Source organism: Ornithodoros turicata, chromosome 6 (genome assembly GCF_037126465.1).
Source record: "Ornithodoros turicata isolate Travis chromosome 6, ASM3712646v1, whole genome shotgun sequence".
Classification (NCBI taxonomy): domain Eukaryota; kingdom Metazoa; phylum Arthropoda; class Arachnida; order Ixodida; family Argasidae; genus Ornithodoros; species Ornithodoros turicata.
The window spans coordinates 64460116-64582011 of NC_088206.1; the positions used below are offsets into that span (position 1 = coordinate 64460116).

General features: G+C 45.7%; 1 protein-coding gene and 2 long non-coding RNA genes across 3 annotated transcripts; 1 reads left to right on the forward strand and 2 right to left on the reverse strand.

Moving 5' to 3' along the window:
- Positions 1–21031: 21031 nt before the first annotated feature.
- On the reverse strand, positions 21032–68073 carry LOC135397044 (homeobox protein SIX1-like). Its single transcript, XM_064628374.1, has 6 exons — positions 67896–68073; positions 65616–65929; positions 49200–49425; positions 48700–48842; positions 48186–48407; positions 21032–23415 (listed from the first exon to the last, which is right to left on the reverse strand). The coding sequence occupies exons 2-6, from the start codon at positions 65921–65923 to the stop codon at positions 23079–23081; spliced, it is 1236 nt and encodes a 411-aa protein (XP_064484444.1). The 5' UTR covers positions 65924–65929; positions 67896–68073; the 3' UTR covers positions 21032–23078.
- A 551-nt stretch (positions 68074–68624) lies between these two features.
- Positions 68625–120047, forward strand: LOC135398160 (uncharacterized). The gene is made up of 3 exons (XR_010424011.1): positions 68625–68676; positions 70270–70323; positions 119810–120047. It is a non-coding gene; the product is annotated as an uncharacterized LOC135398160 (long non-coding RNA).
- Positions 85534–92278, reverse strand: LOC135398159 (uncharacterized). The gene is made up of 2 exons (XR_010424010.1): positions 92040–92278; positions 85534–86935 (listed from the first exon to the last, which is right to left on the reverse strand). It is a non-coding gene; the product is annotated as an uncharacterized LOC135398159 (long non-coding RNA).
- Positions 120048–121896: the final 1849 nt, after the last annotated feature.

A 121896-nucleotide genomic window follows, 5' to 3' on the forward strand; every position in this document is an offset into this window, starting at 1 on the left:
CGGAATACGACGTTTCACCGGGCGTTTTCTGGACTTTGCCAATGGTAGGGGCGTCGGAAGGTGGGAGCAGGGGAGGAGCGGTCGCCCCCCCCCCCCCCCCCCTGAACTTTCGAATATTATAGTGTCGTCCGAGACAGGTCCGCTTTCAGGTCTGTTACAGGCACTATCCTCCCGAATTATCCTACGTGGATACGTGATACTGTACGTGCGGACCATGTTTGCGGAGTTGCCACTCCTAGGAATGGCATGGAATTCCTGGTGGTAGTTTTGGTTTCAACCTCCCTAGTACGGTTACCCTCCTGGGCGGTTACCGGTCCCTTTTCCTTTATTGATGGAATTAAAGGAATGGAATGGGGTTGCCAGGTCATTCCAGGAGTGGGAATTGAACGAACCTTTTCATTTCGAGGAATTGAAAGGAATGTGAACCCATTCCGCAAACCTGCTGCGGATCTGCTGCGCGAAGAGCAGCAAAATGCTATTCAGTAGCCTTGCTTAGACGGTACAGGAAAACGCAGATTTGCGCTCCAGCAAAGGATGTCGCCTTGTTTTTGATCAATGCAGGGAAGGCTCGCCTTTCGGCTAGAAAGGGAAGAGAGCTTATGCTGTGGCGAGGTGTCGCTAATACGTTTTGCGACTCGCGTGGCATATCTGCTGTCTTTGCCTGAGTCATGGCCAGGACACTCGACAGAGCCTTTTAGTGCTGCAATAATGGCACCTTTTGCAGACGAAACCATTGCGCTTGTGACCCAAAAAGAAGAAGAAGAAGAAAAAAAGAACCGGAACACGCCGCCGCTGGCATACTTCTATAGATTTGTCTTACCGCACTTCATAAAGCCATGAACAAATATTTCGCAGTTTGTGCAGCTCGGACGCCAATTTCTTTTTCGCCTCAAGGTATAATCAAGAACGCGACAACCTCTACCGTCATCGGATTGCATGGACGAGTCATTTCTATAATATGCGCATCAACGACTCCCATTTTTGTATTTGCCGCACTTCTCAACATAGAACCATGCACCGTATATTACACTCCTCTAGGTTAGCGTAGGGGGTTAGGGTTCCCTCGGGATTGGGGTTAGGGGGTTAGGGTTCCTCCCTAGGGTTAGGGTTAGGGGGTACTTCCAACGCCCCTGGGTGTAGGTGATGTGGTGAAGCACCACATCACCAGTGCTACTCCAGTGCGATTAACTCATTAACTCATCTGGGATCTTAAGAAATCACGTGATTTGATGTTGCGCGGTTTGTCGACGGACGTCATGCCAGTCTGTTGTCCATTCTGTCCAGCGCTCTCCCCTGCGCAGGCCCGTGTGAAAACGATACCTGTCCGTATGTGATGCGAGTCCTCTGTCACTACACACCAGAGATTGATGGGGAAGTTGCCCTCCAAACGGAACAAACGATGCATAATGTAAAAATCCCGAGACTAGGGAACACGAAGGGTCAGACACAAACAACAAAGACTTCGTGTCCCCTAGACTCGGGGTTTTTACATTATGCATCATCTTCACCAGCTCGCTTGCTTCTTAGCCATTTTTTCATTGGAACAAACGAGTTACGTTACTGAGCTAAATATCTAACTAAGTTATTCACAAGTTCTGTAAATGAACTTCAAGTTCCTTAGTTACTTGAGGAAATGAACGAGTTACTTACAAGTTGCTTGCTACTATGCCGTAAATGGGTCTTGATCTACGCATGCGTAATCAGTTCGCAGACCTTGGCGCCATCACAGTTGGGAGGGGGGGGGGGATAGCGACACGCTCAGAACGTTTTTGGTATCAGGGACAATTCGAATGTATCTCGATTCCCAAGGGTGCACAAAGGATTACGGTTACCAGACAGAGCTTCAGCGGTGAAAGTTCCCGAATGCTTTGCGTAGAACATGTTAACTCATAACGAGTCTCACAACGAGAACAAGTTGAAGAGTAAAACACACACGCACACTCACATACAAATCCGTGAAGTTCGTATACGAGACAGCAACGCGTGGTAAAAGCATGCTCAGAAATGAAAGCTCTGTTGCAACCTGCTTGACTCTGAAACACATCGTCGAAAATTCGATCGAAAACTTTGTAGCATACATTGCGCAACAACGAGAAAGGGGAGCAGACGCCGCGCACGTGCACATAGCGTGCTCACTACTCTCCCTTTTCTTTTTTCTTCTGGTTGACCAACTTGCTGGCTGTGGTCTGGTCACCCACAGTCTCGCGGCACGCGCTTCTCTCTCTATTTTTTCCCTCCATTTGCCATTTCCCCCTCTTGCGATTTCGTACTCACGTGACATCATGTTGGTATTAGAGCCCTGCACGGGACGACTTTTCCGGGCCCGACCCGGCCCGGGCGCATCGAAAAATGGCCCGGCCCGACCCGGGCCCGGACCTTCATATTTTTAATGCGGCCCGGCCCGGCCCGGTGACCCAGTGACTAGAGCCCGGCCCGGCGTCTAAGCAAATAGAGCCCGGCCCGGCCCGGTGACCCGGCGAGTAGAAATCCGGCCTAGTATTTCCAGCCGCGACGTACGCGTTTCTGGCGATTATCAAACAAATTTATAAGTAAATTTATAAGGAGAGAAGACAAACATACAAGTGATGGCAGTTTAACCACGTAACCGCACGAGACCAAATTAAATCGAGAACGCACGCGGGCATGGGCGTTATCGTTACACTGTCAAGATTTTGCGGATGTAGAGCATGCTGTCGACAAACTGCTTCTCCCAGTCCCTACCCCTCTCACCAAGCTTTGCCAAAGTGATTGTGAAATATGTGAGGAGTGAGGAGCAATGTAAAGTGGCTTGGAGAATGTTCTAGAGGGTCGAATCATATGCATAATGCAGTATCCTTTGCTTGTCTTTGCAAAATATGCACAGGAATGACGCAAGCGCATGATGATATGAACTAATGCATCTCCATTGTGTGGAATTAGCTGCGTGGCCCGGCCGGGCCTGACTCTCGGGAACATATTTGTCGGCCCGGCCCGTGGTGCTGGCGTATTTTGTCGGCCCGGGCTCGGCCCGGCCCGGAGCACACAGCCAATAACAAGCCCGGCCCGCGGGCCGGGTCGGGGGCCCGTGCCCGTGCAGGGCTCTAGTTGGTATACAGGGTTTTTCTTTTTTAACATTTACAGAATTTTTGTAAAAAAAAAGCTACGAGAGCAGCCTAGATGTCGTTTTTGCAGGTTGAGTTCTACGGAAAAGAGTATGCAACTACAAGATGACCGATGACATGAAATTCATTGATTAATTATTTAGTTCAGGAATTTCGGGCAAAAACGAGATAGCAGAACGGGAGGCAATAATCGTCAAAATCCATTCTATCTTTTAAAAATCAAGAAAAGAGTGCGTGCCGTCAAATATCCGTAGTTTAATTTCGGTATGCAAATGAGCCGACGCGCCTGAGGAGCGCATCAACATAGACGGCGCCCTCCGGGAGTTCTTGGGAGGAAATACCACGTGACACGATCGGCCCAATCGCGGACACCGAACGGCGGTGCCCGCCATCTGAGCGGCACCTACTCCAATCATCTCCTCCGCTCCAAATCACGTGACGTCTGACGTGAAATGTACTTCCCGCATTCCCCGTCGCCGCGGTTTCGGTTTTGGGCTCATTTGCATATCAAAATTCGAGGATGGACATTTTAAACGCACGGGCGTGTTTCAGGATTTGTTAAACGTGAAATGACTTGCAACTAGGATAGTCTCTCAATCTGCTATCGCGCTTTTGCCAGAGATACCCTAATTAAAAAGTTAATTAATGAATTTTAGATAATTAGTCATCTTGTAGCTGCATACTTTCTTCGAGAGGATGTCCGCCTGTCCGTATAACTGAATTACAAAAACGACATCCATGGTGATCTTATAGCTTTTTAATAAAAATTCTGTGAAGGCTAAAAAAGAAAAAAAGAAAACGCCCACCCACCCTGTGATGTGATGTGATAGAAGTTGAAGAAAAAAAAAAGGGGGATTTAAAACACACCCTGTATATCTTTGTATCTCAAACAGTGCCCTTTACACCTGAAGTAAAGTAGCCTCCTACATGAAAGCTTGTGTGAAATAAAGAAGAAGGCCTCTCTGCTGGCTTTATCATCAGACAAATGAAAAGAAAGAAACAAGCCCGCGTTCTTCGTGGACGAGAAGCGAAAAGAAAGTAACTCTGCTCAAGTTACTTTGGCAAAATTACCTGAAACAGTAACTAGTTATTCCAGAAGTTACTAGAACAGGAACGTACCGAGTTAAGTGATAAGCTACCAAAAAGTAAGCATCTTAGTTACAGCAACGAGTTACCCGGAACACTGCGTCACACGTGGAGGGTGAAATGACACCAATGAAAGGGTGCGACACCAGTCTCATATAGAAACGCGTTCGTAAACGGGACATTCAGTACAAGTGAAATTTTAGGCACAGCAATGAGCATCATGTAAACTCAATTCAGATAACGTTATTGAAATCAAAGGAGGGAGTCTACGACTCTGGGAGAGGTCACGTGCTTAGGAGAACCATTGGGATTGGTCGAAGCTTTTGCTCCTCTGACGTCAGAGCTCGACGCCGGCGTGTCAGGGCTCGCCAATTTCGACTCGAACAAAATCATCATTTTTTCTTTTCTGAATACTATATACAGAAAATTTATTTGCATGTTACGCAGATGTGAACGGATCGGATGCAGTTCAATGGGTGTACAATGTAATGGACCACATCTGCCGACCTGTCATAACCCTTTTAATGGTTACTTCTCTAATTTGCGCGTGCGAATGTGTTCTTTCTCTTTTTTTCTTAGTTGCGCACCTATGCACAAGTTCGTGTGAACAGGACTGAGGGAGCCGCTGTTTTCCTAGTCAGTATATCTAGGTACAAGAACCTAGCACAGGAAAATGACTTTTTTACTGCGTAGTGGTTGCAAGGTTCGAGTTCCGTCTATTTCGTGAATGGCAGCGCCTTCCTTCGTCTGAAAGTGCGCAAAACACGTTGAGTCCTTTCTTCTTCGCGACTTCATCTTTACTTTGCTGGAAAGCAAAATAAAGGAAGAAGCGGAACGAAGAAGTTTAGGAAAGAAAAGGAGGATAAATCGGGCATGCAGCGGTGTCGGGTTTCGTGCCCAAGGAAGAAGCTGTTTCTGCTGCCTTTTCAGAGCAGACGACTATGATGTGAAGGTAGTGTGGTGACGGCGGGGGAAGGTTCGGGAAGGGAGTTATTACGGTTTCACGTTACAGCCGTTGGAGCGCGCTGCTACTGCCAGTAGCGTCGCGACTTTGCTTTTGCTGCTTCCTCTGTTATAGCGCAGCGCTAGGAAGAAGCGGGGGCTTGAGATGATGAGGGTTGGGGGGCAGCTTAATCACTGCAAAGTGGCGGGCACGGATTGCCCGTATAGCGGTTTCGGATTTCGTGCTGGGTGTTTTCGGCGAGCGCCCCGCTGCCGTTTCGTCGTCAACTCGTCGCGCTCTCTGTTTGTCGTCTGCTTTTGGGAAGAAAATTGGGGAAGGAAGATTGTGCGTGTCGCGGGCTTTTGTAGAACGGAGAGCGAATGATTGCTTTGAGATGTTGCTGTCGGAAAGTTTTCGGCTTTGGAAGTTCGATTCTTTTTGTGTAAATCAGGTGTGTTCCTTTCATCTTGTCCAAGTTTAATCATGATGCCCAAAGATAGATGGCCGGTCTCATATGGCAGCCAGAGAGGACGGCAATATTTTACTAACAGCATTATGGCTCACTGGCGGCGCGACATCACCTTGAGACTCTTTGTTGCCCGTTGTGGATCCGTTGGCTTTCCCTATCGTTCCCGCACGGGTTGTCATGTTCACTCGCAGCCACCTTTGACCTTTGCGGTTATGCGGAATATGCCATCACTCTAAGAAAAAAAGGAGTAAAACGGGGAGTAATTGCAGCTTGTACTCCCCTGGTCTGCAATTACTCCCCATTTTAGTCCCCTAACCCAACATTTAGTCCCGACATTTACTCCCCAGGACTGCAAATTGTCACTAAACTTCGCGAATGGTCTCCGGAATGCGACAGTCTACGTAAATATGTGCCCTTGGTCAATTTGAAGGACATAAGGCTGTATAACTCCGACAACGTAGCAATTTTCCAGCCACACAGAGTAAGTAACAGTTAGCGCATCTTTCTTCGCAAATTGTGCCCTAGTATGGCGCAAGATTTTATATCATTCGATATATCACGGTTGACGGTTTGCTTCAAAGTATTTTCATGCATGCGCACCAATTATGTACCTGGGACTCTTACAACAGCGCGTGAAATGTCTCTTCACTCTGTGACATTCATTTACTCCCGTGCATTTACTCCCGAAAGGGACTATTTTTTGTGGCAATGCAATTACTCCCCAAAATGAGTAAAAGTACTCCTTTTTTTCTTAGAGTGCATGCGCAGGCGAAACCTGTCGAGACAAGGCGTTTTGGCTTCATCCGAACAGGCTGGTAGCAGAATGGGAAATTTTGTGCGTGGGAATGTAGCATTTTGTGTTTTGAGGGCCAATTTTTCTTAGTTTGTTCATGTTTAAAATCGCTCACCAAAACACGAACGCCTATTGTCCGCCTATGAGCTTTACCACAACAAGGTTGCGTACAGGCTTGCATGCTGCTCATGCTACAGCATGATAAAACACAAAATAAAATGTCAAGGGTTTTGTGCTGCAGGTATGAAGTCGGTCGTGTACAGAGCGGGATGCCAATAAAATACTGAACAGCTTCACGAAAACGTGAATAATCAGACCTATAGGCGAGATGAACGTTTTGCCGTCATTTCTTTATTCTCACGCGCAGGCACAAGACATGCTATAATAGTTTCGGTTTCGCGTCGCCTCGACACCAGTGTCGACGCTGAAGCTGAACTCTTCCATGTATCACATCGCTTTTACAAGCAGAAGTGTACGTACAATGTAACAATTTTGTTCTTTGGTATACATCACAGGGCTAACTATCAATCCAAAAACTCTTTCACGCTTTGTCCTGCGGATATGCGATGGGTCCTGTCGCAGACGACAGAATTGCGGTTCAACGCAGACGACACTCATTCATACAGATACAGACGACAGATTCCGCTCTTCGTGTGCTGCGACTCATCACAAGTGAGTTGAACAATCTTTTTATGTTGTTTAAGAGATTTCGAAGCATTGTTGCGTTACTCTTGCTCGACTAAAGGACCAATTACATAATACGTTCAAGAGTAGTTGACTCTAGTATTTTGCACGTAACGTGCTTTTAGTACTAATAGTTAGGGTTAGGCCTCCATGTATGGAATATTAACTACGGAGGCCTAGTCTAGGGTAAGGGATAAGAAACTACGTAGTTCTTGAGGACTATAAAGCGTACGCAGAGATAATGGGCGATGAAGCAAAGTTATCGACTTATTGGAACCAAATTCCAATTTTAGCACTGCCTTGGCACCTTCCTTTAGCACCTGCTTTTGCGGCGATAAGAACAAAATGGCTTAGAAATGCCGTACTTGCGCCCTGTAGATCGATGCCTCAAAACATTGACCTCACATTTGTGTTTTGTCGATCTCTTTGTCTGCTTGCATAGTTTTTCACACACTACGCACGTTTAGGAAGGTCTCGACAAAGACCGCCTCCTTAAAAAAAGGAAAAACATATCAATTTTTCCTCTGGGAAGTTTCGAGAACCTCGCGAGCCAGATACCGAAATGCAATTTTCACCAATAACTGAGGAGTATAAGGATATCCCCGCCTCGAAGTGTAGAACAGGCTACTGAATTTCTGAATGCTGATTTTGTTTTCATTTGGTGATGTTTGATATCGGGTACTCAACACACGCGGGACTTGCAAGCGATGTGTTTGGCAATTGTACGGCTGCATAACTGTTGTCATTCCCCCGATTTATAATGACCAAATGAAGTACGAAGGACTACTTCTGTTGCCGACGTAATGGAGCTCAGTGATGACGGCACAACGTGTCAAGTAAATAAAATACTGAACGAGTTCACGAAGGTGTAGAGGTTCGCTCGAACTGATGGGATGAACGTTACGCTGCCCTATCTTCATTTCTGTGGAAACGGACAAAAAGATTGTCTGCCCTGCGATATAGTTTCGGTTTCACGCAGTCTCGACACCGGTATCAATGCCGAACTTTATTTTATTTAAATTTAAATAAGATCACTTCTCCAAGCAGATGTTGGTACAGAATATGAGATTCATACCCTTGGGTACACATAAAAGTGGGCTTTGTTATTCGTCTAAAGCTGCTTCACGTTTAACCCCTCAGAAACACAGCGTACCCTGTCGCAGACGACAGGCCGGATGAACAACGCAGACGACACTCACGTTCTGTCGCAGAAGACACGCTGCGCTTCACTGTGGCCCATGACAGGTGATTTTCACATGTTTTTATTGCCATTTAAATTGTTTATTTCAAGTATTTTTGAATTACCCTCGCGTGACTGACATGCTAGTGACAAAATAGTTTGGATATTGGTTAGTCTCCAGCTTCAGGGGTGCAGGACGGCTGTGGTACTTAGAGTTAGGGTTAAGGACATGGAATTGAAAACACTTAATATGTACGTCCTGTTGACAGATGAACTTAAAATTCGGGAATTGTTTTGGTCGAAGTTGGTGACAATGTTAAATAAAGGGACCATGAAGTGATCCCCGTCAAATCTGAGCTCTCGGTGGAAAATGGCTCTCAAGGAGCGCCCGGGTGTTTTTGTCTCTGCATACAGGTTGAAGGAACACTTACTCATGAAGTCTACCTAGGCATCTCCCCACTTTCTGTTGCCCCTCAATCCTCAGTGCGACAACATCTAGGTCTGCTTCGACGGGTACACCGTCGCTGCAGGCGCTATACGCTGTGATAACAAGAAACTGAAACGTGTCGTACGTTTCGTGTCGTGAAGTACGTCTATTTTAGGTATTTGTACTTCTTCGTATTGATTTATTGCTCTGGCTATCTGGCATGCTTAAGCAGTTTACTGCGTTTCCTGTTGCATTGGTTGGTTATCACGTGTGCTGCACGGGCGTTCAGAACTGTTAATTCGTGGGTTGCGTCCAGGTTTTGGTAAGTGTGCGGTATATGTTTCATCAACTTTCGATTATATACTTACTCATGGTTAGATTCACTGGCTGGCTCGAATTTTCATGCATGCGAAATTTCATGCATTATTTGTCACTGTGCTTCCTGTGTGCATTGTGTGGTTATCATGTGTGCTAATCGAGCGATCAGACTTTTTAATTTGCAGGTGGCGTTCAGGTATTGGTAAGGGCGTGGTATATGTTTCATCAACTTTCAATTATATACTTACTCATGGTTAGATTCACTGGCTGGCTCGAATTTTCATGCATGCGAAATTTCATGCATTATTTGTCACTGTGCTTCCTGTGTGCACTGTGTGGTTATCATGTGTGCTAATCGAGCGATCAGACTTTTTAATTTGCAGGTGGCGTTCAGGTATTGGTAAGGGCGTGGTACTTCTTTAATCCACTTTTAATTATCTGTTTACTGATGGTTAAATTGCTCTGGCTGGCTGGCATTTTCATGCATGTGCATTTGTTGCTGTGCTTCCTGTGTACATTGGTTGATTATCAGTGTGTTCATCAGACGCTCAGACTTTATAATTCGCAGGTGGCTTTCAGGTGTTGGTAAGTGCGTGGTACTTGTTTAATCCACTTTCAATTATCTATTTACTGATTGTTAGATTGCTCTGGCTGGCTGGCACTTTTTATGCATGTGTATTTGTTGCTGTGCTTCCTGTGTGCACTGGTTGATTATCAGTGTGTTCATCAGGCGCTCAGACTTTATAATTCGCAGGTGGCTTTCAGGTGTTGGTAAGTGCGTGGTACTTGTTTTCAACTATCTATTTACTGATGGTTAGATTGCTCTGGCTGGCTGGCACTTTTTATGCATGTGTATTTGTTGCTGTGCTTCCTGTGTGCACTGGTTGATTATCAGTGTGTTCATCAGGCGCTCAGACTTTATAATTCGCAGGTGGCTTTCAGGTGTTGGTAAGTGCGTGGTACTTGTTTTCAATTATCTATTTACTGATGGTTAGATTGCTCTGGCTGGCTGGCGCTTTTTATGAATGTGTATTTGTGACTGTGCTTCCTGTGTGCATTGGTTAGTTATCGTGTGTGCTAATCAGGCGCTATAAGATCTGTTAATTCGCACTTTGTTTCAGGTGTTGGTAAGTGTGCAATACGTGTTTCATCCACTCTCAATTATCTCTTTCCTGATGGTTATATTGTTCTGGGTGGCTGGCATTTTTATGCATGTGTATTAGTTGCTGTGCTTTTTGTATGCATTGGTTGGTTATCATATGTGCTGATCAGGCGCTCAGGTTTCTTGATTCGCGGGTTGCTCTCTGTAGTCTTCATCCACTTTCGATCACTTGCTGCTTACTGATGGTTAGATTGCTCTGACTGGATGGAATTTTTTACGCACGCGTATTTGTTACGTGCTTCATGTGTGCTTTGGTTGGTAAACATGTGTGCTAGTCGGGCGCTCAGATTTTTAATTCGCAGGTTACTTGAAGGTGTTGGTAAGTGCGGGGTACTTGTTTAATCCACTTTCAATTATCTACTTACTGATGGTTAGATTGCTCTGGCTGGCTGGCATTTTTATACATGTGCATTTGTTGCAGTGCGCCATGTGTGTGTGTGTATTGGTTAGTTATACTGTGTGCTAATCGCGCGGTCAGAGTTTTTAATTCGCAGGTTACTCTCAGGTGTTGGTAAGTGCGCATTACCTGCTTCATCCGCTTTCAGTTATCTATTTACTGATGGTTATATTGTTGTGGCTGGCTGGCATTTGTTATAAATGTGTATTTTTTACGATGCTCTTTGTATGGATTGGTTGATTATCATGTGTGCTAATCATGCGCTCAGATCCGTTAATTCGTAGGTTGCTTTCCTCTGTTGGTAAGTGTGCGGCACTTGCTTCATCCACTTTCAGTTATCCGTTTACTGATGGTTAGGTCGGTCTGGCTTGCTAGTATTTTTTACGCATGTGTATTTATTACTGTGCTTCTTGTGCGCGTTTGTTAGTTATCATATGTGCTATTCGGGGGGTTAGATCTCTTAATGCGCAGGTTGCTTTCAGGCGTTAGTAAGCGCACGGTACTTGCTTCGTCCGCTTTCAAGTCGTCTATTTATCGATGGTGAGATCACTCTGGCTGGCTGGCATTTTGTTATGCAAGTGTATTTGTTACTTTGCGTCCCGTGTGCATTGATCGGTTCTCATTTGTGCTAATTGTGCCTTTCAGGTGTGGGTAAGTGTGCGGTACATGTTTGATCCACCTTCGATTATCTACTTACTGATGGTTAGATTGCTCTGACTTGCAGACATTTTTTAATATGTGTGTATTTGTTGCTGTGCTTCCTGTGTGCATTCATTGGTTATCATGTGTGCTAATCGGGCGCTCAGACTTTTTAATTCACAGGTCGCTTGCAGGTGTTGGTAAGTACGTGTTACTTGTTTGTTCCAGTTTCAGTTACCTATACGCTTACTTATGGTTAGACTGCTCTTGCTGGCAGACATTTTTGTACATGTGTATTTGTTGCTGTGGCTCCTGGGTGCATTGGTTGGTTATCATGTTGCTGATCGCGTGCTCGGATATGTTAATTGGCAGGTTACCTTCAGGAGTTTGTAAGCGGGCGGCACTTGCATCATCCACTTTCAATTATCCGTTTACGGATGGCTATATTCTTCTGGCTCACTAGCATTTTTTATGCACGTGCATTTGCTACTGCGCTTTTTTTGTATGCATTAGCAGGTTATCATGTGGGCTAATCAGGCGCTCAGATCTGTTAATTCACAAGTTACTTTCCTGTGTTGGTAAGTGTTCGGCACTTGCTTCATACAATGATCTGTTTACTGACGAATAGATTGCTCCGGATGGCTAGCATTTTTCTGCATGTGTAATTGTGACTGTGCTTCCTGTGTGCAACGGTTGGCTATAGTGTGGTCTTCTCGAACTAATTGACGGGTTACGCACTTTACGTTCTCTCTCTTTTTTTTTCTTTTTTTGTCGTGGTCCACATATGTGTTGTACGCACCTGCGATAATCGCGCGCTCGATGCGCCCGCGCGTTTCCTTGCATGGAAACCACAGTTACACGACAGCGTGGAATTTCAGCTATGAACACACGAGTGATATTATGCGAACCATTGCTGAAGTTCGCGCCGTGGTAAAGATACGAAAACGATCTGCTCACGTGTATTTCTATTTCCTCATGCCTCCCAATGAGCAGGACATCGACTAACCCATACGGGGATGCCACCTCAAGACAGCAGTGTCCGATGGCCGACGGTTGGCAAAAAGTCGGATGACAGCTGGGCAACGACTCCTTCGTCCAGCCAACGTTGGTGCAGTGTTGCATAGTGACAGGCAGAGCGAGGTTTGGCAAGCCGTCGGACAGATCCGTACCAAGAAACAAGTTTGTTGGCCGATGATGTACCAACCGAGGGCAGGTAGGCGAGCTTAAATATTGCCAAACATAGCCAATCCTTTGTTTGTTGCTTTGGACTATGTCCCACCGTTAAGATTTCACCGTTGAAAATCCCAGATTTCCATAGATTAAAGCTTTAATATGAAGAATGGCGGAATGATAGTGTCGAATAATAGATATTACTGACAAACCTCGCAGTATTGCGTGATTTTGACGTCGGTAGAAGCCACTGTCGTGAATAAAAAAACGGGTTTTTGGCGACTGTTAGGCTTAGCATGACTGCGACATCAGAGTTTGGGATTTTGACTGCGTGTGATTTTAAACGGTGGATTCTTAACGGTGGCATTTCGGGATACCACCATCTAACCACGTTCCCTCCTTGCTGATCCAAACGCTACACAGTTATGAGGAGAACGTTTATTGCTTTCGCTGTAGCAGAGGTCAGCGTTGTGTTCGAGCATAAAAGTAGCGAGATGTTGGAGAAAAACACGCCGTAAATGCAAGAGAAAGCAGATTGGAAAAAAATATCTGTGCAGACTAAGCTTTTCAAAAGACCTATAGTGGCTCTGGTGGCACTTCTGTAATCGACGCTGGAAATACGCACACTGGCTGTCTGACGACGACGAATTTTAAAATCAATTGCCCGTGACAGCATCAACTGCTCTAAGTTTTTGCTTCTGAGCTTTCAAAGTATAGACCAAAGCAAAGAAAACTAATTACGCTTACAAAAACAACTGCTGTCTCACGCCGAAGCGAAAAGAGGCAGGCAACGGGAATAGGGAAGATGGGAAAGGGAAAAAGGAAAGATGGGGGCGTGGCACTACGCGGCATCGTTTCGCAGGACGCGATCCAGATGGCGCTAACGAGCTTCTACGTGTCGCACCAGGAGCAGGCGTACGGCACTGTTTGACGACCATCCATCTTGTTTCGGGACTGTCACGAGCCCGGCACGGGTTCGAGGCTTCCGACGACGTTTCGGCTTTTGGCGCCTGCCGACACAGATCGTTGGCAAAACGACTTTGAACGCCCGTCTGTCGCTCGACCGTACCGCAAAGTGGAAGACGGAAGAGAAAAAAATGTTTCATTTTCCGAGAAACAAGTCCGCTTTCTGGAAGGATAGCTTCTCGAAACATGTTTGCGTGGTGGTCGAAGCACTTTTGGGAGACCAATTGTGACGACACCGGAAACGGCGAAGTTTTCGTTGACTGCACGTGTAGGTGGCAAAAATGGTATACATGGTTGAAAAAAAGAAAGAAAGAAAGAAAAAAGAGTATAATAATAATAATATATATATTATTATTATTATTATATATATATAATAACGGGCGTGTTTTCTATTTCTATATGCAAGTATAACACCTTGTGAAGAGTGTCAACTGTCCCTTGGAGGGGGAAAATATATTTATTAGAGGAAGAAAAGAAACGAAAAAAAAAAGCGTAAATGTCATTGGAGGATTTTTACTAATCACCTTCCTTATGGCCTGCATTCCTGGTAATTCACGCGCAAAAGATCATTTACTGATACTCTCTCTGCCCGTGGCAATGATTACGTTCCAACAGAACGTTTTATTTACACGAGCTTTGCGAACCTTATTTCTCAAACCTTGGACAGTAAATTATGGATAAATAAGGCAAGACGGCTTGCTTAGGTAGCCTTTCCTATTTTTTTTTTTTAATTGCTGCGATGACTATCCTAACAGGAGTTTTAAAACGGAGAAAAAGTTAAACCGTCGACCGTCGACGATGCAGTCAAAAAGTGAAGACAAGAAAAAAAAAATACTACATTGGAAAAGTCCAATCATTCATTATAAACTGCTCTCTTCGTAGTTCCAAGCATTAGTATAAATTTTTTTCGCCTCATCTCGAGCTTAGTCTTGCTACATTCATTCATTTCCTCTTTCATTGTTCTTCGTTTCGAACTTTTTCTTATTTTCAATTTGCCTGCAGCTCTATTTTCTATGAAGCCTATAAAACACGATCACAGCGAAGACGAAAAACATATAAAATCAGGCTTTTTCTTGTCTTCCCTTCGGAGGAACTTCGTTCTTTTTCTCAACGAAGAAGGAAAAAAAATTCTCTCCTCTCCCTACAATTTCCAGCGCAGTGCCCCCTGGGAGCGAATGTAGGACGACGAAAGGCGGGCTACGAAGAAGATCGGGTTTCAAACGAGCTTCAGTTTTGAGGAATTAACTTCGCCTGGGGCCCGTAATCTCTTCCCCTCTCTTCCCTAAATCGCTCGCTTTCCCACTTTCGCTTTGACTTCCCCTTATGTCTCCTGTCCGTCCTTTTATCCCCGCATTGTCTTTTTTTTTCTTATTCGATTTTATAAAATATTTTTTTCTGTCGTAGGAAGGTCCGGTGATTCCGCTATGATTTCACGCCATATGGTTTGGAGGGCGAAACATACGACGAGGTCCACCGGGACTTCATGAACCGCAACATCAGGGGGGAAATATTGGCGCGATTGTGATCACGGTCACGAATGATGATGATAAAGTGACAAGAAGATGATGCCTTTCGGCCCTTCATTTTTGGCGTAATGAGAGGACCGTACAGCGGGAAAGAGTTTTGATTGGCCATGACTTTTGCTATGGTGTCGCGTTTCTTTTGTCATGTACAGTGATTTGATATGCGGTAACAAAAACGAAGAAGATATTGACATCATTTGTTTATTCCGTTCTTTTTTAGAAGTCCGGGAAATATAGGGTGAGATGTCTGGAGGGTTTCCAGAAGGTATCTGGAGGTATTCCAGGTAGTGATGCAAAAATATCGAAATTTTCGATGTCGATGAATCAACATCGTAAAAAAAAGAGATCGATTTAATCGATTAAAATATCGAAATCTTCGATATCAATACATATCAACATCCTAAAGAAATGATCGATTTAATCGATTAAAATATCGATATTTATATCGATACATTATCGATATAGATATATCGATATATTAAAAAGAAATATGGATATTTTTGAAGAAATATCGATATATCGATGTTTGAAACGCCGTCACGCCATTACTTGACCAATTGAAAAAATTGCCCATGTTTAATCTTTCATATTTAATATTTTACCTTATTATTAAATATTTCTGCCGGTGCACGCGATGAAGACGGCGGCGAACAACGTGCATTACGAGGACCAATGAGGATACGTCCTCAATTATCTCCACAGAAATATTGAGGAATGATTAGTGCCAGGATTTAGGTGAATGCAAACAATGTCGCTCTCTTCGGATCCGCACCGCCTTGCCTGCCTCCTTCTTCTCTGTTCTTCGAGGAGTGCGTGTTTGCGGAGACGGAGCCACGCGAGCAACAGAAAATCCTCGGTTTCGAATGCCGTGTTTCGTTTGCGCGGTCTGTGAACTCGTTCTGCGCTTTCGAATGCGTCGTTCGGCAGGAAATGCAGCCCCGGACGGTGCACGAACTTTTAGAAACTGACAAAGTTTTCCCCGAACGTGCACCGTATCTCTACAGGAAATATCGGCATCGTGTTGCAGAACCAAATCAAGAGGGAGAGAGGGGAAAAAGCGTTCAAGTTCGGTTAATAAACTGTTGACACGCTCCCTTTTTCATATCCTGTCCCCGCGCTGAAGCCGTCGAATTACTGACATTTCCATCAGCATGCATATCGATATCTATATCGATGTAATATCGATATTCATATCGATGTGAATATCGATATTTTAAAATTATCGATAGTATCGCGGGCATATATCAATAATATCGATAAGAATATCGATATCGTTCCATCCCTAATTCCAGGTCGGTGTGAAATCATGAGAGCACGTATCGAACTCACGCGTGAACGTTGATGCCTGATTGTAATCGATACGTTTTATTGTGACTTAAGGGTCTGAGAAAGAAACTTAATTACAAGTAGTAACTTGCTGACTAATTGATCAGCAAGTGCAATTAATAACTTTTTTCCCGGAGAGCAATTTTCATGTTGAATGCCAGTTGGCGAAAGATAGTGAACGAAGATGCGACTAATTTCTGAAATTAGGGAGATAAACAGGAAATTCCGGAAAGTAACTGCAGTTAAATGCTATATTGTTAGTTACTTCAGAAGTTAGCGTTTGTCTCTTTATATTTCAGAAACTGTAGCCGCGCATCTTCGTTCACTATACCTGTTGCCGACTCGTATTGGACTGGTGTTCAACGTGAGAGTTGCTGAGAGCTTTTTCTTTTTTATGATTCCGCTCAATAGGACCTTGCTCATGAGGCAAATATATACGTTAAAATATTCATTATATTTACTGTTTTTTTTTACATTTTCTGCTAATCGTAACGAAATTAGATTAATAACCACGGATAGCGACGATGGTGCATGAAAATTAGAAGAGATAATACGCAAGTACGCAAATATCTGTAGCACCGCCCCTCTTCACCTCTTTTTCCTTTTATGAACCTTTGTTTGGCGGCAGATGGGGCTCGCTATATTCCATGGCTCCGAAGATACAACACAAACAACATGTAGAAACTGAAACACTGCAGCAACCGCAACCAGAGACGCGCTTCAGCATTTCCGAAATGTTGGTGATTCCAAGGAAGCGGACAAGAGCATCGCTATCAATGTGATGCCGTGCTGAACATGAACAAGATAGAAAGCTTCGACACGGTTTTTTTTTTGTTGTGCGACGCAAATGAGGTGAATTGAAAATTGAAAATGAGGAAATTAACTATCGCTGTCTCGTATCGAGTGTGTGCGAACAGGTGTGTGTTCCGTATACTCTTGATAAAGAGAGAGAAAGAGAAAAGAGAGAAAATGGCTTGGGGACCGTGGGAATATTCAGATACTTTGAACACGGAAGCGAAAAATAATTGGGTGTATCCCGAAATACCACCGAAAATCCCAAACGGCGCGCGTGCCCAGCTCTGGGGCAGTGGCGGATCCAGGGGAGGGGGGGGGGGAGGCGGTTGGGGGATCGCCCCTCAAAACCACAGTTTATACATTGGATTTCCTTCTCTCCCCTCCCCAGTACGCACTTCGACAAAGAAACCGCCCCCCCCCCCAAACCGAAGGTCCAAACCGGACCCAGGTCCGGGAACTTCACACCCACGTGGTCAACTGTCAAAAGACAAACCTAAACTAATAAAACCTCTGGAAAACTAAGCTAACCTGACTAAATTCTAACCATGTCTTCTGCTCTGATGTGGCCGGCATACTGAGCCTAACGGTCGCCAAAAACCTGACTTATATTCACGACTATGACTTCGACCGACAAAATCACGCAGTACTGCGAGGTTTGTCAGTAATATGTATTATTCAACACCATCGTTGCGCCATTCTTCATATTAAAGCTTTAATTTAGAAACCTGGGGTTTTGTACATCTGCGGTATTAAACGGTGGATTCTTAACGGTGGGATATCGTGTCATCCCCTCTCTGAGGTTATATCTGTTCGGTCATACGATTTTTTCGCTTCGGCTTTCAAATTGCTGTAGCGCACAGCCCTAGAAACGATTCTGATGGAAATCACGGGAATAAGCGCTCTACTTTCCAGCTCTCGTAGCAGCAAATAGAAGTTTTCCCCTCAGTTGCGACAAACTCTTATTCCAGTCACTCTCTTCCGAGACTCTACGAAAAAAAAAAAAAAAAAGCAGAAGAAAACGAAAGCAAAGCAAAAGAAAAGAAAAAAAAGAGACACGAGGTGCCATATGTCGGTGTATTTTTCGCGCCCGCCACTTGACAGCCAGTGGCGGCACTTTCGCACAATACGACCCTTTTTAAATGAATGGCCCTTTCGGGGGCACACACTAAAACGTAAAAAAGGTAAAAGAAAAAAAAAAACGTCACATCCCCACTTCCCCTCCCACCTCCCTTACGCGTTCCGTACTACGCCAAGTACTTGCGGTTGTTCTTTATAATCTATTGTTAGTATATAGCTACAACCTCTCTTGTGTGTCACTCAAAGCAGCGGAACCCTTCTCACGAGGACTCCATCGTTCACAAGCCCGGTATACACTTCAAACGTGCAAAAAAGAAAGAGAGAGAGAAAAAAAAGGGAAGCACACAAAAGAGGAAGGTGTTATTATGCGTCATTATCTTCATTATTTTTCGGGCGACGTCTTTTTGTTCTTTGCCGGATGACCATAATGGAGATGTTTGACTATAGGCCGCTATGGGTCGCTGGAGAGCCATATGTTTCGTGATTGCGTCGGTGCTGTGTGGCTGGGAGCGAGGGCTTCGCAAATAGGGAGCAAATTAATAGTCCGGAGGATTAGAGTTGCTTTATCCGCTTAAATCGAGCAGCGTTCGAGTGTCTCTTGGGAGTCCTGAAGATTGACTTGTGGGTACCGTAGCACGTTTAGGGTTCCACTTTACGCTGGGGGGGATTCGCTATTCAGGGCGGGGTGTGTGTGTGTGGGGGGATTGTCCTGGTGAAGTTGGGTTTGTCGAGTTTATTCCAAATATAGAGGAAGTGGCGTAAGGGATTACAAGGATAGAAAGTGCCCTGTCTGCTGCAAATGAACTCAACTGAGATCAACTGAAGCCACAATGCACTATATCGACGTTAGTGTCTGGGAGATATATACGACGTTACATATTTTTGCGGGAGCTAGCGCCACCTGGTGGATGTGCCACAGCTACAGGTGTGCGAGGGTGCGGTTATAACCGCGCCATACTTGTACGTGTTCAAGTTGCTCTATCTTGAATACCTTGTATAGTAACTTGGTGTTTACAGATACTTTTAAATGGTAGTATTTAGTATCTTAACTTAAACACTTTTTTATTTGAGAGCTTTTGAGCGCTTGAGAGCTTGAGCGCTTGAGAGCGCTTGAGAGCTTGAGTGCTTGAGAGCGCTTGAGAGCTTATTTGAGCGCTATAGTTGAGAGCGCTAGTGTAACTAGTAAGTTAGTGTAAGTCTAGCTAGTGTAAGTTACTCCTTAGATACTCCATTTCATAATTTATTTCTATTAATTTTTGAGACAGGAAGGTCGAGAAAAAGATTAACTTCGTCTGGTCTCATTGTGCGCTATGCCATTTACGGTACATGTGCCACTTACATCTAAGATATTTCGGGGTACTCGTGTCATTCTGCACCGCAGAAAAAAAAAGAAAGAAAGAAGAGCTTTGAGATTGAGTTTTTGAATATCTATATTAAAAAAAAACAATGTGTTGTCTTGAAGGGAGAGGCTGGTGCATGTTCAGGGTCTGTCGAAGCCGGGGAAGAGGAACGCTGTTTCGTGAACGTGAAGTAATAGCGAGTAAGGACGGCTATAAATGTTAATACTTGAAATGAACAACTTAATGAAAACAGCAGGTGTAGTTAATAACGTGGCTTAACGTGGCTAAAGTTTATGTTCGCGTTGTTCGTAAAGTTTACAAATTGTAATCGATGGTATCTTGAAAGCAACGGCTTAATTTTGTGAGTGTTTACTACTACTCAAATACTTATCAAGGTACTCTAGCGGACCCAGAGGGGAGGTTTAGAGGAGGTTTCCGGGGTTCAATCCTCCCGAAATCGTACCTTTGGTACAGCATTTGGGAGACGGGAATGAGGGTGAAAGCCTCCTCCTCCCCATAGAACCCCTCCTGAATTAATGTAACTGCTACTCAGTTACTCTTTTACCTGGTACACGGTAGCTTTTAGCTTAAATACCACGTTTGAGTATCTTGCACAAGCCTATGAACCTCGTATATCGGGATGTTCGACACCTTGCATTGCGGATGGAAATCGAACTTTTTCAAATCCGCACGGTCAAAAGGCGGATGCGGGCCTGCGCGGTATCCGCGTCACAAACAAGCTTTAGTGTATCTGCCGAGGTTCCCTAGATCCAAACGAGTGTACTTCGAGAGTATGTCGAGTGTGTACGTATGCAAGTGAGAGCATGTCGAAATCTGTCATCCGTTGCGCTATCGCGAGGTCAACTGCACAAATTCTGCCAAAGAGCATGTCGTTCAAAATTGTACAGAACACCCGAAGTTCTGCAATGCAGTAGTTTATCCAGAACCGCAAGTTTGTGGGGGTCTTGCAAAAAAATTGGGGATGCAGTTACATTGTAACAGTGGTGCACAGAAAAAAAAAAAAAAAAAAAATTGGGGCGTTGCCAAACATTGGGGGAGGGGGGGGGGGGGCTCTGGATAAATCACTGATGCAATGTAGATGTGTGTATGTGTGCGATACGTAATATAACTAGGGAGTGACTTTTTCGGGTTAAATGCCTTTCTCAGATTCGGGGGGTAAAAATCGGGTACTATTTTTAAATCTGTCATTTGGGGATAAATCGGGCGATAATTGTGCCTTCGGGTGTTATCGGGTGTTTCTGTTTCTCCTCTTGTATATTAAGTCCTTCCTAATCTCTCTTTTTTTTTGTTCTTTTGCGGGATCGTGACCTCCCAGCGGTAATCCCCGAAGGCATAGACAGTGTTGACACACATGGGTGTATTGCTGGGAACGTAAGTGACCCACTCTCACATGTGTTACACGTGGCGACCGTTGTTCGTCTTCAGTGGAAACGTCACTTGAGGATCTCATAGTGACTGGAATTCGGGGAGAAATCGGGTTTAACCCGAATTTGTTCAGAGGTCAGTTCGGGGGGGGGGGGGGGGAATAACCGGGCGGAATCGAGTTTTACCCGAAAAAGCCGCTCCCTAAATATAACAGGTGCGTGTAAATAAGAAACACAACAGTCGGCCAGAGAGAGCAGGAAAGAACTCAGCTTTATTCGAAATGGAAGACGCCGCCTTCTTCGTCCATAAAGTATATACTATATATGCGTATATCTCTATATATTTATATGTATATTTTGTACAGTCACAAACTAGGAAGGATCATCGCAGCGATGAAACGGTTCGCGTTGAAGGAATGAAGGGCTTATCTCCTGGTATCAACAGTTTCTGGAATGAATTTATAGGTACGTGTTCGTGGAATGCATGCTTTTTTTTTGTGTGTGGATATATCTAATGAAGTCAATTCTCGCGCGGACGATCTTGATGAATAGAAACTTAGTTATGGACAAAAGTAATTACTTGGTACTTGGTATTTAGATATTTTTGTGTCTTTGTGGGATAACTAGACATATCGCAGTCACAATAACTGAAATTTAAACGCTTCTTTATGGTAGATCAATATCTATAGTATCACTTGACTATGCTAGGGGAAAGCAAACATGATCTCGAAGCGATAAAGAAAAAAGAAAAGAAAGAAAAAGGCACGTGGAAAAAAATAACAATAAAATAAAAAAGGATCTCGTTGTGTCGTTTGCAAAACTGTTGCGGAATGCTTCGATAGATAAGCGTTACGATCCAAGCCTTACGATCCAAGCGTCACGGTGTACAGCTTGTACCGTTTTTTGGTATCACAATATTTAAAACTCCGAAACCTTGCGAAGTGAGAGACAAAGAAGGAAGCTAGCTTTTCTGAAAAATTAGGCGCCTCTATAGAAGCGGCTACTTTATGTTAACGTGACGCAAGATCTGGAAAAGCGCCTTATCGCTTCGCAGCAGCTCTGTATGATTTCGACGTCCGCGTGACGAAAGAGAGATAAAGTGGCTTTGCTAGTCCACACCAAGAAAACAGAACTTCTCCGCATATCACACTCAGGAAAACCCCTATGCGGAATGATATCATGTTTTTTGCACTCTGATTGGTTGCAACGTGGTACACGAGCGCGAGAAGCTGTAGAGCATGTTATATATTTTGGTTTAAAAAAAGCGTGTGCATTTTGATCTGATGCTTCTGCTGAAAGCGCGACGGTGACAGTGCTTTTCCTAATTGACCTTAACCCTTAGGTTCAGGTCGCATGCAAATTGTCCTAAAAGGGCGTCCCCGTTTTAACTTGTGATTAGAAGATGTGACGATATCATGCTGAACCGTTTATGAGGCGAAGTTCTATTTTCAGTGTGTCAGGCAGCAAAAGCTAATCTAGTAAGCACGTCTCGTTTGCTATGCGGTCAGTTCGTCGTCAACGTGTTCCATATTGTTCAAGCTGTTCCAAGTGTCAAGGAGTGAACTTTACAATCAACTGTCACAATGTTGCACAGCCCGCTAGCGCTTAATGTCACAGTTCGTGCACACATTTCCCGTTGTATGCCGACCAGCGTGTGTTGTCCGTCTCGTACACGCAATATGACAGCACCAGTATTGTCCACGTTTAACACACGCGATGCAGAACAGCACTGACGCACTCCTTGCGAAGCCAGCATAATAGTTATCCGCTGAACATGGATGCTGAAGAATCGATGATGCCCATAACGATGAGTCGAAGGATACCATAGAATACTTCTGCTTAAAAAACAAAACAAAAAACTGTAGACATGTTTAATCTTCATTGGCGCGATCAGTTGGTACGATGGGCGGTTTGTTTCGGCAGAAGCACGGGCGTTGTACCATTCAATTGCAGCCCTCAAATGAGGATACAATTTCGTTGAAATGTTCATGTACCAACAGCACGAGAGGTCATTCTCATGGGAGACAGAGCCATGCGAAGCACACAAAAGTAGGAATCCGGGAGCACAAACTCACAACACCGTTCAAAAAGGATTACAGTCCTTTTAGTAAAACCCTCCTCCCTTGCTATCGAACGCCTCACAAGAGGACATGTCCAGAGCCAAGATGTCGTGGTACAGATAGAAAAGCTCGTCAAACCTTCTGCCCATTCAACACAGGCTTGGTTGCCTTCTAGCTGTAGTAGTATACAGACCGGTTTTGATTATTTGATCTATAACGAGCACGATTCTGAGACAGCTAGGAGGAATGCGTGCCTTGCAGATGATGATGCGGATCAAACGCTGCAGCGCATGAGGTGTACAGCAGACTTCCAGAGGGGTACAGTCCCGGTTCAGTTTTAACGGACATGGACGGGAAGTCGTCCAGGGGCGACCTCTGTTGTTGTAAATAGGCTAGGGCAGTCAGGTCGTCCTGGAGGTGATGTCCTGGCAGGGCAGGAGACAGTCGCTGTACAGGTAGTGGAGTCTGGTGTGGGGTGGCTACACCAGTGCACGAGAGGAGTTGGTGTCCGGACGTAGACGGCGGACTTGGCCGTGGGGTGCAGGGCACGGATTCGCTGCTGCTGCTGTTGTTCCTGCGTGGAAACAAGGGAGAGCTCAAACAAACTATAGCGCTGGGAATAGACCTATCCCTGTTTGTAAACAAATGACGTCATAGTGTTCGACAGCGCCACCAATAGACCACTACCCGAGAAACGTCATCATGACATTGGTAGACAGACTGAAACCGAAACAAATCGGAAGGGGAGGGCTGGGTTCCACGAATGGGCACTTGTCCGCTGCCTCCTATTGAAAGAAAAGTCGGACCGAAGGCTTTCGGGCGCGACCTTGTTTGCCTCTAGCTTCGAGCGCAGTTCAACTCTACCAAATTGGTGGCGCTCTCGAACACTATGACGTCATTTGTTTACAAACAGGGAGAGGTCTATTTGGTAGAGTTGAACTACGCTCGAAGCTAGAGGCAAACAACGTCGCGCCCGAAAGCCACGGTCTTGAGCGGATTACGATGGTCCCTGAAAGGGAAGCGACGTTAGGACCTACCTTTTTCTTTCAATAGGAGGAGGAGGAGGAGGAGAGTCGTTGGGAGGGACCCGAGAGGTCTGCCTGCCTGATTAGGCGGCATGTTTCTCGGGAAGGGAAAGGTGGTGGAGAGGAGGAGAGGAAAGGGTGAAGTGGAAGACCGAGCGGAATCCGCTCGGGGGGAGGATAGCTGCGTCCATGGGCCGACTTCAGGGGAACTGTGCCGGCATACGCCTATTACACATCTGAGGGAAACCCATGAAAAACCCCAGACGGCACAGCCGGCCCGCGGATTCGAACCGCGGACCTCCCAGTCTCCAAGCACTGGAGCTGGTTCCAATAGGAGGCAGCGAACAATAGCGCCCATTCGTGGAACCCAGCCCTCCCCTTCCGATTCGTTTCGGTTTCAGTCTGTCTTACCAACGTCATGATGACGTTCCTCGGGTAGAGGTCTATGGAGTGCTGGTTTCATCTTAATGAAACTTGAAGTTTTTGACGCGGAATTTTGATGCCTTTTAGAACGATTATGTAAATTCATGTAATATTTGGCCTTACGGTTTGGTGCGCAGGGTTAAGTTAATTAAATTTATGCAATAAAAGTTGTTTAGTAACATAAAATTAGTTGATTAAAAATACAAAAACAAAAGCAGTGAAGACAATCGTAGAGAATTATTATGGGTCAAAGCATTCGTGCACGTACCACAATAAATCTACAAACAACAACAACAACTTTATTTATGCGATGGTCAATGGAGAGTTTCATCGCCATCGGTGATGCTCTACCGCATTGCTAGTGGTGACGTGGTGAATGAAATAATGAGCCCCGTCACAATAAGGCAGTGTTCACTGACCCTAAATTTGCACTGCAAGCTATTGAAAAATTCTGGCATAATAAATCTACGATCGTTGTCGGTGTTTTTGTTTTCGTGTTCTTCGACTACTGTATTGACTGCCCTTCTACGTCTTTGTGCTTTAGTTGGTTAAATTAAAAGTCACTAACATAAATTCCACGCCCCAAACCCCGCGGACATCCTCAACGGAGACAGTGTCACTACATTTTTTGTAGAGTCGACCCCGGTGTTGCCGAGTATTCATTCCAACGATTAATCGCCACAGCGACAAGACAGCTATCCGGGGAATCTGTCCAGGAACAGAAACGAGGACACTCGAGAAAATATTTTTGCACACGAATACTTCGCGCGAATAAATAAATAAATCCGGAACATCAAGCACATTTACAATATATTTTTTTTTGTCAACGTATAAGTTTCGAAACATCAGGAGGTAATGGACCTACAATGCAATGAAATGCGATCGCATTCATGGCGCAGCACTCAAAAATATGATCTGCGACGCAAATCAATAAAGACGCGCAGCAAAATTAATCGAGATCATTACGAAGAGTGCAGTGTGCGAATCTGCGAGAAGGAATCTCCTTTACGTTCGGTCGGTTTGGACCTGGCTGGTTTGGTCTAATACGTCACCGGTAATCTCGTGCGGAAATGACATCAGTGTCCTAACTTCCGTGTCCAGCGCCTCACAGGTTCCGATAGGCAAGGGGCCCTGTGATCGCCGCGTGTTTAAAATGGGTTTCCCAGTCGCTTCTGAAGCAGTATATGGATGGCTGTTGCGCTGTTGCGAAGGCCTGATTATTCCCTTCAGGACTACAATGCCAGGTATTGGCACAGCGACGGTAACGCTGCATACTTCTCCTACATATGTACTTATGGAAGAATATGAAACCCGCAACATCAAAAACGAATTTTTGACATTAACACATTTTTTTTTTAATTTTCAGCCGCAGTTGAAAATCGCTGCTTACACACATGACGCACGCTTGAAGTTTGCTTGTTGCAGCCGTTATACTCAATGTTACATTACGTGCGTGCTTATATGTACCGTCGGTAAATTAGTTTATGCACAAACACACAGAAAAACAGTCTATTAGTCAGGCTCTGACAGTCGCGCTTTATCGCTTTCTAAAGATGTTTTTTTTACAGCCAGGTACGCATCCACATCCAGCACTCATAGCGTGAGTCGTCTGCTATAGCGTCGGTGGTGCTGATGAAAGGGCTCGCCGTTGTCGGCCTCACAGAGGTGGGCAACGTCACGACTCACGCCCTGGGGGAATGTGCGTCCTGGGCCGACTTCTAAGGGAACTGTGCCGACATGTGTCTGAAAGTGTCTGAGGAAAACCCAGGAAAAGCCCCAGACAGCACAGCCGGCACCGGTATTCGACGTGACATGGCCAGCACGCTAACCACTGAGCCACGGGAGCTGGTGTCTACTGGCGTATAGACACGGCAGTCGATTCTTTTCCCATGATTCTTAGAAAGTACCGGCCACCGTTCACTTGGGGGGGGGGGGGATATATTTATAAGACGAAAAGGAAAAAAAAAAAAAACAGGGGAAAGGTCAGCCAAACGGGACGTCGGCTTGCTATTCCAGAAATAAATAAATAAATAAAGAAAATTAAGAAATAAATAAAAAGAAAAGGAATTAGGCAATAAAGGATAAACTAACAAATGATGAAAGAAGGATGAGGTAGATTAAAGACAAAGATGACAAAAAAAAGATGACTAACAAACGGTGAAAGAATGATGATAATGAGATGGATCACAGAAGATGACTTTAAAAGGAAAGCAACACAACAACAACAAAAAGTCGCTCACTATCTAGGGGCGTTCAGGTGCGGATAAAACACAGACGGTATCCGCACAATGCATGACTTCGCAGACTCGTGACACCAGTTTAATTTCGGGCGAATACGACTCAAGATAAAAGTGAGCTGATAAACAAGTTGCACTGATTACCGATTACCGCCTACTACTGGTTGGCTGGATTTATTTCGTGCCTGCGGCGCCGAACGGAGGCAACTCTGCAAGCAATTTGAATTTTGTGTTCCTTTTTAGCCAACCAAGACGATCCCGGCTGGTGGTCACGTGACACCCGTGACGTGACGTGCGTCACCAGAAGTTGAGTTCTACTAGCGGTGGTGTGTGACCCGTTGAACCCAATTAGACGGTACGTACATTTTTCGGCTGGTAATCGCCACAGTTCCTTTTAGGTGACTGTGACACTGATATAGTTAATTCTACGACTTCAGAGCGGCTAATGAGATACTGATCCATGAACACGTTTTTGCCGTTCGCTCTGACCAGGTCCTGTCCTTTCCCATCATAGCCAACATTGGCACTGCCGTAAAGCAAGAACAGTATCAGTTGCGGAAAATATTTTCTGCTCGTATACTGTTACCCCGCTTGATCGGCCTTTGTGCGCTCACTTTACAGTCTTGGAAATTCCCCCATGTAACTTGGGACCAACTATGGCTACCTATAGCCTTCATATTTTCGCATCAAGCGTCGTACAGCTATTCTTATGGCGAATTCGGGAGGTCATTTCGTGGCAACTTTTTTTTTTGCCAGATCCCGAGCAGTCATGTTCGCTTGGTCAAAGCGAAGCAATCTCGCATGTTCGCGTGACGCTTTCCGAGCGCCCGGAATTTGCCAGCTAGCACTTATTTCGCCCGGGCTCGAAACGACCGAGCAGCGGGTTGCCCAACTATATCCGGTGTCGTCACATCCGCACGGGAACGGTGGGGAGCGCCCCCATTGGCAGCACGACGAAGTTCACGTGGGTTAGCAGACGACGGAACCCGAAGACGAGCGACCGCGGTGCCCCTAGCGTGATCCAAGCGAGCAATTTCCGACCGCCATGCCGTGTTGCCATGAAATGACCACCCAAATTCGCCATTATAGTAATCATATTTTCCTTCACAACAATGACGCAGCCATCGATTCATTACATGTCTGATCGAAATGTTATCGCAGTTTTCGGTCATGGGAATAGCATCTTGAACTATGGACTGTGGGTACCGCCTTTCTTTTTTTCCTTACGTTCACGTGCTTTGGGTATCTCTGGTTGGTTGGTTGGTTAAAGACGACCGTACAGACTGCCCACGGTTAGGTTACAACAATATCAGCTGGCCTTGCACAACTCCAAATCGGCCACGCACCGTGTTCGTACCGTGGCGCCACGTAACATGATCACACCTCTTACGTCTTGCACCTTGTGGTTCATTGCCGCCAGGGGAAGCAAGCAAGAGGCGCATACCAAATACCAAACCAGCTTCTCATCTTTCGGCGTATTGTTCGTAAAGACTGGGCTGACGCCACGGCTTCTACGTCGTGCACAGGCACATATACAGGCTGGCTGGAATTGCGAGGTACAGGGTACAGATGGTGACGTCACGAAATAGCGGAGAAGCAAAAAAGCGAGCGACCAAAGGAAAAGGAAAGCAGGAAAATGACGTCTGAATCGTCTTTTGTTCTCTGGGGGAAAGCACAATAGGTGAAATGGAATACGCTGTTTGTTCTTGGTTGCGCCTGGAGAGAATGCAGTGGCAGAATGTAAGAAAAAAAAAGTCCATGCTATTTGGCTGCGCTTTAGTGTATGTGTGGTAGGCAGGCAGACCGCTCCAATCCCCACGTCCCCCCACCCCCCTTAGTGTATGTGTTCATAACTGAAACGTCGCCATGCCAAAACTGGACAGCTGTTTCGTGATGTACACCCATCAGGGTGACAGCTTCACCACTAAAAGGAGTCTCTCACTCTGACGGACTGACACCTCACTTAACGTTACCTTCAGACGCCACCCAGCTTTCCCTACCTGGACACTGCTTCTGATGGTCCAGTAAGGTCGAAACAGCAGTCCAGTGCTGGTAATGCAACGTTTGTGTCATAAACTCACGGTAGGACGTAGGCTTTTCTAAAGGAAGGCCGCACATTGGGCATGTTCTCCTGGACCTTTTTTCTACGCAGAATTAATTTCTCATATGCCATTCCATAGAGATGAGCCCGTTGCAGTTTCTTACGGGTCTCCCTTCTAAGAGGGCACAAGACGCGTTATTTGCCTGCCAAAGAAAAAAGGAACGCAAAAGATGCAGCGACCATGGCTAGCTTCCTAGCAGCGCTGAAACTGTCATTTTGGCCACCCATCAAGTCTCACTATCCCATGTGCGCTATCCAGAGTAGGTGGACGGCGGTTCAGAGTAAGCGATGGCCCGGTCATGAATTCCCCTCCACCTACACGCATCACCAGAGGGCAGTGATATGCGCGCGCCGTCCTAACACGCAAAGTCAAATGAGAGTACTGCGCAAAGCCTTCGATCAGGTTCTGCGGTAACGGCACAGGTGTACGAATTACCGCAATCAATTACTTTGCTTTGGTCATTTTGTACCTCTCCTACTCCTGGGTCTCTTCGAAGTAACTGAGCCGTTTTATGAGACTGAAGTGGGTGTCCTTATTAGCTGTACGTGCTTGACGCGGAGGCAGATGCACCAAGCAATAAGTGTGCATATCTCCTATTGCAATCCGAGAAAGCCACTTGATAGAGTTCCTTTGTTCAGTGACATTGGATATCCTTTATAAAAGACAACAGGCGCCATGTATTTTCTATGAGAGAAACAATCCAATTTTTCTCAGCAAATAATGGACCGATTTCAACGGGACCGTAGTTTTGACAATATTCACAAAAATGAGTGTATTTCTTGCTGTTTTTCTAAAGACGTTACGCAAAGTGCGAAAATCTAGCCACCCACCTTGCGAAGCGCATAATTCAAATACTATCATATCCAGGCAAAATATGATCGCTAAGAATTCTTCGGGGATCTTTCTGGAACATTATAACACCTACAATACGTATATCCATAACCTCGTTCATGCACAGAATTTGAAAATCGTGAATCGGCGATGCGGCTTCACTATGATCCCCTCTTAACATGGTTAACATGCGGTTCATAATGCGATAATAGATACAATATCAGTGTTACACTGCACGTGTAGGAATATAATGAAGTCCATAGCATAAGGGAAGTATGGACAGTGGCAGCAGTTATATAACGGGCATACTGCCTGTCGGTTTACAGCGCCACCATGACATTGCTGATAATATGGTAATACGCGTGAGAGACGTCGAAGAACGGTCATCAACCGATATCGGGGCAGCGAACAGGATCTTAATGTTTGTTCAGTATTAGCCGCGAAAAAGAAATTTTGCCCGACACTGACAAGCAACAGAGCTGAATCAGCTCTGCGTCGATGAATATTATTCTGCTGCCAAGCGTCTGTCTTCAACATGATGTATTGCGCGGAGAAATACGATATACCAACATTTCACTTTTGCCGGCTCGCTCAACAAAGTGTCAACTTCCCTATGTGCCCGAATAAATAATTGGGTCGCGACTCCCTGGGCCCTGCACCTACGCGCACAAAAAAATCTGGAAAAGCGGGCGTTTAGCGCAATATTCCCAGAGCCCCAATCCTAGTTATAAATAAACGACACGCTGAAAATTGATCGTGGTTAGCGCTTCGAAAGTTAGCGCGCCGCTTACAAGATGGATTTCCTTCTCGACTGAGCGATAATCCTTGACTTGAATCTCAGCGCTTCTTATCTGCGCGTCGTCTTTTTTGTTTGTATCTTCCCTATTAATTTATCGCTCGCCTCTTTATCAGGCGTCGCGTGAAATACGAGACGACTTTTCCGCCATCTCCGAGCTGCGATTATATTTTGAACGCCGGCTGTTTGACACGATATGTCACGCGCGTTGCAGTCGGGCATTTTATTCTTTATTATTAGCGGCGGTTTGGACGAGATTTATGCTCGTGCTGCGATAAAGGACATGTACGTGTGGGAAGGGAGAGATTGCGGCTTGAAATCTGCAGCTATAAGGCGCCTGCGTAAAATGCAGTTAAAAAAAGTGGCATCGAAGTGCGAAGCTTTCTCTTCGCGGACAGCAAGGTGCCGTTACCTTGAGATCGATACAAAAGGAACCGTAGTTGTTCGTTGCGCGGTTCGTGGTTACGTGGTTGCTGCTTGTGTTCTGCGCATGCGCAGAATCACCAACTCTATTCCTTACGTACGCGAACGTCTTAGCTTACGGTATACTGAAACTCCCTAATATTTAGCGTACAGTTTCATAAGAAAAAAGAGTACACATAATTGTGAGCTGCCAAGGTTTGCACAAGCTGTGTTAAGTCCTTTACATGAACCAGAAAGCAGACATGAAGCATGTGCATACTAGGTTTATTCGTTAGCAGAAAGGGGACTAACCGATGCAAATCATCAGTGGAGGGCACTTGAACACGATGAACGTCTGCACTTTAGCGGAGAAAGTGACAAGATATCTATCTATCTGCCTGGCGATTTTATTAGGTTTCGAACGAATATGTATATTACAGAGGATGTAGTCTTTTTTTTTCACCTGCAGCTGTAGAACGGCTTCTTAAAGGGACCATGAAACGATATTTGGCAAGCCCACGATCATTTTTAATTAGTTCCCCTGTACTAAAGCATTCACTCTGTGAAATATGAAGTTGAAAATCGTACAAATATCGAAAATATTCGATATTTACCACAGGCGTGAACAGCAGCTGCTACGGCCCGCCTCCGAGGCGAACTGGCCGTGACATCATACACAGAACATGTTGCCGATTCGCGGACGGGCTTTTGTGAGCAAAGTGCGAAATTTTCAAACAAGCTTGTATACTTCGACATGAAATATGTTTTAATCTGACTTAGAGACATGATTGTAACTAACCGTTTCCACAGAATCCTACGAGAAATGTAATATAGCCGTTGACTGTCAGCATGGTTACCGGAGCACGTTTTCCTCTTTTAACTTCATCTTCGTCAGAACATACCTTCGTCGGTAACATTTTATGAGCTGCTGCGTACCAAACGATCCATAGACGCTGTGTGTGTCGCACAACCTCTTCCTCCATTGCTGATAATTTGCCTTTCGCCATATTTCAAGTGATTTCGACGGGAGATATACAACGTCGTTGTTGTCCAAACCGAAACCATGCACCCACGTGGTCCGGCGGGGTGTGTCCTCCTCGTCGTTCACAGTTGGCTGAGAGGATTGGATGGCCATGACGTAAGCCCACTTCGAAGGCATATATTCAGCGGTCACGCCCTGCTATTTTTGTCTGATAACTGCGCCCCCGTTGTACTGAATACGGCCAAAAGTCGATGTGTGTACGATAGTGATGGATCATGAGAACGGTTTCCTGCAGACTACTCAGATTTCTCGAAAATCATTTCATGGTCCTTCGACTTCGGGGAACACATTCCTGTTCAACACGTGCCGCTTCTTGTGGTCAAAACTCGCGAAGTGAAAGAAACGGAGGAAGCGTGAAAAACGAACGGCAGAATTTACGACCAGCACTCGGAAGCAGTGCTATCATCTGAGAACAATGCGCGCTGGGAGCACTATTTTCCCTCGATGGCCTCTTAGGAGCCGTCGAACAGGGGTATGGTGAAGTATATAGGGAAAAAGGAGGGTGTCGGATATGGTGGTTCACACCACATATCCACACATACATTGTCCTACCCTTTGAGGAAAGGGAAGTTGAACTGTTTTTAAAAGAAGGCTAGGTTTTGCGTGTGCGTTTGCGTCCGTCAGGCTTCTAGTGCCTATTTCAGGACGCAAGGCGGTGATGCGTCCCATAGCAATAAAACAGCAGGTGTCCGCTCATGACTCTTCTCAGAAGTTGTCTTTCCGCGCTGCTTTCTGTCTGAGCTGCGTGCTTCCGTTTCGCGGGGCAGTTCCGCGGCTGCCTTGGGGGGGGGGGGGGGGGCTAAATGGGCGCGGTGTTTGTTGAAGTGATGTGGATCTAACTGGAGCGTGGTTAGAATGAAAATGCAACAGAATCGTTGACATTGCGTTAATTGGTAACTTAACACACACTGAGTGTCAGGAGCACTACAGCGTGGAACGTAACAGCAGATTAATTATTGATGATGAATGGGGAAATTCACCACATGAGGGGCGGCCCACTACCCCAAGGTGCAATGGAGGGAGTGAGATGTGTGTCCTGGTGATGAAACGATGAACGACGCTGAAGTGTGTGGTCGGCAGCCAGTCGGTGGTTCAATATTAGGGGCTGCGAGAACACCAACAAAACGCTATTCAAAAACACAACAGACAAGAAGACGCAGCGCACGTGTACGCAGGCACATCATAGGGTAGAGAGGGGACCGGTGTTAAGGAGAAAAATCAGGAAGTACTCCAGAGCACGACGATGTTCGACCATGGTAGACGAAGAGTCGAGGATGGTTGACAATGTAAATGGTGCGGCAGGGATCTTCTGCGGGCGACACTGAAGGTGCTGCTCTTTGGGAGTTATGAAGATGACAATCGAGTAGCACGTGCTTTATATCCGCCAAAACAGCACAGCGCGAGCAAAGCTGAAAGGGGGGGGGGGGTGAACGCTACCCCGAGACGGAGCCTATACATATGCATCAGCGATGCAAAATAGCGAGGCACACGGGAGGGTATGGTGAAGCAGAGGTCAGGACCCACTTCTCGCATCAGGGTGCTTGATGGAACGTCACGAGACCATTGCGCATGTGCGAGACTGCTCACCACATCATTGAGGAAGGTTCGCCTGTCCCTGTGGGGAACATGAGAATAGATTTCTTTCTTTCAAGAGTCGAAATTATGCTTGAAACACGGGAAAGAACAAGGTTCAGAATAGACGGTTGTTGCGTCTAATTATTTTCTCACATCTACAATATCCCACGTCCTAATATTTATGTACACATTGTTGGCGTTGCGTCAGGGTAACCAGTATTGAGTAACTGTGGCATGTGACAAAAGCGCATAAAAGAAGAAAAAAATAAAGCTCCCGCTTGATCACGAGGTTTAGGATCACAGCGAAGCAAATCATAATGACAGCGAATTATCGGTTCAGTGGAGATCAGTGAATGGAAAAAAGGGGAAGCAAGCCCGCGTGGATCACCTGGGAAATATGACTTGCCAGGAGCGGCGCGTACCTGGCCAGGTCCTATACGCGTGGGGTGGAAAAACAATGCTGCGACGGGGGACACAAACGATGAAAATGTTGGGTGGAGTTGAACGGCGGGGTCGTCAGGCATCCCGCGCTAAAAAATGAATAAAAATAGATAAAAGTAAAATAAAATAAATATTATAATGAGAAGTGCCTGGCAGCGCGTGCCCCACAAGATGCTGGGAAGCGATCTGCTCCATTATTTTGAATCGGAGGAAATCGACAAAAATCGGCAGAAGCGGCCGTATGGTATCTATGCCGAGGATGATAACAATGACGATGAGGGAGCAGCGCGTGGCGCAAGAACGGACCGGGGGGGGGGGGGGGCACTGCGAAGGTCTACGGCACAAAGTTTTGAAGTGGGCACTTTGTTCTCTATAAACAAAATAATAATAATAAAAAAAATAAGAAATCGTGCCTTTGTGCCTCCGCATGATGGTGCGCACGAGCTTTCGTGGTATATTGCCGGAACATGCTTTGTGTGCGTTGATGGGTGTTTTGGAGGGTCTACACGCTTCGCTGGGGTTTCGAATAATTAGGAATTCTTCGTTGTACTTTGGAAGAGTGCGTCATTTCTCTGTGGCTCTCGTAGTTGCCCCTGTCAGTCCGAAATGTAGCTGTCACAGCGAAAGCGATAGTAACGCCACTACTATAATAGTCATTTAATAATGCACCAGAAGAAACTCTCCGTTTTATGTTTTTAGACATCGACTATATTTTGATCCCGCACAATGGAAATTGAAGGAAAGCGAAGTCATTTTATCAGGCAGTAAGAAATTAAGAGAAATGAAGATTTTAAAACTCAGTCCCACGACCAATACTACGTGTGATCAGTCACATCGTGCATATACTTCTATATACTTTTCTTTTTCAAAAATTCCCCCGTGCTATTCATTCAAATGTTCGGGCATTGCAGTCGATAAACTGACTGCATTGTTGTTGATACGCTACGTCTGTTAGTGTCATGTTGGTAGAGGTCGGTGTAGAGGACCAGTTAAATTGTTTAATCTTTGAAATTGCATTCTCATCTTTACTAATTGAAATATATATCTAAATATACTGATATATAAAGTAACTAAATATATCAAATGTCTCCAAATTTATTGATAACGTATTAGTGAATAACATGACAACTTAATTGTTAATAAATTTAATAATGTAATTAATCATATACATAATTAAGTAGAATAGTATCATTATACCTTTATCAATTCAATTTTGCTCTAAATTCTCAACATATCATAGAGTGCAAGCCGTAAACAGTAGTGATCAGCGTCACAAAACATTGGTTATTATGACATATGAATTCGAACGTCCTAAATTGCCGAGAAAGAGCAGACAAGTCGCGAGCAAAATACAAGACAGGATAACGTTTGACGAATATAAATTACATATTGGAAGCCCAAAGAATATGCCCAACTCTACCTGGGTCGCGCAACAGTTTGTTTTGAAATTCGAACGAAAAAACAAAAAACAAAAAACGGGGTTCGCTCCGTGTTGCGAACCGTCATGGTCCCCGAATGTGCATCCGGTGGCACCAACGGGGGAGCGGTTTAGTGAAGCGTCACCTGATGAATTTTGACGCGCTATTGTGGACCCCTGTCCGGTGTTCGCCATTGGTTTCCCAGATGATCGCTTTAATGGACCAGTTATCGTAATGAATTTCAGGAGAGGGTCATTGTACAGAGGTTGAAATGAAGGGCAGGTGAAATTTTACGCGCGTGGGTGCATTCACTGCTTCCCCGTGGCACACAAATCGCTGGAAAGATAGTTGCAGTTTCCCGCACACAATTCAGAGGATGATGTATAGTTGCTGCGCGGGAGTGACAGAACCTGTGTGGAACTGGAGGTTTAATGGCAGAACATGTTGTTCATGGGATGATGTAATTGCGGCAGAACCTGCTGTGAAACAGAGGAAACAAGTTTCCTGCACACAGTTCAGGGGAAGTTGCTGTATGTGAGTGCTAAATAGTTCTCGTAAACAAGAGTTTTCGGTAACGTATGCGTCAGGGAATTACTTTCTGCGTAGGACAGAAAGCCTGTGGTTAGTATTTCCATTTTGACGCAGGCATAGAATTTCACAGCACGTCATCGTCATCTGTCGGCACATCTATCTTGTATCATTACACGAGTACATACTGCATTGTACCTGTCGGTACCAGTGTTTCATTCAAAAAGCTTGTCGATGCACAGGCAGCATGAAGCACAGAAAGCACCATCGAGAAATGTCCAGTGCTGAAAGGTATACTAGAGCTTTTGCGGAGCAGCAGCAGCAGCAGCACACAGAAGGCTGGTGCTCGCACATGTTGACAGATTGCGGGCCTGATAACTCCTTTGATGAAGCCCATCAAGTTTACCGAGCCGGAAGACATGTCCGTCGTTTCTGCGTTTAGTTCCCTGTCCACTCTTTATTATGAAGACATACACCGAACAATGGTGCTCCGCAAAAACCCTTTGAGTTTCGGGTTCCCGTCTGGCAACCTTGTGCTTCCCCTAATTGGGTACGGTTGGGGTCGACGGCATGTCAGGCTGGTGTATCGTATAGGTTAGAGAGAGAGAGACAGACGGAGGGAATCCTCTGAAATGTGGATCGGGTTAATTTGGGAACAAGAGGAACTATAGGGAGGGGGTGAGTGCAGATGTTACAGATTTTTGTTACGGGGTATGTCATGTAGAGGAAAGGCATAGATTTTAGTACAAGCTTTCATGCAGTGGACTGCATTTCATCAGCGACCTGATGAAATGCAGCTTGTGCAATTGTTTGAACGTTTTTATCTTTTTATCACTTATGTTGACCGCGCTTGTCCCAGCTTCCACATTCTCCGATAGCCACTAACACGTCTAAGAAGGGCTGCATGGCAAATTTCGGGACCCCATGTTATTTGAATTCGTCTTTTTCTTGGTGACGTTGGAGTAGCTTTTACACACGCCAAATACTCCACCGAATGCAAATACTCCGCGCTAATTTCGAGGCTCTGAGGATGAATATGGAAAAGAAAGCGTAAAAACTAGCTACGTAACTAGATCTGTTTCACTGTTACAGAATCATTCCAAAATCGGAGTTCTATAATTACAAATTAACGCTAACCTGCCCAGTAAGCACTGGAAGTAATAATACGACTTTCTTGAAACTATTACATAATTTAGGAACGCGAGTGCGATGTCATCCAGTTTGGAACTAAGCAATGGTATGAAACACTCTTTGCAGAACAAACGATATGGTTAAGAATTGTTGAAATTCCTGTTTGCTTCAGTTTTTGATAAGTATATTAGAATAATACCGTGTTCTTTATCACTTGGAAACCTCATTAATATTAATTAATAATTAATTAAAAATTAATTAAAAATTTCAGCCTTGACTGAGCATTTCATTTATGACTCCTGCAGTGCACCGTGCATATAGGAAGCGAAGTCTTCGTAAGGCTCCCTGACTTTCTGCCACTCCTTCCAACCGAAAGGAAACTAAAATTAAATTGAATTGAACAGAAGTAAGTTATCGTAGAGCTGTTTTGCGAAGCTAATAGGTACGAGACATCACCGTACTTCTGGATTCACGTGCAAGAATTGTTCGTTTTATCGTACCATGGCGCAGGCGGTTCGACTGAATTGCATATGAGAATGCCTGGATGAGGAAGACTTGTGCCGACGTCAGGCCGACGATGTGCTGACGTAACCTGTAGCGACACTTTGCGCGCATTTACTTCTTACCGGATTAGGCAACACAACCTCAGTTACGGCCTACACCAAATACACTGTCAGCAAACCAAAGCCATTTAATTATATTACTGGTACGTAATACCAGTAGCCCCCACACCATTTTTGATTGCGCTCATGTAAGACTCCAGAGGATTGAGAACATATAGAGTGACTCAACGCCATAGGGATAAGATGTCGAAAGTGCGAAAAGCGCTTAACCGTGAGAGGATGCTATTAATCAATAAATGCGAACAAAACCACAACTGACGTCATCTTCGACGACAGAAGCTCAAATGTCCTTCAGCGCGTGCTGATGAAATTCCTACCGTTACGTCAGGCGCGATACGATGATCATCGAGGCATTTGGGTGTCGGCAGTGAATGGGACGATTTTCTCTGTAGAGTTTTGGGCGCATCACTCGAATCGAAATGAAAAAAAAGAGAGAGAAAAAAAAAGCTATCTAGGGAACGGGAGCCTACAGTAATGCCTACGCGGAAGGAATGTTCCTTCTGCTTTATGTCGGCGATAAGAAGGCGGTAGCGCTAGTGGCTGTTGATTTTTTTCCCTCCTGCATCTATTTGTTTCGCTGAATGGAGGTTTGAAGTGGAGGGTTCGACGGTTTATAAATAGAGCGCGTGTTGTGTTGGTATGTTGAGAGCGTGTCTTTCGAGTGGAGTGATATATGCTCGATATCGAGAGTACTTCTGTACCGTGGGGCGACCTCATATAATAAAGGTGGTTCAGCGCGACGGAGCTGCGAGCGTGTGGTGAGGTTGCGTAAGAGGAAATTATTTTTTTCGTGTGCCCTGGAGAGTCTTGATTTTCTTGCTTTTATTCAGTGCTCGCACGGCGAAACACTTTTGGGTATGAGCAGTGTACAGACATATATATATATATATATATATATATATATATATATACTCATTGAACGATGCGACAGCACCAGAGGACACGTGTTTCGCCGTGTTTGCGGCTCGTCGGCCCTGGGTAGCTGCGCATCGTTCGGGATTGGCAAACCAGGGCTCACTCAGCGAGCGATATACACCTGGGAGGGTGACTGAGCACTCCTCAATGCCACAGTGCAAGCCAGTGAATTATAAAGAGGGGGGAAAAGCCATTAAAAAAATAAGTAAATTATTCTAGACGTGTTTGATATTCAAACTTACAGATTAAAATGGCTTCTATAGCTGCACGTAGAGAAACAGATACTCATTGAACGATGCGACAGCACCAGAAGACACGTGTTTCGCCGTGTTTGCGGCTCGTCGGCCCTGGGTAGCTGCGCATCGTTCGGGATTGGCAAACCAGGGCTCACTCAGCGAGCGATATACACCTGGGAGGGTGACTGAGCACTCCTCAATGCCACAGTGCAAGCCAGTGAATTATAAAGAGGGGGGAAAAGCCATTAAAAAAATAAGTAAATTATTCTAGACGTGTTTGATATTCAAACTTACAGATTAAAATGGCTTCTATAGCTGCACGTAGAGAAACAGATACTCATTGAACGATGCGACAGCACCAGAGGACACGTGTTTCGCCGTGTTTGCGGCTCGTCGGCCCTGGGTAGCTGCGCATCGTTCGGGATTGGCAAACCAGGGCTCACTCAGCGAGCGATATACACCTGGGAGGGTGACTGAGCACTCCTCAATGCCACAGTGCAAGCCAGTGAATTATAAAGAGGGGGGAAAAGCCATTAAAAAAATAAGTAAATTATTCTAGACGTGTTTGATATTCAAACTTACAGATTAAAATGGCTTCTATAGCTGCACGTAGAGAAACAGATACTCATTGAACGATGCGACAGCACCAGAAGACACGTGTTTCGCCGTGTTTGCGGCTCGTCGGCCCTGGGTAGCTGCGCATCGTTCGGGATTGGCAAACCAGGGCTCACTCAGCGAGCGATATACACCTGGGAGGGTGACTGAGCACTCCTCAATGCCACAGTGCAAGCCAGTGAATTATAAAGAGGGGGGAAAAGCCATTAAAAAAATAAGTAAATTATTCTAGACGTGTTTGATATTCAAACTTACAGATTAAAATGGCTTCTATAGCTGCACGTAGAGAAACAGATACTCATTGAACGATGCGACAGCACCAGAGGACACGTGTTTCGCCGTGTTTGCGGCTCGTCGGCCCTGGGTAGCTGCGCATCGTTCGGGATTGGCAAACCAGGGCTCACTCAGCGAGCGATATACACCTGGGAGGGTGACTGAGCACTCCTCAATGCCACAGTGCAAGCCAGTGAATTATAAAGAGGGGGGAAAAGCCATTAAAAAAATAAGTAAATTATTCTAGACGTGTTTGATATTCAAACTTACAGATTAAAATGGCTTCTATAGCTGCACGTAGAGAAACAGATACTCATTGAACGATGCGACAGCACCAGAGGACACGTGTTTCGCCGTGTTTGCGGCTCGTCGGCCCTGGGTAGCTGCGCATCGTTCGGGATTGGCAAACCAGGGCTCACTCAGCGAGCGATATACACCTGGGAGGGTGACTGAGCACTCCTCAATGCCACAGTGCAAGCCAGTGAATTATAAAGAGGGGGGAAAAGCCATTAAAAAAATAAGTAAATTATTCTAGACGTGTTTGATATTCAAACTTACAGATTAAAATGGCTTCTATAGCTGCACGTAGAGAAACAGATACTCATTGAACGATGCGACAGCACCAGAGGACACGTGTTTCGCCGTGTTTGCGGCTCGTCGGCCCTGGGTAGCTGCGCATCGTTCGGGATTGGCAAACCAGGGCTCACTCAGCGAGCGATATACACCTGGGAGGGTGACTGAGCACTCCTCAATGCCACAGTGCAAGCCAGTGAATTATAAAGAGGGGGGAAAAGCCATTAAAAAAATAAGTAAATTATTCTAGACGTGTTTGATATTCAAACTTACAGATTAAAATGGCTTCTATAGCTGCACGTAGAGAAACAGATACTCATTGAACGATGCGACAGCACCAGAGGACACGTGTTTCGCCGTTTTTGCGGCTCGTCGGCCCTGGGTAGCTGCGCATCGTTCGGGATTGGCCCTGGTTTGCCAATCCCGAACGATGCGCAGCTACCCAGGGCCGACGAGCCGCAAACACGGCGAAACACGTGTCCTCTGGTGCTGTCGCATCGTTCAATGAGTATCTGTTTCTCTACGTGCAGCTATAGAAGCCATTTTAATCTGTAAGTTTGAATATCAAACACGTCTAGAATAATTTACTTATTTTTTTAATGGCTTTTCCCCCCTCTTTATAATTCACTGGCTTGCACTGTGGCATTGAGGAGTGCTCAGTCACCCTCCCAGGTGTATATCGCTCGCTGAGTGAGCCCTGGTTTGCCAATCCCGAACGATGCGCAGCTACCCAGGGCCGACGAGCCGCAAACACGGCGAAACACGTGTCCTCTGGTGCTGTCGCATCGTTCAATGAGTATCTGTTTCTCTACGTGCAGCTATAGAAGCCATTTTAATCTGTAAGTTTGAATATCAAACACGTCTAGAATAATTTACTTATTTTTTTAATGGCTTTTCCCCCTCTTTATATATATATATATATATATAGAGAGAGAGAGAGAGGACAGCACGAAGCAGTAGAAGACAAGGGGGTTAGTGTGCGTCCGGGGCAGACTTCAATGGGAACTAAGCAGACGTCTAATTGGAAAGTCTGCCGATTCCTGTTGTTCATACTGGTGTCATTCTAGTATCCTACGTATTGCAAATTAATACAAAAAGGGAACGCAGCTGCTGAAGCACTTTTTTAGAGGCGTGTAGAATTTAGCAAAAAAAAAAAAAAAAGTAACGCAAGTTTCTTCGACATGTGTCTGCAGTTCTACATGCAGCTAAGAGGATCAAGGGATGTACGACATTGGAAAATCCTAATTGTGTGTGTGTGTGGGGGGGGGGGCGTGCGGGGGGGGGGCAAGGCGAGTAATTTCATGTAATGTCAATTTTCTTAAATCGTAATTTTGTTTCGTGCACCATATTTCACATGAATATCAAATCCGTCTCAGCGAGCAGACGCAACTTAAACGTCATATCGACAACGAACTGTTCGACAGTTATAATTAGCTGTCAGCGCGAGTCAGAAGGGTAGAATTGGGAAGTCGCGAGAGACACTTTCGCATTTAATTTGACTATCAGTGCGCAGAAAGGATTGGAACGCTTCGAGAAGTTTCGCAGAATGTGCCCCCTTTAGTGATAACCTCTTCCTCCAGACGTCTAATGTATACTGTTGTGAAAGACACGCTCTGTAAGCGGTGTAAAGTTACGTACGCTGAAATGAGATAGTATATAGCATAAGAGTGTTAATATGACGTTCTTGGCCCTAACGTGCGTTAAGCGCTAGCGCATTGCGAAATGCTTCGCTCCGCGACACGAGCACTGTTTCAGTACACGCGTGTACACGTTACCCAAAAGTCATTACGGCGTAGTCTGACGCGCTATTTTGTGCCGCCACGAGAGCTGTACGCAAGCGGCACATCGTACGCACGCAAAGTAAAAAAAAAAAAAAAAAAATGTGCGCGCGCACGCTCTAAGCGAAAGTTGCGCTGCGAAATCGCACGCACGCGTAGTGCCTATAGAACGCTATCTTCTTGAGCAGGCAATTCTGTTGCGTGCATTTGCTTACGTAGCATTCAAACTAATTTTTTAGGGATTCTCATCATAAATGATACAATAGAACCATCTGGGATTCAAGGAACGCCTATCGGTATAGGACTCGTTTATTCGGCATTTAGTTATTGCACCGTTTCCTGGGACATTTATGGGCGTGTATACTTTTTGAAAATATCTCGACCTTTGATTGTTTGGAAATTTAGTTCAGTAATCTTTTTTTTTTTGTTTTTCGTTTTAAAGATAAATCTCAGAATCCAAATCCAGCACTTTCGTATACCGTAGGAATATACGACTTGGCATTCGTGCGCTTTGCGGCTTTGAACAATGTTTTCTTCGCTGGTCAAGCTAGGGGAAACTGGAATATATAGAGTCACAGTCGCTAGCTATCGCAATGTTAAACATGAAACATTCTTCTTTAGTGCAAGAAGTCGAAGAATATACTGGTTGACACTATAGACATTGTAAGAACACACAGACACAAGGAAGAGCGTCCAGCGTTGAACGTTCCTCCCATTATCCCTGTCCTGGAGCGTGTCTGTCCCTTGTCTCTCTGCGTTCTCACTATGTTAATTCCTCCTTTATTTCCGACCACTTGCGTAGTTGGACCAATAAATGCTCTTCCTGTTCTGCTCTTCCTGTTCAGTGTTGCCTTAAAGAACAAAGAGAAAAAAAAGAAAGAAAAAGGCAGGAACTTGTTACTCCTCTGGTACAAACCTGCACGACAGGCGTGGTATGGGGGTGTAGTTTTCCCGCTGCTTACAGTCGAGATACCCTTTTATTGAACCGGTGCCGAGGAGCATTTTCATAAAATGTTTCTGCTCGATATGGCCACGTGATTCGTCTGTATTTTTTTTTCTATCTCTTCCGAAGGCTTTGGGCTGAGACTTGAACTGTTTATATGCGGGGCGACCCTCAGAGTAATGGGGGCGACCGAAGCCTTATCTGGAGTCCGACATTCGCGGAAGGGGCGCAGGAGCAAAGCGATAACGCGGGGCTGGCAAAACTTCGCCGTGGGCTACAGAAGAAGTTTCACTAGCAGTCTATAGAGGCAAGTTGGAAAACAACCGAAGGCACCGCACACTACTTGAGAAAAAGGACAGAAGTCAACTGCTAGTAACTACATATAACAAAATTTTATCACCCAGCTTCCGTTTTTAATCGGCTGTATATGCCTGCTGTCTTAAGGTATGTACAGCAAGAACAAGAACGACATCTACATGATGGCGAAGATATGGCGAAAGATAATAGTTAATAGAGATGGTTTACAACTGTGCATTTGCACAAGACATTGAATTGCAGAAGACATGCAACTGCACGGTCCTAGTCCTACAGTTGGATAGATGGCTGCGTACGTCGTGTCTGTTTCAAGCATGTGCCACAGAGATAAAAGAAATAAAAAGAACACGATTGCGCATTGGAAGGACAAATATCGCAAGTAAAGCACAAATACGTTCATTGAAGAAGTCCATAATTCCAGCTAAGATTGAAGACAAAATTTGACGGAAGGACCACAGACCATGGGTGACGGTGGAGAAGCTGAGGGACACTGCATGCTGTGGTCTATGGGACAACGAACAGTTTGGTGCGAGTGAACACACACGCACCCACCCACGGTGACAACAAATGGGGGAAAAAAAGTACATAAAAAACATTCCAATAACGCAAAAAAAAAAAAAAAAGAAGTCAGTAGACAAACCGTCGTAAACAATTGACTGCACTGAGATCCGAGAGATCGAAACTTGTGCGACGGAAAAGGATCTTGGATCCAATTTATCGCATCCGTGGGTATACGACAGACCGGATAAAACTTCCTATTTTATGATCATGATGAAACTTGGCCGAATGTATTTCCGCGCAAGACGGACTTCCAAACAAGCCTGTGCGGCGGAATATGCAAGAGGGCAAGCGAAGGACAATGGAAGGACGGAAGGAGAGATTCGATCCGTTTGTCGGCGGCATAGAGACGAGAGAGAGAGAGCATCCCATTGCGTCAGGTGAAACCCAACCCGTGCTCTGTTGAAAGAGGATACCTGGCTCTGCATGCCTCAGCCAGCCAATCAGCGAGGGGGGATGTGGAACGCCGTCTGACGCTGCTGCTGCTTCGTGCGATTGTTTTTGAGAGTACCGTTTCCTGCTTCCTTTTATTTTTTGTTCTCCGTGGGCTTGTCCTTTGTCGCCATGTGCGTAGCAGTACTTTTCGTGGCGCTCAAAACCCCGAGACTTGGGTTTGACGAGAACGGAACAGAGACGAAATCGGTAGTATTTTTGTTTTTAACGATTTTTTAATTTGTAACAAATTTTGAAACAAAATTTTAACAATTGGATGCACGGTGACGTGGCTTCGCACTTCGCGTCGAGTTATCTTTTTATATTTCGATAGCAGAATGAAATTTATTTGTTTAAATAAATAGAGGTGTGCGCGTAAGCGGTTATGTGCGCGGATGCGCACGGATGTCCGCGCGACATCCTTGTTTGCGAATAGAAATATAACGCTTTGAAATCTGGATAAGATACGGATGAAACCGCACGGATCCGAGTTTTGTCCGCAAATAAGCATTAGTGTCTCTTTGGGGACCCCAATCGTGAACACAGTGAACCCAACTGATATCAAAGTGTGCCATCGCTTGCATTGCTGTGCCTTTACGTCTGTTGTTCCTTTAACTATTGAACAGTTGTGGATGGCATAACGCTCTTGAGACAGGTTGTAAGGTAAAAAGTTGGAGCGTTTGTAACATATCATATGTTCGTCATGGAGATTTCTTCTTATAAAAGCAACAACCGCGGATGCGCTCAATATCCGTGCGGATGCGATGGCGGATTTGACACGCGCGGATGTCGTGCGTATACTGTGAATCTCAACCGCGCGCTCGCCTCGAAAAGTAAACATCTGCATCTCCGCAAACTTTACTTTTACCATGGCTAAAAAGACAAAACAAGGAAATGATAAGGGAGCCATACAGGGTGTTTAAAAAAACGTGTCATTCGGACTTTATAAAAAAACGGGGCGACGCAAAAATACGGGGTAAACGACACTTGTGTGGCAACTGAATTTGCCGTCTTGCAAAAATATTTTCATTTGATTTTAATTAAAAGAAATTGAATTTCTTTAATTGAACTTCAAAATTTCCAAAGTGAACCTCACGTTTTTTTTAAAGAATTAGAGAGCCCGTAGCGAACTTAGTCAGAACCACCAAGAAATCCGTTCGATATTGCAAAGGGAACTGCCCAAAAAAAGTCCCGAAGTTGAGGCTTCAGAGTTTCGGGTATTCAACAGCGCACCAAATCAGTCGCAAAGATGCGCGGAGGGCAGGACATGTTCCTGCCCCCATGAAGCTAGAACAGTTTATCGCCGGACCGGCGTGGAGCACAAGACGCGCCGATAACAAGGCGGGTGACATTCCACCATACGTTGATAAGCGGCAAACAAAAACGATTCCGCCTCTTTTTTCCCGCCCTGTTTTTTTTTTTTCGACCTTCTATCTTTCATGGGGGCAGGAGCAAGTCCTCCTCTCCACGAATCTTTGCGTCTGATTTCGTGCGCTTTCGGGACTTTTTCTGGGCAGTTCCATTTGCAATATCGAGCGGATTTCTTGGTGGATCTGACTAAGTTCGCTACGGGCTCTCTAATTCTGTAAAAAAAAAAAAAAAAGATAGGTTTACTTGGGAAATTTTGGAGTTCAATTAAAGAAATTCAATTTATTTTAATTAAAATCAAATGAAAACATTTTTGCAAGATGGCAAATTCAGTTTCCACACAAATGCCGTTTACCCCGTATTTTTCCGTCGCCCCGTTTTTTTATAAAGTCCGAATGACACGTTTTTTGAAACACCCTGTATATGATTTGTTCCTAAACTAGCTTTTATTAGTATACTCCGATTGGCGAAACACGGCTAAAGGAAACTGACAACGCATTATGTTTTCGGTCGCTTTGGTTTTTCAAACGCGCTCCACCAGCATGAAACAAGTGCGCTCATGTTTCTTGTTTTTACCGGCATCTGCCTTGCACAGAAAAATCGGATTTTTCGGTACTAACATTCAGACGAAAAAATAAATACCCGAATTCAGGTGGATAGTTCAAGCCACAGTGTGCGGTGGCTTTTTTTTTCGTACCCTGCGTTTACTATTGTAAACCGAGTGAAATAAATAAATAAACATTTACACTAGAAACTGGTATGGCAAGGATCCGTATAGGTAGGACACATCTTGGCAGTTGGAAATTGGTACATGACAAACGGTGTATACAGCACATGAATTGATTGCAACTGCGACCATACCAAAAATGACCCATAACTGCCCTACGATGGTGAGTTTCATCATACCAAAAACGTTCCTTTCATATTCACGTGTTTTCTTCAAATGTCAAGGGGACTAACATGTTAAAGACAAGAGAGAAAAAACCCGTACATCCTGTTGTTTCCCTCTTGTTCTCCCTCCACCTCCTCTTTATTAAACTTATATACCCCCCCCCCCTCTTGTTCTGCACACACGTCTGACTTCGTTTGGTTCTAGCAATGGAAGATCGCGATGTACACACGACTGGCAAACCACCGAGACAGTTCAACGTACGAGGCACGTAAATAAAACTTTACCTCACGAAAGGCGTGCGATGTCGGGAATCCGAGACGACCTCTTGAGGTTAACTAAAGGAAAACGTTGGTCGACTTCGGTCGACTGACACCCAAGTCGAAATGAAACATTGGGAGGACCACTTCGTGTCTGCGTGATCCGTCAGACACAACAAGACACAGTGCAGAGTCACGCGGGTTGTCTCTCGTATTTCGGAACATGTGATCTCGTGGCTCCTACAGGGTGCTCTCATGAAGACTTGGGTAGTAACCACGTGGTGGCAATGTTTCGTCACAAGGTTATGCGATCCTTCGGTGTGTCTGTTTATGTACAACGTGAAGACGTGAAGGAAGAAGATACATCAGTGCTCGTATACTGTATTCCAAACGAAGAGCAGTTCCTCAGGACGTCTGCGCCTTTTGACAGCGAGGTTTCTCGTTTGCGGCGATTATATATAGTTTTCCGAAATGTGGCGAAAAACAAGCAAACAATTTGTTGAAAACCCGCCCTTTCAGTAACCGCTTTCCATAGTATATTTCTATGGACATACTAAGGTATCACATGACATATCGCGTTGTCTTTCACGATCGTTTCCTTCCTAACAATTACCTTGTCCCGAAAGCAACCACTGGAAATATCTATTGTTACTGGAAGGTTTCTTCCACATGCGGGGTCGCATGTGACCGGAAACAACGTCATAGAACTGTGGACGTGCTGTCACGTATCTTGTAAAGCCTGACGGGCTTCACCCACTCCAAAATGGACTGTTGTCTTTAGATCAGAATATGCATGGGTTTGGTGTCCTTCGCGACCATTCCTGAAGCTTAACGTCTAAGCCTACCACAAGGGTTTTTTTGCTCGTTTTTACCTTAATAATAATTAGGAGTAGATTTACACGTAAGGTGAGTCAGCCTATTTGTGTGGCGGCATGCTGCACGTGCCGCAGGGTAGGACTGCAGATAATTTGGAGCCCCTGGGGTTCTTTTGACGTGCGCCGGAAGTCTCCGACACACGGTGCTGGAAGCAGTGTTTATCTCCCCCACATTGCTACCGTTCTCGGCCGGGATCGAACCCGCGATCTTGAGATCCGCAAACTATAACGCGTTACCGCTCAGCTCGCACTGGCCTATACTTTTTGGCGTCCACAGTATCACGTCCGCACCGCCTGATCTTCCACGGGGTCGCTGGGTAAGGATCGCTGACACTTCTCGCGGCGGTTACTCGTTTGTGCCGAGCGCATGAAAAAGCCGTACGGTTATCGGTACATACTGAAAACGCACAAACCCTATATAGGCTATCAATTATCATCTGACACGCTGATAATGCAGAGCACGGAAAATAGAGGCAACAAGACAACGACTTTGATCTCGAACACTTACCGCCGTATTCTCACGCAGCCCTCAGGGATCCCTGTGCTTCGAGGGACACTTTCAGTGGCTTTGGCTAGGCAGCGCTTCCTGAACGCGCAGAGCGAGCGCGTGCCCAATGCAATGCAAAGCTACTGATAAGGTCCTCAAAGCGCAGGGATCCTTCGGGGATGAGTGAAAATACGGCGGTTTGAGTGAACTGGGGCACCTCTCATGGTGTGACAAAGAAACGGCGAAGACTCACACTCTTCGATGTGGTGCATGGTCCCTCTGTCGTCTGTTCTTGAACCAGTTGCTCACTTGGGTGAGTGTGAGGCCAGTCTTCTCAGCCAGGGCTCTCTTTTGGTCAGGGTTTGGGTAGCGTTCCTTCTTGTAGCACTCTTTCAGCGCAATCCGAGACTTTTCCTTGAAGCAGTACACGGTGTCTTCACCGTCCCAGATCGTTTTGGGTAGAGGAAACTTGCGCCTGGAAAACATTGCGGAAATCATGAAGAGACTTAAACCGTCGGAGCTGTGAAAGCGCTCCGCGTTCACCGGAAACTGATTTCTTCAGAGAAATATCTAATCAATTTCGGGGTGTTGTTGCGCCAAAACAAAAACACAGAATCAATCAACCAATCAATTTCGGTGTGATTGTTTTACGAGTCCGAAAACTTATAAAAAACAAAACAAAACGTGTGGTTATCTATCCTCGCGAAGAAGGATAGAATAACAGTGACATAAAAGAAACTACTAAGAGCTGCATATTGAAAACGTACCGGAGCCGGTACTTGTCGACTGCTCCGAGCATCCTTCCCCGCACCTTTTCTGCTTCCCGGTAATGTGCCCAGTACCACATTTTCTGCAGCTCGTTGTGGTACTGCGGGTGGAAGTTGTGGCTCTCTAGTATGGCGTACAACTCCTGTAACGAAAGGACATGGGCAGATCATGAACCCCGGCCTTTTCATGTGCCCAGCAAGTAAATTGTTGAGACCGTGCACGAGACCGTGCGCACTTGTTCCTTTGCAGGCTTCGTAACCAAGGAATCCGGCAATTTGCGAGACGTTTTATTTCCAGGTAACCTTTGAGATGTAGCGTACAGTTTTTCGTCAAGGGGTTACGAAACTATCTTTGGAGGCCGCAGTTTTTTTTTGGAACCAAGTATGTTACGCAGAGAAACGAAAAACATATAGCCCATGTTCTTAGATAACTACTTAGCTATGGGGCAACCGGAACAGTGTTTCAAAACACCGCTTGTGTAAAGTACGTGGTACAGTACCTTGTAATTTCCCCTGTGGAAGGCGACAGCCGCTTGAGCTCGTAGCACGTCTTCGTTGTTTCTAAGTAAATCTCCCGGCGGTAAGGACCAGAGGAACCTCGCAAGCCTGTCCAGATTCTTGGACTGTTCCAGGGTTTTACAGATGCAGGACACATGTTCTTGGGTGAATACCACATTCTTTGCTGATAGCATTTCGGATGTTTTAGAGTTGCTTCCAATCGAACCACTGTGGGAGAAACAGAGAAAAATAATTTTGCGGTTTGTCTCTGTAGTCACCCGGAGACAGATGTGTGTTGAGAACACATAATTGCGGAACTGTTTGCAGGCACAGTGCTCTGGATGCTGCTTTACTGCCATTGTAGACAAAATGACATAATTGCGTGGATACAATTACGTCACTGCATGCTACACGGCGCGTCGTTACGTGAGAAGCATCGACTAGTGTTCGCTCGAATTGACAAAGTGGAACTTGAAGGCCAATAACAAGACATATTAGAACAGGCGTTGCCAGCACACATGCAGTAGATGTTTGAGTTAAAGGAACACCTTTTCTTTTTTTGTAATGCAGTGGCCTCTTTTGCAGTGGCAGTTCTCACTAGTGGTCTTGTTTGCAACAAACGTTCTTAGTGAGGAGATGTCAACCTCTTTGCGCAAGACACTGAACGGCCCTTGGGGGTGACTTTTATGTATGAATTGTTCGACGTTTCGGAACCAAGGGCCAAAGGAAGGACGAAACGAAGAGAAACGAAAGTATATTTATGATGTGTATAGTAGAAATGTACATAGCGCCGACTTTGGAGGGAACATCGCTTCTTGAAAAGATTCACGCGGTTGCAGGGAGTGTCCAGTCGTACATGTCCTGCGCTGCTTCCGGTACAGTAGGTTCGACAACGTTGTAAGAACGATCCTTGCTCCAGGAAAATCACGACACAAAGGACTGCAGAGACTCGGACCACACTATCCACACTTCGGGATGATATCATCCAGTGTATTACCGTTCCACACGGTGCAGCGAACAGAAAAGAAATAATCTGGAGTTGGAGTTGGACCGACTAAAAATAATACGGAAAGAAATAATCTGATTCGAATAGATCTAGTGGGTTGTCCATGCGTAGTGCTGTAGACCATACATAACAGGTAACGTACGGTCAAAGAAGGAACAGACAAGACAATGCCCTACACACACCCCTGCCGATAGGATTTGACTTAATGATAATAATAATAATCTGGAGATTGTCGCTCTTCAAGTATGGGACAAGTCTTGTCACAGCGTACGACAAAAAGTATGTCGGTCTGCGAGAAAGTTTTCTATTTAGTGGCAACAACAATATTATATCCTCACGATGAAGTGGGGGGGGGGGGGTTTCTATTCTAAGATATTTAGTGGCAAAGGTGCATTATACTTGGGATATCTATGAAAAGTACTTCGCGGAACTGAATTTCTCTACATCCATCAGCTCTTTCGGGAGCATAGCAACAATGCCTCTTTAGAAGCCATAAGTTTTCTTCCCTGCACGTGGTTGAAACAGAATGTAAATCATTTGAATGGGCTGTTCCAAATGTAGTCTCCTTGTGGCATTTAAACATTCACCGTGACAACATTTAGAACGGAAAAAGGTTCACTTGAAATGCTTTTGTGCGTTACTCAATGCCGAAGTAGGCATCTACCATGTAGTACCATCTAGTAAGTATCTACCATGCTGGCCAAGGGTGGACCTCTCTCTCAGAAACATCCTGGATTCGCTTCTGCATACGCAAGACAAAGGGCAATGTCGATAAAATTAGTACGTGTACGTACAGATGATGCGAAGGCTTCGTGCCAAGAATTTTCACGACACCCCCTTCCCTAATGCCTCCCCGAAAAATCTTGCAGCACCCCCAAAGTACCTGCCAAGACGGCGAAACAGGCCAGAAAAGCACCCCCCCTCTCCCCCGAGATGAAGATCTTGGGAAAATCCCTGCTTCGTGCGCCAGGCTATGGACCTCTACCCGAGAGACGTCATCATGACTCGGTAGACAGACTGAAACCGAAACAAATCGGAAGGGGAGGGCTGGGTTCCACGAATGGGCACTTGTTCGCTGCCTCCTGATGAAAGAAAAGTAGGACCGAAGGTCGCGTCCCTTGAAGGGACCATTGTAATCCCCTCAAGACCATAGCTTTCGGGCGCTACCTTGTTCGCCCCCTAGCTTCCAGCGCAGGTCAACTCTACCAAATTGGTGGAGCTGTCGGACACTATGACGTCATCTGTTTAGAAACAGGGAGAGGTCTATTCCGTGTCCGCGATACAGCAAATGCTTTTCACACTTTAAAATCTTTTTTATTTTTTTTTTATTTTCAGAACCACATACTTTTTGCTACATAGTCTTAACACACACCGACTACAACTGCGCAATTACACCAGGAAGAGTCAGGTAGTGTCCTACTGAGAAGGTTTACAGCATTCGAGGATGTAAATCATGGTCGCACAAATGTCGAATTCAGTATCGGTTCACATGAGTTTTCTCTCCGGCATATGGTACTCAGGGCCGGCGAGAGAGTGGGGGAGCCGGGGATGGCGCGCAAGGGGCCCGCACAGCCCAAGGCCCGTCTTAATCATATAAAGAATAAATACTTAGACTATACGATATCGAGACGTGAGTAGGGGTCTCGGGCCCGTAATTTCCGTCGCCTGATGGTACTGACAACGACTTCTCATTTCCTTTTCCTTTTTCTTCAGACAGGAGTTAGGATGACAGTCTTTAGGAGGCTCTAATAGAGTTGAGCGCACGGGTTCAAAAATTAGTAATACATGCGTTGGTTCAAACATCAACACGGTACTAACAACAGGATCTTCACGACGCGGGACATTTATACGATTCGAACCTACCACCTGAAGACAGTGAGGTGGTGGGTTCGAATCCACCAGCTGCGCTGTCTGAGGATTTCCCTGCGGATTCTCCGACATCCTTCCCGCAGACGGATGTCGGCACAGTTCCCCTGAAGCCGGCCCAGGACGCATACTAACCGCCCCTGTCTCGCACTCCTTCCTGCGGTTCCCTCTCCGTCTGTCCACATCATTGCGCCGCTCATAGCCACGGCTGCTTCGCGGCGCTATCAGGGAGTAAAAAAAAAGAAAGAAACGAAAAGAAAATTGCACGCGTATTTTCTCGGCGCTTGCTTGCACACCCATGCTTCGACATATGTGAGCATGACGTTATATTTTCTTGCTTCGTACACAAAATAACAATCAAATCAAACAATTCTACGTAGTTCAACCGCGGATTGGCAGCTCCTCTTCACGATATTAATAATCCCGTGACTCTCTGGTGTCGCTGTCGTTCTAAAAATACCCCCGCTTTCTCTCTTTTGTTGAAATCTAAATCCAAATGAAGGCTTCGACGATCCTTTTTCCTGTTCACAAGCGCCCGCAGCAGTGTCGAAATGTGATCTGTAGCCCTGACTCTTGGTGGGGCTTGAAAGAAAGAAAGAAAGAAAAAAAAGAAAGAAAAGATGTGTACGGCGATAGACGACGAGGGGTCGCGTGGCATTCAGGCGGCGGTCACCGAGATCCTGGAAACGCAACACGACTTGCTTTTGATACTCCTTTTCTGCTCAATGTCTGCGAAAGGCGCCTTCATGAAAGGCTCGGACGAAGTTTAATCAACTCCGGTCAACTCAATTCAACGTTGATAATGAGTTCTTACAATTGCTTGGACACACCTGTAGTTGTGGTAGAAGAGGCTCTGCAGCATATAGTATTGCGGAGCGCAGGGCGTTCCGAAATATTTCACCGCGAAGACCTTGTAATGTGCAGATGAGGGGAGAGGCAAACGGTGGCGGTGGCGAGGCTGGCAAACGGTGTGTAACACCGTATTGCAGCCAGCCGGTCTTTCAGCCAGCACAAGCCAAAGAGGAGGAAAGGGATACGATACCAGGGCCCTGGCTTGGCCGATGAACAGTTGTTGTTGTGAAGTTTTGAGAGAGGTCAATCAATATCTGGCTTGCTGCTCTTCAAGACCCCCCCACAGAAAACCACAGAGACCACCCCGTTTGGAACTCGAGGGGGGGGGGGGGGTATCCCACCGTTTAGAATCCCATATGCTCAAAATCCCAAACGGGGCTAACGTAGCGTTGTGTGCGTGGCCAACTGTGGGGAGCCCCCCAACGGCGTGGTGAACTGTCAAAACACACCTAAACTAACCTAACCTCTGAAAACTAACCTAACCTAAGTCTAATTTTTGCTGCTCTGATGTCACCGCCATGCTAAGCCTAACGGTCGCCAAAAACCTGGTTTTTATTCACGACACTGGCTTCTACTGACGTCAAGATCACGCAATACTGTGAGGTTTGTCAGTATAACCTGTATTATTCAACAGTATAATTCCGCCATCCTTCATATTAAAGCTTTAATTTAGAAATCCGGGATTTTGAGCATCTGGGATTTTAAACGGTGGATTCTTAACGGTGGATTATGGTGGCATCCCCACCGAAGGTCGCTCGGGAGAATAGTGCACTCTTTAGTCATAGGTCGTAATGATTATTCTCACATGTCATAATAGGAACCTCTGAACACCCACACAGCGCGCAACGTCCGCCTCCAGAAAAAGATGTGGTAGGGGTGGGGGTTTGCACTCTTGCCCCCCCCCCCTCTTTAGAAGCGCTTTGTCCCCCCTTGGAAAAAATACTGGGAACGCCCATGGCAGAAAGGGGATGGGGGGACAGCGGTGGTTAGTGTGCGTCCCGGACCGACTTCAACTGTGCCGACATTCGTCTGAGAAGTCTTCGGAAAACCCAGGGAAAACCTCAGACAGCACAGCCGGTGGTAGGATTCAAACTCACCACCTCCCACTCTTTAGCACGACCTTGGCTACTACCAGCGGACGGGACGCATGTGGTATTGGTATACATCTTTGAAGCAGATTAGATTGCAATGCAGATATAATTTACTGTGCTGGTTCTGTGTAATGTCCTGTGCCCTGTCGTATTAACGATAGAAAACTTGTTGCGTGTTTTTCCTCACTGTTCCCGAGGCCGTGGGTTCGAACCCTGCCGGAGGAACTTTGCGACATACAAGTTTTTTAAACACGTCATATCCCCAATGAGGGGCATTAAATGGAAGCTGTAATGTGCTGAGATTAAATTAAAGATGGTTAAAGAACCCTTGGGCGGACAGAGTTAAAATAGACGTTGTGGGAATTCGCCACACACAGAAGTCTACACAACGGCAACTCCATCTTGCGTCGACAGCAAGCGTATACAAGCACTTACGTAAGCATCCAAGACAACGAGTAAAACTGTTACCGATCAGCACGATGTTTGTGACCCAGGAAGATAAGAAGAAGGCGCGCCTCAAGCCCGTTACCGAAGCAAACGAATGCTGGGAACACCGGCTGACGGCTCGGTGAGCAGAAAGGGTCTCCTGACACTCCGGATGACGGAAGGCATCACACCCGACAGGCCTAGGTGCGTCGTTCAAGAAACCGCGGTGCGCCCCTCGTTGCGATGTCTCGTGCGTGCGGAAGAATAGGGACGGGACCATCCACCTCTCTATTCTAACCCCTTTCCCTGATTTCTTGCGCATCATTTGTAATTTATGTGCAGGATTTCCTTGCACTTCAAGGATCTCTTTCCGTAGTGTCCTATATAGGGTGTTTCGTCGAGCGTGGCACAGCTAAGGGGCAGAACATGACCAACACCTCAGGTAATCGCGGGGGATACCGCAAAGAATGCCAGCTGGCGCAGCAAGAAGACGAAGAAGAAGAAGAAAAAAAAAAGTCAGTGTTGGAGGATGGGGGCACCGTGATAGAAATATGTACTGAAAATTTCTTTTCGTCGAAGTTTCAAGAACATTTCATTTCTGATATACAGTTACAGATGGGGCAAAACGAGCAGTGCCTTTTGGGCCGTGCTGATAGTCATGTTAAAACCGAAGCGAATATAAGGCGGATACTGGTGTGCGTGGTCCGTGTTTCGTCCTGGTCGAATTTTAGCGCTTTTAACGTGAGTTCATTGTTGCGCTAGCAGGCAAAAAAGCGGTCCTAAACGATAGTGATGCCCAAAATGAATAACTGAAGCAAGATCGAACACAAATGTTTACAGAAAAATCTTTCCAGGGGCTTTAGGGGGGGGGGGGGAAAGAAAAGGAGTGTCCAGGAGAAACACTGCGGAGCTTTCAGGGTAATGTAGTATAGGACGGGACAAGCGCAATGCCTGCCCACATCACATAGTACTGCCCTCGCCCTAAAAACGAAGAACAGACATGCACTATTGTGCCTCCCTCCACGGTGATCATCGGCCGTTTCGAGCTTGTTGGCTCTCGTCGGCACAGCATAGTTCCTGAGTGCTTACTGTATAGGATGGGGCAAGCGTAATACTTGCCCATATCACGCAGTACTGCCTTCGCCCTAAAAACGAAGAACAGGCATGCACTACTTTGTCGCCCTCCGCTGCGATCATTATAGAACGCCGATCCGAAGGAAGACGGCCGTTGTATTGCCGTTATTGCGGATGTATTGACGGCCGTTTCAAGCTTGTGGTACGCATCTCCCTAAACTTTTTACAGCGTCAGAGTTTCCCGAGATCGCGTCGGCGTCATCGGCATTCGCATGTCCGCACAGAACTCTTATCGCATGTGCGCTCAGCGCTGGGGGTAAGGTTGAGAATCCCGTCAGTTTACAACTACTATCGATGGAAAGTGAGATAAAAACCAAAGTACGCACGCTGAATTTCGCGTTACATGAGTCGTAACCGTCCTGAAATTTTGTATGGTTAACTTTTTTGTATTGTTGACTCTACGCAAAAAAAGAAGTATTTTTAAGAAAACATCTTCCCGGGAACAGCACCGCAAGCAACACTACCTCGACGACAAGCGCTTGCCAATATCACGTTTAAAAACTGCACTTGTATTGGCATCAACGTGGTGTGTGCGGAAAAAATGTATTCTGTGGGTGGGTGGGTGGGGGGGGGGGGACGTAGTTAGACGGGGTACGAAGACATTGCTTTTAAAACCTGCGTGCTAATGAACATGTGTGAGCGTGATGGAAACGTGAGCCTTGTATGCTACGGCAAAGAAGCTAAATGTACAAGCTATGAACAGGTGTTAATGAGACACATACAGATAGATTGAGCAATGAAAAATGGAAATGACGGAATGACGGAATCGTACCACTTAGCGAGCTCCGCACTGCAATACTCGATAGTGCCTCAAGGAGATCGATCCTCCCCAACGTTCCAGATAGGACAGGTCTTCCCATCTTGCAAGGAAAACGTGATCAGCACTTGAAGAGAGCTCTTCTTGGAGAGTCTGATTAGAGACACCTTGGCCGCTGGAAAAGTAGCAAGGTGGGAGTCTCTCGGCGACTCTGAACAACAGTTTGTCACCTGGTGGACCACAGGATTGATGATCCGCATGCGGTTAGCAGGATTCGCATGTGACCGTCGGGCGAACGCAGACGAGGCAAGGTTTCACGAAAGTCCACGGGACACCGAATGCGTGTCGACCCTCGCAGATTATGCCAAAAAGCCTTGGCTACACGACAGTCATAGGCGACATGTTCGTTCAACTCGGGGTGTCTGCAAAAAGGAGCACGTAGAGTGGGGTACGATTCCCCAGCGTCCCAGTCGGTCACGAGTAGGCTGAACTATCCAGGCGAATCTCCAGGGTACGCCCTAAAGGACACCATGAAGGCAGGACGGGACGAAAGCGGGCCACCGAATTTGCGCACCTTGTATAGCGCGACGGGAGGGTCCAGCTGTGGAAGCAACAAGAGTGGCCACACGGAGAGGTGGTACTGTTCCGGGGTCGACAGTTTGAATTGCAACGCGGACTTCTTGAAAGAATCGCACTATTGTGGCTTGGAACCGTCCAGGTACCTGAGCGCTTGTATTGTTGTTCAGCTGGGCATCAGGCTCGAGGTGGCTGCGAAGGGGACCTGGCCAATATTGTACAAGTGCCTGTGCAGGGGAATGCTCCGATGACAAAATGCGCATTAAAGTGCGCGATGCAAAACACCGACAGGCAATGGCAACATCGGGCACTGCCCAGCCTCCTCTCTGTGGAGGCATTCGGAGCATCTGTTGGTCGAGAAGTGCTGTTTTCCGACTCCAGAAGAACGAGAGGATCTCCGTGTTGATACGTGATGTTGCAGTGACAGGCGGCAGAGGAACGTGGGCCAGAAACCAAAGATGGACTACAAAGACGCAACGGAGGAGATATGCTCGCCCTCTGTACGAGAAGTCGTACTCCTGTGCTGCGCGACACAAGTCCTGGATCCGCCTTGTGGCTAGTGTCCAGTTGAGAGGATCTTGATAAAAAAAATACACCAAGTATGCGCATGCTCGTGCATTGTTGCATCGGAAAGTCAGGGCCGACAAAAAACGATCCAAGAGGGATAATCCTGGTCTTTAGGGTGTTAAGTTGACTGCCTGCTGCGTATTGCTCGTACAGCTGGAGGACTGCCATTAGCGACCATCGGTCGTTGTTGAAGAGTGTGACGTCATCAGCATACGCGGAGATCTTCCAGCTGCCCGCTCCAGGAAAGGGGAGTCCATTGACTGCACGGGACGCTTTTACACATTGCAAGAAAGGAGGGTCCAAAACCAGGACGTAGAGGGCTGGAGACAATGGGCATCCTTGGCGGACACCTCGCTGGACGGAGAAGCAAGACGACTGCAATCCGACTGCACTCATCTGGCTGCGGTGGTTCGCGGACGGCAAACTTATGCTGGACACAAAGATCTTTGGGAAGCCATAAGCGCTCAGCAGCGACAAGAGGTATGCGTGTAACACTCTGTCAAATGCTTTGGCCTGGTCCAAGGAAAGGAGACCGCCGGACGCTGCCCGTCGTCGTGTGCAGTGCAAGAGGCCGTGGATCCCACTCAGGTTGTCACAGAGGCTACGGTTTGTCACAGAGGCTACACAGGCTACGGCTACACCGCGACCACGTATACGCGAAGTGTCGAGCACTAGGAGCACAGGCTGGTTGTCGCTGACATATGTCGCCGAAAACGTAGAAGTCACGACACTACATTTCTTGACAGACGTCGATGCGGATGGGGGCACGTAGAACATGCGACTGGCAGTGGGTCCCCTTGACCATGTTGCAGCTTAAGCGTCATCATGGAGCAAAGGCCATACGTCAACCAGGTCGAAAACAGCCGCCACGGGCCTCTAGCGTTCCAAGTAGGCGTACCCTGTCCCGGACCACGGAAGTCGCGAGTTGAGTCGGTCACACAATTGAAATCACCGGCTATCAAGACAGGACAGTTGACTCGCACACAGTCCTTCACCTCACGGAAAAAAAGAAAAAGTACATGAAAATGGTTTGCAAAAAACCTATGAAAAAGTCAAGACAAACAACCCTGCCATCGCTACCATACGACACGAAACTATCCTTTAGAAGACGACTAAAAATAACTATCCTCACGCCGGCATCTCCGCCTACACAAAAACTAAGGCAAACGATATTTTCGCTTAAATGGTGCGGTTGCCTCTAACTTGTTTTGAAAATGTAGCTCTTGGAGCAAGAGTATGCCGCACTTAGTCTGTACCAGGGTCGCGGAGTTGCCACTCCGGAGTTGGAATGATTCCGGAATGATTCCAGATCTAGCACAGAGCCCGGAATGGAATGGAATGGTGGAGTGCCCCGGTGGCAGGTTTGGTTTCAACGTGCTCGTTTCTGCCCTCGCGCCCCTTGCACCGCACCTATACAAACGGTCAAGAGTGAAATAACTTTGCCTTTGTGCTTTTTCCGTGCTTGGTAATGTCAATCTCCTCACTGCTCGACTTGCCAGTACGGTTACCGGTCCTTTTCTTTTCTTGAGGTAATTAACGGAATAGAATTGGGTTGTCAAGCCATTCCAGGAGGGGGAACTGATCGTGCCCTTTCATTCCGAGGAATTGAAAGGAATGGAATTACCACAAATATCCATTTCTCGGAGTGGAGTTGGAACGGAATGGAAGACCCCATTCCGCAACCCCGGTCTGTACCCGCGATTGACTACTTCGTTTGCTTATGGGGGTTCTTAAAAATCCTGGACGTTAAGTGTGTATTGTCATCAAGTGAGGAACCTGTCTACGAAGGAAGGTCCTTATATACACCAACCAACTTAGACTAACGAACCTGCACTGTTAGAAGAAAAGGTATAATACAAAAGGTATAAAAAGGTATAAATCAGGTGTAAAATACAACATTTATACTTCATTTCCACTATCTATACCCTGTTTAAACCATTTGTAAGGTATAGATTACTGGGGCTATACCTTCCACGGGAGCTGAAGGTATAATAAGGTAGTTTTCTATTACGGTTATACCTTTAGCATTTTGTATACTTTTTCATCCGCAAGATGTGGGATCGCATTAATTTGTAGCGGGGACGATATCATTTCAGTTAAACAGTAAGTCAATTAAAAACATAGTCTGTAATGCAGTAGAATTCTAATTAGGTTTGGTAGTGACATCTGGAAGCCTATTATTTGTTCTCAAAATGACTAAGTCTACTTCCCTGGCGAAGGTTGGTCTCCACCATGCGTAGCCACGCGGTGTGTTGTATATGTATCTGTTCTCCCGCAAGTGCAAACTGCTCCTGGAGATATTTTCCTAATATATGTTGGTGTTTGCTTCTTCGTTTCAAATTTGATACTAATTCTTACTTCATTTGTTTCCTTTCCGATTCGCATCCATGCTGTTTGTGAGTTTGTGCGCGAGGTTATCCAGCTATTTTCTTGTTTCGTTATCGTTCCGTTTGTCCTTTATTTTAGGTTTGTGGCAACCTGGGCTGGGAAGACGCCACACAGATATGACGCTGAAATAAATCGAATATTACCGTTTTCCACAATTATACCGCAATGTCTTCAAAATATATGCCCTCTACGAGGCATATATTTATACCCGGAGGTGCAAATAACATATACCTAATAATAATATTATGTGTATTGTCATCAAGCAGGAGAGCTAATAATAATAATAATAATATTGTATTGTTGACTGACTAGATGAGCTTATATCCTTAATTTACTGATTCGCTTTATTTTCCCCAACAAAGTCAACAACTGAGGCCAGTTCTAAAACTCTGCCCCATGGCTTTTGCACTCGCCATCACTCCTGTGTGATGTATTGTCATTGTATTGTTGACTCTATGAGATGAGAGAGAGAGAGAGAAGCTCTTTTATTGGCATTACATACGGAATTCCGACTTTTCATCAACAAATGAACATCATCATTTACACAAGGAATGACCTTGAGGGATCAGACGCTATTCGCTTGTAACTGATCCGTACTCAAATTGATAGCTGAAATATGCGGCAAACAGTAACTCAGGACTACACATCAATGAACTCATGAAGTACAAGCTGCAACCCAACAAATCCAAATGAGCCACGGAAGATTGTGTACTCATCTTCCAAAACATTCCCTCAAGCCATCAACGTGTGTATTGTCATCAAGCAGGCGAATCACCTTCATCAACGTCAACTACGTATTGGCATCATATATATATGTATTAGCATCATCGTGGAAGACCAGCCATATTGGCATCAACATCAACAAGCTTACATTATGTGAGTTTTATAAATGAAACACAGATCCGATTCTTCCCCTGGCTGATCCAACGGATTTGTCGCCGTTTAGTTTAGATGGTGTGAGTCTTCGCTCCGAGATCGAACGGTGTCGGCGCGCTACGGAGAACAGAGAACTATCGCAGTGTGGACGCGTCGTCTGCTTTTACACGTTTATTCCGCGTTCGGTGCCGTAGGGGGAACCGAATAGTGTCGTACCATCGCGGTACAAGTGATCTTCTGGTATACACAGGAATTACGAAAAAGAACCATTAAATCCGAACATCGGCCCACGTGTTATCCACACTAGAATGGTGACAGTGTCGCCCCCTATAGGTCGATCTCGCAGCGAATAGCCAGGTCATTTTTTTACCGAACACTGCACTCGGGCAGAAATCGCCTTGATAGCTCTGCAAAAGTCGTTGTCCATGCATATATATATACAAAATTACACTCGAAACAAAGTGCGTGTATAAATCTTGTAATTTATACCACGTAGATTCGTATTCGGTTCTTCGACTCTTCTGGTGCTCTACTTTTCTGACTCCTGACTTTTGGGTGATTCTGATTGAGTGATGTGGATGCATGCATGATCTCGCCATAGTTTCACCGCGCAGCAAAGACATCGATGTACACTCGATTTCTATATAGAGATAAAAGACACGTTAGTATGCATGTTTGGAAAACACACGCACGCGTATGGTTGGGTCCGAAGCACATGGTTATCACCATTTCATTACGGGAGAGAACAAGTCCGGACGATGTGGGAACGACGTCATCGGATCTCTTATCGTCTCATATCTCCTATATGCGGCCATGTGTGTAATCCGGTATTCGTCTGGAGCGAGACCGTGCATTGCAGTGTTTGCAACCGGTGATTCGTTTATTTTTCAGTGAATCGAGCACGAGGTCTGTGACGTGCAAGTGCTGTTGATTGAGCGTTGGTTTGTTGTTCGGGTCCACGACCATAAAATCATCAAACTCCGTTCAAAGGAGAATACGTCGTACATTCTCGGGCTATTTTTGCGTGTTTGAAGCATTACATGAAAGATTGCCGTTTTAAAGGGGCATGGAAATTCGAAGGACTCGAGAACAAATATGTCGGGAGAACTAGAAATGAGGATTACGAGCCCTGCGACACACATTTGCACGAAAACTACGAGTGCCGTCGCGTAACCCTCGAGCGCAAGATAGCTTGAAATCTCGCAGGTCAGAAAACCTGGTCTCCTCAGCTGCCCGTCTGCAACGTCGTGCGCCTCGCCAATACTGAGGAGAGCGACTTCTTTTTAAAGCGTTAGCAGTAGAAGCCCTATTTTGAAGAACAGCCGACGTCGTAGCGGGGTGACTGCGGGGTGTCCGTGTACAGCGCGGCACGTGACGGAGAAGAGCGAATCAGGCTGCGCTCCGCAAGCTGATTCGCTCTTCTCCGTCACGTGGAGGCGCGGAGCGGCGGCGCAGCCGTCGCAGAGCTCGCCAGCTGGGGTGGCTGGGGCTGGACCAGTGTTGCCAATTTAGCTGTTTTGTAGCTAGATTTAGCTACTTTTGGCACCAACTAGCTACGAAAATTTGCGTTCAGCTACGGGCAGCTAAACTGGTTGATTGTTCGATATCTAGCTCCAGATTTAGCTCTTTTTGTGGGTTCTAGCTTTTATCTGGCATATTCGTTGGAGGGTTGGTTTTAGGGGTTCTGCACCCTAGGTCCAGGCCACCTCCGTGGACTAAGTCTATGGTGAGTTCACCATCCTAGGTCACCATCATGGTCACCATACTCGGCTTTGACATATATAATGCCGTCTTGTGGATGTGCGTGAAGTATACTAAGCATCTGGGGAGGGGAAGAAACAACCACTTTATTTTTATGATGACAAGGATGAAGCACGCTCGAGCTTATTAGCTTGCTTTGGTCCTTTTGAGAGAGTGTGGTGGCGAATCAGCCGAACATTATCTCTTTTCCTACACCCTACTCTACTGCCCAACTGGCGGCGACGTTTGAACCTTCTCATCTTCAACCGCGCACTACGTGCTTTTCTAGTCATCAAACGTATTCATTCCTGTGTTCCTTCCTTGCATTCTAGATATTGCAATTTGCTGCTGAAAACTTGCGTTTGTAATAAAGCGTTAAACAAACTCCATTATTTTCATTTCGTGCTGGCAGTGGCACAGTGGCCCCATAGCTTGGTGTGCCTATATAGTCAAGGCAGCAGCGAGACTTCAGAGTCACAATTAAATGGGATTGATGACTTTTAGGTGGCGAGCTCGAAACATGCACTCATACTCTGATGCTTGTTTTTGTGCACACGCATGGCCTAGCTTCGAGTCTAAGATTGTATATCAACCTGATTAAGCGTCTCAGAGCACCATACGTACAAAACAATCGCTTCAGAGGGCCGTTAGAAGATTTCAGCTACTTTTAGCATTTCCCCCGTGTTTTGGCTACTTTCCATCTACTTTTTAGTGGCGTTTCAGCTTTTTTCTCGCTGTACGGTTTGGCAACACTGGGCTGGACCCGTCGTCAGTTGTACCTCGTCTCTGGAGGTGTACAGACGTGTCTCGGGCGTTTTCCGAGAGTTTCGCGAGCGGCTGAGTTTGTGTATCATGTCGTGTGGCAGTTTAAACTGCAACGTTCTCCAATGGATCTCCGACCTTTTACTAGTCAAAATGCTGGTAAGAATATAGAAGCAATAGACCTCTTCCTGTTTGTAAACAAATCACGTCATGGTATTCGACAGCGCCACCAATTTGGTAGAGTTGAACTACGCTCGAAGCTAGTGGCGAACAAGGTCGCGCCCGAAAGGCACTGTCTTGAGGGTAATAGGATGGTCCCTGAAAGGAACGCGACCTTCTGTCCTATACTTTTCTTTCAATAGCAGGCAGCAAACAAGTGCCCATTCGTGGAACCCAGCCCTCCCCTTCCGATTTGTTTCGGTTTCAGTCTGTGTACCAACGTCATGATGACTTTCTCGGGTAGAGACCTATTAGAAGCTAGACGAACGTCTAATGCTAACGCATTGTCATCGCATTAATTACATTAATCGCCCTCAAATTTTGTTTTCCTTTCTTTCTTTTGCAGTCGCCTTTTGCGCAACCCCTCGCGCGTCTCGACTGGTCGCTTTCGCTCACAGATGATTCTTGGTGGCCAATGATGAGTCCTCTGCCAACCTGACGTAGACGCGAGGAACCGCTGGGCGTAGTCGTCGCCGCTGCGCGCTCTCTTACCCAGCAATTTTCTCAGTAAATTCGCACTTAATGCTATAAATGCTCGTATGATGGTGTAAAAAATATATGTTCCGTGTCCTTTCTATGCTCCTTTAATCCCCGACGACTACGTATACCGTTTTGAGCGCGGCTCCCACTGTTCCTGATATGGGGGCGTCCTCGGCCGACTTAATAGGGAACAGTGGCAACATTTGGCTAAGGGCGCCAAAGGGAAAACAACCAGAGGAAAAGAACCAGCCAGCACAGCTGGAAGCCCTGTCACGGAGCGTGAGGCGCTTACCCTAACCACGGCTTACGGAGACCTAGACATAAGACAATCGCCGGTGGAAGAGCCGGGTCAAGGGTTATTGATGCGGGGAGAAGCGCTAAGCGCTACTTTGCTTTGTTTGAGAGAGGGAACCGTGTGTGCGTTATCATCATCATTACCACCGCCGTTCGTCTGTTGCATTACCATCGTCGTCGTAAATTGCCAATGGACCACCGTGCATTGCGGCAGTCTCGGCAACTCATGTGCAGTGGCGTAGCCACGGGAGGGGGGGGGGTGCTAGAGGGGCCCGAGCCCCCCCCCCCCTCTTATCTACAACGGGCCGACCAACGCAAATCGTGCAAATCCGATGAGAAACACGTTTTATATATTTGGGGGTGGGGGAGGCAGGGAGATCGTGAAAGTTCTTGCTGCTTCTGGCGTCTATCTAAGCAGCATTCTTGAATACTTTTGAAGTTATGAGGTTTTCAAACTACTTACAATCACGTGACGGGGCATCGCCGGCCATGACAGGCTGTGTTGTATACATAATCGCATTTTTAACGTTCAAATATTGTAGATTTTCATATCTCATCTTGCCGTATGCACAGGTATATGTGTGCCTTGGAACAAACCAGGATCAACGGGGGAGGGGGGGGGGGTTCGTACCCAGCCCCCCCTTACCTTGGAGGTCTGGCTACGCCACTGCACGTGATAACGAATACCGCCAAATCACACAGCGAAGCGTCAACTGCCGCAACCACTGCCACCATATGAAGTTAGTGTCGGGAACTACCCCGGTGCTTTAGGCGTCTTGCCTGTGTCCAGTGGGCCCTCGGGACTAAAAATCCTGCAGGATCCTAACATGAGGAAAATCGTCAGGCGCCTCCTTGACGATACTTTTTGCAAGAGCTGGAGGGGGGGCAATGACTTTCAATAATAAAAGGATCGAGGTCGATTTGCCGGTCAGCTAAGACGGCAAATATCACACCTGCAAAAGGGGGGGGGGGTCACGATAGTCCTTCGGACGAGGCGAAGGCCAGAGGCGCGTTTATGCTGTCCATATACAATGTGGGCAGGACCTTGCCGGCACAGGATGTCTTCCAGTGTGTCACAGGGGACTGAAGGCGCTTCCAGTCGGCGCCACCATTATTTCCCGTGCCACCTGGTGCCCGGGGGACAGACAACGTGATGACGTGCTTAGAGCACTAGCAGCGCAGTACTAACGCAAGCTCCTCAAGGAAGACCCCCAGGATGCACGATTTGTATGCAAACGAGCCCCAACGCGTTCTCTCTCCTTCGCTGACCAACCCCTGTAAATCCACTACAGTCCTCTCGATATACGTCACTCTCGGCACCCTTAAACCAGAACCACGTCACGTATACCACGTGAGTAACATCAAATAAAGATATAGGTCTTACCATCCACGATCTCCGTCGACGCCTAGTAGCCTTCCTTCTCCGTAATCCATGTCATGGTGACCGTTGGTGGTGGCCCCGTTGAGATAGTGAGCTCCGTTACTGGTCCTCTTCATGAGCACGTGCTGGTGTCCTCCGACCAGCGACGAAGAATCGTCCTCGTCTTCCTCGAGGTCGGGTCGGCTCTCGGTGTCGCGCAACAAACCGGAAACATCTAAGATGGACGATGAGCCGTCTTCCAGCAGGAGTTGGCTGCTCTGGTGGTGGTGGTGGTGTTGGGGGTGGTGAGGGTGCTGGCTTAGGTGACTCATGGCGTCCTGCGGGGGAAGCGATTGTATGTTCGCTCTATACAGTACACACACACACACTTTCTCTCTCTATATATAAAAAGATATAGCGGTGGTGGGGGTGGGGATGCAAAGCATATCATCACCGCTCGAGGCAATTCTCTACAGCCAATCATCATCTCGAATGACATCGTTGTCTCTCTCCTGATTTGTTGAAAACGGAAGGAGTACAGCTTTTTGCGACACTTATGCAGTTACGTTACTTGCCAAACAAAGAAAAGAAAAAAGAAAAGAAAAAAGCGTATGCTCCGTGCCTTCCACAAAAACCGAGAAGTGATAATGGCATCATTATGTGCAGTGGTTATCCTTCACCGTGATCCGTTTTTAAGACAGTACTCCCCACTTTTGTGGCGTGACCCTGAAAATTACTCTCCAGCACTGTAAAAATATAGTCTCGAAACTTCTCATTAGACGTCACGTATATTCAGTTCCGAAAAAATCATGTTAGCAATGCCCCTTTTGGCCCCTCAAACGACTATACCATTACATATTCTTTCTATCTATAGGGTGGACAACCGTGTAAGTCAATTCGTGGCCTTATAGGGTCACGTGACACCGCGTGATCGCCAGACTGTGTTTGTGGTGAAATTGTGTAACCACCGCAGTAAAAACGAAAAACACACACACAAAGAAAAACTCAAACATTTAAGTGTCTGGGGTCCTTTCAAACAGGACTTCGTTAAAAACTTACCGACATGATTTCGCCGTACAATTAGCTTTAAATTTAAAAGCGTTCGGCACAATGCGCAGATATGTATAAGGCGAGTTGAGATGAGTTTGATTATAGAAGAAAAAACAAACAAAAAAGAAACGGAAGACATGTATAAGGCACTTTTTGTTTTCCTATACATTGCACGCGAATTTCTTCTTCTGCACTCTGATATGTAACTTCATCACAGAGCGTGCTCAAGGCAAACCGGTGCATAACGTCGTCTTGCATTTCACTTGAGCAGCGAGCGGAGTGTACCGTTTTTTTTTTCCGTGTGACCGCTATACCGTAAATGCAAGTATTCCAAAAGGGCGTACGGCTGTGTTTTCAAGAAATAATGCTGGAGAATAACCATACCATACGGAATGCTAAGGTTGCCTATGTTATGCTGCGAAGTTTTGTTCTTACACAGAGTGTTGTGAAATGTAGGTGGCGTCGGAGGCGGAAATCATGTTTTTCGAAGGCATTAAAAAGCTGCTCGTTCCAGGTTGCACACAAAAGGAAAGAGAAAAAAAAAAAAAATTAAAGAAAGAGTAAATTTGAGAGCAATTGCAACTTTTATAGTCCCGGCCTAGATTGCAATAACTCCTCATTTTAGTCCACTGACCCTGAAATTTATTTCCCATAGACAGCGCTGCAAATAGGTTGCTTCGTGCGTGTCGTCTGTCTGTCGTGCGTGTAGTCCCGAAAGGGATTAATTTTTGTAGGGGAAATGTATCTTTGCGAACGTTGAGTGGTGGGAGGTAATTGCTCACTGCATTGGTGTATTATGTGGGCACGTGAGTTAGATTGTTAATACTAGGTACGGCGAAGATTGAATTAGTGCATTTACGCGCCTTCACTGTTTGATTTCCTCGATATACTTATATAGTTACCGCTCTGGAAGCTGGCTGTTTTCTTCACTTCCCTCGTCTGCTCCCAAATAAAATGTATATAATTTATAAAACGTATAAACTACGCATAATTCGCTGGCATCAAATGCTGGGAGGGAAGCTTTCATTCAATGACGTGTGAAGACTTTCACACAGCACGATGAACTGTATCACGTGTTAGTTGCTGTATCACGAGCTAACAAATTTTGAAAGCTCTTATATCCAACAAACCTCTCTTCACGAAAACCCTCATCAATGGTTAATAACTTTTTCAATCGCCAACTTCACGTGTAAGATAAGTATCGTGTTCATATCAGGTATCCATCAACGGTAAACGTGATGAAAAACAGCTCACCTGAAACGTTGCCCTAATCTTCCAGCTGACCTCTCACAATAATCCTGCTAAGGTAGCACGTTCTCCGGATGACATATCGGCGTTATCCTCGGCACAACACACGTAACTTCACAGATTATCACGATGTTATCACACATTCACACAACTTCACAGGACATTAGTTACTATGGTGCGGCCAAATGCTTTCTGATTTCTCCACTCGAGTTGCTGGCCTCAGCGAAGCCTACGTCGCGAGCAGACCCGCCCTACCTAAGTTTGATTGGCCGGACGGCGAGAATAGAAGGTCGTGATTGGCGGGGAGTCGTTGACGGTGCGAGGTGGAGCTGAGATGGGGGAGGAGCATCGGAAGAGCGTGATTTGAGGTGTTGAGAGGAAGATGCGCACGAAACAGGGGAGGAGGAGCGATTTTTTTGTGTATTTGTTTTGTTTCGTTGTGAACTGGGAAGTTTCGCGACTGATTTCGTTGAGACGGTTCTCGGGTTTCGTAGATGTGTTCGGTCATCGTCTACTTTTCGCTTTCATCAAATTCTCTTTACGTTCAGAAAAAAATGCGATTTGACGATGTGTTTTAGAAAACGTAATGGGAGCGAATGAATGCGTCGCTTTGGCTTGTCTCCTTGTCCGAAGGGAGCTGTTATTTCAGTTTAATATTGTCATTGTTTTGACATGAGGATGGCTATGCAGTGTGCAACACGAAAAAAAGGAAAGCCAGAAAATTCCGGCAATGGCAGAACAAAGAAAGAAGAAGAAGAAGAAAAAAGGAGGAGAGGTCAGCCAAATGGTATGAAGCACGACTTTTTAATGCAGGTATCAGGAGCCGTCTTTGTGTTCCGGTAAACTCGCTGCATACAACAGGGTAAACCTTCGTATTAACGGAATCGCCTTGTCCTCGAATTATCGCTTTATTCGAAATGTCGCAGCGTTCCGACTAAAGTGCATGCGTTTGGGACCCGATTATTCGGAGTGCCCATGCACCCAGCGCACAGTGTCCGGTTAGTGCGATGGGCTTGCAGGTGAAAGCTGGCATCCGGTCAAGCCCAATTTACGTCTTCTTCTCTCTTTCTCTTTCGCTGTCCATATAAATTAAAGGGCTGCGAATGTGTTCACCCTCACCAAGGTTCGCTTGCTTGCTTGAATATATTTTTAGTGCAGTGCATTTTTAGTGCATTTAACGCAGCGTTTCGGAGTGTATTTTCACCATTGGTGTGGCGCTTCCGGTTTTGTAGAATCGTCACTTATATCGAAGCTTCTTTCTTTTTTTTTTTTTCAAAGTCAATATAGGAACTTGTCGGCCGCCAACTTCTTGTAGTTTCAATACGGTCAATACACTTTAAAAGCATCACTTGGCCGCCAACGTTTCATCCGAATTTTGTTTTTAGAGTGCAGTAGCGAAGTCGGTGCTTGCATTAATACACACCCGGAGTGAAGCTTCATAATCTTTCTTTTATTTAGCTGTATATAAACACATGCACACAAATACAGTATATGTGTACGTCCACGAAATATTGATCAAGTAAGAGTCGACGTTTACAGCTGGCGCATTGCACGTCGAAAACGAGGTCAGATGATTATGATTGATTAGATAACTGAATGACATGACGAAATGTCCGGCGGACATTTCGGTGCTCGCGTAAGTTGAACTCCGCGACGAATATTTTGAAACCATAATGTATGTGTAGCGATCACAAACATGTAGACAGAAATAACACTTCAAAAATTTGCACTCACAATTTTACATCACCAGGGAAAATACTATGCGGGTGCTGCTTTTCCTCCCTACCCAACACAAGCTATAACATACAGTGTTTGAAACGTTGTGTGTAGCATTTCTCTAGGTCATATTTATTTTTGACAAAAGTTATATTTCATATTTATATGTAAATAAAATGACATTATGAAGTCTTACTTCAGCGCTGGTTAGACAGAACTTATAGGTTGAGCACGACTACAGCAATCACTTGCCTACTTGCTGAATTCCCTGTTGTACACATCGCACGCCATAGAGCAGTGTTCATTCACAAAGGACGGGCCCACTCCCCATATGCATCCTTATCGACCGATCTCTCCAAAGTTGCCCGACTGAACGCATCCTACTACATGTGTAAGAACGTTGCTTATCAGAGAAGGGCATCATTTCTTTTGTGTGTGTTGCTGTGGGTTTCTATGCCGCAGTAAGACCTGCGGTCAGGTTGTCAAAGCAGAGATATGATGGGATTGGCGCGCTCGGAGTAAGGTAGCATTGGAATGAGGTATATGAGAAATAAGTGACCTTGGAATGATGTCGTATAGAAGGGCGTGTGATTAGCGGTAACGAGATTAAAATGTTTTGATGGGAGGACTTAATGTGCATTTTTCTTTCCTATATTATTTGCAGGTTTCTGCGCATACCGATTGAAGCAAGGTGACATTCTTCTGAACACAGGCGAGGGTGAGCTGAAAATGTCCTCTTGCACGAAGTCCTAAACCCGTTAAACAAAGTCCTGAAAGCGGTCGTAATAATCGTGTCACTAATATGCGTCCATAATGTAACATTAAGTTCAACCACGCTCTTAGAGAAAACAAAGAAAGCGCGTCAGCTTGTTCGGGAATCCATGCGCTTTTCTTCCAAAAATTCCCCAAATTGAAATTTTTGTTGCTACGTTTCCCTGTGTCTGGGGTAATCTGAAACAAGCAGACGAGACATTCTGTTGTTCTTATGTCAGCATAACAATGCAGACCACAGTGCATGATCGCATGTTCGATATCTGCCAACACACACACACACACACACACATACATTACATACATACATTACATACATACATTGGATATCTGCCAACATCATCTTGTATATGTGCAAAAAGTGGCAATTGTACAGAATGTTGACATGATGGCGTCAAACGGTTCGGCCAATGGGAGCGCCACCGCGTGCCCCTAGCAGACGAATTTTCAGTGGCCAATGAGAGATCCTCTTCCATCTACGTCACGGCAGCGTCCATCGCGCCACGCGTCCCAGTTTGCATCGCTTCCGCCATTGCTGCTTTTTCGGCACCTTTTTTCTAAATTGAATCGAGCAATAATGTGACAGCCATTTATTAACTTATTACATGAATGTTCCTGATAGACCACTGGAACAGTTTTTTTCGAGCAGTCCAACCGATCGTCCACATGCGGCACGTGGTCACATATCGTTATACCGGAACAGATATATCCTCGCGATAAGTTTATCCGCACCAAACCGTGCCGAGGCTTTACAACGATGTAGGATTAACGTAACAGCAACTAAATGACCGACCTATATAAAAAGAAGAACCAAACCTGACCACGCCCCCCCTTCCTCCGTCTCCGTCTCAAATGTCACCCCTCCCGGCTTCTCGCTGCATGTTGTCCGCTCACAGACCTAAATAACGCAGCATGAGGTTATGGTATTGAACGCTCTTTTTTGCCAGGCTTTTGTCGCGAACTCAGTGGGCGAACTTCGTTGATGTGTTGGGCGACCACTTCACTCTCGTGCACTGTGCTTTTTGTAAAAATGGACGTCCCCCCCCTCCTGCTCGTCCATGTTCGCTGCCGCAAGGAAAATGCGAGCAGACCATGCAAGAGTATATACAAGAGGGACGCCGAGAATGGTATATTGCGTAACATGAGATGCGCTGTGTTGTATAAGGTGTTGGGATTTGGACGTAATGCGAACTTAAATACCTCTGAGCATTTGTCGTCTGGGTTGTGTGCTTTCATTGTCGTGTCGGGTTTGGTGAGGTTTGTTTGAGGTTGCGTTGTTGAGGAACAGAATGTTTGTGGTGCAGCGCACCTGTTGAGCCATGCGGCTGCAGCAGCGGGGGGAGATGATTATGTGAAAGAACAGCGAACAATGTTGCACAACTGCCCATTCGTCTATTCGCTGTTATTATCATTTGCTAGCGTGTATAGGCAACAAGCTATTCGTTGGTTGGTGGACCCTGGACCGACTCAATGTAGATCCATGCTACCATAAGATACGTGGGATACGTGGCATCAAAAATACGTGAGGAGGCGACTCAGTGTGGATATTGTGAGGCTGAATCATCATCGTCATCTTGAGGGCGCATGCATTCGAGCTCCTCGGAACTGTGATTCTGCCCCTTACACTATGGTCATACTTAACTCATACCTTACTTACCATACGATGCACTCATGCCTTACTTACCATACGATGCACTCATACCACAGTTACCATGCCACACAGTCATACACTTACACACTCGTACACTTACACACCATACACCTTACCATACACTCAGACTTACACACCAACACTTACGCCATACACTTACGCCATACACTTACGCCATACACTTACGCCATACACTTACGCCATACACTTACGCCATACACTTACGCCATACACTTACGCCATACACTGACGCCATACACTGACGCCATACACTGACGCCATACACTGACGCCATACACTGACGCCATACACTGACGCCTTACACTGACGCCTTACACTTACGCCATACGTACACTTACGCCATACGTACACTTACGCCGTGCACCTCCGCCGTGCACCTCCGCCGTGCACTTACGCCGTGCACTTACGCCATGCACTTACGCCATGCACGTACCGTACACGTACACATACACCCCCCCTACAATTGAACCTCTGTATGCAATAAGGGGATAAGTCGATTTATCCCCTTTTTGCAATTTTTGCTGCAATGACATCTACATACCCGTATGTACCTGCCATAGAAAATTTAGGACCGTATTGCAATGTAATGGCCTTCTACAGGAGGGTAAGAAACGGGAAATACATGTGTGTCAATGGGACGTACAATCAGATCAGGCCTCTTTTCTCGGTTTGGGATTTTTCGACTTATCCCCTTATTGCATACAAAGGTTCAATGATATGCGAGGCTGCCTATATAGAGCGCGGCATAGAGCATGGAAAGCATTCAAACTCAACTCCTTTCGGAAGCGCGCTGAGAAGCTCCTGTAAAAACGTCGGCGATATCTCCCAACTCTCTCTCTGTCGTGTCGTGACGTCATGTTATCGAGCATTTTTATTAACTGCCGAAAATCGTCTGCTAGCGAGGCGACCGGTCGACTGCTCTGTGCCAGACGCGGGACGGGTGGCTTTACATGCCACCGCGAAAAGAAAACAGAAAAAGTAAAGCAAAGGGCGCGATTCACTAGCTATACGCTGCAAGTAGGTTAGTTGGTTGCGCAGCTCCTCAGTTTCCCTCTTTCGCCTCTTGCCCGTGGCGTTCCTCATTTGTCCTTTTCCCAAGTAAGGCGGCGACATTTCAAGGTGAGGCGCACGTGGTTTCTTCCGCGCACACATGCTAGCCTTTGAATACCCTCTTGTTGTTGCCTTGTGATTGAACAGACACTTCGTCACGTGGTTTGCTCCAAGCGGTTCAACCACGAAACTTTACCCTCTTCCCTGTGCAGATATGCAGACTGCCGTATAGCATATTGGATGACTGCCGTGACATTGCAGAATATGTGCCCAGCAGGTCTCGTAGTCAAAAATTTATACACGTCATCTTTGTCGAGCATGCACTCTAAGAAAAAAAAAAGAAAGAAAAAGAATAAAACGGAAGTAGTTGCAGCTTCGATTGTCCCCTAGATTGCAATTACTTCCTATTCTAGTAACTTGACCCTGACATTTACTCCCCAGGACTGCAAATACTATAGTCATTAAACTTCGACTTGACGCGACAGAAGTCGTATGCGATTAGACGGTGCAGGGCGGTTATGCGACGTCATCGGCTGTTGCGTTGTGATATAATTAATACGACGAATCGTTTCCAAAGTTGCTTTTGTGCTTCTCAGATGGAAGAAACAAAAAAAAAAAAAAAAAAAGAAAAGAAAAACGGAATTCGTTGCAGACATCTCGCAAAATCGTCATCGAGAGAACTGCCAAAAAGGCGTTCGAAATCCGCTCAACAGGGGGCACTATTGGACTCTTTTTTTGTGTGTGTGTACTTCGCGTCTCGTTGATTCTGACGACTGCTCACACAATGTCCTTTCAACACCTTTGACGGTTATTTCTCGGTCAGACTGAATGAACAGCAGCGCCCCCAACGACTCCCCTCCCATTAGCCACAGCGTTTAGACTCGTCATCCCCCCTCCCAAACACCCCTGAACAGGAAAGAGCGAGAGTTTGAGCGTAAAGGTTGTCAAACAAGCAAGAAATACGAGATAAGCCATCGTGTTGCAGAGAAAGCGACGCCTCGCGGTGTGGAGTGGTACTAGACGGCGCACTTGACGTCAGACTGTTTGTTTACTGAACGCGTAAACGATCACTCGTCGAAATGGCTTAGGGGTAGGCGGAGATATAAATACTCGCGTACGAGGGATTGTACGTATACTGCTGGGAGGTTGCGGGTGGTTTTTTCTTTATGATCCGGGCAATATATATCCGACAAGGGAGTCTTTATGAGTGTGCTACCAACGCAACGTGGGTGTTGGTGGTCTCAGCGAGATCTCGTGATTGCCAGGCCAGGCTTAGTCTCATCTTACTAATAGACTATGACCCCACGTAGCTGCGAAAAACGTGTAGAGGATGTTGTCTGGTATTGGGAGACCTCCGCGCTTAGAAGACAGAAGGCGGACAATATTTAGGTTAATGGTTGCAGACAGGTCTCATGTTGTGGTGCCTGAAGAAGATATGAAAGTTTAGTTGGTAATTGCTTTTGGTTAATACGCAATCGTTGGCTAATTGGTTATACATGCAGACTTGACATGACGTGAGTAAATAGCACGACTACAAATCGGACGGGACGCTGTGTGTAGTTGAATCAGTTAAGCTTGAGAGAAGTTAATCGAAGAAGTTAAATCTCTGTTCCGTACATCCCTGTACCATCTTATAAACTTCCCTTAGTCACAAATAATTACGGTTGCCGCACTTTATACATTAGGTTGTTTCTTTCTTTTGTAATGCGCTAAAGTCGGTTGCTAGCAAGCAACATCTCAAAATACAGTGTGCGTTTTTTTATTCGACACATTTTTTTTTTAAACTCTTAGAGCTGCATAAATTTCGTTTTCGCTGGTGGGTTATACGGCCATGCGGACATCCTGTAGTACAGCGTATGCAACTGCTGGACGAACGCGCACGTACACTGAGGTATAAATTCCCGACCCTGACAGTCATATCACCCCGTAATAATGTTGTTGTTTTTAAATTCCCGAATTTTGCTATGCAAATGAGCCGAACCCAGAACTACGCACAACTCGAGCGCAGAAACGACACGACTTTGGCCTATTCTGAGCCGAAGAGAGTATCTGGCCAACAGATTATTGCCTACTCCAATCAGCTCTGACACGATGAAACACACACCCTGTATATTAAAAATATACCGGGTGTTTCACGAATAGATGAATAATTCGTAAACCGATGGCGTTAATTATCGAAAAGCTTTCTTTTCAGTGAGAAACCCTGAGACATCAGTCGTGTACTTTTCAGTGAGCATCTCATTTTCACGATCATTAATTAAAAAAAAACTCTTAACTTTTAGATTTTACCGATTGGAGTCTTCAGCAAAATGTTCACAAAAAATAAAAAAAAAAATAAAAAGAACGCGTCGACACTTAGTGATTTAGAGTAATTAATTGTTTTCGGTTTACATATTTCTTGCGCGGGTCAGCGTACCAGTACGCCTTTTTGCTCAGGTATCCGGCTGACAATGACATGTTTATCCGCCTGGGTCACACACAGGGAGTGACGGAAGATGAGGAACAGCCGCGTAGCATGCCTTCATCGTGATGACGACAAATGCACGGAAGCGTCTCTTCTGTCTGTTCCTTACCTTTTGCCTGTATAACTCCATCGCTGCATTGTTGTAGCGAAACAAACCGACAGATAAACTGAAGGGACAACAATAAATAAGTCTATGGGACTGAGCATCATGAATACGACTATACGAGGCAAGGTGAATGTTAATACAGGGACATGGAAGACCTCTGCAGAGTTCCTTCACAGAGACAGACTTAATCATACATTGTGCCACATGGTGACCAATAACTCCCTAAAAGGGAAAAACGGGATCCTGTGGAAAATGGATAAAACGAAAGTAAGGGGTGCCGTGGTGCGCCCCCTGCCGCGGATCAGGAAATAAGTGACCTTTCCCGAAAGAGACTACAGGCTGTTTAGCGAGCGGCTATTTCGGGGGCACAACCTCCTCTATATAGACAGCGAAAACGCCAACCCTAAATGGTACACTTTAAGGAAAGAAAGCATAATAGGGAGACACTCGGGCGCCCTCTCACGACGAATTCAAAAGACGACGACTTAATCGGCCATGGGCGCCATTTTGTGGTCCAGACATGGCAGCAGCAACAGCAGCAACGTACAAAAAAATAGAGCGAGTCTGAAGAAAGGTTAGGGGTGCTGAAAGACCCACAATTTCACGGAGTTTATTTTGGCGAGCAGCGCAGCGTCTTTCTTCGGGACGGGGAAGTCGCCGAATACAATGTTCGTCTGGCTACACAAACGGAACATCTATAGGGAGCAGACGACGGTGGTTGTACGGCCTGCAAAAAGACACGTTCCTTTTTCCTGAAAGGAGGGCATTTAGAGGGCTGTGAGACAGACAGGTTGAATGGCTGCTGTGTGGGAGTGAGTTTTCGTATTTCTTTTCCCGGCCACAAGAGGTCGTTCTGTTAGTAAGCGTTGTGGGGGAAATAATGATGATGTACTTTTGCGGTCTCCTTGGTCTGCCGTTGTTGTGTCTGGAGTGGCTTTGTACCGCGCGTCATTCGTGGCTTGTACCTGTTGTTGTAGATTCGTGTAGGATGTTTTGTTGTGTTCTTTGCCTTTTCTTGCGCGCATGTGTGTGTGATATTTGCGCACATCGGTACAAGGGCGACAGGGGGATACAGAACATGAGGAGATAGGTGTCCAGGGGTGGTTGTGTCTGTCCAGATTCTAATGGCCAAATTTTACTATGAGACAACGTGGCGGCCTCTTGACTGGTTGCGAGAACGAGCTTGAACTACTTGAACCCTCGATGAGGACTAAAGATGATGAAGTGTTAATGTGTTTTATTTCTTTTCTGAACGTTTTCTGAATGTTTGCACGCTTCCACCTTCTTGCATCATAAAGTTTGGTTTCTATCTGGGCGTGATATACTGTCCCGGTCCCTTCTAAGACACGATTAACTCACCACAGCCGACTGACAGATCGGATGGGGTATAAATACCTATATGCCTGACTATAAATGCCAACGTTCATGGAGCGAATTCGTCTGCAGTTGACGCTTCAGGAACTGCGGACACTGGGCGAAAATATCTGGCATGGCCAGATCGCAGGCGAACGCTCCTATTTTTGACGCCACGCGCAAGTTCGCAGTTTATTCGCCGCACATTCGCTTCGTGGAGGTTGGCCGTTAAAGAAGCACTCAGGTGACAATGGCTGGAAACCATGTCTCATTCGTCGAGCTGACCATCAGAAGTCACCATGCAAAGTATCTTCACTCTGCGGTGTATTACAGCTGCGCAATTAAATTTACGAAAACAGACCGAGAAAGCAGCCGCGGACGGTCAGCACGATCCTCGCGTGACGTAGGTAAGCCCCCGTGCATGGAGGAATTAAGAAGAAAAGGAGGCGCCCCAACGACTCCTTGACAGAAGAGAGAAGCGTGGGGCAAGTGACGTGAGGATAGGAGATGAGCTGTAGCTTCTTTGGAGCCGCGAGAGAGTCACGTTACCTGAATAGCCCAATGAGGTCGCTTTGGGAGCCACTTCGGCGCGTTACCGCCACACCTATCCAAGTATTCCGAAGCTATGCGTTGGGGTCTCCCATAGAGATGTATGTAACCGAAACCGGGAGAAGCGAGCGGTGATGTCACTGGAGCGGCTCCCAATCTCGGCTTCACTTCTCGGAGCAGTAGGGCTCCTCCTCTCTTTCCTTCCTCCATGTCCCCGTGACTTTTTTTTTTCGCTTCATTCTTCTGAGCTCACGCGCCCCTTATACAAGCTTCAGCCCTTTACGTCACGAGTCACATGCCACATGCACATGACACATGCGCGGGGACTACGTTACGTCACGAGTCCCATCATTCTCCAATACGCTCTTTTCACGAGCAGAGGATTGTTTTATGGCCCGCCATAATTGTCTTGAAGGTGCGCGAAATGGCGCCCTCGCGCGCGCTCTGTAGATCGCCTGTCCTCGTCGTTCTTTCGCAGGAGCTCATTTTATTCCTTGAACACTCCGCAGAAAAAAATAAAAATAAAAATAAACGCAAAAAACACACACACACAAAGAACAATTTGGGCACTCAGCTTCCCATCATGCCCTCCGAGATAGGGTAGACAGTCGGATCAGTTTGTTTTAGGTAGGATTCGTTAGGGTGTTGGAGGGTGTTGGGTGTTTGTCTGAGCGCGCTCCGCGTCTACGTCACGACTAGCCCTGGCCAATCGCCCTTAGTGGCTAACGGCCACTGCTCTGGCCTGAGCTGGAAGAAGAAGAAGAAGAACATCAACAACTTGGGGGGTCACCTCAGTACTCCTTTAAGGGGCATGTGGAGGCCATGCCGGTCCAGCCCATCTCCGATTCACGATATTTCCAGATCTAGATGGCGCCACACCCTGTGCTTTGTCGCACTATCCACGCCAGTCTCCGCAAATAGTCCCCGCAGTGCACAATTGAGGCCGTAAAAATGGCCACATGAAAATGCAGTTCGAGGAGTGGCTCCATCTACAGTTAAGTTTTCTGCTCAGCGTATCAAGGCGTGTGGGACTCCGAGGCCTGGCGGTACGTGGCCTCTTGGTCCTTTTACCAGGACCGACCGTAGGTTGCAAACTCCTATCATTGTGACGTCACCGAGGAAATGATGCATGCAATGTCGAACGTCCCACAGGCGACCCTAGGCTTGCGAAATGACATTGTTCTGTTGCAACACATTTTCTACCCACCCTACTCCTAAGAGCGTATGCGCCGATGCGGTGACCATGCCGACCTATGCTGTGGCTTTTCGTCAGACAGTATAAAACAAATGTTAGCACAGTTCCTTATGAAGTCGGCCCAATATGCACGATGCCCCCTGCAGACAGACTTCACGAGAATAGAACGCGACAACCAACCAACCAAACAATCAACCAATCAATCTTATTTCACGTGGTCTTCCTACTGTCAATAATGGCGCCAGTCTATCGGTCCGCGCGTGCGTTATTGATTGTGTACGTAGTGAGGCGAGTTTGGAAACCCGTGGCAGGAGATTTGCTATACACACTTCAGTTATCAGTTCGGGTACGCATCACACAGACATCGACAAAGGTGTGTGTATGTGTGTGTGTGTGGGGAGGGGTAAGTACGGAGTCGTCTGCTAGTTAAAGGGGAGGCGCGACGATCGCCCATTCGACGTTTCTCCTGCGCGATTTTCTGCCTTCTGCCCTTTTGCGTACACGAAACAGAACAACAACAGAACTATTTCGATCAACGTGAACACTGAGAGACACGTTTGCTGTGGTTAACGCAGCTAGGTTTTCGATCTGTTCACGGCATTGAACGACATCAAATTTTCGAATGTCGAAATTCCGAACGCGTGAGATCGTATATTGGTGGACTTCGCGGCGAAGTTAATCGTGGACCGCATTTCGGAAGTGCCGACTGGCTACTAAACGGAATATCAATGGGCGACACAAAAGGGGGGAGGGCTGCGAATAGGGATTCGAGCGCTCATTCGGAAAAGCCCAAATGTCAGCGGGGAATCCAAGGAGGGAAAGTGAGAGAAAGGATTAGGCAGATTAAGGATTATACGGGGAGGTGGTGGAAGACGGCTTTTGTAGCCGCCATTGGAGTGTGGCCCATTTCCGGCTGTACTGACTATGCCAAAAGAAAAAAAAAAAAAAAAAGAGACTAGGGCAGCGTTGGGATTTAACTGCATCCAGGGTTTACGGCCATTATGGTTCCGAGGAAAGCGGGTTTTGTGAATGGATGTTGCTCACTTTTGTGTTTGGACTAAATTGTATGTTCCGGAACTGTGTCTAATGGTATATGGCTTGAACAGTGGTTCGATTCATCCCCACGAAGCGCGTATAACACAGTGACATGTGTATTTATCTCTGTGGCATAGTCTTAGAATTGTTCGATGTTGATGCAGCCGTCGCTACGACCGCAGCGCTTTTGTGGGCAGCCATAAGGGAATGTTCTAGTAGTATGCCGAGTGTTTAATCGTCCTTGGCTTGGGTTAATCGCTTTGCACGTCCGCCTTAACGAGTGGTTGGCCTTACGAAACGAGCGACCATGTGGAGACTTTGCTGTGGTCATCAACGCTTCTCCTCGCTGCGGCTACCGTCGCAGCGTCGTGACGTCACCTGCACTGTGGGGACAGCAGAATGAGAGCGAGGCTGCGTTTTCTCTGACCTACCGGGCTCTATATCCGTGTCACTTCTTTATTTTGATAGCTCGTAAACTTGTCGTCGAACAATACGAAATATTGACAAAGCATACGCACTTCTCGACGATAGTGTGAGGTAGGCTGCGACAAACGGTGTGGGCTGACCGGGATAACCGAACGCAATCGGTCTCAAGAATTGAAAAGCAATCGAATTGACGGTTTTGGATGTGAGGCGTGGGAATAGCCGAATCTGTAAGGTTCCTAAATGAACAGCGAGAGTAGACGAAGACGTGTAAAAGGACTGTAAAGTGAACATACGCAGGCATTACGTCCCAGTTCTTCATACTTTGCATAGAAATGAACTCCAAAGATTGACCCCCCCCCCCCCCCCCCCCCCCCGATTGCAGCATCCACGGACTCTTTTAACCTCGTCGCTAACCGCCAGCATGACCGAAGGAACCAGCAGGTGACAGCAGTGAAAGCCGCTTTTCCTGCCGATTCCTATACGGATGCCTGGTTTGCGTTTTAGTGTCCCGAGATGCATCGACCGCGCATCTTCGGCGACGGCTGCACCACGGCGGCTGCACCACACACCGAGGCGTACAGTGCAGATGGCTGGCGTATAGTTGCCTGCAGTCTTAATAGATGTCGTACAAGTCGCCTCAATGTTGGTGGATTCGATGGAGCATGGAGGCTTTGCTGGGCGCAGGAATCTTTGAAATTAGATTGCTAAAAAAAAGAAAAGAAAATAGAAAAGAATAAGCTGAATGCACAATAGAGCTATTACGTATCGGATCATCGACATGTCAAGCTTTCGGATGAAAAATTTTCTTTTATAGATTTGCCTTTCACTTTGCAGTTCCTTTAATGTCTTAAAGGGGCTGAGAAACCACATGCAAAACCACTTAAAGTGCCACTACGGACTCCTAGACTTTACAATCCTACCAAAGTTACGTTACTGAAATCTTCTTGTCTCACTTTACATTCCTGCAAAATATATTGGCTCTACGTGACGTGAAAGCTAGAGAAAATAAATTTTTGAGAACTGTGACGTCATGTTAGGCTCCGACGGAGCGCCCGGCTCTCATCTGGCGACGTTGTCGCGCCCTTCGCCTGTTCCGGGGGGGGGGGGGGGGGCTCACTTTTTGCACGGCTTTTTGCACTCCGTTAGCGGAACCCCACGTGACATATCATCCTACCGCTCCTACCTTCGAGAAAACACAAAGGAGGGAGAAGGCAGCTCTCCCATTTCCCCCTCTTTCGATCAGTGTCACGTGACTTCTCCACCACGTGACCCTCCCAGGACGCCGGCGTCGTTGCTAGGAGACGAGTGCCCTCTCCAGAACACGACATCATTGCAATTTGTGGGGTTATGATTACGTCACCCACTCCTTGCGTCACCGAAACTTGTGGAGCCTCAGCAGATCTTTAAAAAATTGACAGAAATGCACAGTGTTGGTAAACAAGATTGAAATTTCACGTATAGAGTCCTTGAGGCACCTTCTTTTCATGAACTAAATGAAATAAACGCTGTTTTCCCAGTCCGGAGTGGCACTTCACTGTATGGCTCCGTTTCATGCGTTTCAGTCCATGGATTCGACGCGTAAATTCCCATATTCCTCGTTTGAACGGCCGCTGACGGTGGCGCCGAAGAGCGCTGAGAGGGCTCGGCAGACAGACGGGAAGTGACGTTTTAGCTGTTTACGGTTTCCCGAAGTACCCGAGGGATAGCGAAGGCCGTCCTCCAGTGGCCGGCTCCCTTTACAACCACCTACGTCGTCATGGAAACGCAAAGCACTTCCTTCTCCAATCTGAAGCGTCACTCCAAAAACGGAGATTAAGAGAGAACGACGGAAGAGGTCGCGCAGCGCGCGACCTTCGGAGTGCGATAGTTCATAACGCAGGATCACAGACACATGGCGTTTTGATGTGCGTGTTTAGCAGACATAAATCAATATTTATAACGTTATTTTTTCAAAAGTTTCCAAATGGTTTCTCAACCCTTTAACGAGCGGACTGACTCTCGTTTTACAGAGGAGCCCGTTGATTGCTAACGCTAATGGAGCCAGAGATTACGCCTTGGTCCCGTTAACCAAAAGAGCGCGACATACATCACGTGGCTGTCTTAACGCACGTGCACCTCGCCTCCTTGATTTGTTAGACATTTAAGTGAATAGAGGAGCACGGAAGGCATCTCCACCAAATATTCTTTTATGAACCTAGAACATAATTCCTTGAGAAACTGTCACCCAAGATATTTCCTTTGAGAGGTTCCCGAGCAAATTATCTTACGAGAGTACGCGCATCGGCGGCGATGTTTCCAAGATCGTTCTGGTATGTTTTGACGTCAGGTCATCCGAGCACTTTTATTGGCTGTCGAGAATCGCCTGCTACGGTCGACGGCACTGCTTCAGACGCTGGATAGGAGGTGCCATGCAAAACCAAAAAAAGAAAAAAAAAAAAAAAAGAAGACGCGCGCCTCACTATGGGGCGGCTGACGCGACGTCACAGACAGGCAACCAGTGAAAGGAACTTTTCTGACCCGCGAGAATGAGAGGGACTATCGCATCCGGAAACGTGTGTATGAGATGGATACGGTAATGTTTGTCACCGTCACCGCTTGACAGATCACTTGGCCAAGAGCGCTCGTCCTGTCTACTTCTCTGTCCTTGTCCTTTAGCGCTTTTAAGTATGTTGAACGTTAACCAACTTGCCCAATTTACAACCGTATTACACTTGGCCAAGTTTCTCTTCCGAAAAAGCTTACGTATTGAATAAACGAGTTTTAAAGATTCGCACTGCTCCTGCAGCTAAGGAAGCCCCAGCGATAGTAACATCATGATTACGTAAGTCAGGCACACGAATGGGAGCGCAGCGCGGGAGATTGTCGCGGTGCTCGCCTGATTCGTGTTCTGCTTTAAAGGCAATATACCGAGTGGAAAGTCCTCGGTAAATACGCCGACTATCGCTTACTAGCGCGAGTTCTGGCGCGACCATGTCGCGTGGAACACGATGTTATGCTCTTGGGTACACGAACACGTCCGACGCCAACCCGGAAGTGACATTCTACAATCCTCTCCGCGACCTACAGACGCCCTCCCACTGGTCGCCAAAGGCTCTCCGGCCGCTCCCTGATTGAGCTTGTCGGAGTGACATTTTCTCCGACTTCCAGAGAAGGGATTCCTGCATACTCTCAACATCCGCCATCTGCTCTTTGCACGCATTACATCAAATGGCACAGAAACTGCTTCTCCGACTCGCGTCAGATTTTCGACGTCATTGTCGATGAACGTGGAGTTGAACGGCAGTTTCGGAATCGCCCGGGACGGACGCGATAGTCCCTTGATAGCTCCTCTTCCGCATCAGGATTGAGCGCCGCACTTATATTATGAAATTAATTATATACTATATAATTATATTACTTGTATAATGATTATACTTGTTTTGCAAATGAGCGTTCCCCGGGTGTTGCAAACCTATTTTCTATACCACTCCTGCCCAGGGGCGGATCCAGACCCTCGGTGAGGGAAATCCAATGTATAAACCGACGTTTTTGGGGGGGGGGGCGATCGCCCCCCCCCTCCCTGGATCAGCCACTGCTCCTGCCTGCCTCACACAGGCGTGCGTACTGACACACTGAGAACCAGTGATGGCCAGTAGTTAACGACATGTAGTTAAACTACTAGTTAAACTACGTGATTATAGTTAAAAAGTAGTTATCAACTACGTGCAGAAATGTAGTGTGCAACTACTAGTTAAACTACCATTTCGAGTAGTTAACTACAGTAGTTAGGTTACTGCGGGCGCCAATTACTTCCGATTTTGCCGCAAGCTTTACGGCACTATTGTGCTTCCGACTTTTACCTTGAGCTACTTGTTTGATGAGAATGGAGGTGCAGAGCAATTGTGCCGTGCATGTGTACTAAATCTTCACTTTTATCACTGCTTGTGATTCATATTTAGGTGTCCAAGAACACTATAGAATGTGACTGGTGTTGATGGACAACGTTAAGTAGTTAGAGATGTAGTTAAAATAAATTGCGGTAGTTAAAGAAGTAGTTTTAGCTACCTCCCGTGAAAAGTAGTTGAACTACAAGTTAAACTGCTCCACCGTGAAGTAGTTAGTAGTTATAGTTAAACTACTGTAGAAGTAGTTAGTGGCCATCACTGCTGAGAACACCCGGAATCGAACGAACGTTTTTGTCGTACGTGTCCAGTCGGTTTTCTAATGGAAAGCTCGCAGAACCACTGAAGCCTATGGTTCCGTTCACCCATCCCTCTTCATTCCATTAACCGTGTGTCCGTACCGAGATACTCGCCCCGTGTCCTGTTCTGGCCCGTTTCTGCACAACAGACCCGCGGATGCGGATTGTATGGCGACCATCATCAGGATTATATGATGATGTTTATATTATGATATTTTACATAACATTGAGAGGTCGAAGTGAATTTCCGACACGCAATGCTGTTCTCGGGTATAACACTAGCATGAACTTCATGAAACTCAACGGGGTTGGGTCGGACAAAGCGAAAGAAACCTATAGACCGTGAGACTATGGTGAACTATAGCGAGACTAACAGCATACCACGTGCAGCTGGAATGGCAGCCCATGCGTGAAGCCGTTGAGATTGAGGGAAAAAATGCACGCAGCTACTTTCATTTTCGCTCTACCGTCTTGATTTTTAAAGGACAGACAGTTCGCGCCGCCTGCCGGTGGCGGAAGGAAGTCGCGCTTCTCCCTACTTCGAGTCATCGCCGATCGCTGGCAGGCAGATAGAGAGAGGTTCAATACAGAGAGGGAGAGTGTGCGAGATACGGGGGAAAGAAAATTGTCGTTGGCAAGGGGAATGATCAAGGCGAACCTGATGTGGGTTCGAGTCCTACACCTGGCTAACCTTTTCGGCGACTTTCATCTTCCATCTGTGCTTATATGTTTGGCGGCAGGGAGAGAAAACTTGAGGTTTTGGGGATGCTCATGTGTACGCAAAACTGTGTGAGCACAGAAACCAACGATGAAATTGAATTGAATTGACTTTCTTTTTCTTTTTTTTTTGCAAGGTATGTGATCAAACGAATTCGTTACATGCATGCCATGACGAAAACATTCCTCGCCACTTTTTTCTCTGTGTCGCTCATCTGTTCCGATAACTTTTTTAGCTTCATTGTACGATTTTACATTCCATTCTTAGTACATTTTCCTCTCGAAAGAAATGTTTTCAATCTCTTTTATAAATAGAGACATGCAAGGACGTGAGTAAAGTAAAACGCAATATAATATTGGACGAAAATGCTCTTATAACTTCTGTATCGTGTTTCCATACGACACAAAACTTTATTTTATATCATATTTTATTTATAAGTTACAAAATGCAATCATGCAGTGTATTCTTGTAATTATTATAATTTTTGTAATATTGTTATAATTTGTAATATTTATTATTGGCAGCAAAGCTTGATCCGAAACCGTGCACGAGTCACTACATCCTGTCCGAACGTAAAACGTTCGACTTTCTTGTTCTTAATCCGTCAGCCACAGAATTCTACATGTTAACTACGGTGTCCAACAGCACATTGCATTATTGAGGAGTAGGCCATTTAATACACAACGTTGTCACCAGAGGAACAAAGCAAGCTCTGCAGAAACACACATGCTGTACACTACAATGAGTTCCTCCTGTGCAGTAACTGCTCCGCAACCATACAAACAGTAATAATAAAGCTTTAAAGGGGCACTAAAATGGAAAAACAAGTTCACTTGAAATTACGTTACACGCTATGTTAATTTTCCTATTTGTTACCATAATTCAAAACTTTGATTCCGTTACGGAGCTAGAATGGAAATTATATCGGACTCTTTCTTGCTTCGGCGCTACGCAGTGAACGTCGTTTCAGCGCGTGCATCGTTGTTTTTTTGTCCGTGCTGCGCGTGCACGCCATGGAGTAGTCCCGGTGAAAAAAACATAGTGCGCGTCGCTGTCCGATGGGCGTGAAGATAAATGTTGTCAGTGCAACACTCACGAGAACTGTTGTTGACTACAATTCAGTGAATCGGTATTGAAAAATGCAGCAGTGCGCATAATGCCGCGCATACATATACGGAACACTATACGATCGGACCCGTTCCAAATCAACACGCCCACGAAGGTATATGCGAGCGCTTATCCTGTTGTCTCATTGGATGCCGCCGATCTTTGCCTCCAGGGGATCTTTTTTTTTCTTTTTCTAAACGGTAGCGCTGTGTGAACTAATTTTGCTTGCATTACACTAATTGAAACACGGACTTTCATTTGAGAACAAGTTGTTTTTGCATTTTAGTGTACCCTTTAAGATTGTCAAAACCATACTAGTTTCATCGTGAATTTCACGTAAGCAACACATACAATAAAGAACTGTACATAGACCTTTCCTGTACAACACAAAATAAAAAAGGTAAAAGATGTGTATACTCTCCTACACAACAATGTGATGGCGTCCCGCAAAGTTTGTGATGACGTATACGATGATGAATCTTTTCATGCAAATTTAACGTGCGTTCTGTGATGTGATGTGGGCACTGATTCCCCTTGCCGTGACACCCTGCTGGTAGGAAGACCTTGCTTGACTCGCTCTGTCGAGACACGCTCCACTGGAGAAGGAACGCCTCCTGCTAACACCAGTGGTCCTAATACGCGTATGATGCTGTTATCCTGCTCGGACGCATCATGAGAGGTCAGAGCTCTGGCTGCTGTCAGCACTGCAAGAGAACGTACGGGACGCCATTGTTATGTTCGTGAGAAACTTCCGAGATGAAGTGACGTAAAATAAGTTCGTACTACGCCGTTACCATTGGACCGTCACGGCACCTGTAAACCAAGAAGTCGAAGAAAGCCATTTCAACAACTGAACCGGCAATGATACCGTAACCCTAATGCGGTACAAGCTCTGTCGTCGTATCTCGCATGCCGCGGTAGAAGGTTTACACGGTACAATACCCTGTCCGTTCGGAATAGAAAGCAACTGAAGCATTCCCAGCGATAGAAGACAGAGAGAGAGAGAGAAAATCGACTTGGATTGGATTGACGATGCGGAATGGCGCGTTGGAAGCCGTGGCAGTATCTATCATGACCGCTCACGGAGTTCCACTTTGGGAGAAAAGACATCGCCTCCTCACAAATCCATTGCTTTCCCTCATTTCCTTTCTCCCCCAGCTTTTCCCGTGGAGGCAGAGCGCCCGTAAATGGCACGCTACCATCACCACTCCCACCACCACCCCGCTTTTCTTCTAGCTTCTCCCCGTAAGATTTCCTCTTCCATCCCTTGTGCTGGTTTACTGGTACATAAGGTAGAGTCCGGGTAAAAGGGGCTACCTCCATAGGTAGTTCTCTTGCTTGACGATAATACATACAGCCGGTCGCTGCAGATGATTTCAAACAAAGAGAGCCCGCTCCGCGGCTACACGAGTGGCTGCCCATTGCGGCATGTTTCCAAGGTTACTACTATAGGGGCGTGCGGGTGCGGTTATACCCGCGGATCCGCGTAGATATCCGCGCTACATCGCGCTTTGCGGGTGGAAATTTAACGTTCCGAAATACGCGGGGAAGGAGTGCGGATAAAAAAACCGCGTACCGCTGCAGTTAGCGCGCACAACCGTATTATAGTGTCTCAGTCAACGTCTCCCAGGTGGAGCCACAATTGGCACAAAGAATCCAAAGTGGTGTCCAAGTGTGTCATCCTTTACATTACCGTACCGCATTTTGTTGAATTTCATGCAGTTCTGGATGACATAATGGTGCTGAGTGACTTATATGCTGAAAATTGAAAACGCTTGTAAGATAGCATCGTTCTCGTGTTTTTCCCGCAGTTACAGTGACTGCGGATACTATTGATGTTATCCGCGCTCTCCCTTAACTATTACCCCCGAAAGCGTGGCTGTGATTGGCTGGACTCCTTATAATTACGTCACGTTGATTACCGATCAGGCACAACGTCGTCTACGCCAATATCCGATTCGAGTTGTAACTCTTTAGTCTATATAGGAAGCGATGCCTTCCCGCAACATCATTCCCTCCGATGCCTTGTTGAGTCTACATGATACTGCTGCTACCCGGCCTGGTACACACCATCGAAACGAAATCGTGACAAAATTGGGAGTCTGTGGGCTGCGTGCTTTAGAAGCTTGTCAGTCATTAATCGGTGCCAGTTGTTGTCATGTGTACTATAAGGAAGACTTGTCTCAGTTGTTGACTCAAGGGTAGAAATAGGCAAGATAAGAATAACAAGTGGGGTAGCAAGCGAGATAAATGGTTAGGGAAAGTTTAGGAAGATGAGTACACAATCTTCTGTGGCTCATCTCATAGAGTCAACAATACAAAAAGGAAGATGGGCTCACTAATTTTGTGACTCATCTAATCAGTCAACAATACAAGATATGTGCATGATGAGTACACAATCTTCTGTGGCTCATCTCATAGAGTCAACAATACAGAAAATATGTAATGACCAAATCAGCTAATAAGTGGGCAAGCTTACGCTTGTCCCATGCTTGGCATGCTTGACAATACAAAGTAAATTAAGGATATAGGGAATGGTAGACTAAAACGACGAGGAAGATGGGCGCACTAATTCTGTCACTCATTTCATCAAGCAACAATACAATACATTCTGAAATGATATGTGTTTAAAAATATGTACACAATCTTCTGTGGCTCATCTCATAGAGTCAACCATATACAAAAAAAATATCTATTTAAAGATATGTATTTTTGAAACGTGATGTGGGTAAGCTTTCGCATGTCCCATCCTACAGTTGGCAATACGAATACATGTTGTAAAGATATGTATTTAAAGAGTAAACGGGCAATACAGAATATGAATGTTTTCTAAGGGATATTTGGCGCAGGTAGTTCCTGCTCTTTGTTTCTAGCACGAGGGCAGTACTATTTTTGAGGCGTGATCTGGGCAAAACTTGCGCTTGTCCCAACCTACAGGTGGCAGTACAGATACAGAATATCCACAACAGGCTGTCGAGCCATTCTCCAGCTCAATCGTGCACAATGGGGATTATTTCGGAGTCGGAGGCGAACGGCGTGACAAGGCACGTCGAGCGTGGCGCCATCTAGTGTCGTGAATCGGAGATGCTCCTAGACTAGTTAGGCCCCGGCCACACCAGCTGCACACTTCGCTCGTTGCAGTCTACCGCCATGTCGAGCCTCTTTTGTGAGAGGGCGACGTTTTAGATGTGCCAGCAGTGTGCACTTTCGGAACGTCTTGCTCTCCTGTGCCGTTTCCAAACTGGAACACTTCGAGACCTTCGCGTTTTGCCTGACGAGTTGGCGTGGCACATCTGGATGCCCTACTCATCGAAATCTTGCGGAGTGACCCTACCATGTCTCGAGCGGCTCCATCCACGGGGCGTGAATTTCCGCAATACTTTGTACTTCAGCTTTCCTTAGTATTTTTGTACAAGCAGTGGATGTCCCACGAGAAATGCTTCTTTCTAAAGTTGATTATCATCATCATTCTTCACGTTTTCATAGGAGCTGTTGCTGTCGTCTGCTACGGTAGTCGTACGTCCGCTTCGGCGCGTTCAAAATTCAAATTTCCATTGTCCAATCATGACGTAGATGTCGCGGGCCGATGAGTGGCGCCCCTAGTGGATCGTGCGGACAGGCTCCTCATCATAGGGGTTGCCGATTATGACATGGTGTTACGATCTAGTAGGTCGTGGGTGTGACCATCATCTCGACGTGTTGCTGCAAGCAGCAATAGCAGCAAGAAAACAAGGACAAAGGTAGAAGTAGACAGGACAACTGCAGACTCTCAAGTGAGGTTTAAACCTCATTTCAGAGTCTGCAGTTGTCCCATCTACTTCTACCTTTGTCCTTGTCTGCTTGCTGCTATTCGCCATCATGAACCTACACTAACTATTCCGGATTGTTCCTATGGTGAAGGAGCGGCTGCAGCAACATCGATATGTATACCACAGCGCAAAATTGTCACTGTAATAACCTGTTAATCCTTGGGAAGAACCCTTAAGAAACTTGTTTTTAGAAATAGCAAATGGAAGAAAAAGCTGGCTGAGGATTGCGCCTTGTCCCATTGACTTGAATGGAAGACAATATGTGAACCGTTATATTTTTGAAGCGCGGTGTCGATAAACATTGCACGTTGTCCCATCCTCTAGGCTCCAATAGAAGACAATACACTCACAGTTAATTACCGACTTCGTTGAAGAAAACAAAGGGAATCGGGTAGATAAAAGTCAGTGTATACTATAGGAAATAGCCGGCTGAAAGACTAAGGAAGATGAGCTCACCTTCTTCGTGACTTATCTAGATACCGAGCCAACGATGCAAGGAAGGACTGAGAAATGTGTTAAGGGTTCGAGATATTTCCTTTCTTTTTCTAAATGGCGTGTTAACGTCGCGATGCGACAGTGGCTATGAGCGACGTACAGACATGGAAAGGTAGAGAGAGGAAAGAAAAGGGTGGGCGATAGGGGAGTTAGTATGCGGCCTGGGCCGACTTCAGGGACAGCACATACATCATATCATCTCCATACTTTTCTCTACTACAGTCGACCCCCGTTTATCCAGACTTCATTTATCCGGATCCCGCGGTATCCGGACAAAAGGCACGGGAACGGATTTTCCTCCATGTATTTTGTTCTCGTTTATCCGGACTTCAGCTTCCGGACTCGGGCAAGAATTCCAGGGAACGAAAGTCGGAAATTCTTGTAATCCAGCTTCAGTTATCCGGACTACGGTGAGTAAGAGGAGACGCTGACCCCGCTTTGTCACCCTTTTCGCTGTGTTGGGGTTGTTCCCGTTACACGTCAGGGACCTACATTCCTCCGTAGGGGAGACAACTGTGGACGATGACCCCCTTTCCTCTTTGTGTGCGTTGGGTCACGTTGACCAGTCCAGCCATTTGGAAATATCTCGAGCAACTGTCCGGTTCTAGAGGGGAAAACTCCAACCCGAGGGCCTGCTGCTTACGGCCCGTTGGCGGATGAAGACATTCCCCTAGCTGAGCTGCGATCCCTGATGCAGAGGCACACTGCGACTGCCGTACATGATGCTGCGATTTCTGACTATGTTGACGTGCAATTAGCAAAAGTTTGCAGGAATCGAGTGCCTACACTACTATGTAACAGCTGTCATTGACGAGATTTCTGTGTTTTAATTAAACCTTGCTCTGTAGGACGTTTCTATTCGGTCGTTTCATTTATCCGGATGCCCCGGTATCCGGACGATTTCGCCGGGAACGACACCGTCCGGATAAACGGGGGTCGACTGTACTATCTATTGGCGTTCCCAGGATTTTTTTCCTAGACGGACCAAGCGTACAAAGCCCCTCCCCTCTTTTCCTGGAGACGGACGATGAGGACTGTGCGGTTGGTCAGAGGTTCATATTATTATATCTGAGAAAAATCGTGACGGCCTACGAATTTTCACAATTTTCACAAATGACCTTGAAGCTCGAGAGGATGGGGCACGGGCCCCCTTCCCCCTCTCGGTACGTTCATGCTACTATAATCGTCATGAATTACGGCAATCGCCACCACGCGGGAATCCCACACATCTCATTACAATAGCTACGTAGTACATGCATTTCTCGTACGGCTGGCGTCAAAGTTAACTTGAACAGCGTTCCAGCCCGCGAAGCTGGAAGAGACACTCCCTGAGGGCAGCGCCTAGAGGGATCCCCCTCTAACTCTAAAAAGACTGACAAAAAAAAAAAACACCCTCCGACGTTATTTCTAATAAGTACTACCAGAGTCCACAGGCTGGGACGGCGTTCATGCTAACTCTGATAAGAGCTGTAGCTGAAGAAGAAGACGACGACGATAAACTTACCGATAATGGACGCAATGAACGTGACGAGCAAAATGACTTTCATGGCTGCCATGGTTCATGCCAGGATTGCAGTGTCTTCGCAGCTGGTTAGTACGGCGTCCTTTAGTATCTGTCCCGTTCTTATCGAAGAACGATAAAAGGGGGTTCTGCAGAACTACGATAAGGGCGGCGCAACAGTTTTGAGGGCCGTGCAGCGCGCGTCCTTGGAGGTTTCACGTGGCCCCTAACACGTGCGTGTGGTCTCCTGGTACAGCGTTATCGCTAAAAGGGATAAGATACGCAGCATAATAGAAGTGAACCTGTAATGTGCTATATTGGGGGTTGTTTGTGACGAAAGTCGAGTGTGTTTTTCGCCGGTTGCCAAATACGATAACCTGGCTATAAGGCATATGGTTCTCAAGTCGCATGTGGATGATTTGGTCGGACCTCGTGATTAGAGGAGTGTTATAAAAACACTCCTCCTTGGCAACATCCTTTGCACACACTCTTGGCAACGGTGAAGCAAGTGCAAAATGTTCATGATGGGTGAATGAGTAAAATAGTTTTGATATTCTCATTGACGTTTTATTTTATTTATTTTTTGTAACAAATCTTGTGGAGACGAGAAGCATACGTCAAAAACTACGCTATGATGCTGATGCTCGCGAGTGAACTTCGAAATAAGGTGATCGAAATCTCGTTGCAAAATAAACTACCGTTGATTTATTTATTTATTAAAAAAAAAACAAAGTTCCGGAGGACATTACTACATCGAGGTGGGAACATCAGTACATTGGAAGAGCATGGCATGGCATGGTACATTGACAAGGTAAAGACACAAAGAAGTAAGAAATCAAAGCAACGACAACGTCTTGGAATAATAAGATAAGAACAAGAGAAGCACGTAAACAAACCGAAAACTCAGCAAAAACCAACGGGTGAACAAGCGGCAAAAAAGAACTGACACTGGTATTGCAGATGAAGAAACAACAACAACAACAAGAAATAAGTTATGATGATGTAGTGGAATGTTTCACCGCTGAGGCAGCACCCTATCGCGTTGCTTGAGGGGGAGAAGATGAAGAAAGCGAGAAAGGGAGCTACGGAAAACTGGGGGGGGGGGGGGGGGAATATAGGTTTATTGCAAAAAAAAAAAAAAAAAAAACACGAAAGAGGGGAAAGGTTAGCCTGGCTCCAGCAGCCGACTTGCTATTCCCGCTTACAAAAAGGAAAAGGGAGAAAAGGAAAAATAAAGAGAAAGAAGAAAAAATAAAGACAAATCGGAAAGAGCGAAAGAAGGAGGAAAACGGACGGAAAACTGCTATAAATGTTATCTGCCTATAAAATGCACAGTCGCGCGCCGGAACTGCCAACAGCGAACTTAGACTAACCTGGACATAAAAATGCACGCATCAAACTTGGACTAACCTAATAACAAATTAACTAACCAACATGCTGATCCGTCGTGTTCACCTTGCTAAGCTTAACGGCCGCTAAAATGTGGCTTTCGTTCGGTAAAACGAATTGGACAGACATCAAAAACCCTTGAATTTGAGTGGGGGGGGGGGGGGGTATATATTTATTAGAAGAAAAGCAAAAAAAAAACGGGGGAAAGGTCAGGCAAACTGGACGTCGGCTTGCTATTCCGGAAAGAAAGAAATAAGAAAAAAAGAAAAGAAAATTAAGAAATAAGAAATAAAAAAAGAAAAGTAAAGAAACTAGAGAAAGGAAGAAATAAGAAGGAACAAGAAACGAATAAAAAGGAAAGAGAACAATTAAAGAAAGAAAGAAACAAAGAAAGAAATACTAAGGAATAAGAAATCAATAAATAAAGAAAATTAAGAAATAAGAAATAAAGAGTTGGAGTGTTTAAGTAACGATGTCGTGTTTTAAAACACGGCATACACCATCTTACGAAGCAATCGAGCATTCACCTTCATTTTCATTCTTTCGAGAACGCGAATTTCGTGATCGGGGATTTCGCAACCGGGGATTTCGCAACCGGGAATATCGAGGTCCTCCCATGCTGGCGTCCCGCTCGTTGGTGGTCGCCAAGGTCGTGCTGAAGACTGGGAAGGTGGCGGGTTCGCATCCTATACCACCGGCTGTGCTGTCTCAGGTTTCTGCTGGGTTTTCCGAAAACTTTCCAGACGTTATGTCGGGACAGTTCCCCTTGAAGTCGACCCAGGACGCATACTAATCCCTTTGTCCCTCACTCCTTCCTGGTGTCCCCTCTCCATCTGTGCACGAATATTGCCCCGTCTGCCCCACCCCTTAGGTCCAGCACTGCTTCTGGACCAGTCCTTCTTCTGGACTTCTTCTGGATGAGTCCCATTATTAAGTTATTTGCCAGGTAGTATTTGCCGGAGTTTATGGCTACTAAAACTGAAAAGTCGCAACCCGAGCAATTGCAAAAGAAACAATATTTCATAATCCACACAAAAAAGTAAAAAATAACATAAAAAACGTTTGTCCTTCAAGCTTCCTTGCCCTTGATCTGTGCACGTCTGTACGCCGTTCACATCGCATTAAAAACATATTGATGCTACACACTGACCTCATTGCTCCACTCCACTGTTCCTATACGTCTGTCTTTCTGCTTATTATCATTCTCGCGCTACTCGTACTGAGGAAGTCTTATGGACTGTGCCGGAATAATACAGCGGTGAGGGCGTGGGGCAGCGTACATGGTGGGGGCCCTTTAGCCTGATCATTACTTTTCATGGTGTTTCAGAGGGATAAATTATGGTCATAGAGATGTCTGATCACTGTGCGAATATTCCGTGCGATATATACGTATATACGAGTCCCCGTAGCATAGTGGTTAAGATGATCGCTTTCCACGCCGAGACTGGGAGGTGACACTGGTTCGAATCCTGTCACCGGCTGTGTTGTGTGAGGTTTTCCCTGGGTTTTCCGAAGACTTTCCCGACGAGCACAGTTCCCCCTGAAGTCGGCCCAGGATGCACACTAACCCCCCCCCCTGTCCACCTCTCCTCCTGCTGTCTTCTCTCCATCTGTCCACGTCTGTACGCTACTTATAGCCACAGTTGCTTCGCGGCGCTAACAAAAAAAAAATTACGTACATGAAGAGTTGAAGGTACAGTAGTTGGTTTGCTTATTACAACGCAGTTTCGAGGAAGACTTCACATTAGCTTTTACAGCTTACATCTTCTAAGATGTTTTGTCTACTATATTGGAAGCTATTCAGGACTATATTATGCTGCTAGCGCAAATTGAGACCTTGGTTGACTTCCTTATTGAAAAGTCAGTAATGAGCTCTGTAAACTCAAGCTCTTTAAGAATGTCGCTTTGCATAACGGTGACAGGGTATTAAGTCTTAACTTCGCAAAGTTTTGCCGGTCTTGTCCACTCTGTCTAAAATAGCATCTCAAAACGGCACATAAATTCCCGTTTCACGTCAATGACACCGCCAGCTTCAAACCGCACTTCAGCCGTTTCATCTCGATCGAACTTGGAGCATTTTTAAGAAAGACAGTATCCCTTCACAGCTCTCACAGAGTCCGTTCTACAGGGCCACCGTGTGCTGGTGACTGTTTTCGGTACTGCATGGAAACGGGATGCCTTGCTGAGTAGTCGCCGGACACCGTTGTGGTGAGCTCGCTCATCACTTGTGTCTATGCGCAGATGCTGTAAAGAACTCGTGTATTTGCTCCAGGGAATCTAAAAAGCCAACAGCAGCGAGGTAGCACTCGTCAGTTAATTTTGCCACCGGATTCAGAGAGTGCTCTGAGCAAGGGATCCACGCAGCCAGCATTTTTCTGTCGTACTTGTGCTTGAAGACCTTTGTACTTTACACTTATGGGCGCAGCATTGTCGTAGGACTGCCCTTCATTCCTTGATGTTTATGCCATGTGCGTCGAGCAAACTCATTAAGACTTTGAACTTGTCCTCAGCGTTATGCCCCTGGTTAAGCACGATGCGTACACGACGGTAATGTAACTGCTCTGAGGCAGAAACACACAACAGACGCGCACAGCACAAGTATCAAGGTGCCTGAGAAAATGAGCAACCGGATTATGTCAGTAAACTGCACGAATATCTTTCAACTGGGGTAGTATTTTCCGAGAGCACGAAGGCTATTGCTGCATGTGTGATTTTGGCGCGAACCCAAAGTCTTATCGTTTGCAGAAGAAGCAGTGACAATTGCAGTGGTGGGTGCCCCATTTTGACCCCTTAAGTCCAGCAGTGCTTCTGGACCAGTCCTTCTTCTGGACTTCTTCTGGATGAGTCCGATTATTAAGTTATTTGCCAGGTAGTGTTTGTTGAGTTTATGGCTACTAAAACTGAAAAGTCGCAACCCGAGCAATTGCAAAAGAAACAATATTTCCTAATCCACACAAAAAAGTAAAAAATAACATAAAAAAAACGTTTGTCCTTCAAGCAAATGAATTTTGACAACAGCAGACATCGACCAGTGTTTTTTTTTTCTTCACGTGCATGTGTGCATTTCTAGGAGAATTATTGTATTAATTACAGGATAATGAAGCCAACAAATGAACACATCCTGCGGGGGGAGGGGATATATTTATTAGAACAAGGGAAAGAAAAAAAAGGGAGGGGGAGGTCAGCGGCTTATACAACGGGATGTACGATTGCTTGGCGTGAGTCTTTCGTAATAAGTGCTGGAGCTGTATAGCCTTGTTTTCCGGAGGAGCGGAGGGCTGTTCTTCGGGGAATTGCTCATTGTTGTTGATGTTACGAGAGAAAAATAATCGCTTCGGTTGATGTGAAGAACAGATTAGGAAATATTGCATCGCCACGTGAGGTATAGATAAGCTCGGGAGCAATGTAGTTTATAGTGTTATCTTCGGCTTTTTCACGTGACTTGATAAGATAGCACTGGCTACGCCTGTCTTGCCTTTGTCCTCGAGCTGGGATTGCTCACACCCTGTTGTTGTGTGACAAAAGGAGAGATGTCCGTTTGCGCAAAATAGTGTCTTCCATGTACATATACGGTATTCGCCACTCATTTCCAGTAGCGGAGCGATACCACTACGCCTCAAATTGGTATCAGAAAAAGTATTACCGCTACAAATTCGGGTAGGCGTTGCGTAAATAGTACAAGATATGCTACATATCGAGGAAGAGCTTTTCAGTCGTGGTAATCTTAAGACCGAAGCTGAAGAGGCCTAAAAAATCAAAACACTCAGTAATCAGAAGGCCGCAAACCAAAAGGTCGAAAGTCAGAAGAGCGAACTATGGAAAGGCGAAAAATAACGAGCCCCTGGAGCATGTCGGCGAAATAAATAATGTAAAAATAAAAAGTTGAATAGCTCACGTAGAAATTCACTGTTCAAAATAACTTTTCCAGAATAAACTGGCGGTATCCACGGCGGCAAAATAAACTCCACGGCTGACGCTGCCGTGAGGAAGTATATAGCTCGTGGGATATAGGTTATAGGCTAGGATATAGATTATATATATAGCGCCGCGCAGCCAGTGGAGAAGAGCTCATGTACTCATATCTCACATCTAATGTTTCGCGTGTAATGAGGTAGTGTACTGCTCTGCAGTGCTGAATCACCCCATCAGGTCATAGTCACGATTTATTTGTTGTTGTTGTTTATGATATATATTTTGTTTATTGTATTATTCATATTCATATATGTTTTTATATATTTGTTGTTTTATACATATATGTTTATGTCGAATACGCCATCATGGTCTATTCATATTGCATAGGTGTTCAGTTTGGTGTTCAAAATTCAGTGTTCAAGGGGGCTTGGCGGAAGAGAACAAGAGCAGCATTTGAGCCATAAGCTCAAGCAGCGTATATGCTGCAAATATGCGTTTCGTTGTTCTCTTTACCTACCAAGAAATAGGAACACGGAAATGACATGTGCATAGTAGTCTTGAACCTAAGAACGGCATTTCGGGTGCTAAAGGAGGTTTTTATATATAGCGCTTCAAAAGCTATGTTTTATACTGTTAGTTAAATATGGGAGAAAAGGATGTACTGACAATGCCGTACTTAGATTCAACATGCCTGTAGTACTACATTGCAGTATCCTATAGTATCAGACAAGAGTCCATCGTGATAATTACTATCACAGAGGATATGTTATCATATTATCATAATTATTATCATATAATGTAATCGTATCCTGTAGTATCAGACATTATTCTATAATATATAGCATAGTAGAAAATATATAGCATATAGTTTTATATATCATTATTATGGTAGTATTAGTAGTATGGTAGTATCAGAAGTATTATGCAGTAGTACTTGACATTAGTCTATCGTGATGGTAGTGCTAGCGTTAGAAGACTCCCATCCACTAGGTGGATACGCTGACGCACTGTGGTCTACAGTAAGCTGTGGGATAAGATCCTCGGAGAGCTCGTTACCTCTACAACAGTAGTCCAATATGGCTAGTAGCACTAGAGCGATAGCGCAAGTACACCAGACTACGAAGTATACGACGTCAGTTTCGTAAATAGCACAGATGATAATGAACGTAGCTAGCGTTAAGCATACGCTCCTGTAGACACGGCCTAGGAAGCTATCCATTGCAAAGTACAATCAAGCACAAGTATCAACTACGAGCGAGAGAGCAAGAGAGCTGACAAGCACAGTACGCTGACAAGCACAGTAAGCTGACAAGAACAGTAAGCTGACAAGACAGCAAGGCAAGAAAGTTGCAAAGCAACGCTTGTTCGGCAATCCCGTTTTCCATTTCGCATCGTCACCTTCATTGTCTATGGTGATTCAGTAGTTGGCTGTTTCCACGCAGGGAGGCATTGTTATCGCTTCACCCAGTGCTGTATATTAATAATCGCTTCACCAGAACGGTGATGCCCCTGTCGGTTCATGTCTACTTTTCGAGTATGAAGATAGAATTGCGTCTGATAAAATTTGATTCTGCTATAGAATGCTATATTATCATTATTATTACATATAAGTGGTACACGACAACGCCTTTACGGGATTTGTAGCTGCAGACGAATCGTGGAAATCAAACCCTGCGTATCAAGATAAATATCGCCACGCAAATTGGGCTACCGTGCACCAGGATGGTGTACACAGGTGTCAACATGGCGGAGTCCAGAGAGTTGCCTGAAGGTACCGCCATAAGGACGCCACCGTACGTCGAAATAGCCAACTACTGAATCACCATAGACGACAACGGTTATGACACAAAATCAGTGTTGCCAGCTCTAGGGAAATTTCCCTAGATCTACGGAATTTGAAGTTTGCCAGAAAAAAAAAAGGAATTCCTATGAGGTCTAGTATGCGTAACAACAAAAATATAAATTACTGAAGCTGTTCTTTAATTTTAGGAGCTTGTATCAATTAAAGGGAGGCTTCAGTGTTATATATTTTTGTTGTTACTTTTGCAAAGTGGATCTTGACTCAACCCTCTACATTGTTCTAGATCTATGTACGCTGTAAGAAAAACAGTGCCATATTGAAACACAGAAAGGCAAAAGATGGGGTGACTGGTGTACCGAAGAGGGGAGCAATGAGTGTTGCTTCGAGCGAAACCTCCTCTTCAGGCTAGTGGAACGGAAGGCTTTTTGGATTTTAGTACCACATTGAACCCTCGTTCATATGCGTTTCGGCACGTTAATTCGTGAAAGCACTTGATTTGTCTCGAAATAAGGTTAGCAAAACGTAGTGGAACCGTTGAAGCTCCGCTACATGGTTTGCTATGGAAACACTGGGGCTGGCTTGCTAATAAAGCAAACATTTGATCTCAACCGTTTTGCGAACCAGTAGCAAGCCGTTTAGTCAGGCTAACTTCTCCCATAAACCCCATAACAAACAAACTCCCGCGTCAGATTCATTTCTGTTCTGTTCCGGTTCGGTTTAGCAGTTGAAAAAAATCGTATGTGTTCGATTCAGTTCAGTTTCGGTTCAGGTTCAGCTCTGGTTTCGGTCCTTGGATGCTCGTCGTTCTTCCTGCTATTGCTCGGTCTGTTTGTTTCTCATTTCTTAGCTCCGAAGAATTGGCACTTTTCAAGAAAACAGAAACCTTCAAACAAAGCTTTGCTTCAAACAAACCCTTGATTCTTCATTGATGTTAGCCAATGACGACTTATGCTCGCGTTCTGGGCTACAGCACTGGCTATAGTCACGAAATATGCTCAAGTCATTCTGCCTTTAGCTGAGCATCGTGGAGTCCGTAGTACACGTGGTATGTTTCACGTTCTGCTCTTTTTCAGTAACAGACACTACGCGGGACATTTCTGGGGCATACATAATACTTTATTCATGTTCTACGGACAAACTCAAATTTTTCAGTCACATCGCACGAACAGGGCAATGTGTGAGAACGTTTGGGACATATTATGAGCTATTTTACATAAAATTGTCTCACTTAACATAACAATCAGTAGATATGTGCTGAAATTATAATTTTATTATTATGACGACTTTTATTAGTTCGCGGCTTTGGTTCTTGCTAAGGGCCTTTATTTGAACGTGGTTTGATGACAAAATGCTATATTATTTGGCTGTTCATGCGTATTTGTGTAAATTTAACCTGTGCAACACAGTCCAAGGTATGAGCTGTTGGTGAGCATAAATAATGGTTACAGATTACCGATAGCTATACTAGTGGTGGCTAGTACCGTGTTTTGAAGTCAACGGCGCCAGTGTTCTTTATGTTATACACGACACCCAAATCTACGTCTCCAACATGGACGTCTTGGAGCAGGCCTTATGACGAAGCCAGGCGGTCGTCTTTGCGGATACCACAATCTTCTGTAGGTCGACTCTTCCTGACCCAGTCCGATCGCGTGGTCTTCGGCCGTGTCTTCTGTGCCAGGACTTAGCGACAAGGGTGGAGGTCTTGGCACTGCTGTCACGGGCACAACAGCTGCCTCGACATCTTTTCTGTCATTGCCGTTTTCTTGGGGTACGGTCTTTGCGGAGGCTATGCCTGAGAAATAAAACAGCAAATTCAGATTTTAACAAAACCACTGACCACGACATGAACTGATGCGAGACTCAAAACATGTAGGACTGTGGTTTCTCACGCGTGCCCCACGGTAGCTGGCGTCAGTATTCATTCCCTGAGGAGGATGCACGAAGCCCCTCTAGATCCGCCCTTGTGTATAAGTATATGCACAGAAGCAAAGTGAGACCGACATACATGAGTGACTGAACTCTCCGCCTCTACAAACAAGGCAAATCAGGTGTTGATTATATAGCAGAGACGGCACCATTGTCTTGGTCAGCGCGATAGGAATTTCATATATGTCTCAGGTTCACAGGGGACAGCTGTATACTTTCTACGTGACTTTCCAGCGCTGCCAGATCAAGCGTTGGTCGGATAAAGCCCGTTAACAAATCAGAATGAAGCTTTTGTGGTGACAGTTAGGTAACAGAAAAAAGGATGTCACTGTTTTTACACCGGTTCACAATACTCCAAAGGGTGTATGTGGAACCCTCGCTTGAAATCGCTGTCGGAGAAAGCCGCTGCGTCATGAGACTGGACTTATCTGATTCAGATCGTCCTTCCGGATATTTAAGCTCCGTCCTATTAATATCCGCTAAGCTATTAATGTCCGTGAAAGACATCCTCCTGGAACCTAGCCGTCGACATTTTTCGTCACATCAATAGAGCTGTCCCTTTGTAATCTACTCTTCGTTCATGAAATGAGTACTTGCCTGATGATCTTGATTTTCGAAAACGGAATATAGCGACAACGCAAACATGACTATGGACTGTGCTTTTGGTTTTTGGTTGATTCCCCTAGAGATCGGTACTGCAATAATTCGTTAGGCTGCTTTCAGTTTTGAGTTGCAAAAGCGTGAATTCTCAATTCTTGATGGGTACGACTTCGAAAAGAGCACATGGCCTGTATCATCTTACGAATTAACGCTATAACAGTTGAGAGAGTGAGGCCACTAACTAGTGCGAATTCGCAGGATCAACTTCAACGATGTCAACTGGAACAACGTTAACGGCACCTAACCCAAACTGCAAGCAGCAGAAGGCACAAGGTCTTCATGGCGGTGGCACGATATGGTTCCCAGGGGAAGAGCCTATGGTATTTATGGAGTGGCTTCGGCGTGCGCCTTTCAGGGGAGCTTTCTCGATTCAGAAACGAAAGAAGACAGATACAGTGGCAATTCGTATCAGATAACGGTGGCAATTGACACTTTATTTCGCCTAGACGTCGCTCTGAAGCATTGAAAAACCCTCGCGTGACGTTGAAGTCTGTGTCGGCGTAGTTAGAAACGCGCTGGAAATACATGTTGCAGCGTAACTGTGTTCTTTGAGAAACCTTGTGACACGTTTGCTCAGGAGAATGTTTCTCAGTTTTACTGACATACGCATATAGCAACATATAGCAACGGCGGTGGCCGTGTTGAACGCGTGTGTTCATACAGCAGGCTGGAAGTTTGAAGTTGAAGCATATCACAAACACGTGAACACTAGAAATTAGTATCGATAAACATTATACACAAGACAATGTTACAAGAGAAAAATATTCCCTTCGGTTGATGTGAAGAACAGATTAGGAAATATTGCATCGCCACGTGAGGTACAGATAAGCTCGGGAGCAATGTAGTTTATAGTGTTATCTTCGGCTTTTTCACGTGACTTGATAAGATAGCACTGGCTACGCCTGTCTTGCCTTTGTCCTCGAGCTGGGATTGCTCACACTCTGTTGTTGTGTGATAAAAAGAGAGATGTCGGTTTGCGCAAACTACTGTCTTCCATGTACATATACGGTATTCGCCACTTATTTCCAGTAGCGGAGCGATACCACTACGCCTCAAATTGGTATCAGAAAAAGTATTACCGCTACAAATTCGAGTAGCCGTTGCGTAAATAGTACAAGGTACGCTACAAATCCAGGAAGAGCTTTTCAGGCGTGGTAATCATGAGACCGAAGCTGAAGAGGCCTAAAAAATCAAAACACTCAATAATCAGAAGGGCGAAAACCAACAGGTCGAAAGTCAGAAGAGCGAACTATGGAAAGGCCAAAAATAAGGAGCCCCTGGAGCATGTCGGCGAAATAAATCATGTTGTTTGATTGATTGAAAGAAAAAAAAAAAGGGGATTGTAGCCCTCATCACGAGGGCCAGCTACCCCAGATCACCTAAGGAAAGGAGTTCCAGACACATCCACCCTCACCCACTGGAGATGTCGCGAAGCGGCGACGAACGCCACAGACAGGTCATAGCCCATCTAACAGCTTGGTGTCCCTTAAAAACTGTGTAACGGCTCGCAAAGCTGGCAGTTGAGTGCTCATTGGCCATGGGCCCAGCACCTTCTGCAGTCCGAAGGGTCGACTGTCAACCCGGCCTAACGCGGCTACAAGTCTGTCACGACACTCAGAGTATCTTGGGGGGGGGGGATATATTTATTAGACGAAAAGGATAAGGAAAAAAAAAACTGGGAAAGGTCAGCCAAACGGGACGTCGGCTTGCTATTCCAGAAATAAGAAATAATAATAAATAAATAAAAGGAAAAGATAAGAATTAAAGAAAGAAAGAAATAGGAAGGAATAAGAAAGAATTAAAGGAAGAAAATTAAGAAATAAGAAATAAAGAAAAATAATTTGGGGAAATAATGAAAAACTAACAGATGATCAAAGAAGGATGAGGTAGATTAATGACAAAGATGACAAAAAAAAGATGACTAACAAACGGTGAAGGAACGATGAGATGAATCACAGAAGAAGAATGAGATTTCACGACTGAGTTCACAGGCTGTTCATCAGACCTGAAGCAACAACAGCCCAAGTGGGGCATTTGGGCGACTGGAAAAGACCCATTTTACAGAGGAGTAGAGGTATCCTGGCGGCATTAAGGCGTAGTCGGTGTAGAATGAACGTTTCTTGACGCGAGCAGTGGTGTGTGGCAACGAAATCCAGCGACGGGTCGATAGACCGGAGATGGTCGTTCAGTCGGACAGAGTCCTCTTGAAACTGCCTCCGTTATAATGGAGTCGCTGTGTCTGTAACCGACACGATGAGGCTGAAAGTGGTAGGAGACAGTTATTGGAGGTGCCGTCCCCATGTGCCCGACGTGCTAAGGCGTCTGCGCGGGTGTTTCCGTGCAGGCCGGTGTGACTGGGTACCCATTGGAAACACAGGCTATGACCAAAGGATAGAAGTCGGTTGTATATTGCGACTATCATGGTGTCTAGGCCGCCAATTGTTCTGGAACAATAATTTGCTAGAACTTCTAGCGCCACCTTACTCTCCGTGAACACAACCCAAGCGCCAGGCGGTGATACCGCTATGTGGTTCAACGCGGTCAGTATGGCGAAGAGCTCGGACTCTGTAGATGATGTTTCGTAGGGGAGCTTGTGCGCCACTTCAAGGTTTTCATTTGGCATATAAAAGGCTGCAGTAGATCTGAAGAGTATCTTGGGCACGTAACTATAATATGTTCGACGTCTTCGATTGAGCCACAGACTGGACAATTAGGAGAGTCCGCCTTCCCAAGCCTGTACAGGAGTCTTGCACTGTATGGTACATTGAGCCGGAGCCTGTGAAACAATGACGTAATCTGCCGTGGCATGGATGTTGGGAGGACCAGAGCTAGTTCGGGGTCAACCCGGTGCAGAAGGGAAGATCCAGCCTCGTCACAAAACCATTGATCTTTTGACAGCTTATGGCTCAGAGACTTTAAGGCACTCTTGGCGTCCACCTCCGTGAAGTAAACACTTCGGAATGTACTATTTTCATGTGCTTTCCCGGCGTTGTGATCGGCCGCATCATGTCCAGTGATCCCACAGTGGCCAGGTATCCACCGGAAAATCACGTCATGGCCAGCGATCACTGCTTTTTGGTGCGCTACTAGTATGTCATTCAGTACAGGAGCTGAGAGGTGGTGTGTACCCGGTGTCATAAGGGTCTGTAAAGCGGCTTTAGAATCACAGAAAATCACCCATTTTCCCTGGGGAGGCGCGCACGAGATATGCTCTATGGCTAGAAGAAGAGCGTGTAGCTCTGCTGCTGTCGATAAAGTACGATGCGATAGTCGAGCACTGCGCGCAGTATTCGACGCTGGTACAACGAAGGCACAGGCGGATCCTGTAGATATTGTGGAGCCATCCGTATATACCGCCGTGCGATCATCCAGACGTTGGATCAATTCCAAGCTCAGCTGTCGCTGCATGCAAGGAGGTGAGGACTTCTTCGACGAAAGGCCTGAAACTTCTGCATTGACTCTGAGAGACACAACACTCCACCATGGCAAAGGCGATGCTGGAATGCGTTTATATGATGGTGAGATGCCTCGGTATGGCAGAATGGCCTGGTGAAAAGTGGAATTATCTCTCTTATTAATTGCTTCAACAAGGTGGTGCCGACGATGACGCGTTGACAGTCGGATGAAGTGACGAAGTGATTCCTGAACTCTTAGAGCTGGTACCGGAGGTTCCTTCGCTTCTGCAACTGTGAGCTGGTTAGAAGGTGACCGATTAACCCCCAAGCACACTTTTAGGCTCCTTGCAGCCACACTCTCGAGGATAGATTCTGAGGTGGGACACAGACCTTGTAGAAGTGGCAGGGAGTACGCCAACATCTGACGAATTAGTGAATGATGCAGACCGAGCCTAGCCGTCGGAGACGCTCCCCATCGACTGCCTGCGATGTAGCGCATGACATTAACGACGGATGTAGCTTTCTCCTTTATGCGTTGAACTTCGGCTGACCAGGACAGAGATCTGTCCACGATGACCCCAAGGAACCTGTGATGTGTTACTCTTCGGAGTTGTTGACCATTGACTTGAAGCTGAAAGTTCGGTAAACGTTTCCTCGTGAACGGCATCACTACTGTTTTCTCTAACGACACATCCATGCCCCGTTGAGACAAGAAGATGGTAACTTTGTCTAGTACCTCCTGAAGACGTGTACGAAGCGCTGGCCACTGTTTCCCGGAAGACCACAGACATAAGTCATCGGCATACATACTCAGACGTACACCTCGTGGTAACAGGGACGGGAGTGTCGCCAGTAGGGCATTAAAAAGCATGGGACTGAGTACTGCTCCCTGCGGCACTCCTGCGGTCACAGAGTGTTTCTGTGTATCCCCGGTGCTGGTACGCATGAACACCGCCCGGCCACTTAAATAGTTAGCAATCCACCTCAGCGCTCGCCCCCTTATGCCGAGGGAGTAGAGGCCATGCAGAACATGAGGGTGACTTGCAGTGTCATACGCCCTTTTGATGTTAAGGAACACAGCTGCAGTCAATCGTCCACCCAATCGCTCCTGTTCAATTGTTGATACTAGGTCCAGTACGCAATCCATTGTACACCTTCCTCTTCGGAACCCCGCCATCTCTTTCGGCAGACGATTCGAGATTCCAAATACCACTCAATCCGAGATAAGATAATACGTTCCATAATCTTGCACAAGCAGCTTGTCAAGCTTATTGGGCGAAACGAGTCTGTTTGACTTGGTGCTTTCCCAGGCTTCAGAATAGGTATTGCTCGCGATACCTTCCTGCCCTCAGGGATAGTTCCCTTTTGCCATTGGTCATTCATCAACCGAAGCAATACTTTCCGAGTCACATGGCCAAGATGCATTATCATTTGGTACGATACACCATCCGGGCCCGGGGACGACGCACGCTTGAATGGCAGTTTCCAGCTCCTGAGGGGTGAAGTCAAGATCCATCGCAGTATCTTCAGCATTGTGGTTTAAGTCGACAGCGCAAAGTGCCTTGCGTTGACACCTGGTACCCAGAAGTTAGGGACGCTGTCGATGGTTTTAGGAGTAACGCGCAAAATTCTTCCCCAGCAGCTGTTTCTGACGTACCATGATGCACGGTAAGAGCGCGGAATGGAAAAAGCTGACTCACCGGTGCTCCTAAGCCTTTCACAATTCGCCACATGTGTCCTGTAGTGGCATGTGGGTTTAATGTTTCACAGAAAGATTTCCACCGTTTGGAGGAAAGCTTCCCCAGATAAATCATGTTAAAATAAAAAGTTGAATAGCTTACGTAGAAATTCACTGTTCAAAATAACTTTTCCAAAATAAACTGGCTGTATCCACGGCGGCAAAATAAACTCCACGGCTGCCGCTGCCGTGGGATATAGGTTATAGGCTAGGATATAGGTTATATATATAGCGCGGCGCAGCCAGTGGAGAAGAGCTCATGTACTTGCACATAACTTTAACTTCATTCTCATATCTCACATATAATGTTTCGCGTGTAATGGGGTAGTGTACTGCTCTGCAGTGGTGAATCACCCCATCAGGTCATAGTCACGATTTATTTGTTGTTGTTGTTTATGATATATATTTTGTTTATTGTATTTATTTATATTATTCATGTATGTTTTTATATATTTGTTGTTTTATACATATATGTTGATGTCGAATACGCCATCATGGTATCTTATTCATATTGCATAGGTGTTCAGTTTGGTGTTCAAAATTCAGTGTTCAAGGGGGCTTGGCGGAAGAGAACAAGAGCAGCATTTGAGCCATAAGCTCAAGCAGCGTATATGCTGCAAATATGCGTTTCGTTGTTCTCTTTACCTACCAAGAAATAGGAACAGGCATATATATGTATAGGAAATGGCATATGCATAGTAGGCTTGAACCTAAGAACGGCATTTCTAGTGCTAAAGGAGGTTTTTATATATAGCGCTTCAAAAGCTATGTTTTATACTGTTAGTTAAATATGGGGAGAAAAGGATGCACTGACAATGCCGTTCTCAGATTCAACATGCCTGTAGTACTACATTGCAGTATCCTATAGTATCAGACAAGAGTCCGTCGTGATAATTACTATCACAGAGGATATGTTATCATATCATAATTATTATCATATAATATAATCGTATCCTGTAGTATCAGACATTCTATAATATATCGCATAGTAGAAAATATATAGCAATATATATCATATAGTAATAATATAGCATATAGTCTTATATATCATTATTATGGTAGTATCAGTAGTATTATGCAGAAGTACTTGACATTAGTCTATCGTGATGCTAGTGCTAGCGTTAGAAGACTCCCATCCACTAGGTGGATACGCTGACGCACTGTGATCTACAGTAAGCTGTGGGATAAGATCCTCGGAGAGCTCGTTATCTCTACAACAGTAGTCCAATATGGCTAGTAGCTCTAGAGCGGTAGCGCAAGTACACCAGATTACGAGGAATACGACGTTAGTTTCGTAAATAGCACAGATGATAATGACCATAGCTAGCGTTAAGCATACGCTCCTGTAGACACGGCCTAGGAAGCTATCCATGGCTAAAGAGCAAAGTACAATCAAGCACAAGTATCAACTACGAGTGAGAGAGCAAGAGAGCTGACAAGCACAGTAAGCTGACAAGACAGCAAGGCAAGAAAGCTGCAAAGCAACGGTTGTTCGGCAATCCCGTTTTCCATTTCGTATCGTCACCTTCATTGTCTATGGTGAATCGGTAGTTGGCTGTTTCGACGCACGGAGGCGTTGTTATCGCTTCACCCAGTGCTGTATATTAATATTCGCTTCACCAGGACGGTGATGCCCCTACCGGTTCATAACTACTTTTCGAGTATGAAGATTGAATTGCGTCTGATAAAATGCGATTCTGCTATAGAGTGCCACATTATCATTATTAGTACACATAAGTGGTACACGACAACGCCGTTACGGGATTTGAAGCTGCAGACGAATCGTGGAATCCAAACCCTGCGTATCAAGATAAACATCGCCACGCAAATTGGGCTTCCGTGCACCAGGATGGTGTACACAGGTGTCAATATGGCGGAGTCCGGAGAGTTGCCTGCAGGTACCGCCGTAAGGACGCCACCGTACGTCGAAATAGCCAACTACTGAATCACCATAGACGACTACGGTTATGACACAAAATCAATGTTGCCAACTCTTGAGAAATTTCCCTAGATCTACGGAATTTGAAGTTTGGCAGAAAAAAAGAAAAAAGAAAAAGGAAAAGGAATTCCTATGAGATCAACCCTCTACGTTCTTCTAGATGTATGTACGCTGTAAGAAAAGCAGTGCCACATTGAAACACAGAAAGAAAGAAAAGGAATTCCTATGAGATCTAGTATGCAACAACAAAAATATAAATTACTGAAGCTCTTCCTTAATTTTAGGAGCTTGTATCAATTAAAGGATTATATATTTTTGTTGTTAGTTTTGCAAACTGGATCTTGGCTCAATCCTTTACGGTCTTCTATATCTATATGTACGCTGTAGGAAAAGCAGTGCCACATTGAAGCACAGAAAGAAAGAAAAGGAATTCCTATGAGATCTAGTATGCGTAACAACAAAAATATAAATTACTGAAGCTCTTCCTTAATTTTAGGAGCTTGTACATGCCCAGCAATTCGGGACAAAACGTAAAGCAGGCTTCACCTGATACTGCTCCCATAGAAGCCATGTATTAGGAATAGAAAAGCGCGTGCAGCACGTTCCGTTCTTACCGCTTTGCATTCGTTCTCTAGTGGGACGTTGTCTGTGTCATAGCGAAACATATGGTGCAAGTTTCGTTAACGAATATTGGGGTCTTCGAGGTTCCATTTTGGTTCCAAATTTCTGACCTGTAAAGTAGGCTTCACCAGATGCACTGAAGCGCTGGTTGAAGCCCTCTACCTGGTGAGTTAGCGCAAATACTCCATGTACTTTGCAAGAAACGCGTGAGCAATTGAACGTTCTGTACGGCATTTCAAACACGCTACAAGACCGATAAGTTCGCATAATTTGTTGCGCATGCAAACAAGCAAAAAAATCTCTTGCTGTCACGAGACTCTTGCTTCGATGCACGGAGCTTGTGAGGAGGTCTGAGGCCAGTGGCGCGCAGGCAAGGAATATCGTGGTATGAGCGGTGGTAAACAAGAACAGATGCCAACATTAGAGCACTAAGTTGATTCCTTTCGCCTGGTAAAGCATGCATCATCTACCTACCGCCACGGGATGCGCGTATTGAAAATCAAAGAGCGCGTGTAGTGAGTTGTTTTTCTTATAGTGATGCTTCTAAATGCATATTTGCGGGTGAATATTGTCAGGTTCCTTTGGGGTCTCTCCTGCGTCGACTCCTCCTCAATGTGGCTTTCACCCCACAATTCCAGTGCATGATCAGATGCTGGAACACAAGCCTCTGCTCAACCTGCGGTGTCGTTGTGAACTCCGAGCACATTCTTATGGAACGTGCACTCTACTGCCCGCAAAGGCGGATTCTGTGTGATGAGCTTGCCCCTATCAGCAAGACACCACTGAATTTAGCTGCACTCATTGTCCCCGTGAAGATCCTGTGCTCCATCGTCGGGTTCTTCACCTGTTCATGGACTTCCTGTCGTCCACTGGATTGCTCCAGTCGCTCTAATTCTTTCTCGTATTTTCATTCATCCTCCTCATATAATGTTTCACGTGCAATGTGGTAGGGTACCGCACCGCCGCGGTGAAACACCCCATCTCATCGTCATCATTTATTGTTGTTGTTGTTGTCCCTTGAGGTTCCAAACTTTCCAGTTCGGCTTGTTGAGGGAGCTTCACTTGAGAGCCCCAATCTGGCTGGTTCCTCTGCACAATTCCGCATGAACTTCGCGTGCTCCAAATACCGCTAATAATCTTAATGCGCAAATAATGCAATATATTCAAACGATAATGGTAACATCCCAGTTACGAACATCGGATTCGAAAGTCTCGAAAGTACAGAATCTGCCATCTTTCTTCTTTATGATTCGTCCTTGAAACAGCTGATTTATGCAGCGATATTTGCGTATAGATGATTTTTGTTCGCGCTACTTGACTACGCGTGTTGCGGATCGTTTTTTCTCACTTTGATTGGTAACATATAGGGTAAGGTGGGGCAAGATGAGACACGGGCCAAGACGCGACATTCTTTACTCGACGCCGCCTGTCTCAGAGGCGCGTTGCTGCATGCTCTTGAAACTTTACTCATGTGCGGCTCTACATGTCCGGTTTATTGCACGTGAGAATTGTACGTACTGGTGTATGCGTTTAGGAGAAAAATATCGGTTACTTCTGACTGGAATGTAAAGACCCGACAAAAAGGCGCGATTTTCTGTAGTCCGTTTGTTGCAATCAGTGCGGCAGCGTTTCGCAGCCTTTTCTGTCAATGGAAGTTCACATCCCGTTTTTTTTATTCATTCTTCTAGATATATACAAAATATGGGCACTCTTGGTTATTCACTGTTGAACAGAAAAAATAATGCGTCCGATGACATGCACGGGGCAAGACGCGACAATTTAATGTAATTTTAATTGAATGCAATTTCAATTTCATGTGATTTAAAAACTGATAAGTCAACTATTAGGTGGCTTTATGCCTGTTCCTCAGGGATTTCTTTTGTGCATATTGTGTAGTATTTTCCAGCACATTTTCCTGTTTCCTAGGATATTTCCAGCAAAGCAGAAGCGCACACAAAAGCGAGTCACCAGCGACACGTCAGACGGGCCGTGCCCTGTTTGTAAAGGACGGTGGAGCAAAATAGCACCGGGTTGGGTGCGGTTTTATTGGACATTATATGTGGTTATGGTGGGCTCAGGGGGTTGTGTAGGGGTCCACTGGCTTCACTTTGTCTGCATGAATTGCAAAAACTAATTTGTGTAGTTCATTACCACGGCGTGTCTCATCTTGGCCCACGCGATGCCTCGTCTTGCCCAGAGGGTTGGGGCAAGATGAGACAATCTGCGTTTTAAATTTCTTGTTCTGTAATTATATTAGACCGGCTACATTCGTTCTCCATTTACAGGTCAGAAGTTGTAGAACCCGGAGAATGTGTCTATGGCTAGTTTTCTTGAAAAACACGAAAAATAAAAATTTCACGTTAAACTGCAAATTTCTGTCTCATTTTGCCCCATTACCCAATATATATTTCTGTGCTAGCTACCGTGGCATAGTGGTTAGAATTACTCATTTCCACGCAGAGACTGGGAGGTGACGCGGGGTCGAGTCCTGGCACCGACTGTGTTGTCTGAGGTTCTCTCTGGCTTTTTGGGCAGACTTTCCAGACGAATGTCTGCACAGTTCTCGCTGAAATCTGCCGAAGACGCATACTAACCCCCTATCTTTCCTGCTGTCCTCTCTGCATCTGTCCACGTCTGTACGCCTCTTATAGCTACATTTGCTTCGCGGCGCTAACACTGAACTTAAAAAAGAGCAATTGTTTGTGTCCTTTGTCGTCCAGTGTTTATCATCGCGTCTCTCTTTGTACAAGGTGGGAATTCTCCTGCTACCCGCAAAAGAAAAGAAAGAAGCAGAGCATTTCGTACATAGAATGTGCGCAATAGACTACCCGCTGTTTGCGAACAGTCTACGTCACACTGCCAAATGTCGCGACCGTCGTTGGCAAAATAAAGCGACGTGGGTTGGCAGCTGCCGACCACATGAGTTGTTTCCGATAATGGATGCCATTGCAATAAGGAGATACCAAGGGAAACTTCATGTGCGAGGCAGAACTACCCTGACCTCACCTCACCAAAACGCGAAAACCACGACGTTAAACGACGACGATAACCACGTGTGCTTGCTTTGCCAAAGATCCACTCTTTCCCAGTTTCATGATATCTTGGTATGACGTGCCGCTGCGGGGGGTCTATTGGTACAGCTTGGGATAAACGTTTACGGAACACGGTGCTGACGTATTTCTTCATCGGAGCGGCGCTCTGCTAACTATCAGGAGGAGATCGAATAAGAAACGGGTGACCAGCTATTCTCTGAGTGTGTGTGTGCGTCCGCTCTGGTTTGTTGCTGGGCTGTCGCTCCAATGGAGAAATGCAACACCACGGTGTGCCGTGAACTGGTGTCCTAAGCTGCACATCAAGCGGAAAACCAACTAACTGTCCAACAGCGGAGCATAATTCGTAAAAATGAGCGTCAATTCCCTTTGCTGAGTATCGCACTGCCAGCGCACAGTTCCAGCAATTTTCGTTTAAACATTTCCGCAAACATCATGACGCTTTTACAGCATCCTGCTGTATGCGATGAAGAAGCTCCACGAGTGTATGCAACGTGTTGTGATCGAACCTCGTTATCTTTACTTCACCAGTAAAATATCAATCAGAAAACATATACAACGCCCTGGTAGAATTATCGCTTATCGCTACTTCAGAGACACCTAAGAGGGAAGCAACGCTGCCTCTGACGCCCCCAAATCGCACAATATCGTTTTTCTTATTTCGTTTTTTTTCTTCTTATCTTCAGGTTGATGGAACCACATATCCGTAGGTTCAATGACGTACGCTGAACTGCGCGCGGAGCTCGACGCAAATCAGGCGAGGTGTCATAGTGACACCTCGAAGGACGTAAGGAAGCTCAGGCAAATATTACGATGTGTGTTGAGCAACAGCCCTTGAGCCGCCGCTGCATTTCTTGTTGAAACTTTTTTGTACTTTTCTGTCTTAGTGGCCTTCTGCATACTGAAATTTCTGTGTTTTCCTACCTAATCAAACCAAAGTGCAAACTGAGGAGTCTCAATAATGCGGTGCTGACTGCTTCAGATCACTCGCACGTAAAAAAAGAAATAAAAGCGAAAAGCCATGATCGTACTCTACATCACGTCATTACCTTCCTGTTCGGTGGTCAATTGACTTGTCGCCACAAGAGATTAGCTACCTGCACGACAGGCGCTGTTAGACCACCGAAGAGGAAGATAGTGACTAACAAGCCAGTTTTTCCTATCACTTCCGCTTGTGTTTTCCTTGTTTTCTGTAGCATGAAATTATGTCAGTTGTTACTATAAGCATGCAGTTGTTGGTTTGTCGTCCCTTGGCTCTGGCTGCGTATCTTCTGTAGATCGCTTTATGTTTTACGCATGCACAGAACCAACAACGCTATCAGTTACATACGCAAAGGCGATAGCGTACGATGCACTAAAACTATCTGATAGTGAGCTTTAGTGCATCGTACGGTACCTCCTTTGCGCACGTAAAGGATAGCGTTGCTGGTTCTGCGCATGAGGAAAACAGAGCTTCGCGCATTAGAGAGCTGCGCAGGACCACCACACTATCCCTTACGTATGCAAAGGCAATAGCGTACGATGCACTAAAACGCGTGTTATCGTGTGTTTTAGTACACCGGAAGAATTCTCGCAAAACCTCGCTAATAGCGAGTTTTAGTACATCGGAATAACTCTACGAAAACGATACGATAAATAAATTCTCATATCCAAGCTTAGCAGTGTGATGCCACCCGCTTCAAAGAAACAGGGCGATTGGCTTATCATGCAATATGCTCGGAAGTTCCAGCCGCTCTTTGTACAGAGCTTAAAATAAACCTTTACATGGTATGATCACGATGCTGATAAACAGACCGCAGGCGTTGTACAGCAGGTGCTCACATAGCTTCCATTGCTTGATACCCGTGTGCTTTAACTGTGGTTCGATCAATCTGAAGATAAAAAGAGAAGATATTATGCGCTTTGGGTGTCTCAAAGGCAGCGTTGCTTCCCTCTTACATCTCTCTGATGCACCGATAAGCGATAAATGTACGAGGGCGTTGTATGTTTTCTCATTGATATTTTACTGGTGAACCAAAGGTGACACGGTTCTATCGCAACACGTTGTATACGCTCTTGGAGTTTCTTGATCACACACAGCAGGGTGCTGTAAAAGCCCGTGATGTCACCTCTATGTAGATAAATGTTTCGACGAATTGCTAGAACTGTTTGGAATTGCTTGAACAGTGTGCTGCACTACGATGACCTCATACTCAACAAAGTGAATTGTGCTTCACTTTTACGGATTCTGATCCGGTGCTGGACAGCTGGTCTTCCGCTTGTGCCAATTCTGCTTCCGCATACTATGTCTGAAAAGCTTTGCTTCTTCCGTTTCTTTTCTTTTTCGTGCAGCAGCAGAATGTCTGGCTTGTACAAAATTAGACGGGAGAATGTACAATGGATGACAAATGACAGAAATAGATGTTACCATGACACATGTTACCAACCAAACAGAGGAAAAACGATCCGAAACGCGCGTAGCCAAGTAGCGCAAACATAAAGACATTCATACGCAAATATGGCTCCTTGAAGGACTAATCATAGAGAACATTAAAGGAGGCCAGGATGAGTGTGTACGTTCGGGACTTTGAAAACAGATATTCGTTGCGGGGAGGGCGGGATTTATTGGCAGAAAAAAAAAAAGAAAAAGAAAGGGGATGTTACCATCGCCCTCTGATTATCACCATCTTCTCACCTGATTTTCATTGTTCTTTTCACAGCCTATTCAGGACTTCGGGTTGTAGGAGCATTGGATCTGTTCCTTATTTCGAATCCATGCAAGCGGAATGTTGAGCACGCGAAGTATATGCGGAAGTATGCAGAGAAAATCCCCCCCCCCCACACACAAACACATTGGGGCTCCCAAGTGAAGCTCCCTCAACTAACCGAGCGGAACAGTTTGGAACCTCAAAGGACAACACCAACAATAGATGATGACGATGAGATGGGGTGTTTCACCGCGGTGGTTTAGTACCCTAACCCATTGCACGTGGAACATTATATGAAGCTGATGAAGGAAGGATGAAAATACGAGAAAGAATGAGAGCGTCCATTCAATGGAAGACGGGAAGTCCATGACCAGGTGAAGAACCCGAGATGGATGGAGCACAGGATCTTCATGGGGACAATGAATGCAGCTAAATTGAGTGGTCTCTTGTTGATAGGGGCTACCTCATCACACAGTATGTTCTTTGCGGGCAGTAGAGTGCACATTCCATAAGAATGTGCTGAGAGTTCACAACGACACCGCACGTTAAGCAGAGGCTTGTGTGCCAGCACTTGATCATGCACTTGAATTGTGGGGTGAAAGCCACATTGAGAAGGAGTCGACGCTGGAGAGACCCCAAAAGAACCTGACCATATTCACCCACAAATATGCATTTACAAGCATCACCATAACAAAAACAACACTACGCGCGCTCTTTGATTTTCAATACGCGCATCCCGCGGCGGTAGGTAGATGATGCCTGCTTATTACCATGCGAAAGGAATCAACTTGTTGTTGTTGGTTGGTTAAATAACAAGGGTAGGTTGAATTCGCGCAAGCGAATTCTGCTGCCCCACAACAAAAGAAACGGTACGATCGCACCACAGAAGGTGCGAGCGCACCGCAAAAGTTGCTCTAATATCAGCCTCTGTGCTTGTTTACCACCGCTCATACCACGATATTCTTTGCCTGCGCGCGCCACTGGCCTAAGACCTCCTCACAAGCTCCGTGCATCGAAGCAAGAGCCTCGTGACAGCAAGAGATTTTTTTGCTTCTTGTTTGCATGCGCAACAAATTATGCGAACTTATCTGTCTTGCAGAGTGTTTGAGATGCCGTACAGAGCATTCAATTGCTCACGCGTTTCTTGCAAAGTACATGGAGTATTTGCGCTAACTCACCAGGTAGAGGGCTTCAACCAGCGCTTCAGTGCATCTGGTGAAGCCTACTTTACAGGTCAGAAATTTGGAACCAAAATGGAACCTCGAAGACCCCAATATTCGTTAACGAAACTTGCACCATATGTTTCGCTATGACACAGAGAACGTCCCACTAGAGAACGAATGCAAAGCGGTAACAAAGGAACGTGCTACACGCGCTTTTCTATTCCTAACACATGGCTTCTATGGGAGTAGTATCAGGTGAAGCCTGCTTTACGTTTTGTCCCGAATTGCTGGGCATGATCAATTAAAGGATTATATATTTTTGTTGTTACTTTCGCAAAGTGGATCTTGACTCAACCCTCTACGTTCTTCTAGATCTATGTACGCTGTAAGAAAAGCAGTGCCACATTGAAACACAGAAAAAAAGAAAAGGAATTCCTATGAGATCTAGTATGCGTAACAACAAAAATATAAATTACTGAAGCTCTTCCTTAATTTTAGGAGCTTGTATCAATTAAAGGATTATATATTTTTGTTGTTACTTTCGCAAAGTGGATCTTGACTCAATCCTTTACGGTCTTCTATATCTATATATACGCTGTAGGAAAAGCAGTGCCACATTGAAGCACAGAAAAAAAGAAAAGGAATTCCTATGAGATCTAGTATGCGTAACAACAAAAATATAAATTACTGAAGCTCTTCCTTAATTTTAGGAGCTTGTATCAATTAAAGGATTATATATTTTTGTTGTTACTTTCGCAAAGTGGATCTTGACTCAATCCTTTACGGTCTTCTAGATCTACGTACGTTGTAAGAAAAGCAGTGCCACATTGAAACACAGAAAAAAAGAAAAGGAATTCCTATGAGATCTAGTATGCGCAATAACAAAAATATAAATTACTGAAGCTCTTCCTTAATTTTAGGAGCTTGTATCAATTAGAGGACTATATATTTTTGTTGTTACTTTCGCAAAGTGGATCTTGACTCAATCCTTTACGTTCTTCTAGATCTATGTACGCTATAAGAAAAACAGTGTCACATTGAAAGACAGAAAAAAAAAGAAGGGGTGACTGGTGTACCGAAGAGGTGGGGGGGGGAGCAATGATTGTCGTTTCGAGCCAAAGCTCTTCTTCAGACTTATGCAACGGAAGAATTTTTGGATTTTAGTACCACATTGAACCCTCGTTCATATGCGTTTCGTCTCGTTAATTCGTGAAAGCACTTGATTTGTCTCGAAATAAGGTTAGCAAAACGTAGTGGAACCCTTGAAGCTCCGCTATGTGGTTTACCGAACATTTGATCTGAACCGTTTTGCGAACCAGTAGCAAGCCGTTTAGTCAGGCTAACTTCTCCCATAAACCCTGTAACCGACAAACAACCGCGTGAGATTTATTTCGTTTCTTTTCCGGTTCGGTTTAGCAGTTGAAAAAAAAAAAAAAGATGATATGGGTTCAATTCAGTTCAGTTTCGGTTCGGGTTCAGCTCTGGTTTCTGTCCTTGGTTGCTCGTCGTGCTTCCTGCTATTGCCCGGTCTGTTTGTTTCTCATTTCTTAGCTCTGAAGGATGTGCACGTTTAAAGAAAACAGAAACCTTCAAACAAAGCTTTGCTTCGAACAAACGCTGTTGATTCTTCATTGATGTTAGCCAATGATGATGTATACTTGCGTTCTGGGCTACAGCACTGCTAGTCACGAATATGTTCAGGTCATTCTGCCTTTAGCTGAAAATCGTAGAGCCCGTAGTACACGTGGTATGTTTCACGTTCTGGGGGGCTCTTTTTTCAGTAACAGAGACCACGACGGACATTTCTGGCATACAAAATACTTTATTCGTGTTCTACGGACAAACTCAAATTTTTCAGTCACATCGCACGAACAGGGCAATGTGCGAGAATGTTTGGGACATATTACGGGCTATTTTACATAAAATTGTCTCACTTAACATAACAATCAGTACGATATGTGCTGAAATTATAATTTTATTATTATGATGACTTTTATTAGTTCGCGGCTTTGGTTCTTGTTTAGGGGCTTTATTTCAACGTAGCTTGATGACAATATGTTATATTATTTGGCTGTTTATGCGTATTTGTACCTGTGTAACACAGTCCAAGGTATGAGCTGTTGGTAATAATTAATAATAGTAATAATGATTACGGATTACGGATGTTTACACTAGTGGTGGCTAGTACCGTGTTCCGAAGTCAACAGCGCCAGTGTTCTTTATGTTATACACGACACCCAAATCTACGTCTCCAACATGGACGTCTTGGACCAGGCCTTATGACGAAGCCAGGCGGGCGTCTTGGCGGATACCACAATCTCCTGTAGGTTGACTCTTCGTCACCTAGTCCGATCGCGTGGTCTTCGGCCGTGTCTTCTGTGCCAGGACTTAGCGACAAGGGTGGAGGTCTTGGCACTGCTGTCACGGGCACAACAGCTGCCTCGACATCCTTTCTGTCGATGCCGTTTTCTCGGGGTACGGTCTTTGCGGCGGCGGAGGTGAGAAATAAAACAGCAAATTCAGATTTTAACAAAACCACTGACCACGACATGAACTGATGCGAGACTCAAAACATGTAGGACTGTGGTTTCTCACGCGTGCCCCACGGTAGCTGGCGTCAGCATTCATTCCCTGAGGAGGATGCACGAAGCCCCTCTAGATCCGCCCTTGTGTATAAGTATATGCACAGAAGCAAAGTGAGACCGACATACATGAGTGACTGAACTCTCCGCCTCTACAAACAAGGCAAATTAGGTGTTGATTATATAGCAGAGACGGCACCATTGTCTTGGTCAGCGCGATAGGAATTTCATATATGTCTCAGGTTCACAGGGGACAGCTGTATACTTTCTACGTGACTTTCCAGCGCTGCCAGATCAAGCGTTGGTCGGATAAAGCCCGTTAACAAATCAGAATGAAGCTTTTGTGGTGACAGTTAGGTAACAGAAAAAAGGATGTCACTGTTTTTACACCGGTTCACAATACTCCAAAGGGTGTATGTGGAACCCTCGCTTGAAATCGCTGTCGGAGAAAGCCGCTGCGTCATGAGACTGGACTTTATCTGATTCAGATCGTCCTTCCGGATATTTAAGCTCCGTCCTATTAATATCCGCTAAGCTATTAATGTCCGTGAAAGACATCCTCCTGGAACCTAGCCGTCGACATTTTTCGTCACATCAATAGAGCTGTCCCTTTGTAATCTACTCTTCCGTTCATGAAATGAGTACCTGCCTGATGATCTTGATTTTCGAAAACGGAATATAGCGACAACGCAAACATGACTATGGAATGTGCTTTTGGTTTTTGGTTGATTCCCCTAGAGATCGGTACTGCAATAATTCGTTAGGCTGCTTTCAGTTTTGAGTTGCAAAAGCGTGAATTCTCAATTCTTGATGGGTACGACTTCGAAAAGAGCACATGACCTGTATCATCTTACGAATTAACGCTATAACAGTTGAGAGAGTGAGGCCACTAACTAGTGCGAATTCGCAGGATCAACTTCAACGATGTCAACTGGAACAACGTTAACGGAACCTACCCCAAACTGCAAGCAACAGAAGGCACAAGGTCTTCACGGCGGTGGCACGATATGGTTCCCAGGGGAAGAGCCTATGGTATTTATGGAGTGGCTTCGGCGTGCGCGTTTCAGGGGAGGTTTCTCGATTCAGAAACGAAAGAAGACAGATACCGTGGCAATTCGTATCAGATAACGGTGGCGATTGACACTTTGTTTCGCCTAGACGTAGTTCTGAAGCATTGAAAAACCGTCGCGTGACGTTGAAGTCTGTGTCGGCGTAGTTAGAAACGCGCTGGAAATACATGTTGCAGCGTAACTGTGTTCTTTGAGAAACCTTGTGACACGTTTGCTCAGGAGAATGTTTCCCAGTTTTACTGACATATTAGCAACGGCGGTGGCCGTGTTGAACGCGTGTGTTCATACAGCATGCTTGAAGTTTTACGCAGCAGAGAGACAAGAACAGAGAACCTGATGGGAAGGCTGCGTACTCACAACCAAAGATATGGCGTAGGCATATCACAAACACGTGAACACTAGAAATTAGTATCGATAAACATTATACACAAGACAATGTTACAAGAGAAAGATATTCCCTTCGGTTGATGTGAAGAACAGATTAGGAAATATTGCATCGCCACGTGAGGTACAGATAAGCTCGGGAGCAATGTAGTTTAAAGTGTTATCTTCGGCTTTTTGAGGTGACTTGATAAGATAGCACTGGCTACGCCTGTCTTGCCTTTGTCCTCGAGCTGTGATTGCTCACACTCTGTTGTTGTGTGATAAAAAGAGAGATGTCGGTTTGCGCAAACTACTGTCTTCCATGTACATATACGGTATTCGCCACTTATTTCCAGTAGCGGAGCGATACCACTACGCCTCAAATTGGTATCAGAAAAAGTATTACCGCTACAAATTCGGGTAGCCGTTGCGTAAATAGTACAAGGTACGCTACAAATCCAGGAAGAGCTTTTCAGGCGTGGTAATCATGAGACCGAAGCTGAAGAGGCCTAAAAAATCAAAACACTCAATAATCAGAAGGGCGAAAACCAACAGGTCGAAAGTCAGAAGAGCGAACTATGGAAAGGCCAAAAATAAGGAGCCCCTGGAGCATGTCGGCGAAATAAATCATGTTGATTGATTGATTGATTGAAAGAAAGAAAAAAAAATGGGGATTGTAGCCCTCATCACGAGGGCTGGCTACCCCAGATCACCTAATGAAAGGAGTTACAGACACATCCACCCTCACCCACTGGAGATGTCGCGAAGCGGCGACGAACGCCACAGACAGGTCACGGCTTGGTGTCCCTTAAAAACTGTGTAACGGCTCGCAAAGCTGGCAGTTGAGTGCTCATTGGCCATGGGCCCAGCACCTTCTGCACTCCGAAGGGTCGATTGTCAACCCGGCCTAACGCGGCTACAAGTCTGTCACGACACTCAGAGTATCTTGGGCACCCCCTGAAGTCGGCCTGGGACGCACACTAACCCCCCTGTCGCCCGCTCCCTCCTGCTGTCTTCTCTCCATCTGTCCACGTCTGTACGCTGCTCATAGCCACAGTTGCTTCGCGGCGCTAACAAAAAAAAAATCGTACATGAAGAGTTCAAGGTACAGTAGTTGGTTTGCTTATTACAACGCGGTTTCGAGGAAGACTCCACATTAGCTTTTACAGCTTACATCTTCTAAGATGTTGTGTCTACTATCTTGGAAGCTATTTAAGACTATATTACGCTGCTAGCGCAAATTGAGACCTTGGTTGACTTCCTCATTGAAAAGTCAGTAATGAGCTCTGTAAAATCAAGCTCTTTAAGAATGTCGCTTTGCATAACAGTGACAGGGTATTCAGTTTTAACTGCGCAAAGTTTTGCCGGTCTTTTCCACTCTGTCTAAAATAGCATCTCAACACGGCACATAAATTCCCGTTTCACGTCGATGACACCGCCAGCTTCAAAGCGCACTTCAGCCGTTTCATCTCGATCGAACTTGGAGCATTTTTAAGAAAGACTTCCCTTCAGACTTCCCTTCACAGCTCTCACAGAGTCCGTTCTACAGGGCCAGCGTGTGCTG

Excerpts from the sequence above, each read along its gene's own strand:
- LOC135397044 (XM_064628374.1), bottom strand. The coding sequence starts at position 65,923 with ATGAGTCACCTAAGCCAGCACCCTCACCACCCCCAACACCACCACCAC. Across the intron at positions 49,426-65,615 it reads GTCGACGGAGATCGTGGATG|TGGTTCGATTGGAAGCAACT; the intron begins GTAAGACCTATA and ends TTTCTCCCACAG. Across the intron at positions 48,408-48,699 it reads GTCGACAAGTACCGGCTCCG|GCGCAAGTTTCCTCTACCCA; the intron begins GTACGTTTTCAA and ends AATGTTTTCCAG.